The following is a 141,512-nucleotide window of genomic DNA, read 5'->3' as shown; positions in this document are numbered from 1 at the left end:
ATGTACCACCAATGACAACATCAGCGAAGATGCCCCAGCACTACCACAATTTTGCTGCACCAACAGATAGTTCACAATGCATAAAAGTGATATATAGTCCAGGCAAGTTCTGCAAGCAGTTCAAAGCAGAGGAATCCATCAATATGTCCATTTCCTCACAAAGTAAATAGACTCCTTGATTGAGCATCACATGTTGAGTTATTATTCATTGATGCATCAGTTTATACCGTATACTGTGATAGCTATTGACGAAGCTGTAGTTTGGTTTTATCATTGTCTGCACTGGCACTGGGATGAAGATAGGAATTCTGGCAATGATGGCTAAAAGGAAATTATGTAACATTCCAGCAGGCACCAAGAAAATGATTTTCTGAACAATTTACATTATCCTGAACAGAATTATTAAATATAATGAAAAGGAAAGGAGAAAGTAAACAAACAGATCTGTTAACCACCTTTAAAAACAATTCTCAACTGTTGTTTACCTAATATAAATTAAACCATATAAATCACATGAAAAAAAAAAACCTATTTGGATCCATTTTTTCATGAGTGCTCCTCATATATGATATATGGACATACGCACATACAGATATACAACATAAAACACAAGTGTGCACACATGATACAATACATACTACACATAACATAATAAAGGCCTTGTAGTTTTAACAGGTGAAATCTCCATTGCAATGTTTAAAACTCCACAGTCAAATAATAGAACTGCTCAGAAAAACATTAACCTAGGTCTGTATGAGCTCAAAAAATAAAATAGAACTTTATGATCTGGGAAAGGGCAATAATAAAATAGATATTGAAAAAAAGCATCTTGGTTACCACCTAGGTTTGACTCTTCTTTTGATATCCCATCCTTCTTCCTGTAATTTGCATATGGGTCTGAAGGTATTCCCACAAGCAAGCCTCAAGGTTTTTTACATTTGAAATAGGCCTTAATGGTGTTAATTATTCATTAGCCTCCAGGTGTGGGAGAATCTCTGTTGAAGATATAAGAATAGCCAAGCTGGAGCTCTGGATATCAGCTGTTATGAATTTGATTCAAATCATCTTCTTTTTGGTCTGTAGAAATCGCTTTGATTAGTCTCTCTGGAATCCAAATTGGCTGCTGTTCTCTCTGTGGAAACACACAAAGAGAACCCCGAATCCAGATAATCACTGGGTCAGGACCTTTCCATTGTCCTTTTAGAATATCCTTCCAAAGTACCTTGGGCTTATGTACATTTTTTGGATACATATGCCTTTCCACAGCACTAAGCCCTGATGAATCCAAATTTAAAATTTTAGAGTAAAAAGGGTTATTTTAGGTTTATCTTTGGGGGATATATACCCCTACCCAACTCCGTCTTTTTGTTTTAATAAGTACATTTTAATAGTGGATGAGCTCTTTCAACTATGCCTTGTTCCTGTGGATGTATGGGATTCCTGTTATATGATGAATTTCAAATGATGAGCAAAATTGTTTAAAAGAGGTAGAAGTATAGCCAAGGGCATTGTCTGTTTTTAACTGTTTTGGAATGCCCACAGTTGCAAAATTTTGTAAGCAATGAGCTATAATATCTTTATTTTTTTTTCTCTGGCATGAAGGGAACCCATTAAAAATCCAGAGGAAGTATCAACTGTAAGATGTAAATATTTTAATTTTCCAAATTCTGGCAAGTGTGTGACGTCCATCTGCAAAATATCGTTGGGTATCAGTCCTCCAGGATTGACTCCAAGATTAACTTGTGGAAAAAGTTTACACAATTTTGACACTGTTTTATTATTTGTCTAGCTTGTTCCTTAGTTATTTTAAAACACTTTTGTAAAGTATTAGCTTTGACATGGAACTTTTTATGAAATTTTGTAGCTTCTTCTGGTGTAGAGAAAATATGTATGTCATGTGTAGTATTATCTGCTAAATCATTGCCCAAACTAAGGGCTCCAGGCAATCCTTTATGTGCTCTGATATATCCTATAAAGAATGGATCTTTTCTGTCCCATATTAGACTTTGTATAGTGGAAAACAAAGAGAAAACAGTAGAGGAAGAGGAAATACTACCAGCATCTTCAAGGGATACTATAGCATTAATTATATACTGACAATCAGAAAATAAATTAAATACAGAATCTTTAAACATCACAAAAGCTTGTAATACTGCACTAAGCTCTACCTTTTGAGTTGATTGTTTGGGTACTAAAAATGTAAAAGTTTGATCATGGGTAACTACTGCTGCTGTACCATTGTTTGACCCATCAGTGAATATATTTGGAGCATTCATGATAGGTGTTTTTCTTGTCATTTTTGGAAAAACTACAGGATGTGAAGACCAAAAAGACAATAAAGGATTAGATGGTAAGTGATTATCAAATGAAACATTAGATTTACACATGATTATTGCCCAAGTATTTAACTCATTATCTAACTCATCAATTTGATCCATAGTATATGGAGTAATAATTCTATTGGGAGAAATTCAAAACACTCACTGCTGCTTTTATTCCTTTGAATATTAATTGTCCTACAGCCTCAGGATACCTAGTAAGAATAGTGTTAGGAGGATAAGATAAATGTATCCACAATAATGGACCTTCTTGCCAATATACTCTTGTAGGAATATTTTTGTTGGTAGTACAATAAATAATAAAGGCAAACTTATATCAATTCTATCCAAATGCATATTTTCCATATGTGTTTCAATGATTTTTAATGCCTTTTTTGCTTCAGGCATTAACATGCGGGGTGAATTTGGATCTGATGGAAATTTTAGGATATCAAATAGAGGTCCTAACTCTCCTGTTGGTATGCCTAGATAAGGCCTTATCCAATTTATGTCTCCTAATAACTTTTGAAAGTCGTTAAGTGATTTGAGTTGATCTACTCGTATTTGAATTTTTGGTGGGTGGACCATGGTTGAGGATAATAGAACTCCTAAACAATTAATTGGAAAATTTATTGTACTTTATCTATTGCTATCTCTAGATTATAATTTTTTAATAAGTTTGTAAGTGTGGTATAACATTCTAGCAATGTGTTTTTATCTTTGTGTGCTAATAATACATCTTCCATATAGTGAAATATTTGTAGTTCAGGATTTTGATTTCTAAGTGGCTGCATTGCTTTGTTAACATAATTTTGACACATACTTGGGCTGTTAGCCATCCCTTGAGGGAGTACTTTCCATTCATATTTCTGATCAGGACCTTCATGATTCAGTGCAGGGATAGTAAATGCAAAACGTGGACTATCCTCAGGATGAATTGGGATTGAAAAAAAAAAATCTTTAATTTCTACAGCTAAACATGCCATGTTTTGACAAAGCAGACAATTGAGGAATCCCTGATTGAGCAGGTCTCATAATCACCATCTCATTATTAATTGCTCTTAAATCTTGCAATTATCTCCATTTACCAGATTTCTTTTCAATGACAAAAATGGAAGTATTATGGGGAGATACAGAGGGTTGTATATGTCCCTCTGCTAATTGTTGTTTTTCCAGGTCATGGGCTGCTTGTATCTTTTCTTTAGTCAGGGGCCACTGAGGAACACATACTGGTCTTTCTGATTCCCAAGTAATTTTTATTGTCTCAGTGACCCTTTCTGAAAACCCAATCCATGTCTATCTATTCCTTGATCTATTTGAATTGGTGCCACTATAACTTTTTCTTGTTCTCTTAATCATTTTTCTTTCCTAAAACCTTGTCTAGCCCTAATAGTGGGCACATTTGAATTGATGTTATTTGTTAATGTCAAATCTAATTGATCTAGGACATCTCATCCCCATAAATTTATAGGAAGATGATCCAATACATATGGCTGTATAGTTCCTTCACATCCTTCAGGATCCTTCCAATCTAATACCATTGCACTTCTATGGGGAATAGTTGCCACTCCTAGGCCTCAAAGCATTTGAGTGGCCTGTTGTAATGGCCAATGTTTTGGCCATTCTTGAGGAGAGATGATGCTAAGGTCTGCACCTGTGTCCAGTAGCCCATTAAATTCATATCCTTGAATATTTAGTTTTAGCATTGGGTGAGAATCTAAATTTAAAGACAACATAGCCCAATCTACACCTGTGGAGCCTAATCCCCTGGAACCTCTTTGTATAGTAGTACTGGAAAATTTATCATGCAGGCTGGGTATTATTAATAACTGTGCTATTGTATCTCCTGATGAAATTACTGATATAGCTCTTGGAGAACTAGCTATATTTTATTTCACCTTCATAATCGGGAACAATTACCCCAGGAATTATCATAAGTCCTTTTAGAGTAGAAGAACTGTGTCCCAATAATAAGCCTATTGTTCCTTGGGGAAGAGGTCCTTTTACTCCTGTGGGAATGACTTGAACTCCCATCTCTGGAGTTAGTACTGCTCTGGTGGAGGTGCAGATGTTCAACCCTGCACTCCCTTTGGTTTGTCTGATGAGGGATCTAATGGATAATGTGTCCTGGGCACTACCCTGATGGTGTTGCTGGGTTCCTTCATTGCCCTGTATGTTTGTGGTTGTGGGCCCTGGAGCATTGGGTCGCCCAGTCCATTTTTGGCAATGGAGTCCAATGTTTTTCTCCATGATATCATGGGTAAACACCTGGTCCTTGTCAGTTTTTTGATAATGGAGTACCCTCTATGGTGCTTTGAGAATGGCATTCATTGGCCCAATGTCTCCCTTTTTGGCATCATGGACAAATACCCGGTATTCTACTCCTTTGATACCTAGCTTTGTTAAACCCTCCTCCTATGGGGCAACTCCTTTTAAAATGTCCTGTTTGTTCACAATTGTAGCATGTTTTTGGCCTGGCATATAGGGCCTGTTTTACTGCAGCTTAAAAGACTTGCCCTTTTTCATTAATGTCTCTACATAATGTGATATATGTGTTTAAATCTTCATGTTTCCATGATCTAATGGCCTGCTTGCAAAAAAAAATTGATTGCTCATAAGCCAGTTGTTCTATTAATGGCATTGCTTATTCTGTATCCTCAAGAACTCTGGTAGCTGTTTGAATAAGCCTATCTACAAATTCAGCATAAGTTTCATTAGCTCCTTGTATTATCTTAGATAATTGATCTTGTAAATCTCCATGTCCTTGTAAAGTCTTCCATGCCCTAACTGCATCTGCAGTAATTTTGTGAGTATATAGCAGGATCATATGCAATTTGATGCAGCTGACCCTCATAAGGTCCTTTTCCTAATAACATATCTAGATTTTTCTGAGGATAACAAGCTGCTGAATTTCACCTAGCCATCTCCATGCAAAATTCCTCATTGGCAACTTTCCATAACAGGTATTGTCCTCCATTTAGCACAGCATTACACATGCTAGTCCAATTTGCTGGCGTCATGTTCAAGTTGGTAAAGAAACCATGCATAAACTTGATACAAAATATTTGATGTTAATCTGATGGAATATTTTTTATACAAGGCATATTGTGTTCAAAGTCAATTGTCTGAAATAGTAGGTATGTATTTTAAATTGTTTCCAACCATGTATTAAAAAATACCAGTCATCAGGGCTAAGATTGTGGCTCAGTGGTAGAGTACTTGCCAAGCACATGTGAGGAACTGTGTTCAATCCTCAACACCACATAAAAAATAAAATAACAAAATAAAGTATAAATAAGTTTTGAAAAAAAATACCATCACCAGAAAACCATGTAGATGAGGCTAACTCATTCCATGCCTCTTTGACCTTGTAGATTTAAAGATATGGCAGTAAAAGAAACCAAAATAGTGAAATATTCATGAACATAGGATGCCATTTAAAAATCTGAGGTGATATAGATATTTGGCTTAAACATCAAAGAGTTGATTTCTGTTTATTTTAATTTTTAACTGGAATCTAATATTTGTATTTGGATATGAGACCCATTATTTTAACTCAACATGTGTATATAGTATGTAATTAATTATAAGACCAGGGTAATTTTCTTTTTTTTTTTTCCTAAGATACAGTTTCTCTTGTTTTTTTTTTATTGGTCTTTCAAAATATTACATAGTTCTTAATACATCATATTAGACGGTTTGATTCAAGTGGGTTATGAACTCCCACTTTTACCCCGTATACAGATTGCTGAATCACATCAGTTACCCTTCCATTGATTGACATATTGCCTTTCTAGTGTCTGATGTATTCTGCTGTCTGTCCTATTCTCTACTATTCCCCCTCCCCTCCCCTCCCCTCCCCTTTTCTCTCTCTACCCCTTCTACTGTAAATCATTTCTTCCATTTGTATTATCTTGTCTTACCCCTCCTTGCCTCTTATATGTCATTTTGTATAACCCTGAGGATCGCCTTCCATTTCCATGCGATTCCCCTTCTCACTCCCTTTCCCTCCCACCTCTCATCCCTGTTTAATGTAAATCTTCTTCTCATGCTCTTCGTCCTTACCCTGTCCTTGTTTACACCCCTTATATCAAAGGAGTCATTTGGTATTTGTTTTTTAAAGATTGACTAGCTTCACTTAGCATAATCTGCTCTAATGCCATCCATTTCCCTCCAAATTCTATGATTTTGTCATTTTTTAATGCAGAATAATACTCCATAGTGTATAAATGCCACATTTTTTTTATCCATTCATCTATTGAAGGGCATCTAGGCTGATTCCACAGTCTTGCTATCGTGAATTGAGCTGCTATGAACATCGATGTAGCAGTGTCCCTGTAGCATGCTCTTATTAGGTCTTTAGGGAATAGACCGAGAAGGGGAATAGCTGGGTCAAATGGTGGTTCCATTCCCAGCTTTCCAAGAAATCTCCATACTGCTTTCCAAATTGGCTGTACCAGTTTGCAGTCCCACCAGCAATGAACAAGAGTGAGGACCAGGGTAATTTTCATATCATTAAAATTATCATATTTTTTTGAAACCTGCAAACTTTTGGCTATTTTGATTTCTTTAAGTAGTTATTATATAATTCAATCCCCTTATTTTGCTATAAATCCTATGAGTTAGTTTCTGGTCTTAATTGTTTTTGTCACTGCTTACACACAATTTCTTTCTCATTGTTATCATAAATCCGAAAAGCTTTTCTGTTCTCAGTTTCTGTGTGATCAACTTATAAGCTTCAACACATAAATGCCACATGCAGTATTTGTGGGAAATAAATGACATTACTAGGAAAATAAAATATTATCCTCAATTAATAACTAGGGAAATTGACACAATTCTCTGCATTCACTCATTCAGTATTTTGAACTTGTCTATAATAAGTCTAGAAAAAGAATAAAAAGATATAAATAAATGTCTACATGTGTTCAAGATTTTATGGGTCACATTTGATCACTAGGAGTAAGTTTTGTGACATCTATGTTTATATAAATGGCTTATTGTAATTCTTATAAATTTATTTATAAGTGAATATATTATATGTATGTTTTTGTATTATAAGTTTAAATATATCCGTATCTCCATGGAATATATAACTTTTAAAATTGTTTTAGATTTGGCACAGTGGTACAGGCCTGTCATCACAGTAGATGTGGAGGCTGAGACAGGAGTATTGAGAGTTCAAAGCCAGCCTCATTAAGTTGGTGAGGTCCTGAGAAACACTTTAACCCTGTAACAAAATAAGAAAGAAAGAAAGAAAGAAAGAAAGAAAGAAAGAAAGAAAGAAAGAAAGAAAGGAAGGAAGGAATGGGAAACCAAACACAGTGGCACACACCTGTAATCTCAGTGACTCAGGAGGCTGAGGCAGAAGGATCATGAGTTCATAGTCAGCCTCAACAATGGTGATGAACTAAGCAAATTAGTGAGACTCTGTCTCTAAATAAAATACAAAATGGGGCTTGTAATTTTGTTTAGAGGTGGAGTATCCAAGAGTTCAATTCCAGTAGGGCCAAATCAAATAAATCAATAAATAAAAGGTGACTGGATGAGGCTGGACCTGTGTTTCAGTGGTAGCACAATTACCTGTCATGTGTGAGGCACTGCGTTTGATTCTCAGAACCACATATAAATAAACAAAATAAAGATATATCAACAACGAAAAATATTTTTAAAAAGACTGGGGATATATCTCAGTGGGTAACCACCCAAATGCACTGACCCTGTACCCCTTCTCCACCTGGGGTGCCCAACCCAACACATATGAAAGAAAAATGTCTCAGCATGGCCACCTATCCAGCAGTTCTCCTTTAACACTTCATCAGGACCCATTCAGATCTGAGTCTATCCTCAATTGATGTTCAACTTTCTATGCAACCATGAGCCTGCACTGGCTCTGCACAGAGTCATCCCAGCACAACTGGTTGCTAAGGCCCAGGAGCAGGTATCCCTCATGCATTCCACTGGACCTTATATTTAAAAAAAAAAAAAATGGGTTGCTAACATTTCAAAATGACATGTTTAGAGCTGAAGGTGAAGTCAGATTTAAAATTAGGTAGTCAGTGTAGTTAGGTAAATCGGGTCTAATATCGAGTGAAATCTAAAATGGAGGCCATGCTGAGAATGACTCAGGAAAACACAGGACAACTCATGGAATGTTAATGAAGTCCCGAAAAGGCCCTAGGACAAAGTCCACCTCAAAGAAGTGTTAATGAACAGCCCCCAGAAAACTTGAAGGTGCTGACTCAGAAGTCCTTCCTGACCAGATTACTTCTTTGGCTCATCTGTGTCCCACCCCTTGGGCCTTCCAACCTACATTCCATCACCAAACCTATAAACAGGAAAACACATTTGCCCGCCAACTGGTTTCCACCTCTTGAGTCCCCTTCTTCCCCTGGGAGAAGTCTTTTCTGCTGTCTTTTAATAAACTTCTAATCTCTACTCTGACCTTGCCTCCGCATGTGCTTTTCTGGTGTTATTCTTCAACATTGGGGAAGCAAGGACTCGTCACCGGCCAACAGCGGTAACAAAGGCACAGCTCAGTAGTAAACAAGTGTTTCATATGTGCCTGACTCTTGGTTCTGACCCCAGCACCAAAACAAACAAACAAACAACAACAAAAAAAGCCAGGCATGCCTGGTGGCACATGCTATAATCCCCGTGGTTATGGAGGCTGAGACAGGAGGCTCACAATTCCAAGGACAGCTTTAGCAACATAATGAGGCCCTAAAAATCTTAGATAGACACTGTCTCTAAAGAATAAAAAGGTTTGGGAATGGTTGCTCAGTGCTTAAGCAACCCTAGATTTAGTCCCCACAACCAAAAACAAAACCAAGCCCAAACTAAAGTGAAAAACAAACTGCATTCCCCCTAATTTTTTGCAGGTAGAAGTCTCTATGATTCTGTGCTGGCCAATGAGATATCAGTGGAAGTCATTGGGCCTCTAGCTCTTTGATTTTTTTTCTTCTTCTCTTTCCTCTGATAGCTGTATCAAAAAGATGGCAGAATGAAAAATAGAAAGGGTCCTGGGGCATGATGGCATGGCTGGATAGCCATAAAAACTCAGACTACCAACCAGTGGACTTTTTGATTTTCAAGTAAAAGGAAATTTTTTTCAGTATTTGATGGGTATATTTTTCTAGTAGTGGAAAGACAGATGCATTGATTTTTCTCTTTGTTCTACTTTCTATTCATTGTCCTCAGGTTCAGGAACAATGTAGGTCAAGAGAACCAGCCATCTATCACTAATTCTACTTCAGGTCTCTGGGAATGGGATGGAAGTACAACCCAAAACCTCTACAGTATCTAATCGGAGCCCTTGGGGTAGAGTTAGGCCTGAGTCATCTACAGGATCCCTCACCTGCCCCAAATGTTCAGAGAGAGTATCTTTCCTCTTGATGCCAACAATCAAGTTCAAAATCTAAGGGCTCTCTTTGCTCTCCTGAGAACTCTCTCCACAAGAGACTAACACTGGTCCCAATCTCAATACCTGCACTGATGGGCCATTGGGAAAGTGACTTTTATCAAGCTTTATTGTTTCCATTTTTGAAGTGGATCTGCTCCAAAAAGACTTGAATCTAAATGAACACACAAGGAATAAGCCAGGGTACAAGGGCTGATGATGAACACTGCCTTCAGATAAATTTAAGATTTGACAAAATTTCTAATTAATGTGAGGTGGCAGGTAAAGTATAGACTTTGACATTAAACAATAGCCTGACAACAAAATTTCAGGTATGGACATGGACATATGTGTGAGAGACTGACTTTTCACAGGCTCCACAACAGGTAAAAGCAAATGCTAAAATTGTAATATTTAATATAAGAAACAAAACTCACAATTTTCTTTCTTTTCTTTCTTTCTTTTTTTGTACAATGGTTTGAATTTAGGGGCACATAACCACTAAGCCTCATTCTCAGTTTTTTTTTTTTAATTTTTATTTTTTTTAACTTTTGAGACACATTGTTAATCACAATATTGGGGTGTTCTTATATCAAACAATCACTTTTGTCACAAAATAAATATGTCAGATTAGCAACTATGTCTCTTTTTCAGATTTTGTTTTTTTCTTTTCTTAAATTCAAGTAAAAAAGCTTTATTTTCACATTTAATCACTTTTTAAAATAATTTTTTAATCATTGTTTTTTTTTTATGCTAAAAGTATAAAGATTTGTATTAAGCATTGGAAATTGCATTCAATAGCCTCTGGTATGCCACACCAAAATCCATAGACAGTCAATTAGACCCAACAGCAGTTCATTCTTCACAATCCATGAGTTAGGGCAGAACTCCTTTCAACTTACAGTAAGATCCTACTGAAGCCAGTTTTAAACATAGGTAGTTAGCATAGTTAGGTAAATTGGGTCTAATATTGAGTAAAATAAAAAATGAAGGCTGTGCTGAGAATGGAGCCTGGGAAGGCAGAGCAGCACTTGGGGATATTGTTATGTTAATGTTCAAAGGCCCAGAGCCCATTTTAAAGAAATGTTAATTAAGCAGCTCCCAGCAAACAGGGAGATGCTAATCAAAAGGGGCCCAAGGCCCTTCCTGTCCAGATTCCTCCTCCAGCCCATCTGCCCCTAACCTTTTGGGTCTCTCCACCTACATTCTATCATTTCAAGATAACAGAACAGAGGAAAGAAATATGGGAAAACTGAAAGAAGACCTTAGCTGTAAAAGAGGGAAGACTTCCCTATTTACATGGATTCCACCTCTTGGGTCCCCTTCTTCCTCTGGGAGAAGTCTCTTCTGCTGTCCTTAATAAAGCTTCTACTTTTAACTCTAAACTTGCCTTGGCGTGCTTCTCTGGTGTTATACTTCAGCATTGGGGAAGCAAGGACTCCTCACGGGTAAACAGTGGTAAAACTACTTAGCTCTTCCTGGCAGGGGTTGGGAATTACACGTCATTTGTGATCACTAATGTGATGAAGAGCATCAGAAGTATATGAAAATGATAAGAAGTGATTCTGATTTCAAAGTACATTGTTTGGAAACATTAACAAAAACAACAAAATGATAGAAGTATACCTGCTTCTACTAAATTCTTGATGGAAAAGTTTTCAAGAACAAGCAATTTGTTTCCTGCTATACAAAGGGGGGGGTTGTTGGGAAAAGTATAAACGGCAGCCATACCCCAGAAGAAAAAAAACCAACATGGCGCCTAATGACCTCTTCTTCCTACCTTCTTCTTTTCTGCAGTGGCACGAAAAGTTCCCGCAGACGCCAATTTCAAATCTCACTGGCGGGGAACCTTAGCCCCAATGAGAACTAATTCCTGGGCCCGGAACTGATATCTGGAAGAACTTGCCAATAAATGGGTGGCCCGCCACTTATCTAAGCCCCACCATCTCCCCCTTGGTTCTATATAAGCACACAGCTTTTTGCAATAAAATTGGAATTCTCCCGGTGAAGTGTCTTTGCGTGGGGAATTCTTTCATTCTGGTGCCCCGTGTGAGGATACGGGTGAGCTCTGTCCAACAAGAGCCCCATCCCCTACTCCGCCAAGACACTCCACCCTGGTCCGCTCTTTTCAGATGCCAGCTCCCTGCACTCACCACTGATCCTACCTAGGTAAGTCTCCCTTGACCCCGGCTCGCCAACTCCCTTCAGGCTAACGCTGGTACTGTGACCATGCACACAGTGTGTTCTCTGGCACACTCCAGACGCCCAGTAGGGGGGAGGGAATTCACCCCACTAAGACTTTTACCGGTCGCAGTGGACCCTCTGGCGATCCTTTTCCCTTTGGGGCGTGAGGCTTCAGAGTTTACACGAGAGGCTCTGTGGTTTTTTTCCTCCTCCGTTGCTGCTGCTGGCTAGAGTTGCTGTTTCCTGTGGGCTGCTGTGTCTGGCTGAAGCTGCCTTTCTGCTCGGGGAAAACTGAACTCCTGGCCTGGAACTTCGTTCTGCCGGAGCCGGAGTTCTGTTTTCATTACTGACTTTTTGGCTCCGACCCCATTGGGTCTCACAGATCGCACTTCACTGGTGACGACCGGGTAGTGCCCTCTGTATTTCCTCATGACGGCTGGTCATTTTGGGGATGCCCACCTGACCCCCCCACCCCATTCGCCCTGAGCTTCCTGGAAGCCGTTCCAGCCTGGGTTTTCTCTTTGTCTCTCTCGCTTTCTCTTATTCTCTCTCTCTCTCTCTCTCTCTCTCTCTCTCTCTCTCTCTCTCTTTCTCTCTCTTCCATCTCTCCCTGAGACTATGGGCACTCTTCGTCTGTACCTGAAGCCTCACTTCTCAAATGTTTAATAAAAAAACTGGCCACACTCTCCCTCACACCAGACATCAAGCCCAAACTTCTAGTCAAATTCTGTACCCAAGATTGGCCTACATATCCACTGGATAATGGCAATCATTGGCCTCCAGAAGGCTCCTTAGATCCAAACCTCCTCCGGGACCTTTGTAACTATGGCCGGCGTCTGAAAAAGTGGAGGGAAATTCCCTGCGTTGAAGGTTTTAGCCTTCTCGCACAGCACCCTGCTCTCTGCTCCTCCTGCTCCCCCTCTCAAGTCCTCCTTGCTTGCAAACCCCTCTCTTCCCCTACTTCTACTACTGACTTCACAGATTCTTCCTCATTCGACCCAGCAGATAAACCCCCACCTTATCCATAGCCCCATCTGCTCCTTCTCTCCCGCTATACCCTCCTCTTCCTCCGCCTGATTCCACGGATCCTCAGCCTTCCATTTCATCCCCCTCCCCTCCGCCCTCTTCTGCCTGCTCCACCTCCTCCTCTGCAGAGACACCCCCTTCCCCTCCCTCTCCTTACTGTCCGCCGCCTGCCTCTTTTAGTCCTACTGTTACCAGGTCTAAGGGACTCTTTCCCACCTCCAAGACAATCGTACCCCTTCATGAAGTAGCTGGTCCCGAGGGTGTCATCAGAGTCCATGTGCCCTTCTTCATGTCGAATATTGCTCAGCTAGAGAGGAAGTTAGGCTCATTCACCACTGACCCTACCACTTACATTCGGGAATTTCAATGGCTCCTGCAAGCATATAGCCTCACTCATCATGACATCTACATGCTCTTGGTCAATACACTTCTCCCTGAGGAAAGGTGATGGGCCGGGGAGCTAGCCCAAGTCCATGCTGATGAAAATCATAGGACCAATACCAACCACCCTACGGGCCCTCATGCTGTCCCAGAGCAGGATCCCCTATGGGATTACAACACCCCTGAAGTCTTACACTCTCATGACCTTTTTACATCCTGCCTCTTGGCGGGCCTGAAAAAGGCCACCTGCAAGGCTGTTAATTTTCAAAAGGTGCAGGAGGTCATTCAAAGGAAGGAGGAAAGACCTTCAGAATTCCTGGAGAGACTAACCAAGGCCCTTCAACAGTACACAAACCTCGACCCAGAAACCCCTGATGGCCATCATGTCTTAACGACATATTTCCTGGCCCAAAGTTACCCTGACATTAAAGCCAAGCTTAAAAAGCTTGAACAGGGCCCTGCTACTCCTCAGACTGAAATCCTCGCAGTCACTTTCAAGGTTTTCCATGGTAAAGAAGATGAAAGCAAACACCGTAGTCAGAGGGATGAAAATGCCAAATTCCAAATGTTGGTCCAGGTCATTCAGAGAAGGTCATCACCACGCCATCCTAATAAGACACCCCCTGGAGCTTGCTTCAAATGTGGTAAGGCGGGACATTGGGCCAGGGATTGTCCTTCACCGAGGACACCCTCCACCCCCTGCCCAAAATGCCATCAAAGGGGACACTGGGGGGCAGACTGCCCAACAACCCGGAAGGGAGGTTGGTCAGCCTCCCGGCAACCCCAGCCTCTCCTGGGCTTGGCAGAGGAGGATTCACGTAGCCCTGGGCCTTCCTTCCTGACTATTACCATCAAGAAGCAAGAGCCTGGGGTCACCTTCCTGGTGGATGGACACTTCATTACCTTCCTCTTAGATACTGGTGCCGCTTTTTCGGTCTTGAGGGAGTATTGGGGTCCTACCACACCCTCAAAAACTCCTATTGTTGGGGTAGAAGGTAAACAGATTTTCCCTCGAAATACCCACCCCCCATCATGTTATATGCAGGGATCCCTTTTGTCCTTCACACACTCCTTTCTCATTATGAGCCATTGCCCCATTCCCCTTCTGGGAAGGGACATACTCTCACTATTGAAAATCACCATTCACATATCCCCCACACCTCTCCTACCTCTCATTTCCTCATGATGTTCCTAGGGGCAGATACACCTCCTTCACACACTCTTCCACAACTATCTAAACCAGTTAACCCTGAGGTTTGGGACACAACTACACCCTCTATGGCTAAATGCAGTCCTATTCATATTGTCTTATGGGACCCTTAAAGATATATTAGTCAACCACAATATCCACTCACAACCACAGCCCTCCTCGGATTAGAACTCATCATGCAGGATTTATTATGAAAGGGATATCTTAGGCCTACACACTCTCCTTTCAACACCCCCATTCTGGCAGTTAAGAAACCTAATGGGTCCTACAGGCTGGTCCAAGACCTTCGCCTTGTCAACTCCTCTGTGGTCCCCATCTACCCGCTAGTGCCCAACCCTTACACCCTCCTCTCTCAGATCCCTGCCACTACTACCCACTTCTCAGTCCTAGATTTGAGAGATGCATTCTTTTCTATTCCCTTGTCCTCAGAATCTCAGGATATCTTTGCTTTTACGTGGACTGACCCTCACACCCGCCATTCTAGTCAGCTTACTTGGACTGTCCTCCCACAGGGATTCAGGGATAGCAGCCCCCATCTCTTTGGCCAAGTTTTTGCCCAGGACCTCACATCCTTTCACCCCACCTGTCCTGACTCTACTCTCCTTCAATATATCTATGACCTTCTTCTATGTAGTCCCTCTTGGGAACACTCTCAATCCCACACCACCCAGCTTCTTAATTTTCTAGCAGACAAGGGATATAGGGTGTCTCCCCACAAGGCCCAGGTTTCCCAGTCTTCTGTCACCTATCTTGGTTTTTGCCTTACACCTGGGAAAAAGGAAATAACACTGGATAGGAGGCAACTCCTCTCTAATCTTCCACTGCCCCATACAAAAGCCGAAATACTATCATTCCTAGGACTAGCAGGATATTTTAGGGCCTGGATCCCAAATTATTCTTTTCTAGCCAAACCCCTGTGTGACCTAGCAAAGGGACTTCCTAGTGAATCTCTTGCCTCCTCTCCCCCACCACTTCCACAGGCTTCAGCAACTCCTCTTAAAGGCACCCGCCCTTCACCTTCCTGATCTTTCAAGACCATTTCATCTATATGTCCATGAAAAAGGGGGGCAAGCACTTGGGGTCTTAGGTAAAATCTATGGGCCTACATTTGCACCTGTGGCATATTTGTCCAAGCAACTAGACCCTACCATTCATGGGTGGGCCCCTTGCTTAAGAGATCTGGCTGCTGGACAAATTTTACACAAAGAAGCCTCTAAGCTGACTTTTGGGGCCCCTTTAAGTATCCACTCCACACATCACTTGAAGGATCTTTTAGCTTATAAGGGCCTCCAAACCCTTCCTCCATCCAGAGTTCTATCACTCCTCACTTCCTTTCTGGAAAACCCTAATATTAGGTTCCTCCCCTGCTCTGTACTGAACCCTGCCTCACTGCTCCCAATGACTCCCATGTCTGACACACCAACTAATAATTGCTTGGAAACCTTAGATGATTTCCTCCCCTGTCATTCTTCCATTTTTGAGAGACCACTCACCAAGCCTGACCTTATCTGGTTCACTGATGGCAGTTCCTTTAGGCAGAACGGCACTCATTACTCTGAATATGCTGTAGTTTCAGCCACTGAGATTATAGAGGCCAAAGCTCTGCCTTCAGGAACTACCAACCAGCAGGCTGAACTCATAGCAGCCACTCGTGTCTGCCTCCTAGCACAAGGCAAATCCCTCACCCTTTATACTGACTCAAAATATGTCTTCCATATTCTATTATTCCATGCTGCAATATGGAAGGAGCGAGGCCTACTTACCACCAAAGGTAATGTGAACACTAATTCGGCTCTTATAACCAATCTGATAGAGGCCGCCCACTTACCCACACAGTTGGGAGTTGTCCATTGTAGGTTCCATCAGAAGGACGGCTCTCTTATCACTGAGGGTAACGCCAAAGCTGACCAGGCGGCACGAATGGCTGCTACCACTTCCAATTATGGCCCCCCTGGGGGACATATAATGACCACTTTAGACAGCTCATCTGAAGCTCCTACTTTTTCCAGTAAGAACAATGATCTTTTCGAGTTCCTTTGTACTCTACTCCATTCCAACTCTCAGTCTTTGACCCTCTTTTTACAGAGCTTCTTTTCCCTCACCCCTCTGACAAAGCCATGCTACAGAATATAGCCTCTAATTGTCAGATCTGTCAGCGGACCAACCCTCATACTCCTTTAAGGCCTAAACCTTTCCCCTCCCACCAAGCCCGGGGACACTCCTGCTGCTGACTGGCAGGTAGACTTCACCAACATGCCCACAGTATGGCGCACTAAATACCTCCTTGTCTTTGTGGACACTTTCTCTGGTTGGGTTGAGGCATTTCCCACTTCCAATAAAAAGGCTTCCACTGTAGCTTCAATCTTACTGACAGACATCATCCCCAGGTTTGGTATGCCCACTTTCTTACAATCTGACAATGGCCCTGAATTTATTTCTAGGATCACACAAAAGGTCTCTCAAGCCCTCTCCTTCAAGTGGCATTTCCACTGACCATATCACCCCCAGGCTTCAGGGAAAGTGGAAAGGTTAATTCAAACTCTGAAGGAAGTCCTTACCAAATTGACAATGGAATTAAACTTAGACTGGGTCAAACTCCTTCGCTTGGCTTTGCTTCAAATCAGACCTCTCCCTAAGAAACCATCTTTACTGTCTCCCTTTGAGATAATGTATGAAAGACCTCTTATACCCCCTGGGTTGGTCATTTCACAAGGACCTCTCACCCGAGATTTGTCTTTGCCTCTCTTGTTTCATCGCCGCTCGGAACTCTGGAAATACTGGGACTGGCTGGAAATACTGGGACTGGCTTCTTCCTGACCCAGTCTCCTCTCCAAACACTCCTCCCTTAACACCTGGGAGTCTAGTCTATTATAATACCCCAGAGGAGAAAAAGCCTCTTACCCCAAAATGGGAAGGCCCCTATCCTGTCATTCTCTATACCCCCACCGCCGCCAAACTCTCCTTACCAGACAACCATCTCACTCCCTGGATTCACATTTCTAGGTTGAAGCCATATCACCAGGAGGCCCCACCTGCTGACGACAGGACCACCCCAGATGAACTCCAAGAATCACCTCCTGAACCTCCCCTTTACTCCTGCTCTCCACACCCATCTCACCCCTTTAAGTTTCGGCTCACACGGTGTTCCCCGCAGCCCAATTCCTCTTAAAGAAGGCACAATGAGCTTTCCCAACACCCCAGTCTTCTCTCTCTGCTTGTTTTTTGTGCTCTGCTTATTTTCTGTGCTCTGTCAGGACTGGTCTTTACCCTCCTCTCCTACCATGTATCTATTCACTCTTCAGGAATGATACTCAGATCTTGGCATGCAGAAGGTCCGCAAAGTGGATGCAACTACTTGCTTCATCCACAACTGCACCTCTATTTCCCTAAAATTGTCACCTTCCAGGACCTTTGTCCCTGGTAGCTGGAACTGGCCTTTCATTTGCTTCCTTTTCCTTTAAACCAAAGGCTATTGCCATTGGTGGCCTGAGATATATAATGGGTGCCTCTATTGGTCATGCAGGTTCCATGATGAACGTGGTAGCTACTCTTACCACTCACTTGGTTACCCTGAAGGGTGGACTTCTAGTTACCTAAAATGGCATAAAGGCTCTTCATCTGATAACAATGGATAGTATACTTCAGATATACCTGACCCCAAGGCCAAACGTTGGGACTATGTTGAGTTTGCTGTCTATGCTTGGACAACCTCAGCCAGACCCACAGGGTGGATGACTGTTGGCCGCACCCTGATTATGCCACCTAAGGCAACCATCCAGGTAGTTGAACACATCAAGGAGTCAGAATAAAAACTTCGAGATCTTATCCATAGCCCATCCAAAGAGGATTCAGAGCCTTCAACCCCCTCAGGCCCCCCTCCCACATGGCTCAATTTGCTACACCAAACTCTTCGATTATTAAACTCCACCCCTCTTTCTGTGCCTACTTCTCAGTGCTTTCTCTGTGCTTCACTTAGTCGTCCACTTCTGGCAGCAGTCCCATTAGCAGCAGGAAATATTTCAGCAAAAACCAACAATTTCTCTAAGAAAGGACAACCCCTACACGAGACACGTATCCCACTATGGGAAAGTTATTCCACCAATACTTCATTCCTTTCATCTGTTTCCACCTGCCAACAATGAATCCTTTACCCATTTGTGCCTTGAGCTATAGCACCCCATAGAGCCCTGCGTTTATGCAACCTGGACATTTCCTCTGGTGTAACGGGTCTTTAAGTACTTCAATGATCAATGTCTCTGGCACCTGTTTCTTGGTTACTGTAGTTCCTCAGCTGTCTTTGTATACTCCCATCAAATTCCGACAGTTGGCCCTACCTTCCCGCACCTGTAGGGCAGTCTTTCTGCCGGTTCTAGTAGGCCTCACTTTAACAACCTCTGTGGTGAGTCTTGGACTCTCTGGTGGAGCTATAGGCCATGCTCTATGGGCATCCAATGACCTGCAACAAAAACTGCAGGAAGCACTCAATACCACTGCTGAGTCTCTGGGCTCCTTGCAGCAGCAGGTTACTTCATTGGCACAAGTGGCTTTACAGAACCGAAGGGCGATTGATCTTCTCACTGCAGAAAAGGGGGGTACATGCCTGTTACTCAGAGAGGAATGTTGCTACTATGTTAATGAGTCTGAGCTAATAGAAAAAAAAATGTTGTTAAATTGTAGGAATTATTGACCCAATTGCTCAAACCTACCTCCTCTAATCCCATAACAGGGTTCTTCCAATCCTCTCTTGCCACTTACTTACTACCTATCTTGGGGCCCCTTATTGGGATGCTCCTTTTTTGTGCTCTGTTGCCCTGCATAATGAAGTTCCTTCAAACCCAATTGCAGAAAATTTCTAATCAAACTTTCAACCAGCTTCTGCTTAGGCACTACCAACCTCTGATGACCGATGAACCCCCAACATCTCCAAGAGAACAGTTCACTCAGTGCTGAAGCTCACTACCAGGCACAATGGAATACAATGGACATCAGACAGTGGGAGACAATGATCTCGGAGAACCTCTTAATCTGCCATCCTGGATTCATGAATCTTTATGTCCTTTTAAGCCTCCTCATGGCCCTTGGCCTCTTCTCTGTCAGTCCCCCAACATGGAACTTCTGCCAAAAATTGACCTTTGCTTTAATTTTTATCTTCATTCTGTTTTTATTTGCTCTGATCTTCTTCAGGTGCTGGTGACACCATGTCCAGGCAATGCTTCCAATATTTCCTAGAGTCTCTGTTACAAGACCAGTTGTTGATACCAACAATCTCCTCCATCTAGGACTGGATCGATGCCATCGATGACTTGTGGCTTCAGGGAACCTTCACAGACTTCACCCCTATGGAAGTAGCTGTCTATAGCCACTAGGTTTTATTTCTGGCTGCCATGATATCCCCAGACCTGCCCCCCAAGCATTCCTCCACTTCCCTTTCTAGGCCCCACAGCGCCCCCACACAGCAGGAAGCAGCTGGATCTGACCAATGACTCCCCACTTCCTAAGAAAACAAAAAGGGAGGAATGTTGGAAAAAGTATAAATGGCAGCCATACCCCAGAGAAAAAAAACCCAACATGGCACCTAAGGACCTCTTCTTCCTATCTTCTTCTTTTCTGCAGTGGCACAAAAAGTTCCCGCCCATGTGAACTCTCCCGCAGATGCCAATTTCAAATCTCGCTGGTGGGGAACCTTAGCCCCAATGAGAACTAATTCCTGGGCTCTGGAGCTGCTATCTGGAAGAACTTGCCAATAAACGGGTTGCCTGCCATTTATCTAAGGCCCACCATCCCCCCCCCCATTGTTCTATATAGGCACACAGCTTTTTGCAATAAAATTTGAATTGTCCCGGCAAAGTGTCTTTGCATGGGGAATTCTTTGAGGGGGTGATTTGTTTCTTGAGATCAAAGCTTTTTTTTTTCTTCACAGAATTTCAAATTTTGCTAATATAATGGCATAAAACAGTAACAAAGAACAATAATGCATACAGCAGTGAATACACCATATTTGAATATGGCTAGATAAGTTTGGAGGGATTTTAGAATAAATGAAACAGATGTCAATAAGTACAAAGTTTTAATGTTAGAGCAAGATAAGTCAATGACTAAACAGAGTTAACATCTTTTATAGGTCCATTACTGATTATTAGCATTTTTGTTTTGCAAATTGGCACATACTGGTAAGAATGGAAGAAAGGGCAATAACATGCATAATATTAAATACACACTTTAAAAATTATGAACCATGCAGAAGTTTAGCTCAAGTAGTATACTCATGGTCTACATCTGATTCAAGACCACATAGTTCATTGATCACAGATGCAAGGTATTAGTCATGATGTTTCAGAATACATTGTGTTGATATTGAAAGGTCATTTGCATTTCAATGATTTAAAGTTTATCTCCATTTAACTTGCTTGTAAAGTATTATGATGTACTGTGTATTTAAAATCAGCAGAATGGCAATATTAATTTATACTTTTTTTTTAGTTTCCATAGTTGTCCTTTATTTAACACAAAAGAACCATATCAACAATGATAAAATTTAAGTAAGAAAGAAAAACTGTGGTTGTGTCTTATTTCTTTCATAATCATAAAAAGCAAAGCCTTAAACAAAGCTTCATTGTGAAACAATAATGCAAAATCAAATATAATGGCATACATGTGGTGCCAAATGCTAAAAATTATATTTTAAGCTATATATAAAGACTGCCAAAATTTGTTTTCTTTATAGTTCAAGAAATACAACTAAATAGAGTTTAAACTTTGTGTGTACTTCATTTTAAATATAGGGGTCAAATGCTCTTCATTTTCTTTCTCTCTTTTTTTGTTTTATTGTAGCATTTTGACTACAATGGGTTAAGACTAAAAATGTGTTGTTTAAATCTCTGATATCAAAGAGGGATCTGAATTTCCAAAGTCCTCATTTTTCTTTTACAGAAAAGACAAAATGTACATAACTGCAGGCTCTCTTTGTCTCTAGATATTCCTAAATCCTTACCCTTCAAGCACCCTTCACTCTCTATAAAAAATAATTTTCTCTTCTTTATTTAAGACATCTGCCTTCAGAGCAGCCTCGCTGCTGCAGGTCCTATCTGTACTGTAGTTAGTGCATTTCAATGAGGACTTGTAGTGCACATTTTAGAATCATTGTTCAAGGCACTTTCGGAGTGGCTGGGGGCCCTGGTGTCCCCTGCACTTTCATTCATCTGGGGCACTGGCTTCTCCTCGGCCATCATTCCATTTTCAGCCAGGAACCCGTGTGAAGACACATCAGAGAACTTTGATTTCCCAGATTTTGACTTCAGCTCTTTGGCCACTTCTTCCACTGAAGCAGCATAAAGAGGTCTGCCCTGAATTTGCTCCCTGGCTTTTATAATTTCGGCCATAGTGCCTTCCACCTCTACAAAAACCTCTGTATCCCTAAGATTGAAATGACTCCTCTTGGATGCCCTCTGGCTGGTCCTTCCACAGAGACCACTTGCAGTGGGAGGGGCCCTCGACCTCCATAGCCCCATCTATTTCCCACCCAGTGGCCAACCACAGTGCCAGCGATTTTTAGTTTCCCTCCCTGAGATTGTATATGCTGGATTCCGCCCTGGAACTTGCTAGTCCTACTGCTGTCACTGCCTGAGAAGTCTCATCAGTGTCTCCATGCTGCCGCCATCCAGAAGGCACAGTAAGGGCCTGTTATGACCCTTTCCCCATAGGGGCCAACAAAGCCACAGACTCCTGCCAAGCCTCTGCCCCTGCCCTGAGACTGGGTTGAAGGAGATTGCCCCTTGTAAGCTGCCCATTTCTTAATGATCACTAGTGAGAATTCTGTTGGAAGTCTGTTCTTTCTAAAAGCAAGCCTCTCAGTTTTCTTTCTGCTTTCTGCCAAACTAAACAGGACTCTGTAAACATACTGACAAACTGGCCTATTTATCAGGGCAGCCAGAAGCAGGTCTTTTTTGGCTTCATCTTCAATAGAAAAAGCAATTTTGATTTCACCCTTCATCAGGATGTGGAAGATGTAAGGGTACATCAGCCCCTTCTTGTGCCTGTGTGTGTCCACTTTTAGCACCTCAGGTGTGATGGGGGGAAGGGGAGGTTTGGTGATGTCCATGTGGTTTCTGGTGGGCATTGACAGGAGGCAGGGGATTAGCTGGACTGTGCCCATCTGGCTCCCTTTGCCTTCCACTAGTTGGCTTCCTGAAGAGGCAGTGGGGGAACCTTCTACCTTTGCACTACCCTTGTTGTTGTCTGATGATCATAATGTAGAAGAGCCAGGGAAGCAGGAGAATTCACGTGATTGGGGCTGCCACTCTGGGGTGGATTGATGTGCGAGGACTGCTCATACCACAGGGTGTGCTTCCCCTCGTGAGGAATGTTGTTGTAGTTGTTCTACTCTGTCAGGTTCTTCCCACTGGTATCCAGAGTGAGAACCAGCTAAGTGAGGCTGTATGGGTATAGACTCTGGCCTTGAGCCCACCCAGGGCTGGACTATTTCTTTATTTTTATTTTATTTTTTAAAGTTTTTCATGCCTCTTTTTTTTAAGAGAGAGGAGAGAGAGAAAGAGAGAGAGAGAGAGAGAGAGAGAGAGAGAGAGAGAGAGAGAGAGAGAGAGAGAAATTTGTAATACTTATTTTTCAGTGTTTGGTGGACACAACATCTTTGTTTATATGTGGTGCTGAGGATGGAACCCAGGCCACACACATGCCAGGCGAGCGTGCTACCACTTTAGCCACATCCCCAGCCCTATTTCTTTATTTTTATGTGGTATTGATGATATAACCCATCACCTCACATGTGCTAGGCAAGCATTTTCCCACTGAGCCACAAACCCAGCCCACATTTAATCTCATTTAAATAAAAGTTTTTTTTTCTTTCTTTCTACCAATCCTCCCTTTTTAATTCACCCTCCAATCTATGTAACTAGAAAGGTCTGGAAAATGATACTGCCTTATATTAATTCTGATGTTTGGGGCACTGGATTTTGGCAAGATTCCCACCCCTTGCCCAGTTTTGCAGTATTCTTCTGTATACTTTGATTTCTTTATAAGAGCCTGTAATGTTTTCATAAAACAATGCAATCAGTTTCCCAACATATAGCACTATTTTTGGAAGGTTTGGGGAATGACATGATGAGAAAAGCACCTGGCATATTGTGGTTGTGTGATTATGAGAGGACACAAATTTCTTTATAAGGTCACAAATGGTGTTCTTACCTAGAATGTCCTTTCCTTTGCTCTTTAGCAAATTTCTACTCATCTTTCAATACCTAGTTAAATGTTAAGAATTCATATTCCCAGCCAGTACCTATACCCAGCCAACCACACCCCTTCTCTTAAGACTTAGAATCTCTGAGCAGCGACAAAGACAGCAGAAAGACTTACAGTGTGCTCATATAGCAGCAGGCTCCAGGAAGGACTATAAAGGCTTTTGGGCACTGAGATCACCTGGCAAAACCCAGCTCCTGGTTTTACTGAACTTTGCCATCAGGTTCCCTTCACCTCCCGAGTGTAATCTAGTGCATTTTTTAAAGCACTCAGTTCAGTTTCTGCAGCTTGAAACCCAAGACCCCAACTGCTGCCCTGTCTCTACAGCATTGAGTCAGGCTTTCAGAATAAACCATAGTTATACATAAGTCATTATAAAGAGGCTTTTTCTTCTGAGACTGAACCATGAGAAAGATGGCCATGATCAGACACCTATGCTCTCTCATTCTAAGATGCCCCAGGCTGGCTGGAGAAGAGATCACAGATGACTCTTGTTTGCCAAATATCTGTGCCCATCCTGTGCTGAAAGGGTAAGAGAAGGTGCTGAAGGCCACAGAGCTAAAGAAAAGCAGAAGGCAATGTCCTTTGAAAACATGCTTTTTTAATCCTGTCTGGGCTCTTTCACATATAGGGCAGGGACCTTGCTAGTTGCTTTCCAGTGTCTCTTCTGTATCCATAATACACAGAAAGTTCTGAAAACATGCTCATATTGATGCAAATAAAGTATTATCATCAGCTAAATTTTGTAAATGGAGATACTCTGACTTGGGTTAGCAGAGTGGTTCAAGGTGAACCATTGGAGATGTGGGGTCTAAACATGACCAGAGCCCAAATGTAATTGTCTCTTTCATTAATTTCAGATGGAGTTTTCAAGGAGCAGTGGAGAGGCCAGATAACACAGGGTGGCTAGTGTAGCAGTGAACTTGATGGAAAATCATAGCTAACAAAGCTAACAAAGAAAAGCAGAATCATTTGGTATGCTAGTGCATGTTGGTGGAATTGGGCCAAGCAAGACTTCAAAAGGTTCCATAGCTAGAGGGAAAAACCTGCAATTCCAGATTGCTAAATAGGTAAGCAGAGGATGAGCCACATAGACAAAACACAGAGCATAAAGTGGGTGAAGAGGGCATGGCTCTGAAGTACATTACAGGTAAGAGGCCAGCTGTTGGGTGGAGCACATGAAAGAAAGTAGAGAGGACCTAGTGGGGCTTAAGTTTTTGGCAGAGCTAGTGAGGCAGAGTCAGGCTGAGTGAGGGGAGCCCAACCCATAAGAACAGTGGGTGGGAAGGAGACAAAAAAAAGCACATGGGATGCAGCACCCCACCCAGGACACCTTATGTGAGCACAGCCTAGGAACCAGGAGGCACAGTGGTACAGGAGCAGAGGGCATGGTGGGTGCATCCACAGGAGGCAAAGGAAGTCAGAAGAGGAATCTTGAAATTCTGTGCAGAGTCACTGTGGACCCAGTGGGGAAGCAATGTCTTTGGGCTCTGAGATAGAAATATGACCTGAGGGTTTGCTCCACTGGGTACCTCAGTTTCCCCACTTACACCCTGAAGCAATGGAGGGAGGCTGAAGATGCTGTGGCACAGCCTTTCTTCTTTTCTCCCTCTCATGGGATGCTGTGCACTTTTATATTTTCAGGTTGGTTGGGTCCTATGGGGTTTCTGGAAGGGGTCTTTGGGATATTGCCTGAGACACTTTGATTTGGGGGAACAACAATTCTTCCAGCATATTCACAGAAACTTCTCTTGGTAACTGCTGTGTACATACTGAGACCTGGGAGTCCAGAGATGGTAAGCTTGTAATGCAGCCATCACTTGCTGGAACCTTTTCTGGATCACACAGTTCATTTCACTCACTCATTCACAGGCAGGGGTTTTCTACCACCTGAGCAAAGAACAAAACATTGATGGGGGAGGAGGCCTTGACCCTTTCCAGGGGCAAGCTTGGGAAACTGTAAAGTCGGACTCAAATTGACACTTTCCTCTCAGGCTGGTGTAAGGCCAAGCACCAGCTTTGTGATTCTCTAAAAGGCAATTTGGCATGGATGGGGCAGGGGATCGTTTTTTGACAGTGTTATCATTTAGTTTTTGTTTTCTATTAAATATTTTTTTTAGTTGTAGGTGGACACAATACATTTATTTTATTTTTATGTGGTGGTGAGGCTCAAACCCAGTGCCTCATGCATAATAGATGAACACCCTACATATAGGCATAATCATAGCCCTCAATTAGTTTTATATATGGAAACATAACCTTTTGCATTTTAAAATAAAATTATTAATACCAGGCTCTGTTTTGGGCAAAATCAGGATATAGGCATAAACAAAACAGCAAGGAATCTCTACTCTCATTGTGGGGGCTACAATTTCCCTGCACTGACCCAAGAATTCAGGCACTAAAGAGACATGGAGTACTGACCCTTTTTAGGCATCTGATCTAAGGTTACCATCCATGAATGTTTTACCTTCTCAATCATTCTAAAACACACCCATAACTATGTCATTTACCTGCCCCAATCCTTTTCTACTTGTAAGATCAATGCTTCATTAAGAAGCTCTCAGTTTCTTGCTTCTCCAGTTGCATCTCCCCACCCCTTATTGAAGTTTCAAGAATTTCAGTCTCATTCCAACTTTTACTTAGGTCTCTGCTTAATGTGGCTACTTTCCCATTAGAAGTGCCCAGGTGCTAGAAAACCCCTGCCTGTGAATGTGTGAGTGAAGTGAACTGTGCGGTCCAGAACAGGCTCCAGCAAGTGATGGCTGCATTGCAAGCTTACCCTCTTTGGACTTCCAGGTCTCATTATGTAAACAGCAGGCACCAAGAGAAGTCTCTGTGAACATGCTGGAAGAATTGTTGTTCCTCCAAAACAAAGTGTCTAGGCAATATCCCCATGACCCCTTCCAGAGACCCCATAGAACCCAATCAACCTGAAAATACAGAAAGTGCTAAATATAGAAAGTGTTAGAAGTGCTAACTCCTGATTGGACACTAGATGGTGCCAGTACTGTACTTTTGAGTTTTTCTAGTGTCCACCAGAGTATCTGCCTACTTATTGGCTGGCTTGGATAGAAAACATTTTAGAAAGCCTTTCAGTACTTGTTTTACTAGCAGCTTTTAATTTATTTTCATACAAATCTTCATTAATTGTATTATGAAATTAATCATCCAGCTAAGGAAGGGAGTATTACACTCATTATCCAATGTGTGTATGGAGACAGAGAGTGAGGGCATCCAGTTAAGGAGATAGAAAACCAGGGAAACGTAAAGACATGGATTTCTGGAAGAGATGATTTTAAAAAGAAAGACAGAACCTCTTGATCTGAAAACCACTAAAAAGTGAACTACAAGGTGGCAAAGGAGAGACCTTGAGTGTCATAATGGTTTCCAATGATCTCAGTGAAACCCCTGTCCTTAGGTGGTAGGAACTGAAGCCAATTGAATGATTTATGGAAAAATTAAGGTCAGTATGTGAAGGCAATAGCTGGAGATAGTTATTCTAATTGTGTACAATGAGATAAAGGGAGAATTAGCCAGGTGTTAACATTTATGGTCTCTGAGATGTTGGGAGAGTTCATTCCTGCAAATGCTTTTTTGTGACTGCAGAAATCTTTTTTTTCTATTACAATGTTTCCCACCTACACCCTAGAGTTGATTTTTTAGAAGTAATATAAAAGTTCAATAGTAATTTCTGAAGAGTAGGAAGGGTGCTGGGACAGGGCAAGGGATGAAAGTAGAAGATAGATAATTAGATATGATCACTGTGTGCCATACATTTGGAAATATTATGATTGATTCCATTAGTTTATGAAAAAAATATTTGTTAATGAAAAACAAATTAAAACTAATGATTCTATTTGATCACTGAAAGGTAGGCACTCAACACTGAGGGAGAGAGTATCCTTATGGTTTGTTTTCTGCTTGTGAAAATGGTCATTGTCAGTCACCTGTAAAGAGAACTAATTAAAAATTTTTGGAAGGAATAGTATGGATTTGAAATGCCTTGTTATCCCAGTATGATGAAGTTACCTGATGGTCATTGAAATATTTGAAGTGCTACAGTCCATCCATTGTCTAGGTAGTTTATTCAAGGTTCATCTTTGGGAATAAAATACTTTTTCCTTATTCCTTCACTATCTGTTGCAATCAAGTCATTCAATCTGCCCACACATAAAATGACAAGGATACTAAGCTCCACATGCAGGAGGGGATACTATTCTTCTGCATGGTTCTGAACTCTTCTGTATGAAAGATTTCTCTGTTTCCATCACTTATTATCAATGAATTTATTTTTTATTAGTTAATATATATTTATTTGTTGCTTTCACTTATATATTTTACTTTTAAAGGTTTTTAACTTTTTGCTCATATTTTTCAAGCTTTCACTCTTTCAGGATATTTTACCTTAGTTCTTATGTCATTTGTCAGAAATCCACATGTGGGACACCTTGAGAGACTCTCCTATTACTCTTCCTTCTCTTTCTCCTACTATGTTCAGGCTCTTTTTAAAAATTTATTTATCTTACTAGATCCTAAAATCAGCACTTTCTTCTGGAAAATATACACCTTTTTAACTCATAATTTTGGGGCAACTAGTGAAATTTGTCAGGCCCAATGCAAAATAAAAATGTAGAACCCCTGTCTAAAAGCAAGTGATCTGTGCCATTGACATCATGCCACAGAAATCTATTTTTTTCTTCTGTGATCTCTTCACATATAATGGTATATTTTGTCTGTCTTTTAATTGTCCTTCTTATTACAGCATTTTAAATTATTAGGAAGACTTCTAACATTTATCTTTAAGTATGCTATATAAATATTAAATTCAAACTTACAAGCAAGTAATATTGTAGAGCTTGAATGGATGTTGTGTTCATTAATGCCAAAGTAGTGAATATGTTACACAGAACAAGTGCAATTGTTTTTAATACACCTTGATTACTGTGAAAGTTTGTCCACCTGATTTGTTACTCGAATAAAAGTGACTGTGGATCACCCTGCTTTCCCTGTCCCATCACATCCTCAGCTAAAGAGGTGGGCTAACATAGTGAAGTACCTTGTTTGACAAAGCTGTCTTCTTTCTGTATTTGAATCTAGTTGGATATTAATGTGTGGCCTCCCTGGGTTTCATCACCCTCCCATTTTTTTTTTCTTTAACTTATTTGTGGAGAGGACATGGTCACATTGTACCCAACTCTCTCTTAAATCCCATATTTCCTTGGCCTTCTAGACTTCTGTGATTATGGGAATGAAAATTCAGTGTGCATGAGGTGGCCAAATGCAGTATATGTGCAGGTTACATTTATGTGCTGTGTTCATGCCTGTGGTCCATTGCCTTCTTGAAATTTACTAGTAGGATATATGTACTCTGAAAACATACATAAGTGAACATTTTACTATGGTAAAGTGTAAGTACAGAAGTATTCTGCAAATATCTAGAAGTTGTTTATCTTATAAAATTAAATTTTTATATCCATTGAAGATCAGCACCCCATTTTACCCTAACCACATTTCCTTGCAGAAGACATGCTACTCTCAGCTTCTTCTTCTTCTTTCTTTTTTTGCCACTAAGGATTGAAGCCACAGCACTTGACGACTGAGCCACATTCCCCAGAGTTTTATTTATTTATTTATTTATTTATTTATTTATCTGTTTGTTTATTTTTATTTAGAGACACAGTCTAACTCAGTTCCTGAGGGCTTGGCTAACTTGATGAGGCTGGTTTTAAACTTGTGATCCTCCCACCTCAACTTCTCAATTCACTGGTATTCAAGGTATGTCCCACTGTGCCCAACTTCTTTACTGGTTTTTCATAGGGATTTTTTTTGTGTGTGTGTTTTAGACTTTATACTCTTTTCAGGTGATGTGTAAGTAATTTCTCTCATTCCAACTGTTGAATCTTTTCCCTGTTCACTCTTTATTGTGCTGTGCAGAAGCTTTTGGTTTATGAAATTATACTTGTCTGCTTATGGTTCTTTCCCCTATCTTTTTACTGTCATAGCCAAAGAACCATTTCCTAAAGCAATGTTGTAAAGTGTTTCTTCTGTGTTTTCTTTTTATGTTTTGCTCACAAATTTATGGTCTTCTTTCTTTTTTTCTATTTTAGATTGAAAAATAGCAACGGCATCCACTTGGGTGGTATGGCATGATATTTTAATACATGTAACACTGTGTAGTAATCAAATCAGAGTAAAGATCATATTTTTTCAGGCTGACAATCAAGTCTTTAATATGTGGGTATTTGAGAGATACTTGCCCAAATTATAGCAGGCTTAGATTCACAGGCAGAATAGCACAGTAATTAAGCATGTGAGCTTCTGAGTTAGTCCATATGAAAATTAGGCTCCCATGTCACCTTAGTAGGATGGGAAGAGATTGGTAAATGGGACCCCAGTATTTTCTTTCAGGAATTTTATAGACTCACTGGTCACTGTTACATTTTTTTCCTCATTGAGTTAATTTTTTGATATAGTGTAAGATAAGTTTTGGTTTTCTTTCTTCCCCATAAAGATATTGAGTGTCCTCAGTACCATTTGTTAAAGAGGCTATCCTTTATCCACTCTATATTATTGGCCCCCTTCTCAAAGTTGAGTGTTCAGTGAATGCCTGGGCTTATCCTTCTTCTCTTTTCTGTGCATTAGTCTGTATATTGCCTTCTATTTCAGTAAAACAGTGTTTTAATTCTTATAGTTTTTAATTTGTCTTATTCTATCTTGTTTTGCATTTGTTACAATTAGCTATACATAACCCTATAATATATTGACACAGCATACATAAATGGAATATAACTTCACATTTTTCTTGTTGTACATAATGTAGAATTACACCAGTCATGTAATTGTATAAGCGTGCAGAGTAATAATAGCTCATTCATTTTATTATATTTAAAAATTTCATACCTCTTTTTCTCTATTTATTCCTTCTCTCTAATCCAAAGTGCATTATTCTTCCCTAGTGCCTTCCATTGTAAAATATTATCTGGACATCAGATAAAATATTTAGCCTCTGAAACTTTGCTCTTGGTTTATTTAGCTTAGCATGGTATTCTCAAGTTTCATCCATTTGCCAGCAAATGGCATAATTTTATTCTTTTTAGTGTTGAGTAATATTACACACACGCACACATACACACACACGGATAAAGTTGCTATTTTTCAATCTTAAATAGAAAAAAGAAAGAAGAGCATTAATTTGTGAGCAAAACATAAAAAAGAAAACACAAAAGAAACACTTTACAACATTGCTTTAGGAAATGGTTATTTGGCTATGACAGTAAAAAGACAGGGGAAAGAACCATAAACAGACAAGTGTATATATATATATATATATATATATATATCACATTGTATTTATCCATTCATCTGTTGAAGGGTACCTAGGTTTGTTCCATAGTTTAGTTATTGTTAGTTGACCTAATCTATATTGATGTGGCCATGTATGAGTGTACCTTTTCTCCCACATCTGCATGAACAATATTATTGCTTGTATTCTTGATAATTACCATTATAACTGCAGTGAATTGAAATAGCTAAATATGATGGTCTTTTTAATATGTTTGTTGATCAATTGTATTTTTTCTTCTGTGAAGTGTCTTGTTAAGTTCCCTAGTCTATTTGTTGATGGGTTATGTCTTTTTTGGCATTAAAGTTTGCTTTGTTCTTTATATATCTTGGAGATTACTCCCCTATTTGATGTGTGTGTGTGGTAAAGATTTATTTTCCCATTCTGTAGTTTCTTTCTTCATGTTATAGATTGTTACCTTTGTGGTGAATAAGCTTTTTAGTTTTAATCCATCCCATTTATTGATTTCTAATTATATTGTTTGTGCTTTAGGAGTATTGTTCAAGAAATCAAGTCCTAAGCTAACATGATGAGGATGTGGACTTCTTTTTTTTTTTTCTCTTAGCACAGGGTTTCTGTTCTCATGTCTAAGTCTTTAATATACCTTGAGTTTATTTTAGAGCAAAGTGAGAGACAGAGGTTTAATTTCATCTTTTTACATATGGACTTCCAGTTTTTCCAGCACCAATTGTAAAAGAGGTTATCTTTTCTCCAATTTATATTGTTGGCATTTTTGAATAATATGGATTGGTCAACATGTCTTTTGGTACTTTTTTAAACTAATTATCTGTAGTATAGTTTAAAATCTAGTATTGTGATGCCTATTGATTCACTCATTTTGTTGAGAATTGCTTTGACTATTGTGACTCTTCTATTTTTCAAATGAATTTCCTGGTTGCTTTTTCTAGTTTTATGATGGATATCATTGGGAGTTTAAAAGAAATTGCATTGAATCTGTAAAACTATTTTGTTAATATGGCCATTTTGACTATGATTATTCTGCCTATCCCAGAGCATGGAACATTTTTACATCTTCTAAGATCTTCAATTTCTACATTTAGTGTCCTGTAGTTTTCATTGTAGAGGTATTTTACCTCTTTTTAGATTGATTCCCAAGTATTTTTATTTTATTCTTTCTTTCTCTTTCTTGAGGCCATTGTAAATGAGGTGGTTTTTTAATTTTTTTACAGTGGATTAATTGATTAAGTATAGAAATACATTTGGTTTATGGGTGTTTATTTTATATTGTGCTATTTTGCTGAGTTTATTTATTAGTTAAGAAAGTTTTCAGGTGAATTTTTTTGGATATTCTAAAAACAGAAGTATGTCATTAGCAAATAGTGATAGTTTGAGTTCCTCTTTTTCTATTCATTTATCTTTAATTCTTTCTTCTAATTGTTTTGGATAGAGTTTCAAGGAGGATGTTGAATAGAAGTAGTAAAAATGGCATCCTTTTACTTTTTTTTAAATTTTAGAAGGAATTCTTTAGATTTTTCTCCCTTAAGAATTTTTTTTTTTTTTTTTTTTTTTTTTGCGGCTGGAGTAGTGGCTCAGCTGTAGAATGCTTGCCTGGCTTGTGTGAGGCCCTATCCTCAGCACCACATACAAATAAATAGATAAGTAAATAAAATAAAAACTCCATTAACAACTAAAATATATTTAAAATAATAATAATAATGATAATAATAATAATAATAATAATAATAATATTTTCATAAAGCCGCCACCATGAGAGGGCCAGCTTCTTGGACAGTACAAGGCAGAAGAGCAAGGTCAGCAGTCCACTACACACTGAGGGAATTATAGGAGTTTTTCCTGTCACTCTGCAGGGATACAACATCATGGTGACAGACCCAAAAAAACTGGGGTGGCAGGATCCTATACTATCAGTGTGGGGCTTGGTCTAATTTGAGGCACTGACGGCAGTCACAGGAGTCCAACAAGGTGTTACATTGAGTTTCCTGCAAGATGAGGACTGCAGCCAGGCCAGGGATTTCTTGTTTAGTATCTCAAGCCCAGAAAGGTAAATTGATTCTTGAAGGACAGAAATTGTACTGGTTTCAAATTCATTTGCTCTGATCATACAAGTAACAACAGCAATAAGCAGGATGTCAGAAAAGTATGTTTTTTTAGGAGGGGCAGTTGAGCAGCTGAAGGATAAGGTTCAAGATCTTTCCAGCTACAGAGACAATTTCTCAGATTATAAGGCCAATTTGTTCTATTTTTAATGAAGCAACTTAGGACTTCTAATTAAAAAAGAAATGGAAAGAAAAGTAAGGAGGGGCCAGGGAGTCTCTCAATACTCACTGTGTGTGCTTGTATTTTCTGGGAAGAGCTGTGAAGTTTGAACTCAATGTGTCACCTTCACCACTGATGATCAAGTCTGGAGCTGACCAACTTAAAACAGTAGCATTAGCATTAATGGAGTAAAATAGGTTAGAATTAGGTGTATTTTCTCCAAAGAAAACCAGATGTGTTTTCCAATTTTTCTAAAAACTTAATATAAATGAAATGTTCATAAATTGATGTTTGTTATAATTTTTAAAGATAAGTAGATAATATTTTGAAACTTCAAAATATTGCTCCACCCTCCACACACAGTGATGAGCTTTTTCAGGTGAGCATATTTGATGGGCATAGTCTGCACACTGAGCTGCAAGCTTTGGGGAGACTTAGACACATAGTTTGCAATGGAACATTTGGTGACTGATATGCTATAGTAAAAAGTTTCAGAAAACTGTGTAGCTGTTTGCTTCTGCTCTTGTTTAAAACATGGTAAGATGGGTGTCTACTGGTCAGTATTTTTATGTTTTACCTGGGCCTCACCATGTAATTGAAGCATAGCAGTGCAGGCTCTGTGCCTGTTATCAGGCAACTTCAATCAGTCCTGCACTTCTCCTCTTCACTCCACTCAGAAAAACTACCTTCCTTGTGCCACACTAAGTTGCTGAGGCTGGCTTTGATCTTGTGACCCTCCTGATTTATTCTCTCATTACTTGGATTTCAGGCCTATACCATTATACCCAGTCACTATTTTTTTTTTACATTACATACATGTGGCACAGAAATCACATTAGATCAAGGTAGTTAATAATAAATTCATAAAGATATAAATTAACTAAATGACTCCTTGATTATTTCTTAGCAATAGTTTTATAAGCTGATTTTAAAATTTTATTCACATTGCACAAAAAAGCCCCAGGAAGAATAAATATTTCAAAGACAATTTTTTGGTAGACACAAATTAGCTTATTCTAGATATTTTGTACTGTCCAAATATACAAATTTATCATATGGAGTAACTGAATTCAAAAACAGAAATAAAAGAGAAGAAATTTTTTAAGTAATGTCATTTAGAAATCTAAATTTTTGAAAATTTTACATAGAGTCACTTGAAAAATGTTATGTGACACAAGTTGAGATATACTTACAAAGGAGCAAGAGAGGTATGTAAAGTACCTTTAAAGTGATTTGCTACATCAGCAGAAAAATGGATATAGCATAAAGATCAGCAAATTAATTCCTATAGACCAATCAACAGCATGGTTATATTTGTAAATAAAGGCACTTTTTTAAACTTTTTTTTGTTTTAATTTATAGCTGCTAGGCATCAACTTCAGGGACTTCCATGCACACTCATTGTAGCCAATGACCCTACCACTATTCTAATAATAACAAGATTTGGAATGGGTGCACTCCTATTCATGTATTGTCTATTAGAGATTTCAGACACTGGTTACAGAAATTCATTGATTTCCAATTCCTAACAAATAAAATAAATATGAGATTTCTTAGTGTTTAAATAAAGTTATATTTTCCAAAATCATCTCTTATTCATCTCACTGCAATTTTAAGATATTGGAGATTATTTTAATAATATGTCAGATTTTCTAGGTGAGCAATTACAAGACTAATAATAAAGAACTTTTAATCTTTCATATATATATATATATATATATATATATAATTTATCTCCATTCTATATATATATAATTTATCTCCTTTATTTTCTTAAATATTTCTATTTTCTATTTAAGTATATAAACATCAATAGCTGGCATGCCTTAGGTACAAAATTTTAATTGAAAAATTAACTACTGTGCCATTTAAAAATGGTTCTCCTCCTGATTTGCAGGAGTGTTGCTCATTTCTTTTCCAATTTCAGTTCTGTTTTAATTAGAAGTACTCACCAAGGTGCTCCTTCACCAGTGCTCCTCATTAAACTGTTGATTAGACATGAATTCTCTGAGAGGGATCTCTTAACCTTCTGGATTGATATCTCTAGAATGTATTTGTCTTGTTTTATACATTCTCTTTACAGATGTTCTAATTATATTTTTCCCACTTCCATCCATTTGTACCACTTTTATGCCATTGAGTTTTTGACATTCATGTTTTTCCAAATTATTAAAACACCAAGACTTCCATGTTAAGATCCTGTAGTCCAGAGCATATTCAAACACCTTAGAATCTAATGATCTGGTCCTTAAATTTTTCTAGAACTCAGCAATCAACCTATACTGTCTGTTTGCACACCTAATGGTAGCTTATAGCTCCCTTTCTGATACAATTCATCCATTCATATTTGTTACTTACTGAGTTATTTTTATTTGTATGAAATTTATTTTAAAAATAGTCCTTTTTGTTTCTCAAGTAAATTGTTATTAATTACCTGTCATATGCTCTTGTGATTTTGATTAATTTATTCACTGGTATTGGAGATTGAATTCTGTGGCACTCTTACACCAAGCTCCATCCCCATCTTTTTCATATTCTAATCTGACACAGAGTCTCATTGTTTCTTAGGGCCTTGATAAATTGCTGATACTGGCCCTGAATTTGTGATCTTTCTGATGAAGCCTTCCAAGTAAAATTGCTTGGAAAAATGTATATGTCACTTCTCCTGATCTTTTTGTTGTTAAATTATCTTTCCTGGACTGTGGTTATTATTTTTCTCAATACTACTATTAAAGTTTTGCTTACATTCTTTTTTCCCTTTATTTAAGTTCAAGAAGCAGGGCACAGTGCCTCATGCCTTAATCACAGAATGGTAGAGGTGGAAGGAAGCAGAGCATCCTAAGTTGGAAGTCAGTCTGGGAACTCAGTGTCTCAAAATTAAAAGTAGTCATTTAAAAAGGATGGTGTACACAGCTCAGTGGTGGAGTACCCCTGGGTTCTATCTCCAGTCCTGGGGGTCAGGGAGATTGTGAGCCACAAATTTAATGATTATTTGTATTTCCAATTATATATTTGATAGATTTTCCCTGAATATTGAATATATTTTATATTTTTCATTGTTATTGGTATTTCTTAATACTATAGAAACTGTAGTGTTTTTTTCATTCTTTATTTCTTAAAAGAAACACTAAGAAATCTCATTTTCCAGGCCCCTCAATTTTTACAGGATAGCATGGCTCTGTCTTCTGCCTTCTCTTGGTGTGCTCCTTGAACTAGTTTGCCTTTGGTTGAAAATTTTAGTTTGAATCTTCTCTCTGCTGGTGGCTTCACAGAGGGGAAGAACTTGACCAGCAAGCTCAGTTAAATATTTAAGGGTTAATTACACTTTCTGTGGACACACTCTCTCCAGACACTTATCTTTCCAGGCAGAGAGCTGTGGGCTTGTGTAAGAAGTACATAACCTTTTTTAAAAAAACATGGTTTCTTCACTGTAGATTCTTTGTGTTCAATGTTTTTTCCTCTATTTCAGTGTGACTAATTATCAAAACATGCCACCAGTTCTGTGTCACAGGAGACAGAAAACAGTTTCCTAAAATTCCAGAAAGTTGGTGTTACATTCTCCTCTTTTCTCTGACACCAAAAGGGGAAAACTGATAATTGGGCAGTTTCTTCTGATCATACCAGTGTGTCAACCTGGAGGAAAAGCTTATCTATGTGAAAGGTAAAAGCTTTTCTTCCCCATTCAGTGAGGCTGTTCATGGTTTTGCGCTCTGTCTCCAGTTCTTATTACTACAATATTTGGCTGGGTATTGGGCCTGTATACAAACATTTATGTGTGGTTGTTGGAAAGAGAAATCATTTGTGTAGCTTATTGTGTGGAGTCTAAATTCTCTTCAGCCACTTGGGAATTCTTGTTATTAGAAGTGTAAATGTTTCATTGATACCTGAGTAATTGTAAAATTAAATGCATGAAGTTATTTGTAGATATGTTAAAAGTGAAATTCAATTGTAACTTTGGGAAAAGTAATTCTTGGAGTTATGCAGGAAGAGAAAACCACAAGAGTGAGCTTCACAAATAAATGAAAGACTTGGGATATGGCATAGGGTAGAGCATGTCCTGGATTAGATCCTGAATATCACATACACAAAATAAATAAACAAATAAACAAATAAAAACAAATAAACAATAATTAAAAAAAGAAAATTGGTTTTAATTCAGTGTTACATATCCTCCTTTTGAAACAAATTGTATTTAAGTGAGATAATGGAAAATAATAAACTTCTTTAACTATATTTTTCAATCTTTACATAATGATCCTAAGTAGCATTTTGAAAAATTTAAAAATTGCATATTAACATAAAAATGCTAATGAAATGTATTAATAAATTTATAAAAATTTAATCTACAGTCACCCTGAAAATTTATTCCTGATTTATTAGATAAGCCTAGTATTAGTTTTCTTATAACATAGGGGGCTGGGGTGGTGGCTCAGTGGGAGAGCACTTGCCTAGTATGTGTGAGGCACTGAATACTTGATTCAGTTCTCAGAACCACATGTAAATAAATAAAAAAAAAGGTCCATTGAAAACTTAAAAAAAAAGATAACAGAGGTCTAGGGTTCTTGCTCAGTGGTAGAGAACTTGTCTAGTATGTGTGAAGAACTGATTTTGATCCTCAGGACCACATGTAAATAAATAAATTAAATGTCCATCAACAATTAATAATAATATATATTTTTAAAAATAACAGAATAAGTTTCAAGGGCAGATATGCAGTGTTCTTATTCATATTGAAACGGTGAATTCAATAACAATATATGAGGGCAAATTCAGAAAATATTCTTATTTCATAAACTGAATTGTACAGAAAGTCTTTGTAGAAGAATGATGTGCTGCATATTAAATGTGTTGTGCATAGAAATGAAAATGACATGCATGCAGGTCAACACTGAAATTTCAGTTCAGTAGCAGCACATTGAACCAACAAATCAAGACTAAATCCAGCACGTATCCTGTTTAGGCAAATAAAGTGTTTCTGTTGTTGTTTCTTTTGCCATGCTGATATTTGTCCTCAGGTTTCATATATGCTATGCAAATACTCTACAACTGAGCCTCACCCCCCTTACCCTGAAAATATAGTTTTATTGGAATGCCATCAGTTATTATATATTGCAGATTTTAGGCTATGACCACAGAACTTCTGGTTCACAAAGCTGAAAGTCTTCATTATGTGGTCCTCTGAAGAAATATTTTGCAAATTCCATTGATATAATTTTAATATCACCAAATGTATTGACAGGTTGGTGGAACAGGAATTCCTATGTGCAATCCACCAGTAGGATTCAGGTTAATTTGAGAGTCAAGTATGTGAGCATTTATTTGCTGGTAATGAAAATTAAAATCTAATTATGAAAATAATTTCCGTAACCAGATACAGTGCCAGTGTGGCAGACAGTTTCTTTCTATAACTTGGCAAGTTGTTAGAAGTATTAGAACAAAATTAACTTAAGATGTTTTTACAAACTAAGTGCTTTAAATATGCTTTATATTTTAAATAATACATACTATATAAATTTCACCTCATTTTCAAAAATTATTTCATACTAAATTATTTTAGAGATATAAAAATAAAATTCTTGAAGAGTATCTAGACTATATATAATCATAAGAAAATTGTATAATAAATATTCTTTACATGTATATATGTAATTTATCAGTATAAATATTTTTATATATGAATATATACATACAAAATCAGAATATATGCAAAAGACCCTTCATCATGTTTTTTATATGAAATATACACCTTTTGGACTTGGGTTGTGGGTCAGTGGCAGAGTGCTTGCCTAGCATGTGTGAGGCACTGGGTCTGATTCTCAGCACTGTGAATCACTGAAGAAAATAAAGGGCCATTGACACCTATAAAAGTATGAAAAATTTTAAAAATACACATTTTTATATTATAGATATGATAAATGTCCTTAACATGAAAACCTCAAAGGTAATAATGACAACCACCACAAATACTGGTCAGATATTTCTTCTCTAACAGAAAACAGAGCTTTCAGAGAATGCCAGCTCTGGAACAAAAAATAAATAAATAAATAAATGATGTGCTTGAAACATCTTGTTTTGCAAGAAAGTCAGAAATACTCCAGGATGAATGGGAACACATCAGAAAGATGTTATCATCTTGAAATTGCAGTTGCTGTCCATATATGAAGTGTCTGAATACCAAAATGATAAGCTTTTTTTCTTGACCACTTTGGTTGGTTTTACTATATTTGTTCATGTAGAATCAATGAAAACAATCATCATTTGGTTAGAATCAATGAAAAAATCATCATTATAGTAATAATTTGACACAAGGAGAAATAATCAATGAAATATTAATTCCAGTGGGTGAAATTTTAAGGACCAAGCAGATATTTCCAAACTCCCAAAGTATCTCCACACAAAATATTTATGAAATATAAAGGGTAAATAAATACTATGTTTATCATGGACCAACCTGGCAGATACTACTTAACAAAATAATTAGTCAACAATAACCAGTGATTGAACCAAGTGACACTGTATACCTCCATAGTTTCTTTTGCCTGTGTGATTGAGGCCCTAGATATTTGCTTACTCTTAAGTAGAGGTTAACTCTAGATCCTAGAGGATATGTCCACCATTACTAGAGGCTGATCATAATTTGTGACCATATCTGTCAGTGCTTCCAAAATATTCTCTAGTGTAAGAACTAGGCATTTTATGAATGATACTCTTTCTCTAATGGCATCACCTGAATCCATTCATGAGAAAACATCATATAATCCTAAACTGAAGTAAAATCTACAGAACTACTACTGACATATACCATTCAAAAATCAATAGATGTCATGAATAGCACAGAAATACTTAGGAACCATCCCAGATTAAAAAATAAAAATAAAACAAACATAGAAGAAACAAGATCAGTGGACACAGTGAATAATTGATATTAAAAATTTCCACAATTGGATTTATTTTGGTTCAAATACCATTGTTAAAATAACTGGCACATTTTGAATAAGATTTGTAGAGTAGACATTCATAATATAGTTTCCTTATTTTGATCATTACACTATAGTTATAGAAGATAATTTCTTATTTTTAGAAAATGTGAGTTTTTTGGAATAAAAAGACATTATGTGCATCTTGCAAATGGTTCAGAGATAAAAAATTGTTATGAACCTATACTTATCTAAAAATGGAGAAAAGGAGAAAAAATAGTTAACAAATAGTAACATTTGGGGAACTTTCCTTAGGAATTCTTTTCACTACTGTTTCAAATCTTTTATAAACCTAATATTGTCAAAATAGAACATTCCTGAAAGAAAAATAAATTTTTAAAATATGAACAAGTGACAGCCTACTCAATAAAATAAACCATGAATCTGTATAGGTATAATAAATGAATAAATTTTGTGGTGAATAATTAACAAAGATATTTATAGTCTCAAACTATCTGCCCACAAAAAAATAATTACAAAGTAAAATCCTACAAATGCCACATTAATGACCAATATTAACATAAGCAGTAATGAGGATATTGTAGGTCACATGATATGATTCAAAGAGAAAAATCACAGAATTGATTCTGTGATACTCTTGCCAAAAAAACACATAATAAAGTCCCAATCATAAAGAAACCAGAGAATTCATCTTAAGCACATTCTATTAGATTTCTCCCTGAAAAGGTTCAAGGTTAAGAAGGTTAAAAAAAGACTAAGGAATATTTAAGTGTGAAGGCATCTATAAAATACAATTAAGTTCATTTCATGGCTTGAATGAAATATTGCTTTTGTTGCCTTTTTTCTCTTTATACAATCTTGTAAAAAATAGTGAATTTTCAGGTTCTACTATAAAGTACTTTTGTCCACTGAGGCATTTTAAAGTGAATTGCTAACATATGCCATCTTTCATGATACGTTTAGTATTACCTACAAGTCAGAACATGCTAGATAACAAAATAACCTTTATAATGATACTGATATGATTAATAAGTGTGCTGTTACTTGTTAATATTTGAAAAATTCATTCATAATGAATGAAGGTTGTATTGCAGTTATCTAGCATCTTCTGATTTGTAGAAAATACTAAAAATATCATGAATGATAGCATATGTCAGAAATGCAATTTAAAATGCTTCAGTGAACAAAAGTACTTTATATTAGAAACTGTGAATTTACTATTATTTCCCAAGATTGTATAAACAAAGAGAAATGGGAAAAAACAACATTAAGCAATGTTTATTATTAGAAAAATTCATAAGTCAGTGCCTCAAATTAAAATTAGACAATTTTAAATATTGTATATTTGATGGCCATATAATAATTCTAATACATTTATCCACTAGTGAATATAATAATAACCAGCATACCAAAATAGTGTTGCCTAATTTTCTGGATCCATATTCAGTGTTACATTTTTTATAATACAAATAGTCCATCATTAATGTGATATTTAGATCTACCAAATTAGTGTTGACTATTTGGTTATTTAATTGAGCTTAAATGCTAGTATTTAGATAGTTTGAAAACACATCTCAATAAAAACTGGTTTTGCACTTGCACTTCAAATTTTCTTATACATGTAAATAATTTTCATACTTTGAGAATTTCATCATACATATAGTACACACATCCCTTTCAATAAAGTTTTTACATCATACATTTTATAAACAATTTAAATATTATATTAATAGTCTGAAAAAATATTAGTATATATATATATATATATATATATATATATATAATCTTTCTAAATCCTTATGATATTTACAAATGTAGATCTTCCCTTGACTAATTAATAATTCTTAAAGCAGAAGCTCCCATGATCAGGATTCAAATTATGAAGCAAGTGAGGAGAAAAAGAATTATATTTTTGTCTCAAAGATTTTATAAGTATGAATCAGTGAAGAAGTTAAGAACTTTTCATTGTTAATAAGAATAAAAAATAGATATGTATGTCCACAATACAAAATTACTATGAAATGCAATATGCCCACATTTTCATACACAGTTATCATTATGACCAAGTATCAGAGCTTTGTGTTTCCCACCCTTTATGAATAAAATTGACAACTATGTTCTAGGGTATTCTGACAAGCACTGGGATTACAATATGGAGATGATAATGGACACCCCTAAACAGTCATATACCAAAGCTTGAAAAGCAGACAAGCAGGGAATTTCCATAAGGAGTCATTGGCATTATGACAGGGATAAAACAGGATACTACTGGAACACTTAGAAGGGACTTCTGTCCCAAATTTTTGTCAGTGTTTTAGGTCCTTCATTGGAAGTTATATGTAAATTAACATCTGAAGGAAAAGGAGAAATTGTGACAGAGAGCATAGAGGTGCATGCAGACATTGAGGTGAGGAAAAACACTTATGGTTTCATAGTGGTCCAGTGTCACTAGAATCTAGAGTAAAGTGACAGAAAAGCAAGGGAGAGAAGAAAGGATGAATAACCTGAAAAAAATCCAGTTGATTTGGATATTTTAATTTTTGGCTGAGAAATTTTATATTTTTCTTGAGGGCAAAATGTAAACTAATGACAGAGTCAGGACAGGGTATTTTAAATGCATGCCTGTTACAAGGTAAGTCTGAGCTTTTGGCAATAAACAACAGAAAGTGGGTGATGTCATTTTTTTCCCACAGAAAAATTTCAGCCTATAGGCTGACAGTTGCATAGTGGGGAAGGAGAAGAAAAGAAATAGGCAGTTTCAAACTTAAAGTCTTTGATTTGTTGATTTTCAGACTTGGGAAAAATACATAGCTCTTTAATAGTAATTGATTTATTCTCAGAAGTTATGACCAGCATTTTTTTAAATTTGGCTCATTCTAGATGTGCACTTTATGAGAAACGTGTGAAAATATTTCCAACTCTTAATATAAATATCACCATGTAGAGTGTTCTTTGTATAAAAGCTGTTGTCTTACTAATTCCCCCAAAGAACCTAAAGTAGATTACTATACATAGTAGGTATGTTGTAGTGATAACAATAAGGTGATATCCAATGCCTTTACACTTTTGATGTGAAAAAAAAGTGATTTTTACTGAGAAATTCCCATTTCTGTTTTTCTCTTTTTCTGTTCTATTTTTAAAGAAAATTATTTTAAACAAAAATTTTACTGGTGCGTTTAATTATACATAATAGTGAAATTGATTATGAAATATTCACAGATGCACATAAAATAATTTATCACTCTTTCTCTGTAGTATTTTCTCCTCTTCTCCCTTCACCTTTGAAGGCATTCTGCAATGATTAAGGAAACATATCTTTGTATCTTGATAGAAGAGAGAGTTTTCTAAACTGTCTCATTAAGGCTAGCACGCTATGGCAAATTAATGTTACACAAGGAAATGTAGAACTATTAGATTAAGTTTTAAATAAACTAGCTTATGAATAAGTAAAAAAGAAACATCACTATCTCCCAGAAATACTATGAAAAAAGAGTTGCCCCCCAAAATCTCCCTTTGCATTGTGTCTACATTTACACAATTTATCAATCTTTTGTTAGTGGTAAATTATCTCATTTTTCTGGTAAGAACTAATAGAACAACTTATATTTGCATAATGCATAACAACTAACTTTCATGCTCTTTTTGTACATGGTCATCAAATTTCATGACTCTGAAGCACTTCAAACCTGATTCCCTCATTTTTTCAGAAAGATATTCATGTAAGCTAAGATACTAAATTATATATATATAGACCCACACATATATACACACATGTATATTATATATATATATCAGCTATTAAATTACATTGTAATTTATGTATTAAATATATTCCTTTCTGCCACACTACTATTTAACCTTTCATAAAGGTTAGATTTGTTCTCCTGTTAATTTTTTAGGTCAAATGCCAAATAAAAGAATAAGAATGAGGCCACATTTAACACAGGTATGTATGACCTTAATTTGTGTTAAGAAGATCACTAAAACCCCATGGAAGCAGGGCGTGATGGCACATGCCTGTAGTCACAGTGGCTTAAGAGACTGAGACAGGAGGATCTCAAGTTGAATATCAACCTCAGCCGTGGTGTGGCTCTAAGCAACTCAGTGAAACTCTGTATATAAATAAATACAAAATGACGTAGGGATGTGGCTCAGTGGTCATGTGCCCCTGAGTTCAAACCCTGGTACGAAAAAAGCAACAACAACAACAACAACAACAAAAACATGGAAGCTCTAAACCAAGGTGAAATAAAATGGGTATTCTAACAACAATGACAAACAATGAAAGCAAGATGCTATCTTTTATTTGTTCATTTTCAAGCAGATATTTCATTGTTGCAATATTACCCCTGAATAAAAAAATTCTCAAATATTACAGAAATATCTTTAAATGGGTTCAAAATAGTTGAACATTGTTTTTCTTGTCAGCTCTTAAAGAAATATAACTCATCATTTTGGGGATAATATTTGACTCACTCAAATAAAGCCTTAGTATGAAGGAAATCACCTGACTGTACTCAAGGACTCCTGTTATACAATGCAACCCTAACCCTAACCCTAACCCTAACCCAACGCACCCCAGAGAGTTTGGGACAGCACTCAGTGTGGAACAGTGGAATGAATCTGATTAATTTTTTCTGTGTATGCATATGAACATATCACAGTAAATTACACCTTCATGTATATCCATAATGTATATTTTTTTAAATTTTTTTAAAAAACTACAAATAAATATAAGATCAGTAGAGCAGAAGAAAGAGAACACAGGGAGGAAGCAGGGAAGAAAAAGTGGAAGTGCTGGTCATGAAATAGAGCGCATTATATTTCATGCTTACATCAAAATTAACCTCAATTTTATTTATATCTAAATGTACTTTTTAAAAATTTTTATGGAATAAAAGAATAATTAAAAAGCTGCCATAAATGAAAGTGGAGGGATTGTGGCTCAGTAGTAGAATACTTGCCTACACGTGTGAGGCACTGGGTTCAATCCTCACCACCATATAAAATAAATAAACAAAATAAAAGTATTGTGTCCAGCTACAACTAAATAAAATATATTTTTTAAAAAAGAGTAGGTGAAAATTCCCAGTAAGTATGCATAACATTAAAAAGAATCAGAACAGAGATAATGCATGTGATTATGGTTTTGTAATTTTTCTAAAGAAGTGTATATATTTCTAAGGGACTTCAAACTTGCAATTAAAGAAATGTAACTGGAAGAGAGACAGAAATAAGACATGTATGACTTTGCAGGTAACAATGTTGCCTTCTTCAAAGACTCTCCTTGGAAGATTCCTGAGGAAGCCATTAGAAATATTGGTATCTTAAAGATAAATCTAGCAGATGTTGTATATATTAGTTTAGTTGACTACCAAAGCCATTTTACGATGTTGAAGTATACTAAATCATCATGGTTTCCTTAAACATATGCAACTAGAAAATTTTAATAAATCTAGAAAGATTCCTATTTAGCGAACCAGTTCAAGGACTTAAAGAATATCCCTTGAAGATGTTTTCATGTATTTACTACCATTATATGTATATTCTACTTATTACCTAGTTAAATTAAGCATTTGTCACTGAGACAATTCAGAGCAACAACTGCTGGTGCAGAACAAGATAGCTGGGTTGGTGATCAAGATATATTAAAGCTGCTGCCAAGAACATTGGCAAATGAATTTGTTACCAGGGCTTCAAGAGATTGTTGCCCATTTATTTTGTCATTTACAGGCCCCAACACTGAAAATGAGAATATTTTTAACCACTTTGCAGGTTATAATTCTCTTCAACCCTGTGATGATATTTTTCTTAATCACAAGTATGACAATGTAGAGAGGAAAAACTATATAGAACATTTTGCCTCTAGGTACATGTAAGGATAATATCAAAGATTAAAATAAAAAGAAATTAATCTATCAGGTATCATAATGTGCTCAGAGTATAGTTATAGCAAAACTGAACACTTAAGGTTTAAGTTATAATCTTTCTAAAACTGTGAAACTTCTTCATGTTTCCGTGTAGAAGTGGTTTTGTCACAATATAACTATCTTAATTACAAAACTTAAAAAATACTTAACTAAAAGTGTAATAGACCAGATTACATATAGGAGAACAGTAGGGGAAGAAAGCTTGATTGTTTGCTTCCAGATATAAAATGCAAAGATAGGTTAAAGATAAACTTCCTAGACTAATATTTCAAAAGTACATTCATTTCCTAACATTATTTCCACAAATTTTATGGTCTAGTTAGCTTTTCCAAGCTACTGATTTCATTAACCTGCCACAAAGTTATGCAGGAGACACAAATTAAGGAGACTAAGTTGCTCTCTTTAAGTCTAGGTTTTGACACACTTGTGAAATTTGGATTCTTCTATACAAAAATGCCTATAATCTTTCAGTTGTATTTTGTAGAAATTTCAGTACAGATTCCAGATTGGTAATTCTGATTTCTGTCTGACTTCTTATTGAAGAAAAATTAGTCTTTCTTAACTGCTCTGAAATTTCTGCAGCTATTTCTTGTACCTAAAGAAAATAAAAAGAATATATTTTAGAAACAATTAGAACCCAAATAATTATGATGTATTTATTTCATTTAGTTCTGAGTCAAAAATGCAGACAGCAATCCTATATGTGAAGAAAAAAGATGCCAGACTTTAAACTTCTGTCATCAGTATCAATTACATTAAATCTGAACTAATAATTATTGAGTTCTTCCTCTCCTCCTTTCCCTTCTCATTCCCTGCCCTCCTCCTCTTCCCTATCCCCTCCCTCCATCCTCCTCCTTTTTTCTATTGTAAATGGACCAGGCCTTTGCACATGCTAGACTAGCTATGTACCATTGAACTGTACCATTGAACAGTGCTCTCAGTCATGCATCATTCTCATGTTAGTACTCAGATCATCTGACAATTTAAACAATGATAGAATCAATTTAAAATATAAAAGTTAAAAATTTAACATAAGAATTCAAAAGTATGTTATATTTCTGTGTCACATATTTTTTTCTTTTCTCCTCATAGTTTTATTTATTCCCAATATTATCAAATATCCAACAGTTATCTGATGAAAATCATTACTCAGATCGAATTAGCTATAAAAATGTTGTAAACTGAGGTATTTTAATGGGATATCAAAAGTTTTCTTCCTTTTAGTAATCTACACAACTTTCATCAAGAGATATAGAATATACATATAATGTATATGTCCAAAATACAATTTACAATGAAATAAATTAAAACACACTGCAGATAAATAAGATAGTCTGTAAAACCAGAAGTACTTGTTTTTACTTTTCCTTTAAATTCCATCTTACTCTTTGTTCAATGTCACATTCCTACCATACTCCTTGGCCTTTTTCTACTCCAGTGCTCTGTGTGTGCCTTGAGAAGTTTACTACATTTTCTTCCAACTTCTTCTGATTGTTCTCTTTTTTTTTTCAAATATATCTTGTATACTTTTTAAAAAAAGTTCTGCATAAAACAGAGTTTGCTTTCAAACGTAAATGATACATTTTGCATCTTTGTAGTAAGATCATCCATCTGAATGAATAAAATAAGTAGAGAATAACACAATATGAAAATAAGATATTTAAAATATTTGACACAAACTCAAACAACAAATTTTACATAAATTCAATTGCAACAAAACATAATCTTTACTAGCATTATGATGAGTAGATTAAGTTTCTATAATATGATATATTAGCTTTTTAGTTGGTCAAGGATTATAGATGTATAAATCCCTATTCTGGCTACATAATAAATGTTGGGGATATCTATATAGAAGATTTTCCCCATACTGACAAAAGTATGAACATTCTAAAGATGAATTCACTATTGGATTAAGTTAATTTAATTTTACATTTTATCACTGAAATAGAATAATAGTCTTGACAGGTCATCTATTAACAAAAATTATTGGTTGATATGAAATAGTAATTTTGTTGAAAAAATTATTGGGCAGTAATATTTTCCATTCATTCTAGAATTGGTGTGAATCGTAGATATAACTCCTACCTTGAGTAAATTTATTGCTCAATAATATAGTCACCATAAAAACACTGTTGGTGACAGAAAAGTCAGAAAAAGTGCATGAAAAAGAAAAAAAAATATCTTTATTTGATCTCTGACTAAAAGAGATCAAGTGAATAAAAACAGACAAGACAGAAAGTACAGCATGAGTAAGACAGAGATATGGTAAACTCAGCACAATTCATTAAGACTACACAAAGAGGCATGATAATAAAAATATGTCCAAACATTAACCTGTAAATATATGTTCCAAGACATGTACACTGGTGTAGTCAAGAGGTGGAAGCATTTTAGAGTTCACCACCTGATGATTGGCTAAGTGACATAGTCATAAAACAGAATTCTACTAGATAACAGAAAGAAATAAAATAGTGATGTTTGCTACAACACAGAGGATCTCTGAAAACTATATTCTAAGCCAAAGAAACTGGTAAAAAAAGTACCTACTCTTATATAAAACTATTTGTATAAAATATCCATTACAGAGTAATTTTAGAGTTGGAACTATAAGCCAATTTTCTCAACACAATTCCCCCAAATCAAGAAGAAATATCAAGAATCAATAAATGGGGGCTGGTAGTTTAGTGGTAGAGTGCTTGCCTAGCATTGGTGAGTCTCTGGGTTTGATCTTCAGCACATATATGAATAAATAAAGATACTGTGTCAATCTACAACTAAAAATATTTTTTTTAAAAAATCAGTAAGGGGCTGAGACTGTAGCTCAGTGGTAGAGTGCTTGCCTTCCATGTGTGAGGCATTGGGTTTGATCCTCAGCATGGCATAAAAATAATGTCGTTGTGGTCTATATACAACTATTTTTTAAAGGTTCAATAAATGAGTTGGTATTCAACTAAAAAACTTTTTCACAGCAAAGGAAACCATCAAGTCTATGAACAGAGAGCCTCCAGAATGTGAGAAAATCTTTGCCATGTGCACCTCAGATAGAATATTAATCTCCAGAATATATAAATAATTCAAATTATTTAACACCAAAAGAACAACAGCAACAACAAAACCCAAATAATCCAATCAATTAATGGGGAAAGGAACTGAAATGGCACTTCAAAGAAGAATATATGCAAATGGTCAACAGATATATGAACAAAAAATTGAACATTTCTAGTAATTAGAGAAATGCAAATGCTACACTGAGATTCCATCTCAGTCATGTCAGAATTGCAATTGAGAAGAATACAAGTAATGATAAATGTTGGCAGCAGTATGGGGAAAATGTTCACTTACATTTTGCTAATGGGACTGCAAATTGGTGCAATCACTCTGGAAAGCAGTATGGAGAATCCTCATAAATCTTGGAATGTAACCACTATTTGACCCACTTATCTAACTCCTTAGGTTACACACAAAATCCTTAAAAATCACCATACTACAGTGACACAGCCACAACAATGTCTATAGCAGATCGAATCACAATAGTTTAGCTATAAAACCAAATGAGGTGCCCTTCAATAGAAGAATATATTTTTTAAAATGTGTCATATACACACAATGGAATATTACTCAGCTGTGAGAAAGAATGAAATTATGGCATTTTCCAGTTAATGGATGGAATTGGAGATTATCATGCTAAGTGAAATAAACCAATACCCCAAATCCAAAGGCTGAATGTTTTCTCTCATAAAATAATTGTAAACAACTTACAAACCCACTAGACACAATTCATAGACGATTTTTATGAATCACTTGTACACATAATGGAGATGAAGTACAGGGTACAGGAAATGCAAGGTTTCTCAGTGAATAAAATAAACTATTTCTTTTATCTTGTAAAAGTTATGGACATCCAGATATAAGATTTTAGAATACCAAATGGACATGGCCAAAAAAGAACTTCTCCAAATCATAGTCTATAAAATTACCAAAGGTAAACTGAAATCTATAATAAGTTTCAAATCAATATAAACACATCAGAAAAATATAAGATTTCTGAGTAGAAATATTAAGGCCCAGGATAGTAGGAAATGGTATACTTCAAACCTCAAATAAAAAGGTTAAAAAAAGAAACAAAGACAAAAACTATAAAATGGATAGAAAAGGTGGTCAGCATGTTAAGGTGAAAAAAATCAGAAACAAAAATTCAATTATCATATTATCTCCCTAGCATGTGGAATCTGGGGAGAAAATAAGAATGACTAGAGAATGGTGCAGGGAATATTAAGGAAGAGGAAAAGTAACTGGGGATGAAAAATAGAGGGTGGAGGAAATGGAAGTAAGCAGAGTGGTCGGGATTCAAGTATTGTATATGTGTGTATAGAAATATCACTGTGAATTTCACTAATTTAACTATTGATAGTTGACAAGAACATCTGATTTTATACCAAGTCCAATTTACTATCATGTGACCATATACAAAACACAATGTACTAATTTAAAAATATCATTCTTACTTCTGCGAAGACATAAAATTTCAGGTTCAAAATTAATGTACACTTTCTTCAGACAATATCATTTACATGATAAATTTCCTCTAATTAGTTACTATGTTATCCTGTGTTCTATATGAGCAAGAAAGATATTAAGAAAAATATGAATGGAATTTGACCATTTATTTTTTTTCACTGTTCTTTTGTGATCTAACTTTCTTACTCTTATTTACACAGGACATGAACACCAAGAGTAACTTACTTTTGTAAGTCTTACCTGGAATCAAATTTTCTGATGTTCTAGATTGTGCTTTCATATATAGAAGAATTAGATTCCTGTTTCTATGTTTGAAAAAAATAATAAAATTTGTATTTTAATACTCATATGGAAACATTGACCAAATATAATTCAATACTTAATAATGTTTTAGATCTAGTATCAGAACTTTTTTTATCTGCTCTCCAAATCTGTATGCCCTATAAAAAATTTTTAACTTGAAATTTATTTTTATGATGTTTGTTCTGTTTTTTTTTTTTTTTTTTGAGATGGCATTTCATGATGATAGGCAGGCTGATCTTAAATACCTGGGCTCAAGCAATTATCCTGCCTCAGGCTCTCAAGTAGCTTGGGTAAATGCATGTGCCACTGCACCCATAGCTTGTAATTAAAGAAGAAAAAAATAAGATGAAATGATCATGAATTGAGAGCAAGACAGGTAAATATATTAACTAATATAGCTTTAACTCAGAAAATGTCATCTCTGTTAAAAAAAAATAGTATGTTTGTGCTTACACAAGTCCTTTCTCTTAGGCTTAAGGCCTTCTAAAAAATAAGGGTTGTATCAATTTAGTTCACTAGGTTGTTATGGAGGTTTACTAAGAAAATATTGAAACATGTTAAGCAAAGTAGTAAAATAATTGCATACTTAATTACTTACAATCTCAATTAAAACTAATGTGTATTTTCCACATGTTCTAATACTCAAAAGTTAAAATTATTAAAAAAATGCTTGAGTCTTAATTTTTATTATCATTTGGGCTCTTCTTTGTGCTTTATAACTCAGAACAAATCTGCAATTAATTTATAATGATATTTATAAATATCTCCTTAAACTAGAAAATATAATCATCCCTTTTTGTGAGACTAATCATTAACAACAAAGGCAAGAAATTCACAAATAGCAAGAACTGGCTTGTACTACTACTATTTCTTCTCCACCTAGTTGAAAAGAATTGGCATATTCTTGTAAGTGTAGCTAAATTTCCACGTTGAATTGCACTGACTTGGAACACAAAATCCTCTTTTAACACAATGAACACTTAGGAGTCATGAGGGGCTTAGCTCTCTTAGATTCAATGAATCTATTTAATCTCTTTCTTTTGTGGGCAGAAGTTAATAAATGCTGAAAAAATTAGGTAGTGATTCCAACAGCTTGGAAATGTTTCATTACTAGGGAAAGCCACTAGAAGTACCAATCAAAAGTTGGCACCCACCCTGGAAAACAGTGATATGGGGCCCCTGCAGTCAAAGAAAATCTATTTCAAGTGATGGAAGAATTCGGGGCACAGATCTGTTAGCCAAGATGTCAGAAAACTCTGATCTCTTCCAGTGACATTACTTGAAGCTCTCTAATATCTTTGAATAATTTTAATTTTATGACAGAAAAGACAAAGTCCTAAAAAGATAATGCACCAGAAAGGGTGAGGCTAATATGGGGATTCCACATAAGGTTCCTAAAAGGGGAATAGGGTCAGAGTGCTTAATATTTGTTGGTCAAACAAAAGGTCAAGCTGTTAAAGCAGAGTTCTGCTGCTTTGGAACAATTTTGGAATAAAAATTCATGAGTGCATGAGAACTAAAAAGAGTGTTGTAACTATTGAGTCTAAGTGTGTGTTACAATGAAGACTCAGGGATTGGGATCAGTCAGGATATGTTGTAATAAAAGCTATTTACTCCCAGACTGCAGGGCTAGTTCTGGCAGAAACACCACAGCAACAGAACTGACAGAGAAAAATGAACAATTTAAAATCTATTTATCCCCCTCTATCTGACAATAGAATTATCTTCTTTAGACTTCAAGGATATCATTAGTTTCTTGATAAATTAAAGGAGGATGGTAGAATAGCTAACTTCTGCTAAACTGGTAATTTCAAGACCCAAATATCCAATTTAAAAAATCACAGGTGTGATACTATTTGTACCTGTGAGTAGAGTTATGCTTGAAATGAAATGGATAATGCTGGAAACCCTAAAGATAAAGGTTTACATAAGATATTGGGTAGTGGTACATCACAGTGGTAGGAAAATTTCATATCATGCATGAGAAGAAAAAAAATGATAGTGGAGGAGAGAGGAGAGAACAAACCTTGGAGGTGAGTCATGCACGCATCACTATTTCTTTTTTTTTTTTAATAAACTAATTCATTTTAATTATGTATATATGACAGCTGAATGCATTTTTATTCATTGGACACAATTTCAATGTAACTTTTAATTTTTTTATTTTACATGATGTAGCAATAAACCATATGTGCAGTCATAGATGTACTACGGTAATAATGTCTATCTCATTCCACCATCTTTCTTGCCCCCGTGACTCCTCCTCATCCTTCTCTTTGCCCAAAGTATCATCACTCCTTCTTGGCTAGATCTTTGAAGGGTTTCTGACTAATAAACTGCCTAATTCACTACTGTCCCATAAATAGTTACACTATGAAATCTCACCTCATATGTAAGATGCAACATGTGTAACTATTATGGATCTACATCTAATGTTAATTAGTATTGTAATGTAAATACTTACACAGTGTTACCACCAGCAATGGCATAAGACAAGGCAATCTCCACAATTATCTGAAGCGGACACATTAACACCACATTGAAAAAGCAGCTCAACTCTTTGTGTTAATTTATGCTCCACAGTAAATATTAGGGCTGTTCTAAAATAAGAGAGATAACTTCAAACTTAGGTATTTTAATAAATTTAGTTAAAAAGCCATTGTATTACATTTTACCAATTTGATATCTAGCTTTACATACACTACCTGACATATACATCTTGGAAGATCAAATCTTTATCTTTGTAAATCATTTGTAAGTCTAAAAAAAAAACACACATAAAAAAGAAATCACTTGTCCCAAAAGGGGAGAGTTACAAACTTAATATCCTTCAATGAACAATAACTATGATGAGGTCATTCCTCTGGAGTTGGAAAAGATTTCAATGAATAAAGCTCCACTTTTTTCCTACAGTGACATAATGTATTGTAACTCACAGTCAGCTAATGGTCAAGAAGTAAAAACGATATTTGCAGCTGTAACATAATAACAGTAGCACTGGTGATAATAATAATCATTGTTGCTTCAGTCATTCACTCTGAGAAGCATTTGCCATGCACTGAAATCAATGTTACATGTATAATCTTGCAACCAGCCTTCAAGCATATGTTATTCTGTTTTTCATTAGAAATGTACAATATTTGTCAAGAACAATTAACCCTCACATATGAAAAATCTGAAATTAATATTCTACAAATTAAGTAATTTAAAGCAAATAGTCATGCAAATGACAAAATTATTTTCAATGTCTATTTATGCTTAGCACAGCATTCCCAAAAGAAAACTATTTCAGGAGAAAATAAATTACTACAGAAAATTTAAAAAGTTCAATACTGAATTAAAAAAAAAATAAAAGTCCATATTTTACAAAACTAACATGAAAACTCTAGCTAAGAAAAGGTCATGTGATCAACAAAATCAAATAATAATCATCAGCCAATAATTATAAGGGCATGTGAATCATATCACATACTCTTATTTTTGTCACTCAGTTTGAATAACTGCTTTTCTCTCTAATTGTAGTTCATATGTTTCACTCTATTTCAATGATTATGTCATTCTCATTAATTTAATATTTTTAACTTGAGTGATTTTACTACAATATTAAACTTTTTAAAAAAAAAAATAAAGTACTATACCTTCCCTTATCATCAATTGCATGTATGTTTGCTTTATTCTTAATACAAAATTCTACCATCATATGTCTGTTTTTCTTTATGGTGAGTAAAAGTGGTGTTTTGCCACTCTGAAAAACAACAAAAATAGTTTATTCACAAAATTACTACTTCCCAACTGAACTTAACCTTACAAAATACTGTATGAACATAAGCATATAATAATAATAATAATAATAATAATGTACATTCAGAGTAGCCACTCTCTTCTCTTCCCATTGTGCTTCCATGCATGCTGCTCTTTCATTTTAAAATGCCTCTCCTCTGCCAAGAGTCGCCAAATGAACACCAATCATTTCCAAAACTTTTTTTATACATTTACTATTTCCATGGATCTTTGCTGCTATCAAGGATTCATCATGGTATCTTGGAGTCATGTAACATGCATTCACCTCAACCAAGAGCATCTTGAGGACATAAACTGTATCTTCTATCTCAGTAGCCCATTCCTTAATCTACATTAGTACAGGATGTAAGTAATATATTTAATTAACCAGCAAAATTCTCAACTTGCTAGTAGGGTGTATCAATTACATTCTGAAGAATGTCTTCTTTTCCAGAAATACCAAGCTGCAAAGAAAGGATTCCTTGTTTTACTGTTAGAGAAAGTTTACACAACTGTGCATTGTATGTCCAGTATTACAGAAATAGCTTTACTATTCCTCAACACCTATTTGACACTGATTTTTTTATAGCAGATATTCACATGTCAACAATTGAAGTTACCAGGATATATTTCTGAGAGCTTTCCAGTTACATGGAAATATAAGTTCCATGTTGTATAAGTCCACTTGATTCTTTTCTATTTATGAAATCAGAATCCCAGATACTGATGTCAGGCATTCCTACTTAAAATTGATAGACTCTGAATAAAACTATTGGTTTTATAATAGTTGGACCAATTTCATCATTGGTACCTGTGTCTTCTCTTGTTATAAGATGAAAGATATTTATCTTACACATCAGAAAGCTCAATACAAAAATATATTTTTCTTACATAATTGGAGAAAATTTTGCCAGCTAGTCCACTGATAGGAGATTAACAAACAGAAGTAACCAACTCCACCCAAAAATTAACACCAACCTGGGATTGTGGCTCAGTGGTAGGGCACTCACCCAGCACATATGAAGCCCTGGGTTTGATCCTCAGCACCACATAAAGTAAATAAAGTCAAGGTATTTTGTCCAATGACAATTAAAATATAAATATTTTAAAAAACCAACCAACCAACCAACAACAACAAAAATACCCATGCAGTAAATAACTGGGTAAAAGACTAAACAGAAATTTCTCAAAATAATCACATATGCCCAAAATATATATGAAAAGCTCTTCTACATCTCTAGCAATTAGGTTAATGAAAATCAAAACAATACTAAGACTTTATCTTACTCCAGATACAATGGTAATGATCAAGAACACAAACAGCAAAACATACTGGTAAGAATGTGGGGGGAAGGCACATTTGTACACTGCTGGTGGGACTACATACTAATAAAACAACTCTGAAAAACAGTGTGGGGATTCCCCAAAATCTAAGAAGGGAACCACAACATAAACCAGCTATCCCACACCTCAGTATTTTCCCAAAAGTAGTAAAATAAAATTTGCCTAGTATAGTAATACAGTCACATATGTGTTTACAGTAGCACAATTCAAAATAGGTAAATTATGAAATCAACCCGGGTGACTATGAATAGATGAAAAAAATAAGAAATTGTGGTGCACATACATAAAATGGAGTATTACTTAGACATAAATAATAAATTATGCCATTCACTGGTAAATGGGTGGAATCAAAGAATATCATGCTAAGTGAAATAAGTCAAACTAAAAAAATTCAAAGGTCAAATGGTTCATATGTGGAAGCTGGAGTAATGTAAAGAAAAAGAGATGCTAAGAACAGAATATGAAATGATGTAGGGAAGATTATTAGTGTAGAAAAAGGAGATTGAGAGGCAGAGTGGGAATAGGAATGTGCAGGAAATGAAGAACAAATTCTTTAAAATTCATGTTATAAGTATACCACAGGAAACTGCACCTTTATGAATAAGTAAAAAGAAACAATAAAATATAAATAAATAGACAAGTGAAGGAAGTCCAGGAGAATAGGAGAAGGAGAATGGGGAGGAGGAAGAGTAGGAAAAGAGGGAATCATGGACTCAACTGGAATTTCATGCATGTATTATTTTGTTGGGATGAACTCAATTACTATGTAAAACTATAAACTCTTATAAAAATAATATTGAAAATGTATTCTCAGTTGTAATGACAATCCTGGTAACGTAATGCTAAGCTACTTTCCAAAATTCTTTTTACTCTCATTCCACTTTATTTGCTACTTTTATAATTTTAGGGAAAATTTAGTTCAGAAATTTGGTATATCAACAAATTCATGCTGATCTACACAGATTATTTTTATCATCATGTAAGGCACTAAATAATTTTCATTTAAAAAAAAACAAAGCTGAAAAATAATACATAGTACAGCTTGCAAAATCTATGAGTTATCCATTTCTAGCAATAATTTATCCACTTCTAGCAATGAGTGATCTAATAAGACTTTCAAAAATTCCAATGGAAACATGATTTTTATAGTATATATAAAGAAAACTATTTAAAATCAAATTTCTAAATTTAAAAATGTAATCTCATTTGAAAGAGATTCATAATATATTTTGTAGGCCATATTTTTGTATAGAAACTATTATGAAATCTTTATCAAAATATATTATAAAAGAGGAGTTTTAACCTCATTTATAGAGGCAAAGTAGGTGATCTGACTGAATGCTGCAGTTCCCAGGAGCAAACTGAAGAATATGTGTGCCCAGCATATGGGAGGCAAACCCTGAACACCACACCACACATTACTATGGCTCAAGGGGGAACAAGTCAGGTTCCCTCACAGAAGCTTGAGGTTTAGATTTCTGCATGAGTCTCTTGAATTCTAGATGTGAACTCAATCCATGGATGCAAAGTAAATATATACAATGAGCTACAAAAGAAGGATGGGGAATAAGAGAAATTTCAATATTTGTGACTATTCTAATAAAAGAAAATCTGCCTATGATCAGTATTTGTTAACATACATCACTCTTAATTTTAAAGAAACATTTCAAATATTTTGGAAATAATGGTGATTGATTTATATACCATGTTTTTGGCTTAAATATCTGTGTTGAATGAAAGCAGTTTGTTGCTACTGATGTGTTCCTATAAAAGATAGCATAGTGGAGAAGAGTTTCACCCTTATTGTTGTGAAAATTTGGATTAGTACCATGTTCTAGAAGAATAATCGCACATTCCTCTTCCTTGTATTGTAGGGCCTGTTAGTTTTAACCAAGAAAAAGATTGCAAATTTGGGAAATCCAAGAAAAATATTTCACAAGTTTTATTCATTAGATATAACTAAATGGCATTAATCAATTTTTCTTCTAAGCATTTTATCAACTTCATTTCCTGAAAAACTGTTGGCTACATCTACCTTCATCAATAGTGTGTTGCCATCACTGTCACATGGGTCAACATTGTATTTTCTCTTTACTAGAAGAGCCACCACTGCTGGATTGCCATAGGCACAGGCATAATGTAGAGGGGTTCTATGCAAGTAAGAGGCTTTGTTTGGAATTCATAAGACACTTTTTCAAATATACAATTTTTATATAATTATTAACAAGAAATACCTAGTAATTTCTCTATTTTTTCTGAAGAATGTACAATGTTTACTAGCTGTCATTATGCATCAAATTAATAAATTATTGGCACATGCCATTGAAACTCTTTTTTCTTATTTATTGTTAGTGATACTGCTTGGGATTGCACCCTGAGGCATTCAACTACTGAGTCATATACTAAGCACATTTTATTATTATTATTTTTAAATTTGATGCATGGTCTCAATAAGTTGCCCACCCTGACCTTGAACTTCCATTGCTCTTGCCTCAGCATCCTAAGTCACTGAAATCATATATATGTGCCACTGTGCCTGGTTCCATTAATTTAACATATTTTTGTTTCTTTGTTTTTGTGGTGCTGGGGAATAGAACCCAGACCTGAAGCATTCTAGGAAAGGAATGGCTATACCATAGAACCAGATCCCCAGAGCAGAACAGTCCACTTGCCTAGAAAGATTATGGCCTTGACATTTAGCTCATCTTCATTGTGACTTCTACTTTAGGCTCTGTGATGTACTAGTTATCCCACAGTATTTCTCTTCTTCAGTTTCCTATAAAAATAAAGATTAAGATGAGTATCTCCTAGAGTCCTACTGTGATGTTTACTGGAGAATCTATGTAAAACATCTGAAGAGATTCTATCACAAGCAACAGCTCCATAATTGGTATCTATTGGAATCCATACTATTGCTTTTATCAACTAAGAGTATTTAAATTAATAAATTAGTAGCATTATAGTGATTTTTATAGATATCTCTTAAAAACTATATTTCAATGAATCTTATATTCTTTTTTCCTATAATTTTTAAAAACACCGACATTGAAATGCCACTAATAATTCAGGCTGCATTACAACTATAATTGGCAGTTTTAATTTTTTTCTTTTTACACAAAATAAAGAACCATTATATAATGTGTGGTGTCTTACCTTAAGTGAAATATGAGACATACAATAGATTTATGGCAGTTCTTGTCACATAAATGGCATTTTAATTAAGTTCAGTTCAAGCACTATAGGTATAATAATAGGCTTGATAATAACAGCAAAAGAACAAACTAAAAGCTAAATATTTCTTATTTATCTTATTTTTCCCAAGTAACTTAATATCAAAGAAAAAAGAAACCAAATGAGTTAGGATGGTTAAATTATTTCAGTGTTTAGATAAAAATATCAGTGTGACTCTGTTTCTAAATATAAAAAAAAATGGCTGGAGATGTGGCTCAGTGGTTTAGTTAAATCCCCAGTGCTCCACCCCCCAAAAAAAAGTTTTCAAATTTTACACAGAAAAGAAATTATGTAATATATACAATGATAAAACTTTAGCATAGAATATTAAGTGAAATAATTATTTCACAAAAATACAAATACCATGTGATTCTACTTATGATATATCTAATATACCAAAAAAAAAAAAAAAACAGGCCAAAAAAATGAAATCAGGAATGGAAAGATGAAAGCCAAATGAGCACTTTTTTTGTGGAGAAAAACAAATTTTCTTTTATGTAATACAAACTTTATAGAAATATGTTACAAAACAATGTGAATCAACACTCCTAAGCAGTATATTTAAAATATAAAGACAGTAAGTTTAAATAAATTAATAGTTTTGATGACAACTAAAATTTGAAAATATATAAAATAAACAAAACTGTGAAAATTATTATATTTAAATGCTAAAGTCTTACTCCTATATTAAAAGAACAGATTTATCTATATAAAGATGGTGAATTTGCTAGTAATTCTAGCTACATGGAAGTTTGAAGCAGGGAAATGCAAATTCAGCTTCAGCCACTTGGCAAAAATCTGTTTCAAAATAAAGTCAAAATGTGCTGGAGATGTAGTTCAGTATTATAGCACCCCTGAGTTCAATCCCCAATATAAATAAATTTGCCTGCATATATTTATATAAACAAATTTTGATAAATTAAATAAATAATTACATGAACAGCGTAAACAACCACGATACTCTATACAAATCATAAACAAAACAGGGATAATATTTCCACATGTAAATAAAAGCATATATGACTTTATTAAAAGTGAGCTCATCGTTTACATGTGTTTTAATTTCAACTTATATTATCCTCAAGTAAAAAGTCAGAAAACTTGTATTTAAGTTAAAACATATAGGTATAAAAATTTTTAAAAATATTCATTGATGTGAGAAAATCTACTGAACAACACTGAAACTTCACTGTTATATATTTGGGAACTATGATTTAAATGAAACTTAAAAAGAGATATGATTTAGAGAAAATGTAACCCACAAAATTCTGAATAACTCTATTACTTTAGAAATCCTTCTTTTTGAAGTTTTTGAAGTAATAGATGGACAGAATTCTGTTATTTACTTTGCTGTTTTATAAGTGGTACTAAAGACCAAACCCAGTGCCTAAACTGTGTGTGTTGTGGGAGAACCTCAGACTCTGAGCTACAGCCTCAGCCTTATAAATCCTTCTTCAAACCACATTTATCAGCTATACTTATATTGTCATGAGGAGCAGATGTTTTGAATCATTGCTATTCATTACAAGGCATAAAAAATTTTCATGGAGAATCCATAAGTATTCATAAAAAGCTGTGATAAAAAACCTTTGAGCAAATAAATATTTAAATTATATTAAAGTAGCAAAAATGGTGGAATGTGATGGACATCATTAACCAAAGTACATGTATGAAGACAAGAAATATGAAAAATTGTGGTATATATATGTAATAAGAATTATAATGTAAACAAAGAGAGTACATATATAAAGACATAAATTGGCATAAACATACTTTATACACAAAGATATGAAAAATTGTTCTTTATATGTGTAATAAAAATTATAATGTATTCTGCTGTCATGTATTTAAAAAAATAAAATAATAAAGTTTTATATATATATATATAATACATTATATATATTTATCTATTTATAATAAGGTAACTCTTCTATGATATTTATATATTACAAAGCTTTAACCTATAAATATTCAGAAATTTGTGTAGATTTTCTAGGGAGTTCCTCAAGATCAATAAAGATCTATCATTATGAAAATCCTCACAGGAATTAGGGAGTACTTTTTTAAACTTTAATGTAAGAAGATCACTGGAGAACAAGAAGAAGCTTCAAAAACGGGGTCGACATAGAGCTAGGTATGCTCTTTAATGAATACAAGAGAAAGAAACCTAGGTTTGGAAAAATAATTCTGCTGGATTTTAGCTTCTCAGTTAATATTTCAAAATGTGACTTCCTCTTTGACATTTGGACATCTTACCTTATTCTTTTCTTCATTGATTTCTACACACTTGAATATATAGCTATTATCACATTTCTCTTGAAATTACAAAGTTACTCCATTGGGGGCAGAAAAATGGCCAAGGATTACTTAGGAACAGCAAGACATGTTTGTTAAGAAATAAAATATAGATCATTTTGTTATTTTTGTGTAACTGTGACTTTTTCATAATACTATTCTCATTATAAAAAAAGAAAAAGAAGATATTATAAAAAATTCTATACAATTATTTTTCTATTTTTTTGACACAATGACAAAATAATTTGGAATGATTTTCAGTCTATAGATTGTAAGCACTACTTTGCAAAGATAGGTTAAACATAAAAAGAAAAATCTCTAACATTATCCTTTCTACAAAAGCAGATGCCCAATCTTCATCATAAAATCAAGAACCTAACACTTTTTCATGCAGAATAGAAGCTTCCAAAACATATTCTACAAGTTTAAAAAAAAATTAAATATTGTCAGTGAGTTAGAAATTCTGAAGGAAGTTTATGCTCACCCACAAAGACCAGGGTTCTATAGACCTCTAACATCACATCATCATATAAAGTCTGGTGAGCTGGGTCCAGGCAATTCCACTCTTCTTCAGAGAAACCAATGATCACATCTCTGAATGTCAATGGTTCCTGAAATAAAAATAAGAAAATATATTTCACATCAACCATGTGATTCTTAACACAGTTTTCAATGATACATGTTCTAATGAGATTTATAAGAGCTGGTTTTCACATAGGGGATTGATGTCAATCATTCAATATGAGACTTTTAATGTGGTTCTGGGAATTGAAGTCAAGGTCCTTTGCATGTAAGTAAAGCCCTCTAAAAACTGAGCTATATCCTCAGCCCCAATAATTAGTTATCAGCAGTGAAATTGGAGAATAAGTTTGCTATATTAAAACTGAGAGAGCTGCATACATGAAGCAAAATGTTGGAAAAAAAGTGGGTAAAGGAGAAAAACTCCATCATAATTCTAATGTGTAAATAACAGTTGCAATAAATTATTGAATATTCAAAGAAGCACTTATAAACAAAAAAATTACTTGAAATATGCATAGCAAAATTATAAGTAATAAGAAGACTCATAAGATAGTAGTCTCCTTTATGTGTAGAAGATACATGTGATCTATGAGACACATCAAAACTTCTAACAGCTGACATATTTATTTGAATAACAGTCTCTAGAACTTTCTGTATTCTTATTATTTAAACATACCTTAAAACAAGTACTTTATTTAATTTTTTTTCACTTCTTCAGACCACAATGTCACAAGTCATTTTGGAATAAATAAAATAAAATTTTAAATATCTAACTTTTAAAAAAAGACTTAGATATTTGTGTACACTTAAATTACATGGCACAGAGTTATAACAAAAGAAACAATAGAAAAGCAAATTAAGTGAATAGACTATTAATTCCACAGTTCATAAGAAAATTGGCATATCAGGTTAAGCTGTGCTATTGTATCCCCAGTGGCTTATTTCAAAGTAATGAATAAAAAAATACTAATAAGAGGAGGAAAATACTCTGAAAGATTCTTGCACTTTATATGCCTTTCTAAGGGTTTAAAAATAGTCCCTCTTCCAGGGTCTCAATTTTCACCAGTGAACAATCACATGCCTAGAGTCAGTTTGGGGTTCTGATCTCTGATATCTGTTTTCCTCAACAGACTTTTTTTTAATTAGTGATTTAACCCAGAGGCACAATACCACTGAGTTGCATTTCCAGAACTTCTGATTTTTTTAAAACTTTTTTTTTAGACAGGGACACACCAATTTGCTTAGTTCATATGGAAATTATTGAGACTGTACTCAAATTGGCCACCCTTCTTTCTCATTCTTTCACATTACTGGAATTAATTACAGCTGTGTGCCACCACATTGACACTGCAACCACTTTTCATACCAAATGTGCAAATTTTCAAAACAACCAATGTTTTAACAACTAGTTGTCCAGTAATTCAATTCAGATGACCCTTAATACATATGCCTAAATTTTAGGGTTCAGTGATATATAATTTCACTAACTTGAGGAGCAAGGTGCAAGCCTCAGAATAATGTCTGTTTGTGATCCATTTCCTATAAATTGGGGATATCTACAATTACATACTGAAGTTACACAATCTGATAGAACAATTCATGGAACAAAAGAGCACAATTATGTTTACCATATTCTTATAAAATATATAAACCAGGAAAATGACAATAAAAAGCATGCATAGAGCATGAAAAATGTCAGAGGAAGATGGGGGCACTATATAGGCCATTTTAGAAAACAGCTGGTTGAAGATGTTAAATCCAAATTTGGTGTTCTACTACAACAGTGAAGAGTCCTCTTTCCATTATGATTTAGAACATCCTTCCTATTTTAAATTTGGTGATTCAGATACTCATTCTGCTTATTTTCATTTTTCATAAAAAATTAGTTAAACACTTTTACATTCAGTAGTCAGAACAAAATATTGTGACAAAATGTAATTTAAGGCTCTCCCTTATGTTCAACCTATAGAACATTGAGCCATCCCACGTCAGCCCAAACAAACATACACAATATTGAAAAAAAAAAAAAACTCCTAAGTATTGGCTGGATTAAGGGTAATTGATTTTCTATTTGAAATTTCTTATTTATTTTTTGATACCTGGTCATTATACAAGTGAGGTACATTCATAGCCCTTTTAATTTATTTTCTTATTGAGACAGGGTCTCACTAAGTTGCTCCACTAACCTTGAATTTGCTATCTTTCTGCATTAACCTCCAAGTAGTTATAATTACTGGCATGTTCTAATATGTTCAGCATGGTATGAATTGTCTACCCTTCTAATACTTTTTTTTATTTGCTCTTCCCTTTAAATCCAAGCCATTGTCAGCCTAATATTTGAGATGTATCCATATCTTATATTTGATGATTTCCCAGTATTGCAATGTACATTTAGGAAAAAAACCCACTTTTTACACATATCTGAATTTGTCTAATCTGACAGTCTATAAGTAGCTCCACAAAAATAAAAATTATAACCATGGATAAAATTAAGATCTAACTAAAACATCAATGATGTTCCTTTGCAGGCTTAAAAATTGGCCATAGTGTGAATATAATCTTATTCTGAAATTTGCTTGTATCTTTCCTCTTTGGAAACATTTTTTATCTTTCAAAAATTAGTGATAAATTACATTGCATAGATAATGAAAATGTTAGACTAAAATGAGAAAGTCTCCATCTACCATCTTATTGGCTTAAATATTTACTGTAAGCCCCAACCTTGAGGCACTGCACTATGTCTTATAACCTGCATCTTGTGAGTTTTCCCTTCGAGACTTCTGCACAAACACAATAAGATGCCATTTTTTCTAATTCTTTGGTATTATTTATTTTCATTTTAAATTCTGACAAATGATCATCTATTTTCCTAGATGAATAAGAGGAAAGATGATTCAGATCATCTTTACCTTTCTATTTAGTTCCAGAATTAACATGGCAGACAAGCTATGTGTTTCTGGAATCTGAATCTAACATTTAGGGACAATAATATTAATGTTCCAATAAATGATCTATTTAGATGAAACCTATAGAGAAAATTCCTGTAATGTCTGCAGTATCTAATCAGTCCAACAAGGTGAGTCATTCCTTAACCTCAAATGGCTCTATAGGAAGGGATGATTATACACAGGTTGGTATTCTCTAGGTAAATCAAAAAGCATGGCAGCTATGAGCACCTTGGGTCACGTTCATGCAATTCTCACACCCAATACCAGTCAAAGACATAGGAGAAACTGAAAAGAAATCACACTCTAAAGTTTCTTAAGGGAGCCCTTAACCTACTGTTTATGCTTATGAAAGACAAAGAGATGAGAGGGTCAAAGATTATTTATTTTAGTACCAAGTTTTAATCTCAAGAGTGCTTAATTATGAGTAACATTCTCCTTCCTCTTTTATTTTTCTACCCTCAAACTATGATCCTCCTGCATCAGCCTACTAAAATGCTAGGATTATTGAAATACATCTTCACATGTGGCATTAGGTACAAACACTTTTTAAAGAGTTTCATGTTATAATCTTCTTTTCTTCTCATGTTAAAGTACACAGTCACACACATACACACACATTTTTTAAAATATCATTCATAACTCAGAGAAAAAGATTAATTAAAATGCTGTGTTATTCTAAATGTATTAGAGGGAACCATGTTTTATGACATAGTAAATTAACTGAGAAAAGATCACATTTAGGAACATCATGTTTACCGTACATTCAGAAAATGCACTAACAAAATAAGAAATACCTAGGAAGGAAAGAGAAACTGTAAACCCCGTGGGCCACATCTGTTCCCAAATATGAATTATTTACATCAGTCAGAATTCTCATGCATGGCCCTTTCTTTAACATCCACTCAAGGGGTTTGGGAAAGAAAGTACAGAGTTAGTTTTAGGCCAGGCTAAGGTCACCAATCTGACACAGTACAAAATATAGTATCATGACTGTAAACCCCTTCATGTGGACCAGAGGTGGTATAATATTGAATTCTATTAAATTTTTACTAGCATTAACTATTTAAAAGCTGACCTCAGGAAAGCCCATATTCCCACAATTAGTTCTGACTACTATCACCAACCCCCTGTCATTTATGTTGTAATGCCCAGCCCTGCAAACTTATCATTTCTACAACTACTTTAACCTCTGAGTGTCAGAGTGGAAAAGCATATGACAGAGAGCCCAAGGCAACACAAAACCTGAACATAGATTCAGAGATTTGCCTGAGACAGAGATAAATGTCTCCTAGATTTTGAAGCATACCCTCTATTCTTTGGTTGTTACTCTGATTAATAAATCACCACTACAATCACTCCAGAATAAATAATTGGTACCTGAATAGAAAAAAAAATACCAAGTTCACTCCCTTCAGTCTGAGCTTGTCTTTGATTGTCTGATGAGACAATTTAACTCAGGCTGCAGGATCCAAGATGGTCATAATCTTGGTTTTATTTATTTTCAGAGAGAGCTTTCTCTGTGCAAAAAGATCTGGCTATAATGTTGAATATAATGTTATATCAATTATCAATGACAATATATCAATGACATATTCACAATTACAAATAATACAATGAGAACTCCTTTACATTTTTAGGTTTCATAATCTTCATACCCTTATTTCATTCCTTTTTTTAACTGAGCTATATCTCCAATTGTTTTAAAATTTTAATTTTTTTCCATGGTCTCATTAAGTCACTGAGGCTGGTCCTAAGCTGGTGATCTACCTTCTTTAGTCTTGTGTCCCATTAGAATTTCAGGTATGAACCAACACACCCAGTTCATATTTAGGAATTTTGAAGATGCAGGTACATTTTGAAAAAATCTGTGGTATTTTTATGCTTATGAACATGACCTCTTCTTCAAAAGCCTAATATGAGCTTCTTGGATTTACAAAGACAAAAACAGAAAAAAAATGACATTTTAGAGAAAAGCATAATACCAGTACATTTTCATACTCACTATATTCTACAGGCTATAATATATGAGCTATTTTAGATTCATATTTTGGCAAAAAGATTCTGCCCATCAATAAGAACATATACAGATATATCAAGAACTATGTAATGTTTTGAATAACCAATAATAAAAAAAATAAGAACATATACAAATGAACATTATCAATGACCTAGATACAGAGAAGTATATAAAGAAATGGAGATATTCTGGTGATCCATACTTTTTTTTCTTTCAAATGAGATTTATAGGACTATTCTAAGTTAATTAAATGTTACAAAACCACAGGTACTAAGAGGCTAGTCAGGTTTTCAATTGAGGATCAATACTGCTTTCTTAAAACACTCAAATTTTTGCTAGGCCAAAATAATTATGCACCTTTTCTACTTATTCAAGGAATTGAATAATGACAACTCTGCAATAGAAGGACATTTTTTTCTAGCTATATATCCCTTCACTATTTTTACTATTAAAATATTTTCAAGAAAACATTCAAGTGTTTATTAAACAAAGGAATAATTGGGGTAAATAGACACAGGCTATGTTTATGAAATAAAGGCTAAATGATTAATTTTTATTTGACATCATACGATAATAGTAAAAATGTGAATAACAAACAGCATATCTGTAAATTGGTAAAAGACAGTAAAAAACAGACAGTTGTCCTCTCTTCTGGCAAAATTCTGAGGATGATGATGATTCATTCAAAGCCAGTGTGGACAAGCGGTAGCTACTACAATATGCATGAATCCAGGGAATAAGGAAAAATAGTGAACTGAGAGCTCCAAAAGGTAATGAGGAATTCAAATCAGTTATAGTAGAAAGAGGAATAAATTCAGCCAGGACAGATTTCAGTGTATATTCCCATGCTAATATCTGTCACATGTGTGAAGGCTAGCCTTGAAATCGGTGTATTATTTGCCCCTTTGAAAACATATTTGGCTTGACTACTGAACTGAACAAAAATCAGTATATATATAAAGGAATAGTGGGGAATTGGGGAGAATGGGCAGTCTGGAAACAGAAACAAGTTGTACCTCACACTTCAACATGCTAAGTTAAGAGGACTTAATTAATCACTGCAAGGTGAGATGAACAGAGTTCATCCCAGGTTTCCAGGTTTCCAGGAAGTCTCATGAATCCAGATACAACCTATAGAATTTATGTCCCATAACTAAATTTACTCAATATTAGTAAAATAATTTTGTTTTAGAGGTACTGGGAGTCAAATCCAGAGGGACTCTACCACTGAGAATGTCTCCAGCCCTTTATATTTTTTAATTTGGAGACAGGGTCTTGCTAAGTTTCTCAGGTTGGACTTGAATTTGTGCTTGTCCTGCCTAAACATCCCAAAAAGCTGAGATTATAGGTGTGGCACCATCATGCCTAGCAATAGAATATTTTAAAATAACTCTGGATGCTATGTGCATATATGAATATATCACAATTCATTTTAATTTTATATATAAGTGTAATGTATCAATTAAAAAACAAATAATTGTAAGATCAATAGGATAGAGGCATGGGATCAGGGGAAGAAGAGGGAGAGGAAAACACTGGGAAAAATGAACAAAACTATGTTATATATATTTATGAATATGTCAAAATGAACCCCACTATTATCCATAACTATAATGCACTGATTAAAAAATAAAAAGTAATTATTGATCATACATGATCAAAGTATGCCTAATGTTTCATATATATTCCAAAGAATACCAATAGACTATGAGGTTCCAGAAATAAACCACAAAAAAAAGCTACCTGCGCAAAAATCTATATCCACATACCATTGAGACAATAGCCTCTGATAACAACAGAATAGATAAATTTAAACTGATCTTCTCAGTGGAATGGTAGGAAAAAATTAGACATCAAAGACCTACCAACAAACATGTTGAAGGACAGTCGGGATGTGATACAGGAGAGTACAGACACATGAAAGTGTGCCAGCTTTTCAAGACCCTTTCCTTTGGCAGCTTTTGTCAATTTCACAGAGGGTGACTAAGTAAGTGAGAAGTGCTTGAGGTCATTCTCTGGGACTATTACACTAGAGGTGGGCAGTTGCAGCCTACTAACAGAGGCCTGGGTGACCACCCACTTCCCTTGTGATGAGAACAAAATGTATGGTGCTAGGAATAAGAGGGAACACGAAGGAAGACATAGGTAGGACTTCATAGGGACCAAAGTTGAATCTCAAATCATATTTATCTTTAAAGCTGGATGAAAGTGTTCCTAACTTGCCAGGTTCCTGGCAGAACAAACAATAAATCCTTTTTTTAAAGAACATTGTTGCTGGGTGCAGTGGCATGTACTGTAATCCTAGAGTCTCAGGAAGCTAAGGCGGGGGGATCACAAGTTCAAAGTCAGCCACAGCAACTTAGTGAGGCCCTAGCAACTTAGTGAGACCCTGTCTCGAAATTAAATGTAAAAAGGGCTGGGGATGTGCCTGAGTGGTTAAGCACCACTGGGTTCAATCCCCAGCATGAAAGAGAGAGAGAGAGAGAGAGAGAGAGAGAGAGAGAGAGAGAGAGAGAGAGAAGAACATTATCTAGTCTATACATTACTTGTATTAAAAAATGTGAATATAATTTTTGGCATACAATTATAAATAACAAAATAAATAAGGATGAGGAAACCAAACAACATAAGACAGAAAGAGACCCATGGGAGCTCAATATATTTGGATTGTCTTATAAACTCTTAAACAACTAAACTGGCTGCATCTGAGCAGTGCATGGCTAATTAAATATCTTAGTATACAATTAAAATGTATTAAAAAAACAATGAATGCAAATTCTAGAACTGATATGAAATAACTAAAACTAAGAAATCAATAAATAGATTTAAAAGTAGATTAGATATAGCTGAAGAGATAATGGGTGAGTAGAAAACAGATCCAAAAATATTGAATACTTTGAAGGAAACAGAGAGCAAAGACCTACAGGGAAAAGGGAACATAAAGAAATGAAATAAGCAAATATTTATAAAGTTTAATTTATACAGATTTGAAAATGCAGAGAAGAGAGGGTGAGGCAGAATGACTTGTAGAGAAAAAAATAGCTGAATTTTTTTTTTGGAACTAATGAAAAATATCAAACCACACATTCAAGAAACCCTGAGAACTTCAAGCAAGACTATAATAAAATAAATAGAACTATATATCAGCACATCACATTAAAACTACAAAATATTTCTCCCTTCCCCCATTATATTTTGGATATGAAGTGTCTCCCAAAAGCTCCTATGTTAATGCAAGAATATTGAGATGTGAAATTATTAGATTATGAAAGCTGTAATGGAAACAGTTCATCCTAGTTTTAATGAACTGACTGGGTGAACTGTTGGCAGGCGAGGTGTGGGTAAAGGATTTGGGTCATTAGGGATGTGCCCCCAAAAGGTCCATCTTTCCTTTCCTCTCTCTGCTTTCTGGCCATCAATAATAGAATGATGTAAACAGATAGGAAATCAAATAATCAGGAATGTATATGATTATAAATTTAAAATAAAACATATCAGTAGTTACATGAAAGTAAATGAAACAAATATTCCAATTCAGAGGTATATACTGTCAGATTGTATTTTAAAATGACATTACATTTTGTTTGTAAGTCTATATGAATAAAATGAATTTAAAATGAAAGAAAGGAAAAAAATCATGCAAAAACCAACTCAAAGAAAGCTGGTGTCACTACATTAATATCAAAGACAAGTTTAAGGAAAAAAAAAACTGTGCTAGAAAGAAGGAAATAACACACCATAAAAATTAAGTTTGAGGACTGGGGTAGTGGCTCAGTGGTATATCACTCACCTAGCATGTGCAGGGCCCTGGGTTTAATCCTCAGCACCACATAAAAATAAATAAATAAATAAAGGTATTGTGTTCAACTACAACTAGAATATAAATATTTTTAAAAATTAAGTTTGATTCACCAGGAAAATACAAAAATCCTAAATTTTGACACTTCATAAAATATGTTCAACCCTCCAATGCAAAATCTTCACAGAAATAAAATAAGAAATAAAGAATTCCACAAGCATATTGAGGGAATTTTAATACATTTATCTTAATAATTGACTTTCTTTTTTGAACCAGGAATTGAACTCAGGGGCACTATAACACTGACCCTAACCCTAACCCTAACCCTAACCCTAACCCTAACCCTAACCCTAACCCTAACCCTAACCCTAACCTCAAAATCCTAGAAAAAGAAGAGCAAAACAACAGCAAAAGAAGTAGAAGGCAAGAAATAATTAAAATCAGAGCTGAAATTAATGAAATTGAAACAAAAGAAACAATTGAAAAAATTGACAAAACTAAAAGCTGGTTCTTTGAAAAAATAAATAAAATTGACAGACCCTTAGCCATGCTAACGAAGAGAAGAAGAGAGAGAACCCAAATTACTAGCATACGGGATGAAAAAGGCAATATCACAACAGACACTTCAGAAATACAGAAGATAATCAGAAATTACTTTGAATCCTTATACTCCAATAAAATAGAAGATACTGAAGGCATAGATAAATTCCTTGAGTCCTATGATCTGCCCAGATTGAGCCAGGAGGATATAGACAACCTAAACAGACCAATAACAATAGAGGAAATAGAAGAAACCATCAAAAGACTACCAACTAAGAAAAGCCCAGGACCGGATGGGTATACAGCAGAGTTTTACAAAACCTTTAAAGAGGAACTAACACCAATACTTTTCAAGCTATTTCAGGAAATAGAAAAAGAGGGAGAACTTCCAAATTCATTCTACGAGGCCAACATCACCCTGATTCCGAAACCAGACAAAGACACGTCAAAGAAGGAAAACTACAGACCAATATCTCTAATGAACCTTGACGCAAAAATCCTCAATAAAATTCTGGCGAATCGGATTCAAATACATATCAAAAAAATTATACATCATGATCAAGTAGGATTCATCCCTGGGATGCAAGGCTGGTTTAATATACGGAAATCAATAAATGTTATTCACCACATCAACAGACTTAAAAATAAGAACCATATGATCATCTCAATAGATGCAGAAAAAGCATTCGACAAAGTACAGCATCCCTTTATGTTCAAAACGCTAGAAAAATTAGGGATAACAGGATCATACCTCAACATTGTAAAAGCAATCTATGATAAGCCACAGGCCAGCATCATTCTGAATGGAGAAAAATTGAAGGCATTCCCTCTAAGATCTGGTACAAGACAGGGATGCCCTCTCTCACCACTTCTGTTCAACATAGTCCTCGAAACACTGGCTAGAGCAATTAGACAGACAAAAGAAATTAAAGGCATAAAAATAGGAAAAGAAGAACTTAAATTATCACTATTTGCAGATGATATGATTCTATACCTAGCAGACCCAAAAGGGTCTACAAAGAAGCTATTAGAGCTAATAAATGAATTCAGCAAAGTGGCAGGATATAAGATCAACACGCATAAATCAAAGGCATTCCTGTATATCAGCGACAAATCCTCTGAAACGGAAATGAGGACAACTACTCCATTCACAATATCCCCCCAAAAAATAAAATACTTGGGAATCAACCTAACAAAAGAGGTGAAAGATTTATACAATGAAAATTACAGAACCCTAAAGAAAGACATAGAAGAAGACCTTAGAAGATGGAAAAATATACCCTGCTCATGGATAGGCAGAACTAACATCATCAAAATGGCGATATTACCAAAAGTTCTCTATAAGTTCAATGCAATGCCAATCAAAATCCCAACAGCATATCTTGTAGAAATAGATAAAAGAATCATGAAATTCATATGGAATAATAAAAGACCCAGAATAGCAAAAACAATACTAAGCAGGAAGTGTGAATCAGGCGGTATAGCGATACCAGACTTCAAACTATACTACAGAGCAATAGTAACAAAAACAGCATGGTACTGGTACCAAAACAGGCGGGTGGACCAATGGTACAGAATAGAGGACACAGTAACCAATCCACAAAACTACAACTATCTTATATTTGATAAAGGGGCTAAAAGCATGCAATGGAGGAAGGATAGCATCTTCAACAAATGGTGCTGGGAAAACTGGAAATCCATTTGCACCAAAATGAATCTGAATCCCTATCTCTCGCCGTGCACAAAAGTTAACTCAAAATGGATCAAGGAGCTTGATATTAAATCAGAGACACGGCATCTGATAGAAGAAAAAGTTGGTTATGATCTACACGCTGTGGGATCGGGCTCCAAATTCCTCAATAGGACACCCATAGCGCTAGAGTTAACAAATAGAATCAACAAATGGGACTTACTCAAACTAAAAAGTTTTTTCTCAGCAAAAGAAACAATAAGAGAGATAAACAGGGAGCCTACATCCTGGGAACAAATCTTTACTCCACACACTTCAGATAGAGCCCTAATAACCAGAATATACAAAGAACTCAAAAAATTAGACAATAAGATAACAAATAACCCAATCAATAAATGGGCCAAGGACCTGAACAGACACTTCTCAGAGGAGGACATACAATCAATCAACAAGTACATGAAAAAATGCTCACCATCGCTAGCAGTCAGAGAAATGCAAATCAAAACTACCCTAAGATACCATCTCACTCCAGTAAGTCTGGCAGCCATTAGGAAGTCAAACAACAATAAGTGCTGGAGAGGATGCGGGGAAAAGGGCACTCTTGTTCATTGCTGGTGGGACTGCAAATTGGTGCAGCCAATTTGGAAAGCAGTATGGAGATTTCTCGGAAAGCTGGGAATGGAACCACCATTTGACCCAGCTATTCCCCTTCTCGGTCTATTCCCTAAAGCCCTAACAAGAGCATGCTACAGGGACACTGCTACATCGATGTTCATAGCAGCTCAATTCACGATAGCAAGACTGTGGAACCAGCCTAGATGCCCTTCAATAGATGAATGGATAAGAAAAATGTGGCATTTATATACAATGGAGTATTATTCTGCATTAAAAAATGACAAAATCATAGAATTTGGAGGGAAATGGATGGCATTAGAGCAGATTATGCTAAGTGAAGCTAGTCAATCTTTAAAAAACAAATACCAAATGACTCCTTTGATATAAGGGGAGTTAACAAGGACAGGGTAGGGACGAAGAGCTTGAGAAGAATATTTACATTAAACAGGGATGAGAGGTGGGAGGGAAAGGGAGTGAGAAGGGAAAGTGCATGGAAATGGAAGGCGATCCTCAGGGTTATACAAAATGTCATATAAGAGGAATGGAGGGGTAAGACAAGATAATACAAATGGAAGAAATGATTTACAGTAAAAGGGGTAGAGAGAGAAAAGGGGAGGGGGGGAGGGGAGGGAAGGGGAGAGGAGGGGGGATAGTAGAGAATAGGACAGACAGCAGAATACATCAGACACTAGAAAGGCAATATGTCAATCAATGGAAGGGTAACTGATGTGATACAGCAATTTGTATACGGGGTAAAAGGGGGAGTTCATAATCCACTTGAATCAAACCGTGTAATATGATGTATTAAGAACTATGTAATGTTATGAACGACCAATAAAAAAAAAAAAAGAAGAAGAAAAAAAAAAAAAGAAAAAGAAAAAGAAAGAGAAAGTACAAGTCACCCCAATTAAAAATGAAAAAGAGAACATCATTATCAATCTGACAGGCATTTAAACAGAGGATACTGTAATTTTCACACTTTTAATTTTTATTGCAATTCCCAGATTCAACAAAGACATTACAAGAAGTAAAAATGGTGAATAAATCTCACTTAACAATGGATGAAAAAATTCCAAATGAGATATATGCAAACCAAAACTCCATATTATTTTTAAAAGGAAAGTAACTATAACAAGCTGCTTTAAGAATTCAGCAAACTTTTGCATTTAAAACATTAATTAACATAATTCAAACAATCAAGGAGAGAATTCACATGATGATCTCAATAGATGTAGAAAGGTGATTCAATAAAATTCACCATCCATTCATGATAAAATGTACATAGCAAATTAGGAAGAGAAGGAAACATCTTAATCTGATAAATTTTATCAATTTTTTTAAAAAAATCTCAGTAAGTATCATACTTTAATCATGAAATGCTAAGGTGCTTCCTAGTGATACTGTTAATACCACTTTTATGAAACTTTATAAAGGGGTTTCGTGTCATTCAGATGAATGGCAGGAAACAAACAGAACACACAAGCACTTTAGTTGAAAAAAAAGTTGAATGAACTACAGTTGGCAGTGTTAGGGGGACCATTACGAAATGAGGAAGCATCTAGATATGAAAAAAGTGGCATGCCATTCCTGTCCCCGGGCAAGAAGAACAAAAGGGGACAATGATATGAACTCCAGATGGAGGAGGAAGTTATGTTTACAAGTTTCCTTTCTAGAATTCTCACCATGTCCTATTTCTTAGCCTGTGTGGTAGTTACATGGACATTTGCTTTGTTATAAAATCATTGACCAGTTTTTTTTTATTATTCTATGTATAATTAAGAGATTTAAAAAGTAAAAGTAAGAAAATTGCTGCACAGATACTGCATATATGAAAGTGAGTGACTGAGCCATTCCATCCACCTCCTCTTTCTGACAGATCTGTAAACAGGCATACATCATTTACCTTTCAAGATTGATTGATGGGATTGTTAGGAAGATGGCAATTGGTGCTAACTTCTAATGAGTAAAAAACAACAACAAACAAATCCCTTAAAAAGTATTTTTCAAGAAATAAATATTTTTCAAGAACACCATACTTGAACACAGGGCCTCATATATGCCAGCAATCACTCTACTGCCGAGCCATACCCCCAGACCCCTACAAATGTCATTGTTAACATAATAGCACACCTATACCATCTTCTTTTTATTTTAATTTGTGTTACTAGGGATTGAACACAGGGTGCTCTACTGTGGAACTATATCACTTTTCCTTTTTACTTTCTATTTTGAGACTTGTCTTGCTAAATTTCCCAGGCTGTCCTCAGACTTGCTATTCTCCTTCTGAATTGCTGGGAGATAGGTATGCAACATGACACCTGTCAGGTACCCAAATTCAATACAGTTTTGCTCACATTGGAACTCTCGTAGACACAAATAGCTCATAAACTACTATCTCCTTCATTCTTCTTACTTACTTAAGACCCAGACTTGGTTTAAGGCTGGAGTGTCAGGGAAGTTCCATGTGAGATTTGGGCTTATCCAGCCTTCTTAGGAGACAAGGTTGGTTCATTATTATGAAGGGGGACACAAACAAAGATTTTGTTCTCTGGGAAGGCATGGGCACCTCTTCCTAAATGGGACAAATAAAATTAGAAAAGCTTTATTCCTTTCTTAGTACATTAAAAGGCATGCAGTTGATAAAACTGGAGTAGATATTTTACTACCATAAGACAGTAAGTCCAAGAAGACAAGGAGAGGAATTCCATACCACCTCCCTCCACAATACTTGTTATATGAGGAAAATAAATTTATAAATGTAAGGCTCTGTAGTATGAATATGCCATTACTTACAGCTGAAAGTATTTCTAACTAAAGGTTAGAAATATAACCTTTAAAATTTTATTCCCATGTGATAGAAATCTTTCTAAAATACATCTTTCCTTCCTTATTAGAAATAACACATTGAATTTTTTAAGTATTTCCCATAATATTTCTGAATACATCAAGATGAGAAATTAACTTTTTTCCTAAATTATAGTAGCCAGATAAAAGTATTTATACTCTCACATCTGGACCAGGACAAGGGTAAAATTTAGTGAGACACTCACCCTGGGTAAAAATAATTAAGTAATCCAGATAAATAAAAATATATTTTTATGACTTTTTAAAAATTAAAGCAGACAAAATTCATGATGAGTAAAATACCAAAATTTCAACAAAACTTGGGGTCAGTCTTACTGATTTTTATTTTCCTTCAGGCTCCAAGATAGCTCAACACACCTCTGCATTATTACTGCTGTTATCTATTTCATAATAGAACAAATCTCTTCTCTTGACTTTTAATAAACTAATTAAAAAAAAAAAACAAGCTCTTTAATTCAGTGGCTTCAGCACCTTGGACCTACTTTGTAATGTTCATAGGCTTTGTATCAGCTTTACTGTGTTTTTTTTTTCTGTGTTTTCCAAGTCTTTGTTCAATTATATGTGAATTACTGGAAGATAGTTATAATTACCAGAATCCTCCATTCTATATCAGCAGAGTATTAATTCATCAGCATCCTAATCATACCACCTAAATCCATAGAGCAACCGAAGTGTAAATGTTTCTTCAAAGTTCATATATGTATATAAACACCTCTGGAATGCAAATAACTGAAGATTTTTTTTAGCTTGGTAAACTATTGGGCACTTTATAGTCATCAAGCACTAGAGATTTAGAGGTATAAAAATGGAAGAAAATGATCCCTGTGTTGTTTAAAATATTTTAAGGTACCCATTTCTTAATTACCTGTGAGACTGAATTGTAAACTAAGTTTTATGATTAAATATCAGGTGAATTGATGATGGAATAGCTATTATTTCAAGAACAAAGAGGCCTTTGCAATAAATATGGGATCAGACCTTATTTATCTTTGTCTTCTTACTGTCCCACTGGAATAGCAACAGAGAGCAGGTGTGAATGTGGGACAAATATCTGGGAGGATAATGATGAAGTATGGTATCTGGGTATTCTCCAATCCATCAGGAATAAAATTGATTGGAATAGAGCTCCTGTAGGGAGGAGAGGTCAGGAAACAAAGCCCTTTTCCTTTGTGTCTCTAAGCAAGGCCAGTTCAGATAGAGCAGAATCAAGCACTAGGTGTCAGGTGTGGGCCTTGTGCTCCCTGTAGGATATCAATGAAATTAGTGATAAGAGGCAACAGGCACCAGTGAAAACTCATTATGGCTTGCCCCTTTTCAATTATCTAAAAGGCCCCTCTGTGATAAAGGGATCATCAAATAACTGGTACTTAACTGATTTTAATTTTTTTTTTTTGAGTCGTAAAAAACTCAAGATTTCATAAAGTTAGATCACAACAAAGGTGAGTCACTCGTCTATGTCACTGGCAAGCTCCTTTTCCTATTGATTCAGAGAACCATATTTATTTGGCTCTAAAATGGTAAATTTAACTACTATTTTCCTAAGCACGTGCAGATCATCACTAATCCCTATGTGAACATGGAGTTTAGATTTCTCTTTGACATACCAGTTTGATATCTATTTTTAATCTTTCCTTAATCTTCCAGTTATCTATAAATCCCTAATTTTCATAATTAATCAAGGTTCTAAAAGAACCTATTTTGTACACTACAGTGATGAGAACCCAGAGGGAAATTCCTGCCCATGGCTGTAAATCCTCTCACAGACTTATATCTATTTGGTTCACACTCTAATTCCCAAAAATTAAAATAAGCTCTTTAAATTTTTTAAAGTTAGGAGATTAAATAAAAATGTAAATTTCTACCTTCTTGAGAAGGTGTCAATAATAAGTCTATATTTCTAGGTTGGCAACATTGCTGAGACCTAGAAGCTCTGGTTTTTAGAGATGTGAGCTATTTTATTTACCACCATCACCACTAACGTGTTTTATTCATTTATATTATTGCTGAATACCTTCAGATGGTGAGTTTATAACACTTTTGGTTGAAGAATTCTTGGGACTTCTTCAAAAGTGCCTAGGACCTAATGTACATTTGTATAATCTCAAAACCATGGATAAGAAATAATACTAACTGTAATCATAATAAACATTTATTGGGTGTTTTCTGTATGCCAGGAACTTTCTTAAATGTTTTACATAGAGTAACATTAATAATCACATTATCCTTTCAGAAAAAGTACTGTTATGATCCCTTCTGTACAAGAGAACCACAGCACAGAGAGATTAAGTGACTTGTCTGGTCATGACTTTCCCCTTTTCAATTATCTAAGGGTCCACCTGTGTGATAAAGTGATGGTCAAAGAACTGGTACTTAACTGATTTTAATTGTTTTTTGTTTTTTTGTTTTTTGTTTTGGCTAATAAGTGTCATTGTTAGAACAGAGTGAGAAAATTTTGAAGCTTCTCTGAAAAAGTTAAAAACCATGAAATTCTAAAACATGTTGTTATTGTTAGTATTTGTGCTAAGAATATTCATTCTAATAATTTATCAGAAATGTATAATTTTTATTACAAAAAATGCAGAATAGCAGATATATTCTTATTGTTAAAGTTTCTTTCTACACACAAATAGAAAATGTATCTTAATAAGAATATGTGAGAAATACAACAGAATAACTTTGATAGAATGTACAAATAAATCATAATAGACTAGAATTATGAATGATTATTAGTTTAACATTATAACTTAAAAATAATCACATTAATTAAGATTTTCAAATTACTTAGGTTTTGTTTTATTTTTCAAACAGTGAAACCTGACAGTATTTCTTTCTATGATATTCTTATGAAGACCTACTGTGTGAGGCTAAATTAACACCCAGCCCTTACACTTCTCTCAAAGCCCTTGCCTGGGTCTTTGTTTCTGTAGTTATCTTAAGGCCATTTTTCAACAGCAACAAAAAAGTTTAAAAGGCTTCCTTCAAAATAAAACCTCCTCCTTCCCTTTTGCATTCCTTGTAAATTGACTTTATTTGATATCCCAAAGCCAAATAGTAAAAGAAGGGTCTAGATGATAGCAATAGATGTCATATTTCAGAGCCTATGTGTTATTAATGACTGACAGATTTCACTTTACACTTTGTGAATTTCTTTCACATTTCTCTTTTAATCTCCACAATAACCCTGTAAAACATTACAAAAAAAAAAATGAGCTTTCTTCTGCTCTTTTTCTAAATTAGGAGATATTTTTAACTCTTTAATTTCAATATTGCTGTATGCTAAACAGCATCTTGATTTTCTCAAAGAAAACATAATGGAAGAAAAACATAAGCAATATCTCCAATTAAAAATCAAAATTGCAATATGATCTAAATAACCCTCCTTGCCTTTTAAGAAGTCATAAAACAGTGTGTTTACATGAAGGAAAGAGAATATTTTATGTGTGTCACTATCATGGGAAGTATAATTTGTAATTTATCAATCTGAACATGTAAAAAGAGATAAACAATCCGATACTAATGCAAAATGATTATGCAAATAGAAAGCTTTTAAAACAATTGTGTGTAATCTTTCAACATAGGATAATTGGCTTTTCCCCTTTGCCTAAGTCATCTACACACAAGCAATTGTGTTTCAATTTTTTCCTTCTTAGTCACAAGCAATTTATTTTTTCATTTTCCTTCTTAAGAATCATCATAATCTGGGCTGGGGATGTGGCTCAAGCGGTAGCGCGCTCGCCTGGCATGCGTGCGGCCCAGGTTCGATCCTCAGCACCACATACCAACAAAGATGTTGTGTCCGCCAAGAACTAAAAAATAAATATTAAAAATTCTCTCTCTCTCTCTCTCTCTCTCTCTCTCTCTCTCTCTCTCTCTCCTTAAAAAAAAATTAAAAAAAAAAGAATCATCATAATCTTTCTACTCACTTAACCCCAGGGAAATGGTAGAATGATTACCAGAGCGAATCAGTTCTGAATCAAAGAAATTATTTAACATTTTCTAAAGAAAAAGGAACAAGATTTTAGAGGATTGGAGTGAGAAAGTTCACAGAATACTGGAACAAGGGATAGAAGTATTAGGGGTTTCTCATACACATAATTGGAAGTACATAAAACCTATATTCTGATGGAACAAAATGGTAAATTCTTAGTGTGGCTAGACAGCATTTTAATCCATTTACCCAAGTTTCATTGGATGGAGGAAGTTGTCAGTTTTATAGGGGTGGAACACTACTGAATGGAAATCATAATATAAGAAAATAAATGTTTGTGTGCCTTAACTCCAAAAATATAATTTATTCCAAACTTCAGTACATAAAGTAAGTGCTACTTTATAGTATCACAGCAAGTGTATGGATGCTTATTTTTCACCAAAACCAAGAGCAGGAAAACATAACTAACCTAGCACTGGCCTATAGAGAGTGAGTTGTGTTTTGTTTTGCTCAACAAGCTTATCATGGACAACTACTATAGAATATACCCCAAATCCTCTAATTCTTTTTGCCTGATTCCAATTCATGGTCCCCAGAGGAGCTGCTATATTTTCATATTGCCTTATCCATTGGGCCACTATTAAGTAGCCCAAGAGAGAAGCAAGGCAGTATCTCTTCTAGAGATAGAAACTGTATTTTTAGAGTTATTGTTCAGAAGACTCTGAAAAGTCTAAATGAATTTCCTTTTATAGTTCTTTTTTTAGATTACATAATTTCTACCTATCTTTATGCTAATTCTTTCCTTTTAGTTCAACTCTTCTTCGAGCACTTCTCATGAATTATCCATTTCAGCTATTATACTTTTCAACTCCAGAATTTCTATCTCCTCTTCCTCTTGCTTCTTAAATTTTCTGCCTCTTTATTGATATTTTTTATTTGATGTGATCTTGTCATTTGATTTCTTTACTTACCTAGTTATACTTTCCTTTAGTTCTTTGAAGCTATTCATAATGACTTCTTTTAAGACTTTGTCTATTTGATTCAAAATCTGATCACTCTCACAGACAATTTCTATTGCCTGAGAGCAGACAGTAAAAATATGTCTCCTAAACTCTCCTCAAAGAAATAGCCTTCAACAGATAGCTTTTAACCTCTTCTCAAAGAAACAGACTTCATTTGCAGCAGAGTGTGGAAAAATTCAAGCCTCCTGTGGGCACCCTCAGACGTTATGGTAAAAACCAATTAGGAGAAGATTGGCAGATTCATTGTATGTAAAAGATATACTGTTAGCCAGCTAGTTTGTCTAAAAGAACCAAAGAAAGAGACAGCTGAGAGGAGCCCTCCCGAGGTTAAAAATAATAAAAATTAAATTAAAATTTAAAGCCAAACATTCTAACCCTGAACTCAGAAACTATTTCTTCAATAGTGACCACATTTGTTTAGCAAAATCTAAAGAACAATCTATGCCCCAGGGCAATTTTAAAATAATAGAACCAACAAAACTCTATAATCCCAGAGTGATTGTGGACATACCTAAGCCTGTGCCATTGAAGAACAACATGAGAAACTTTGCACTGTGTTCAAGGAATAGATTTTAATATTATTATAGTCACTTATTAAAAGAATAAATTAGAGAAAAACAATAGTAGGCCCTATAACAGGGTGGTCAGAGCCACATTTCTATAGCACATTATATAAAATACCCAGGTTCCAACAAAAAGTATGAGACATGCAGAAAAACACAAAAGGATAATATATATATTGGTGAGAAAATCAGGCAATAGAAATTATCTGTGAGAGTGACGAGATGTTGAATCAAATAGATAATTACTTCTTAAAGGGAGTCATTATGAATATCTTCAAAGAACTGAAGGAAAGTATGATTAAATAAGTAAAGGAATCAATATGAAGATCACATCAAATGAAGATGACATCATATGAAGAATATCAATAAAGAGGCAAAAAATTTAAGAAACAAGAGGAATAGGAGATAGAGATACTGGAGTTGAAAAGTATAATTGCTGAAATGGACAATTCATGAGAAATGCTTAAAGTAGAGTTAAACTAAAAGGAGAAGAATTAGCATGCAGATAGATAGGTAGAAATTATGCAATCTAAATAAAAAAGAATGAAAAAAGTAAACACATTTAGAGAAATATGAAAACTTAAGGACACCAATACATATATAATGTAAGCTCTAAAAAGAGGAGAAAAAATACTCAAAGGAAAATTACCTAAAACTTTTATCTAAAAACATTAATCTACTCATACCAAAACTCAATGGACCTCAAAAAGGACAAATGATGAGAGCCAAAGACAAAGAGAAAAATCTTGAAATAAGCAAAAGAAAAACAAATCATCACATACAAGAGAAACTTAATAAGATAAGCAGCTGACTTCTCTTTAGAAACAATGCAGGCTAGATGGCTAATAGCCAAGAGATACAAGAAAAAAATTGTCAACCAAGAATCATATATCCAACAAATCTATATTTCAAAAATAAAGGCAAAGTATAGAGCTTTTGGGGTAAACAAAAACAGATAATTTGATGCTAGCATACTCTACTGACAGGAAGTACTAAAGGGGTTCATTAATGTTAAAAGCAAATACCACTGAGAACAATTGAAATCAACAACAAAAAAGAGCACAAGTAAAGATAATTATGAAATTATAAAAAATAGTAAAAATGCATATTTATTCTCATATCTCTATTAACTGTTTTAAAAATCAATTGAGTAAACCCAAGTTAATTCATATCTTGAACATTTGCAATTGGATACAAAAGAATGTAAAGAAGTTTTTCTTGAAAATTCTCAATCAGAGTTATTTATGTAGTCATTGTGCAGATTCCCAGCCTAAATCCTTTCTTCCAGCTGATATAGAAATTTTCAAGTCAAGAGTTTAAATCCAAGTGATCTTAGACTTGAGGACTTTTGTGAACATAGAATATAAAATGATTGTGTTTAAATATCTAAGTTGAGTTTTGTTTTGAAAATATAACAAAAAGCAAATAACAAAAGAAATAAATTTTAAAATAAAGTTTCCTAATTCAAAATTCAATAATTGAAGTCTAAAATAGACAATGAGTTTAACAACACATTTAACGAAGCTGGAGAAACAATTAGTGAATTGGAAGGTGGATTATAACATAAAAATTGACAATGTTTAAGTATTTGCTTACTACTTCAAGCACTTTAAAAATATAAACTAAATTCTCAGAACAATCCATGAAGGAACCTAAGTTAGAGTATAAGATCAGGCCTCATGGAAGAATTGAAACCTCTAGGCTTTTTGGAGGGGTTTACCTGGAGCATAGCTATGAAGGATACATGGACAGTCAGCAGTCACACAATATGATTTTTCATCTTAATTAAGTATGCCAGAGTGATTTCAGGGTTTGCTTTTAGGAGCTTTATTAGGAGACTTTTTCCAAATGTTTTGATGCAAGTTTTTAGTTGTTTCTCATTGACCACTGATAGCTGGTTATGCTGTTTTAAGCCTCAGAGTAGTTGTATCAAGTTTATTTTTCCAAGAATGTTTTTATGGAATCTATTATGATTCTGTCATTTCTCTGACTTAATATGCTTCTCTGAATATATTTTTTTCTATATTTTAGTACATTTTTACACTGTTTATTATTCATTGTCTGTGCTGGTCATTTTCCTTTCCTCAAAAATAAACTTATATTGATTCATGATGTACCCACACTCCTTTTCCATTACTCCAGCTACACATATTTTCAGATTCTTTTTCCAAAGTTTACTCTTTACAAAAGCATTAAATATAGCATAAGATAGATTTTTGTGACTTCATCAAGAAAGCAATAATTTTCAGCAAAGGATGTAGTTTCAGTTTTTATTATAGTACACATTCTGAATATTATATTTGAAGAGTTGCATCAACTTTCCCTACATATGTTTTTGTTTGTTTGTTTTAGAGAGAGAGAGAGAGAGAGAGAGAATTTTTTAATATTTATTTTTTAGTTTTCAGCAGACACAACATCTTTATTTTTATGTGGTGCTGAGGATCAAACCCAGCGCCACGCATATGCCAGGTAAGTGCGCTACCACTTGAGCCACATCCCCAGCCCCCAACATATGTTTTTAAGAAATGTATTTTGGTGATGTTGGAAACTTACAATTCTAACATTATAACATGCAAAGACGTATTTTGAAGGAAAAAAATACTTAAGTGGGGACATGATGAAATTATACAAAATATTAGTGAATTAAAACTTAAGCCTGAAGCCTGAGAACCAGGTGACAAAAATAAGAAAGAAACTATATTTCCCAGGAAACTGAATAACTTGACTTTAGGTCGGGCGTTTTGAATATAGTCAGGAAAACCAAAATAAGAAATGAGATGCAACTGTCAGGAAAACAGGAAGAACAGTGGGGGGAAAAAGTAGCTCAGTGACTACAGAATTAGAAGATGATATAGGAACATGTTTCCCCTTTATTGCATGAGGAAAAAAAAAGCAATAATAGTAGATACCCAAAAAGCCATAGGTTTAAAATTGTTTTGTTGAGGATATTATTTTTTTTTCAAACCAAGTCAAAACCTCACAGCTAAGATGAAAGAGTCTAAAAAACTGCAATACATTGAACAAACTGCTAAAAATGCTATCAATATTGTCACTTCCCATTATACTTTGTGTCTAAATACCCGATTTTGACACACACAAATTTTATCTAATTGTTCCACATGCACACACATGCATACTAACGAGAATACGCTCATGTATGAATGTGAATAACCTCATGTATGAATGTGAATATGCTCATGTATACTTATACATGAGCATATTCTCATTGGATTGTGAATTCTTTCAATGGAGAAATAATTTTATATGTATTTTACATATGCTGCTTTCCAGCTCAGGACAAAGCAGATAGCAGGCAGTCTTTAAAAAAATTGTTAAATTAAATTATAATTAGTAAATTGGAATATACGGACAAAATGTGTCAAAAATGCATTTTTGGAGATCTGTCAAAAAGCAAAGTATAATTCACTGTATTGGTTTGAATTTAATCTTGATTTTTCAGATGACGTCTAAATGTTTATTTTCATAATAAGCTTCAGTTTCTCTTTTTTTGTTGTCTATGTGAGGGGAAATGTGGAAATGTTTAGTTAAGAAAAACACTTTCAATGAAAAACTTTTAGACAACCAGTTTGGATGGCATTCATATTTTAAAACCAACATTGACATGATTCTTGGACATAAAATGATTCAAGCATAGAAACCAGAACTGATATTACCCAGACAAGGGATTTAAGTACATACTTCCCGTGATACTTCCTAAGAAGTATGACAACTATTTGTTTTCAGCTCTGACCCAGTGTTCAGGAGTGCCTGCTTCTTCAAAAAATCTCCCCAGCCCCTCAAGCAAGAGAATGTTGACCATGAAGACAGCAAGCAAAGAGCTCAGATACAGAAATTAAGGACCTGAAAGCCCTCAGTGACATTACTCCCAGAGTGCTAAATACCTGGAGGCCTTCAGGTTACAGGAAGAAAGTTCAGGAGGGCTGCATCCTTTCAACAAGACAGTAAGCAGCATATTTATAACCTGGATTTCAAGTTACTGTAGACTAATAAATAGACTGATGATTTTTTGCAATTAATTATAAAGACCCTGATATAGAGAACAGAGCAGACCCATAAAAGACAGCACCAGACAAGAATGGTTTAAGACACACTGAACATAACCCTAGATCAGAGTCAGTTAAACAAAGACACAAATCCAAGCCCAAACAGAAAAGATACAAAAATATTAGTACAAAGATGTGATTGTACATTATACAGACGTCTCCTGAAGTGGAGGTATTGTAATGCACTAGTCTGAGCAGAGTTGGCTCAGATCCCAGCTTTGGCATTTTCTAACTATTGATTCTGAGAACAGGAAACTAGCTATTGTGTGTGTCTCAGTGGGACTTGCTTTACTTTATTTGAAAGCCTCTACTCTGGTACCCACCAGGTTGCAAATGGACAGCAAGTAAGACCTATTTTTCTTATGCTCCTCATTCTCGTTTCCCTAGTTACTCCTTTGAGATGAACGAGTGAGATACTGTTTATGGTTCTCATTCTGCTGTGTCATGTTCAAATAGCCATTATGTTTTCTTCCTAACAGCAGAGTTTTAAAAACTCCTCTGGTCAAAGTCAAGAAGCAAAAGTAAGTAAGCAATACCTACTCCAGAGATGTGGCCTAACAAACCAAGGTCTTTTGGGGGGTGCTAAGAATATAATGTTTAGTACTTAAAAGAGTTAAGGAAACAGGAGATAATTGTTTGAAGGGGGTCACAAAAGTATTACTTTTATTATAATTTCTAGATCAAAGAATACTAGACAACAGGATCTTTAAAACATCCCTTAGAAAGTGTTTAATATAAAGTACATAGTGGGACTCTAGATTTATTATATCGAGTATATGTGGAATTGAAAAACAAATAAAATAGTAAATGAAAAAGAAAGTACAAAGTAAGTACATCCTGTTTTATCATTCACAATGAAAGAAATAAAAATGATGTCTGCCAGTTACAAAATAATGATTTTACTTATTAAATGAAACCATGTACTGGTCTCCTAGTGACACTAAATATGGCTAAATTCCAGACATTTTAACTAACAGGAAAATAGAAATTATAGCAAAATATTTAAGATTAGGATTACTTTTTAGCTTCTAGGGATCAAACCTGGGTCTCAGGCATGCTAGACTAACATTTTTCCACTGAGCTACATCCCAGTCCCAAGATTGGGACTTGACACTTTGAACACTTTAATGAACATATGCCATTTAATAAGTGAAGCAGTAGAATTACTTTAACTTCACTTGATCTGGTGCTACTTTAATAATACATAATTAGCAGAAATGTTTGATTTTCACTGTCACTAAGTATATACTAAGGATGTTATTCACTTCTGAGAAGAAGGGGAATGAGAGGGTCTGAAGCAGAGATGACAAACAGCATCGTGAACTGTTGTTGCATCCACATCTGCATCCCCTGCTTCCACCTCACTATTACTGTCCAGAAAGGAGAAATGTCACTGCAGTGGATCATTTAGGCCCCTGAAGCACAATGCTGAATCCAGGAAGAGGCTTTTTCCTCCTTGATTTTTTTGGTCTGATAAGCTCTTCAAAAATGAAGTATAAAAAGACAAAAAAAAATATAAAATACTACAACAATTGCTAGATCATAGCCACCATAAAGAACAGTTCTGTGTTCCTGTGTGTGTGTGTGTGTGTGTGTGTGTGTGTGTGTATCTTATTAACTGCTCTTATGTTCCCATAGGTAGTCTGGGTTCAGATTTCTTTACATATGAAAACCTACAAGCTCAGAGATGGAGATGTGGCTCAGAGGCAAAGCACATGTTTAGCATGTGCAAGGACCTAGGTTTGATTCACAGCCTCTCAAAAAAACTAAACCATATATAAATACACACACACACACACACACACACACACACACCACACATTCTATATATGTGTGCATATAATTTTAGTTAGCCTTTCTGTACTTATGACCAAAGATCTGGCAAGAACAATGAGAAGATGAAAAGTGTATTTTGGCTTATAGTTTCAGAGGTCTCAGTCCATAGACAGCTGGGCCCAAGGTGAGGCAGAACACCAAGGTGGAAGGGCATGGAGGAGAAAAGCAATCAGAAAAAAGAGGGTGCATTCTAAAAGAAGAGGGTGCTTACTGTTACCATGAATCAATCCATATCAGTGGATTAATCCACTGATTAGGTTATAGTTCTCATGATCTAATCATTTCACCTCTGAACATCCTTGCATTGTAACACACATAAACTTTTAGAGAACACTTGATATCAAACCACTATACACCGCACATTTGTAACATATTTTAATAAGCATTTCTCAAAATGGTCACCAGGTTTAACATCAGTGAAGTGATTGTTTTCTGCCCAGTTACTCATACTTTTAGATATCCAATGCAGGGCCACCCTTCATGTTTCTAAAAATAGAGTTGGGGATATTATTATTTAAAAAAAAATACACCTACAAAAGCAACATATGTTTTTACTATGTTGACTGTGATTTGTTACAGAAAATCATACATGTTTTCCAAATTTCTTAAATCTATCAAAGAATCTATAAACACTCCTAACAAATGGAAAAAGATGACTTACTCTCACACTCTCCACAAGCTTCTCACAGAAGTTAGAACTAAGAGACTTTTTCCCTGAAATTCTTTAAAGAAAGTTCGAAAAATTTGGTGAAAATAATTGACAGACTGTTTCCTTTCAAATAAGTGACCTCCACATATAACTCAGTGCCACTCACATGGAAAGACCTTAACAAATGCCTATAATGGACGTGTATGTTTTAAGTACATACTCCATTATGATCATCGATCAACATTCTTAGCACCATAATGCTTCAATTAAACAGAAGTGCCAGTGTTTTACAATTCTGGTTTAAGGTTCAGTTAGTCAGTCATCCAGTCACCCGCTATTCATTTATTTATTCATTCAGTGCCTACAATATGCCTTTGGGAGAATCAGCAGTGAATCCAATTGACAGTTTCCATTCCCCTACTGTCCTTTGCAGACAAATGAGGACAGGGGGCAGGGAGAAGAAAATAAATGCACCCATAAGACCATTTGAGTAGTGTTAAGTGCATAAAACAGGAAAATAGGATAGAGTTGGACTTGAAGAAGAGGGAAGAATTATTTTAGACACAAAAGTGCTAACTATATAAGACAGTGAATGGGATAGAGTTTGACTTGAAGGAGAGGAAAGAACCTATTTTAAACTTTCCTCAGAGGAAAAGATTCTGAAAGATTGACTTCTGAACTAAATGTAGTCAGCCATTCAAATACCTAGAGAAAGAAGTTTTCAGGCACACCAAAGAGTTACGGAAAATAGAAGAAAAAGCATTTTGAATCTATCTAATTGAAATGAGAAGACATCTGAGAAAGGATTTTTTTAAAATTATATATATTTAAAAAATTATTAAAAATATACAATTTTAAAAAATTATGTGTAATATATATTATACACACACACACACACACACACACACAGTGGATTGAACCCAGTGCTTCACACATGCTAGGCAAGCATTCTACCACTGAGCCACAATCCCAGCCCCTGAGGAGGATTTTAATTCAGGTTTATTGAAGAATAATTTGAACACATGCAAAAAACATCACACACTGTATGGATGTGATGTGATGAATTTTTTCAAATGTATATAATCTTGTAAACACCACCCCACTGCACAATTAAGATATAAAATATTTCCATCACTCCAAAAAGTTGCCTCATGCCATTTTTGCAGTCAGTGTCTTCCCCTGCACAAGCCACTAGAAATCACTACAGTTTGCCATATAAATGGAATCAAAAAGGCTACCAAATAAATTGCCTCATGAAAGTATACAATGTGTCATCTTCTGGCCTCTTTAACATAATACTTTCATTCATCTTATTGCATAAGATAATAAGCATTGGAATGATATGGAAGAGAGAAAGCCTTTTTTGTGGGGATGTAAATTGGTGTGGCTATTGGGAAATTGTATGGAAGCTCCTCAAAAAGTTAAAAATTGAACCATCGCATGATCCAGAAATCCTACTTCTGGGTATATCCAAAGGAAATGAAGTCAGTGTGTTGAGGAGACAGATGTGCTTTCCTGCTCACTGCAGTATCATTCAGAATAGCCAAAAAATGGAATAAAACTAAGTAAACATCAGTGGATCAATAAATAAAGAAATGGTGAAGTGTTTTAGTCAGCTTTTTCACTACTGTGACTAAAACACCTGATAAGAGCAATTTTAGAGGAGAAAAAGTTTATTTGGGGGCTTATTCAGAGGTCTCAGTCCACAGAGAGCCAGCTCCATTCCTCCAGGCTTTAGGTGAGGCAGAACATCATGGCAGAAGAGTCTGGTGAAGGCAATCATCTCACATGATGATCAGGAAGCACTGATAGACTAAAATCAGCTCACCAAGTGTAGACCCCAAAGTCATGAAACCCAGGAACCCATGTCTTCCAGCTACACCTTACCAGCCTACAGTTAGCACTCCATTAATCCCTGTTAAAGAGTTAATTCACTGATTGGGTTAAGGCTCTCATAACCCAATCAATTCACCTGTGAATGTTCTTGCATTGTCTCACACCTATGCTTTTGGGGACACGTACTATCTAAACCATACCGTGATGTAGATATAAAAGTAAATATTATTCAGCCTTCAAAGAGAAGGATATCCTGCCATTGATGACAATATAGATGAACCTGAAGAAGTTTATCCTAAGTGAAATAAGCTATGTACAGAAACACAAATACTGTGTGCCCTCACTACAATATGCCATCTGGAGAAAATATTTTACAAAAGGGGAACAGAATGGTGGTAACAGGGGTTTGTACTGGGGGAAATGGGAGATGCTCAAATACATACAATTTTCATTTGTCCATCATACTTGAGTAAAGCTGGAAAAGAATATGTGCAAGTCTGGGCCTCAGGATAAAGTTAAGATCTAGAGAAAAAAAAATCTGGAGTCTCAACATCTGGATAGTATTTAAAACAATGGGATTAGTCATTATCTGAGGGGAAAATGGAGGACCAAGGATGGAGGCCTTCAGAGTGTTACAATGAGGTCAAGAATCCAGAACATTGGAAAGAAATACCCAGTAAACAAGAAAGAAAATAATGTTAAACCAAAAAGGAAGCATTTCAAAAAGGAAAAAGATTCGTCAACTGTGCCAGTTATGGTGTAAAATGGGTTCTTATCATTTATTATCAAACTGGAAACTGTCATTTACCTTGATAAGTACTTTTTTAATATCCCTGAGACAGAAATTATAAAAAAAAAACATTTAGGAAAACTATGGAGACAGTAAAAAAAAATAGTCACTGGTTGTTGGGGATTAGAGAGAGGGAAGATCAACAGGTGAAGCCCAGGATTTAGGGCCCATCACCACTCTATGATAATACAACATTATTTTAAATTTGTCCAAACCCATAAAATATACAGCACCAAGAGTTATCCCTCATATAAACGGTAGACTTCAGGTGATAATGATGTAGCAATGTAGCTTCATCAGTTTTTATAAGTGAACCATTTTGTGGGGGATATTGTTTAACAAGGAAGACAGAGAATGGCAAAGGATGTTATGAGAAATCTCCATATCTTCCTCTTAGGTTTGTTATGAATCTAAATCTTCTCTAAAAATATTATGCCTTTATTTAAAAAAAATAAAGTATTTGAAATGCCACAGTGAATAAAGCAGAAGTGATAATATGTTGGAGTTTACGGTCTAATATGAACACCATCAACTTGGTTCTTTAACTGCATACAGAGATTGGGAATTGAACATGTAGTTCACGGTTCAAAAAAAGAGTTTAGAAGTTCAGAAAAAAAATGAATTCTTTGGCTTTTCTTCTATTTCCCCCTCAACAAACTTTTAATACAACTACACTAAAGAAAAATTAAACATTATAATTTTTATGCTAACCATAGTAACATATTTAAAGAGAAATATTTAGTCTTTAGTAAAATAATAATTTAGAATGTATTTGAAGACACAACCAATTAGCTGCAAGTAATTTGCATTTTTATGTTTTTTTTTATTAGTTTTCTAGATTCTTTTTCAATGTTTCTATAATGTAAATATTATCTTTCAAAGGGAAATTGCTTTTTTTTGTATTTGCCTGGTAATGAGCTTTCTTTAATTATCAATTGGCAAATTTCATACATTTCAAAGAAAATGTAGCCATTAGTGTTGAAAGACAAGTGAAAAAACCCATGTGTATTCACCAGGGTTCTCTAGAGAAACAGAACCAACCGGATATATATACAGAGGAATTGATTATACGGAAAAGTCCATGAGATTAAGCAGACTGGAAAGTTCAAGAGCTGCAGGGTGAGTCAGCAAGCTGTAGACCCAGAAGAGCTGATAGTGGGGTTATAGCCTGAACCTGAAAGCCTAGGACCAGGAAAGCAAATGATAGTACAGTTCCCAAAAACAGCAGACTCAAGATCCAAGAAGAATCCATATTTCAGTTTGAGTCTGAAAGTAGAAAAAAAAATTAACATCCCAGTTTGAAGTAGTCAGACAGAAAAAAGTGTTTTCCACTAGTTGAAGACTGAGCCTTTTTGTTCTAATCCGGCCTTCAATTGATTAGATGAAGCCCATCCAGATTAGGGAGGGCAATAACCTTTACACATTTGATAAATTTAAATGCTAATCTTAACCAAAAATACTTTCACAGAAACCCAAAAAATAATGTTTGAACAAATCTGGCAATCTCATAACCTAACAAATTAATGCATTGAATTAACCATAACTCTGTGCACAGCAGTTTCATTTTTTAGCTTAGTATCAAATTATTTTTCCATTAAAAATGTGTTGTCAATTTTTTCTCGTTTCTGTGTTTTATTATTGTGATTATTTTTTATTCTATTGCCTTTTTTCTTTTCTTTTTTTTTGAGCATCTACATGTATTGCACACAAACCAAGAGTCATCAAGCATCAACCATGAACTCCACAAAGCATTGTAGATGTGATTTATTTCATCCACACCGTAGGGGGAAAAAATCTCCTCAGAACATAAGACATCACACAAGTGAAAACATGCATCATCAAATTATTCCTTCCACCAAATGGACACAAATTTTTATTCTCAGGCTTAGTCTACCAGGGGAAAAAAAGAAAACTGAGACAGAGATGTGTAGCATGTATTATAAATTTAACAGAAAAGCTTTAAAAATATAAATGCATCATTATCATTAATAAATGTTTGGCACATTGGAAACTACATTAACCATCTGTGGTTTAATTTTTAATTGTTCAGTAAGCAAACTTTCACTCTAAGTGGTATCTTTAAGCAACTTAGGGTGCTCCTCTAATTACCTGGTTGATTAAAACTGGCAGGCAAAGTCTAGTTGCAAATATGTATAGATTTATGTCAACAAAATAAATCTCATAGTTCTTTACAGCAGCATAAAAGAGAAGAGAAATAAAGCATAAGCCAAAATAAAAATTGAAAAGGATAGGCTCTTTACAAAACAGTAACTCAACATGGATCATATAGACCTAGGTACCAAACACAAAACTCCTAGAAGATGACATAGAAAAAAGCCTAGACAAATTTGGGTGCAGTGATGACTACTTAGATACAAAGAAATCATCAACAAGCTTAGTTAAAATTTTAAATTTTAAAAAGTTAAAAGTTGCTCTACAAAACACACTGTCAAGAGGAAAAGGCAAGCCACAGGCTGGGAAAACACATTTACAAAATACGTATCTGGCAAAGGACTGTATCCAACATATATGTGAAACCCACCCTCTAACCTATTCAAGACTAATAGCAGATGCACTACTTCCATTCACATGGATTACTGAGGGGCCCAATTTGGTGATTCTGATAGCACTTACCTTATAATAGCCAGTTCTGACCTATCGTTTAATGTCCTCTGCTAGAAGGTTAGCAAAACAGTATCAGTTTTTTCCAAGTGATACATATTTATCTGCTGCAGAAGGAACGTTCTTGTTCAAAGACCCTAGGGATCTATTCTAAACTCTCCTATCTGGGCTTGGCCCAGGCTTCAGTGCAGCCTCCTTTATCCCCACTCACAGACATCTCTAATACTGTGAAGTCTGCCTGATCATTTGGTCAAACAACAGGTTCACCTGTGCTACAGCCTCAATGTGCAATGGAATGCTTTCTCACATTTAGCCTCACACAAATCTTGCTATCGTTCACATCACCTGCAATATGGTTGCAGCAGTATCTAAAGTGCAGAATATGATAACTCCAAAACCTGAAGAGGCTTACTAAGTATATGCTATTTTCTTAGTCATATAGTGGGCCCTGAATGTATTGTGTTTGCCTTCCACTCTCTGCAACACAAGTATCTTACTAAAATTTCCAGAGTACTTGCTATCTATAGCTCTTTGATGGTTAATGTTAATGTGTCAACTTGATCAGGCCACAGGGTGCACAGATATTTGATTTAAAATTATCCTGGGTGTGCCTGTGAGGGTGCTTCCTGATGAGATCAACTTTTAAATCAGTAAACTGAAAGTCCTCCCCAAAGTGAGTGGTCCTCATTCATTTCACTGAAAAAGTGAATGCAATAGAAAGACTGAGTAATGGAGCCTTCGCTCTCTGTGTCTGGTTGTCTTTTAGCTAAAAGAAAAGTCATCTCCTGCATTTGAACATGGACTCAGACTGGAACTACACAACAGGCCTCCTGAATCTCCAGCTTGGTGCAAACTGTGAGACTTAGCCCCCAAAATCACCTGAGCCAATTCCAATCAATCAATCAATCAATCAATCAATATTATTGATTCTGTTTGTCTTGAGAAGTCTTCCTAATTCAAGTCTTCCTAGTCTTCCAATTCAAAATGTTTTTTCCTGTTTTTTTTTAAACAAGGATCCCAAATGTTTTGTTTACCAATCCTGCTAGGTATTTCAGTTCTGTAGCAACAACTCCTGCTGTTAGCTCAGCCTGCAGAAAGAATGGCTACTAAGCTTCTTAATAATGCCAAGGTCCTCCTCACAGTGCATCTCTTATCAGCTTGACAGAATATCCCCTGGGCCTCCCAAAGAATACAGTCATCCTGTGAGTCCACTCTTCTTACATTTTAAAGAGACCTTAGCATGACCACTTCTCTGTGTCTGCTTGAACCCTTCTTCTACATTCTGCCCTGTTTTGACATTTCTACTTCATTTCATTAGGACCATCACTTCTTCCAAGCTTCTAGATATCTATCCCCAGCAACATAAAATAAATCATATCCTGGGGCTGGTTATAGTGTCACATACCAATGATCCCAGTTACTCAGGATGCTAAGGCAAGAGAATCTCAAGTTTGAGGCCAGCCTCCTCAACTAACTGAGACACTGTCTCAATATTTTTTTAAAAAAAGATAAAAATAAAAATAAAAAGGCATGTAGCTCAGTAGTAAAGTGTCCCTGAACATAGAAGAAAGAGATGGAGAAAGAGAGAGAGCACCCTTTCCAGGGATTAAATGCTGTATTATGAGAGAATGCCCCCATATTGACAGTTTTTTATCATCCAGCTTTATATTCTGACCCATCAACCCAGCACTCTCAGGAGCCACTCTTGAGCATACCCTCCACTGATACAGATGACATAGGTCCTTTGACAGTCCCAATAATTTCCCAGCTGGGTCTTGCTGAGATAGATCCCTGGTAATTGCTCCAGCAACCAGGAGAAAAGTTGGGAAAAGTCCTGAGAAAAACAGCATAGTTTTATAAAACATTTATTTTATTTGAGGCTTCTCCATATCTTTGAGTAAAGGGGATGAGGGATCCTATCTTCCAATAAAGGAGAAGACCCAGAAGTTTCAAGAAAATCTGTCAGTTCAAGGTTCTCATCATAAACCCTGGGGTATACTCTTCCTCTCAGGCCCTGACTTTGATTCAGTTTTTAAAAAGCTATACCCTATAGAATGCATTCAAACACTATCAAAACTAATTATCATACTTACTTTCAGAAGATCAGCCAGCTGGAAGCTCAGTCTACATGGATCTATGTGCAAAATTAACTTCTTCATTTGTTACACAGCCCTCAAGGTCTCCTGTTTCAGAGCTGGGTGGCTAACACCCCTACCCTTACAATTACCCAAGCTCAAGACTCACATTTTTCTTCTGACTCCTCTTTATCAATCACTAAACTCTCAGTGTTGCACTTCCATTTGTAATTCCTCACAGCCTCTTTGGCAATTTCTCATTGTCATTGTCACTTCTGTCACTCTAAGGCATGTTCTCTTTTATTGATTATAATCTCCTTAACTGGTCTTGCTGCCCTCTATGCAAGTGTCATATCCACCTTGCGTGTGACTGTCAGATTAGTCTTTCTACAAACCACCTATGTCATAAGATGAGGCCTTTCAAAACCCGCCAAGTATAAAAAGTCAAGACTCACCCTTTAGAAAGTGACTTGATTTCCTTTATGACCCAACTCTAGCCTAGTTTTATGTTAAAATTTTTCTTATTTACAATGACTTCTCTTTGTACATCTCTATTTCTAAATTGTGTGATCTGACACCCCATATTCCCTTCATCCTTTCCTGCTACTATTTCTCTACTTGCTCTGTTCGTTCTCATGTGTAAAATCCACTCCCCTCATCCTCCAGGACACAGCCACTGAGCAATACCACTGTGTGGTTAAATGGCCAGACTCTAGAGCTGAACTGCAAACTATTTACCAGCAAGTTATTTAACTTCTCTATGCAGTGTTTTTTCTTAATGGAGGAGGGAAGGGGGGAGAGAATGATAGTAGCTATCTCACAGAATTTTGCAAGAGTCAATTTAGACTTACGACAACACAAGCTTGGAATATGGTTAGCAATTAATGGAGATTGGCTATTCCTACCAACTATCCATTTCTTCTTATAGTTTTCCCTGATGCTTCTAGGAGGAAATAGCATCTTCCTTTTCTTATATTGTATAATAAAATCCTTTCTATCCCTTTCTATCACTTCCTGCCATAGAATATTTATGTTGACAGACAGCCTATTTCTCCATAGTATATATATATATATATATATATATTTCAGTTCATCATTGTATATCCCAACTTTATAATTTAATGTATTCACCATTACATTGAATGAATGAATTTTGGGTTGTCAGATTACATTTAACCAGGGTAAGATCTCTCTCTCTCTCTCTCTCTCTCTCTCCACTATCACTACAAAGGAGAAAATATCAACAAAATAAAATAATTATCTGCATGCCCCCTCCCTGCCCAGATCCTTTTTTGCATTCTTGTTTCTCACCAAAACTAAGGCTAATTATAAAAAATAGCAGTGACAGTGAACCAATAAAATGTGGTCATCACCTTTCCTCTGCTCCCCATCCCTGTAAACACTATGGAAAACAGAAGAGAGGTTTCTGGGGTTGCTCTCTCCTTCTTGTAAATTTCTATTATGGGCTCAATAATGATACTTTTATTCTGTCTCCTACTGTAGATAACTGTATGCAGGTTTTTCCGGCTCATGTTGTAGCAATTAAAATAGAAGTTCCCAAGGTTATCCACAGACTCATTTATTTTTTTATCCCATACAGTGCCTTGCACAGTGCTAAAAATAGTTTGACTCAATATTATATATTTGAAATACAGAAAAAGGGATCTTGATTTTTGTAGAGGCTGAACAATGTTAGAATTGAAAGGGAGAATAGAAAGTAGAACAAATAGTCAAATAGCATGAAAGCAGTGTTGTGATCCAGCCCTCCAAAGGCAAAGTTCTCAGTTACCAAAACCTAGAGAAGGAATGTAGACTTTGAAGTTGACCTGAAGGGGTTTTGAATATGCATCTACCATTCACTAGATATTTAAATTTAAACATATTAGGTCCAAACACTGAGCTTCAGAACCTCTTATGGTGAGTAAAAGGAAAATCTATCTTGAAGCCTTGAGAGAAGACTCACATGAGGAAACAAAGATGATAGACCTCAGTATATACAGCATATATAGTGTGATAATGGTAGGTCTGTCTAAAGTGACTTCATAAAGACTAGTATATAATAAAGTTAGCGAAGCAACTCAGACACCCTTTTGAAAATAGCTAAGAGATGACATCAGCAATTAATTGAGGTAAAGGAGACAAGATGCAGCAACACAGGACACAGTAGAAATAGGCCTTTCAGAATTGGGGAAAGACCAGATCTATGTGCTGGATATGCAAAACACTTAAGATAAAAAATAGGAGTCAATTTTATCAAAACAATTCACAGAATAATTGAGCTAGAAAATGTTTATTTCACTTTTGCAGAGGTGATCTGTAAGAACATTCATAGCTTATGTAGAATTCTTCATGGAAGCAAAAAACACAGAAGTGAGGTCTTGATAACTGACCACAGAGATGGAGACTTGCCTCACCACACTAGTAACCAATAGCAGGCATCTGCAAAGGGGACAGCCAATTAATAATTGCAATTGTACATTGAAATTAAAAATATCAAAGCAGTTTTAAAAGTATACTCCCACAGGTATTCTCAAGTTCATCAAGCCAAGTAGAAGAGCAAATTGGACACAGAAAGGCTTGCTGATCTGCAATGTTCCCTTCACTCAACATTTTTTTTTCCTTTACTCATGCCTGTTGATTCTTGGGCCTCTATGGTCATGGCAACTGGAAGACACAAACAAAGAATATCATTCAACCAGGAAGTCACCAATACTAAATTTTCACAATTGGAGGGTCTCACCACCATATTACCACTGACACCACCTTATCTCCCTTGCCAAATTCTCTTGCATCCCAACCCTCCCTCCCCACAAAACCAGAACTGCTACAGCAGAGAGAGTTCCCTGGCTATAATTAATAGATAATATACTCAATAGAGTAATGGGCATAGTAGTTGGACTTACAGGAGCTTTTATTAGAGGAAAGGTTTCCTGGAAGATTTCAGCAAAGAAGTTTAGGAGAAACACTAGGCAAAACAATCATATGAAGAAATGAATAAAGCAAATAACTTAAAAACAATGATAACCAGCCTCTGTAATTAGGAGTGACTACATAGGCCATGACTTTTGGAAGAGAAAATCATGATAAGTTTATAAAAGTGTAACTTTGAAGCCTACTCAGTTGGTCATCTTTCTCTGTGCAAACATTAACCATTCCCACTTCACAGTCATAAGATACATCTCAAGAACCTAGTGTCCCTCCATTTCAAACTTTCTTGTCTAAGACCTTCCTGAAGCACAGCTTTCATCCTCATTTTAGCAATGACTCAAGCAGGAAAATGTTAGAGTCTACCAAAATCAAGCCAGTCACTTTAGTTTGGCACAGCCAACATTTTATTTGCTAAGTACCCATCCATTCTTGGCACCAAAAATACATTCATTTTCCCACCCCATTCCTTCTAATGGAGAATGCACAAAACTATAATACATGTGCACTAAAGTTCCAAGGTCAAACAACCATAATAAAGGCAATTTGATCAATCAAAATAAATTATAAATATTGTATTGTATTCTCTCATGTAATTTGTTATATGCCACTATCATTGCATTATTGTGTTTTAATAACTTTAATACTTATTTTTCATTCATGAAGGAAAATATTTTCTTCTTAAGAGCATACTATATTAAAAAAAACTCCATTTAATAGAAATAGAAAATCAGAGTTGAAATGTTTAGTCTAAATTCATAAAATCAATATTGTAGTTTACCAGGTTAGGTAGGTTGACATACTGGTTGATTATCACAGGAAGAAATGATGAAGATAATTTTTAGTTACTAAAGTCTGTTAATAAATATAAAAATAATAAGAGTAGAAATGAGTACAATGAAACTGTACAGTATTTAGTACTGTCTCTACATGAATTTAGACAAAAGTTTATTCTAGAGTAATGATTTCATATATAAAGGTCTTTGGTTTTATTAAATGTATCTGTAATGTATTTAGTACTGGTAACCACTGAATCCCTAATCAAAGCATAAATGTATTTATTGCAAAATTCATATATTCGTTGGTTAAATTTCATTAGTTATCCAACATAGTCTCTATTTCATGCAATAATTACAAAATGTAACAAGAGATGCATCAAGATATAGCCAAGGATAGAGTTTAAATTGTGTTTCAGTTTATTCTCTTATTAGTTAATACATATTTGAGATCTCACTCTTTGCTAATCACAGAGTACATTATCTCACATAATGCTGGAAAGTTCTCTTTGTGGTTGGTAATATGATTGCCTCTATTTTACAAACAATAGATTGCTGAGGCACAGAGGACTGAGCTTGTCCAAGGTCACACTCTAGTAAAAGCAGAGCCATTAGCTGAATGAAGGGAGTCTGTCTGTAGAGCCCCACCATCCGTCCACCTCATGCTCCACTGAAGTATCAGAAAGGCTGGGCTGTCCACAGGTAATAGGATCTCAATCGAGTTCTGAATTTCACCTAAAATAAATGTTCTTTCATTATACAAAGTATCAAATGAGTTGTCTGAAATTCAAAAATATTTGTGACACCCAACTTCATTTATTAATAACAGCTAATGGATTTTAAATAAAGCACAATCTGTTGAGCCAAACAAACAAAAAAAAACTTGGCTTATTGGTTTGGAACAAAGAACTCATTAATTAGCTACTGGTTTTTCCTGCTGCCACATTTGGTCTTTAGATAGCACTTGAAGTATAGTGCAGGAATAAACAGGGTTTCTGGTAGGAAAACTTACAGACCCTTCAACTTTGACACTTATTAAGCCTCCAAATCTCCTCCTTCACTATCTGTGTCACAGCACGTGCTGTGTGATGCAGAAGCACAATGCTGGTTGGGAAAATAGGCTCACTCCTCCTTAGGAGTAGAAATTTGGCCCTTTTCTTTCACCATAGAAAACGTCAGAAAATCTTGGCCATCTCCTTTGCAGATGCCTGCTGCTGATTACCAGTATGGTCAGGAAAGAGCCTGTGATCACCACTGCCCAAATGAATCAGCGCTAATTGAAAAACACTCAAAAAGCATGCCACTTATAATAGTGGGTTAGCAATAACATTCTTGCACACAAAACAAGAGATACATTTATTATTTGACTTTTGTATGCAGATATCCTTCTGGTATACACCCAGGAGTAGTACAGTTAGATCATATGATATTTCTATTTTTAGGTTTTGAGGAAACTCCCCACTGATTACCACAGTGGCTGTACTCATTTACACTCCCATCAACAGTGTATAAGGATTCCTCTTCTCACAGGTCCATACCAGGGTTTATTTTTTCTTTGTTTTTGTGTTTGTACTGGGCATTGAACACAGGGGCACTTTATCATTGAGCTACATCCCCTAACCTTTTTATTTGAGACAGGGACTCAGTAAGTTGCTGAGGCTGGCCTCAAATTTGTGATCCTTCTGCCTCAGCCTCTCAAGTCACTGAGATTACAGGCATATGCTACAGTGTCCAGCTATTTATTATATTCTTGATGCTAGCCATTCTGACTGGGGTAAGATGGAATCTTTTTTTTTTTTTTTTTTTTTTTTTTAGTTGTAGATAGACACAATATCTTTATTTATTTATTTTTGTGTGGTGCTGAACATTGAAGTGCCTCATATATGCTAGGCAAGTGATCTACCACTGGACCACAACCCCAGTCTGGAAATGGAATCTTCTTATTGTTGTTGTTTATATGTTTTAGTTGTAGGTGAACACAATACCTTTATTTTATTCTTATGTGATGCTGAGAATCAATCCCAATGCCTAATGCATGCTAGGTGAGTGCTCTACCACTCACTGAGCCACAACCCCAACTCCTGCAAGATGAAACCTTAATGTAGTTTTGATTTGCATTTCCCTGACAGATATAGATGCACATTTTCCATATAATTATTGGACATTTGTACCTCTTTTGAGAAGTGTCCGTTCATTTGCCCATCCATTGATTGGGCTATGTGTTTTTTAGATGCTAAGTTTTTTGAGTTCTTTATATATTTTGAGTTTTTTATATGGATATTAATCCTCTGTTGAAGGAGCTGGCAAAGATTTTCTTCCATTTTATAGGCTCTCTCTTCACTCTAATATCATTTTGTTTGATTAATTTGACTTCCCAGGTTCTCTACAGTAGTACTTAGATATAGGTTATAAATATTCTAGTCACTAAAAGGGCAAAAACCCCATAAATATTAAAACTAGCATTTAATCTCTTATAAGCTTAGTTAATAAGACTCAATTCCCTCAGAATCTGAAATGCTTAAGAAAAAATAATAAAATAAAAGCTTTCAACCCCACAAAGCAAAAGATCAAACTGGAGGCAATGACAACTCTTCATTGCACATGTGGCCTGTCCACATTTCTCTACAATATACTTTTCATATAATGCCATTTATTATCATTAGACACTTAAGATACTTTATATTAGTGATGAATAACAAATGAATACACTGATATTAATTTCATCAAGGACAAAAGATATATTTAAAGAAAATATTAAAATTCTAGAATAGTACTGCCAATTCAACTTTCTATAATAATGGGAATGTGCTCTATTTATGTGGTACAATATGACAGCCACTAGCCACAGATGGCTACTGAGTATTTAAATTATGACTAGTGAGACTCAGAAACTTAAGTATTATTTTTATTATTATTATTACTTTTGATGGCATCGGGACTGAACCCAAGGACTCACACATGATAGGCACGTAAGTGCTCTACCATTGAGCTATATCTCCAGCCTAGGAACTAAAATTTTTTATTTTATATACTTTTGCTTAATTTAAACTTAAATAGCTTCAGAGAAATAAAGGAAGGGATAACAAATGCTTTTGATTGGTAGAATTTAACAAAGAGAGCACCATTGAAGTTAATATGTAGATTCTGCCACAGCCTCTCAAGTCACTGAGATTACAGGCATATGCTACAGTGTCCAGCTATTTTTTATATTCTTGATTCTAGCCATTCTGACTGGGGTAAGATGGAATCTTTTTTTTTTTTTTTTTTTTTTTAGTTGTAGATAGACACAATATTTTTATTTATTTATTTTTATGTATTTTTAAAAAATCCTTTGGGATAACTCACAGAACTTGATAGATTTATGACAAAACTGTTACAAAAATAGGAAATCCAAAGAACTCTAGGAAGTAAAAAATAAAAGGAAAATTAACAGTGATGAAAGCAAATACATAATAGATTTTAAAACATGCTATAAGAGCCCCTTCTCAAAAACTTACCAAAAACAAACATTATTTTTTTAAAAAACAAACCCACAACATCAAAATAGAATATTCAAAAAGATAAATGTCAAGTGATAACTACCTATTTTTGGAAGGTAGAAAACAGATTCAGAAAAAGTCTTTAAACTGGGCTTGGAGGCTCAGAAAGGCTAAAATAGAGTTGCAAGTTCAAGCATTATGAGACATGTCTCAAAATAAAATGTAAAATGGTTGGGTATGTAGCTCAGTGGGAGAACTCTCCTGTGTTTCAATTCCCAGAAATACAAAAGAAAAAAAATTCTAAATATTTATTTCTTTAGTTTTTAGGTGGACACAGTATCTTTATTTCACATTTATCTGGTGCTGAGAACCGAACCCAGTGCCTCACACACTCTAGACGAGTGCACTACCAATTAAGCCACATCCCCAGCCCCAGAAAAATTTTTAAAAAGGTCACTAACTCAGCAGCTGAGAAATCCAAGGGAGTTCCTAAAAGAAGCTAGTATATTTTCTCCCAAGTGCCTTAAAAGCTTAGAAGTTAGAAATATGAAATGCATAGATGAATCATGCATTTACAAGACTTAAAACTTTTATATGAAAGTACATAAAGCAGTCTAATCTCCAAGGAACCTACCTCTCTACTCCTTGCCATTAAAGGACTATTCATTCTCCCTCTATGAGACATCAGACTTTGGTCTCAAAGAAACGGAAAGGAACAAGCTCCGACTTAACAGAGTCAGGTATGGTATAGGACCAAAATGAGGCATCTCACCAAGAAATAAATAAATAAAAGGGTTTTGAGGGTGAAACCTAGAACCTACTGTCCACACAGGATCCAATAATACCTATTATCTGAACTCCTTCTCCCAAGGAAAGGAATTAGAAAATATTTTTTCTGGAAAAGTGAATAAATCCAAAGAGTGGGCACTTAAACATGACTGACATCGAGGGCTCTCCCCGCAGAAAAGGCAGTTAACCTGAATCACACTGTCCAAGAGTGAAGGCTTGAACATCCTTTAGGGAAGACTCCATGGCAATCCACCAAAACTACAACTAGAGAACTTGTGTAACATTCTTAGTGTCATGCTTTTAAAATACTGTTCACTTACTGAACCCCTTAGACACTTGAGAAAAGGTTCCATCCAATAAGAGAGACAAAAACAAAGATGACAAAACACCCACAACAGAAAATGCAGACACAGAAGAAAACTTCAAAAGAGCTCTGATACCCTTAAAGAAACAATAACTAACATGAATGAGTGCTTTCTGTGTACCAGGGACTTTTCTAAGTGACATACTGGTATTATTGCTCTTAATTTTCATACAGCTCTTAAAAAAGTCTATTGTTATCTTCATTGCTGAAATTAGAGATAATATCACATACCCAAAGCAAAAGGATGTTAAGAAATGCTTAAAGATCAAAACACGAAAATTGAAATGATGACAATCAAAACAGGAGAAAAAAAGAAATCAAGATAAAATGAAGGATTCTCCTGAAAAATAGAATAAAAGGCAAATAAAATGGAAAACAGATGGAAAATATTACAATAAATAAATAAGCCTAATATCCAATTATAATCATTCCAGAAGGGGAGACCAGGGAAAATCAAAGAGGGGAATATCAAAGAAATAATGTTTAAAAGAATTCGTAGAACTAAAGGACAGCCAGGATGGCAATTATCAAGAATACAAGTAATAACAAATATCGGCAGGGACGTGGGGAGAAAGGTATACTAATATATTGCTGGTGGCACTGCAAATTGGTGCATGGAGATTTCTCAGAAAACTTGGAATAGAACCACCATTTGACCCAGTAATCCCACTCCTCGGCATCTACCCAAAGAACTTAAAATCATCATGCTATAGTGATGTGGACACAACAATGGTTACAGCAGCTCAATTCACAATAGCTATTCTCTGGAACTGACCTACGTGCCTTTAACAGATGAATGGATAAAGAAATTGTGGTATAAATAGACAATTATTCAAACCATAAAGAAGTATAAAATTATGGCATTTGTTGGTATGGGATGGAACTGAAGACTATCATGCTAAGTGCAATGAGCCAATCCCTAAAAACCAAAGGCTCTATGGGTGCTAACACACAATAGGTGGTGGGGGAAACAGCAGAAGTTCATTGGATTAGGCAAAGGGGAATGAAAGGAAGAGAGGGGAAGAGAATAAAATGAATTGGACATACTCTATACAACCATAAGAATGGAAAGTTATATTTCATATATGTATAATAAGTCAAAATACATTTTACTGTCCTATATAGCTAAAAAGAAAATAAATTTTAAAAAACAACTGAAAGAAAAAAAAATATACCACTATATAACACAATAAGTGAAAATTTTTAAATATATATTATCATGAAACGTTAGATCACAGATAAAAAGCTTCTAAAAGAGGAAATATAAGACAAATATAAAGTCAAGAATCAAAATAATATTGAAACTGCCAAAAAAATCAAGCAATGTATTCAGATTATATTCAACCTGAAATTCCATCAACTAATCATTTTCATATAGATTTCCAAATCTTATGTCCCAAATATCTTTTCTTAAGAGACTAACAATATTACTAAAATAAAGGAATGGGGCTGGTTCAGGGGCAGAGCACTTGCCTTGCACACGGGAGTCTGTGGCTTCTATCCTCAGCATCACAGAAAACATAAATAAACAAAATAAAGATATTGTGTCCATGTATAACTAAAAAAAATTTTTTTTAAATTAAGAGATAATGCAAAACAGAAAACATGGGATGCAGGAAATAGGAATTCTAAGAACAGAGAATTGCCAGTGGAAGTTCTAAGACAATGGCTGGGCAGATATATATATATATATATATATATATATATATATATATATATATATATATATATATATATATATGAGTTTATCTATATAAAGTCATATATCTATGAGTTTATGTATATGAGGTTTCTATATATGAGATCCCAGGAGGAGATTAGCCCAGAGCCCAGAGCTTGGGAGGCGCTGATCCAGGACTGGCATCTGAGTGTGCTGGGCCCTGAGTGCCACAGCCCTGGGCACCAGAAGACAGACTCAGGCTTCTGGGCTAAATTGGATGGTGCCAGGCTGCTGCAGGGCAGGGCCAAGTGGGGAAGCGGGGTGCAGCCTGCCAGGAGGGAGAGCAGTGTGTGTGCCTGTGTCTTCCTCTCTCTCTCTCTCTCTCTCTCTCTCTCTCTCTCTCTCTCTCTCTCTCTCTCTCGGCTGCTCTGCTTCCTCAGCAAGCCTCCCCCTCCCCCTTCACTGGGTTTTCTTTCTTCTTCTCCTTATTCCTCATTGTCATCTTCTTTTTTAAATGAGACTTGATTAGCATCCAGTTCCTCCTCCTGCTCCCTCCCTGCCCCTGCCCTCCCTCTTCCCCCTACCTTTCCCCCTCCCTTCCCTGCCTCCCAGCCCTATGCCTCCCTATCCCTCCCCCCTCCTCTCCCTCCCCCCTCCCCCCTCCTCTCCCTCCTCCCCGAGGTACAGGCCAAGTGATCTGACCAATGCACTTGAGAACAAAGCACCAGGCTAATTGGGGGCTTGCTCAGGAAGCCAGAGCTGGGCTGAGATACTGGGTCTGCAATAGCCCAGGAGGAGGATGCTTCCTCAGCCTGGGGCCGGGCGGGTGCAGTCTCAGGCCATTGCTTGTCCAGGGTGGTGAGGGCCAGGCTCTGGTGAGGGCCAGGCTTCGACACCCAAGTCAGTCCTCTTCTGGCCTTCGCTGGAGCCTCTCACCTTCGGGGAGGCTTTGAATCCCCAGGGAGGACAATCTGAGGGTCAGCCCGGATCACACACTCCACTCCAGGAACCCCACAGGTTAAGGGCAAGACTGAGGCCAGAATCCCAGAAGTCAGGCTCCCTGGCTTTCCTTCTCCCAGCTTGGCCATGCTGGGTCCAGTCGGAGTGGGTGGGAGGAATGGATGGTGGAGATACAGAACAGGGCCTGGGATCCCTAGAGGGTCAGGCAGAGCCCTCCAGGGTGACCAGAGAAGGGGCAGCTGGGACTGTTCTGGCATGTGGAGCAACACAGAACATGGGCACAATGCCCATCAGAGGAATGGGTCAGGTGTCACTTGGATATCCTCTGCCTTGGCTTCCAGGAGCTTATCCAGAGCTCAACTCCAGACTTAGGGGCAAGGGGAACAGGCAGGAGGAGGGCCTAGGATGGGCAGAAATCCCCCTCCACAGGCCAGTCCTCCCAGCCTGCCTCCCCGCCCCCGCTGAGAAGCCCTCGCCCTGATGCCAATCATGGCCTGGGGCCTGGCTGTGAGGATATCCGTGAACCTTTACTCCTTGACCCAGTTGTCAAGTTGACTGTCCTTTCGAGACCCAGGTGTGAGCATGTGTCCACTTGGCTTCTCTTGTCCACCCAATCTGTTGCCTGCTTCTCTAGAGCCAGGCTCAGAAGCTCTTAGTTTGATAAGGGTGTCCAAGAAACTGAGAGAAACCATGTCTGTGTGGTGACATTGGAGTCCAAGAAGTCATGGGAGCTGATAAGATGTCAGGGCTTGGCATCAGGGAAGGCCTTGCAGAGGAGGTGATACTTGAACTAGGCTTGAACGATCAGTAGGGTGTAGGTGACAGAGGATAGAAACGTGTTCCCTTCAAGCCTTTGGAAAGCTGGAATGTGTTTTGATGTTCTAGTGATTCTTTACAACTTTGGGATCCTGGGGCCAGAAGGAGGCACTTGAACACAGACCCCGATTCTCTACCACATCGGGCAGTGACAGGACCTAAGACAGGACCATCAGCCGTTTCGCACCTCACTTTCCTATCCCTTTATCAATCCTGGGCCCTGACCACCTGATGTGACCTCAAGTTCCACACTGCACAGACTCCCAGGTCTTTCTTCCTTGATTTTCTTTTTTGTTTTTGTTTGTACTAGAGATTAAACCCAGGCGCACTTAAACCTTGAGCCACACCCCGGGGCCCTTTTCATATTTTATTGAGAGACAGAGTTTCACTGAGTTGCTTAGGGCCTTGCTAAATGCTGAGGTTGGATTTGAACTCACAATCCTCCTGCCTCAGCCTCCGGAGCTGCTAGTACCATAGGCGTGCATCACCGTGCCTGGCCCCAGGTCTTCCTTTGGTCTTCATTGTGAACCTTATCTCTGCCCATTGCTCCAATCTGTTCCCAACCCTGGACCGCACTCTCTAAGTACAGGAATTCCAGAGATGGAAGGCCCTTCTCATCTTCATATTTGCTTCAAATTCAGCTTGAAGATCACCTTCCTTTGGTGACTTTTCACCTCCTGAGCTGTTCCTGGACTTACTATAACCTTCTTGGATTTTTTTTTTGTTGTTGTTGTTGTTGTTGTAGTGACTCCAAGTGGAATCCAGTTTCGGTTTTCTGAGGATGCCTCCCTAGGCTCAGCCAGAGCCGCTGTGGAGAGCGGTACAGGTTGCAAACTGCACAAGGTTCCTGGCCAAGGGCGAGTGGGGGCCAGAATCCCACCTGCCTTCTGCTTACCAACCCTGGACATGCTGGTCCAGATGGCCTCTGCCTACAGAGGGTGCCCTTTTCTAATGAGCACAAAGGTGCTGAATGGGTGGGTGGGGTCCTGGATCCTCTTCCCACTCCCATCCCAACCACGAGGCCCCAGAGGAGGAAGGGGACTGGAGATGATGAGCTCTGCAAGCCTGTCCCAGCTGAGAGCCTGGGTTTGGGAGCTGCAACACACATCTGGTGAGCGCAGCCAGCTCGCGAAAGAGGCTATTCTGGGTGTGTAGAGGGACTGTGTGTGAGGATCAGTGAGAGGAAATGAAAATTGGGGATGGCCCTCAGGGGATTTGACTACAGATGATGTCAGAGAGGAGGTGGCCTCCTGGAGAGCAAGGGATTCGGAGGGCTGCAGAATGGCATCGTTGGAGGGGGGCAGGAGGTGTGGGAAGGAGGGCCTCTGTCCACTGTCCCTCACAGACCACATTTAGGCCCCACTCAGACGACCTGGCTCTTTGCCACTAGCCGCCTCCTAGCTCTCCTGGCACCTGGGGAACTGGGGAGGTGCATTCTGTGGAGGGTCTCAGGCTGGGAAGGCTGGGAGGAGGGGGACCTCAGGATGGCTCTCACCTCCTGGCAGCACACTTCACAGCTTGCACAGGGCTGGCTTCTCCCCGCAGGGTCTCTGAGTTGCTTTGTACAATGGGTCCTATCATTCCTGATTTTCGGATGAGGAAACTGAGGCTCAGGGAGCTAGTAAGTCACCTCTTTCAGATTGCTCAGCTACAGAACCCCTATTTGAACTCCAAACCCCTAGTTTTTTTTTTCTGTTCCACCTCTCTTTGGCCATGAACATTAGCTGAGGGCCAAGGGTTACCTATGAATGATTTCAAAAACTCCAAACAGTGGCCAGCTGGTGTTGCATGCCAGTAGTTTGGAAGGCTGAGGCAGAAGGATCATGAGTTCAAAGCCAGCCTCAGCAACTTAGCAGGATACTAAGCCACTCAGAGAGACCCTGTCTCTAAATGAAATACAAAATATGGCTGGGGATGTGGCTCAGGGGTCAAGTGCCCCTGAGTTCAATCCCTATGACTGCTCCCCCCCAAAAAAAACAAACTCCAAACATTCTTGTTTGGAATGGTTGGATCCATCTTCCAGATGAGGAAAAGAGAGGCTCCACACAATAAGTAAGTGGCAGAGCTCCAAGAATTGCCAGGGATAGCCTTGGAGGTGTGTAGTGGAGGGGAGATATTAAGAAAAAGAAAATGTGTGTGTGTGTTCATGTGTGTGCATGTGTGTGTGTATGTGTGTGTTTATGCACATGCGCATGCAAGTGCTCATGGACAAGGACCTGGGCTGCATCATGGAGTGCCCCTGCCAGCTGGGGAGAGGGATAGAGAAATGAAGGCCCAGTTGGAGGTGGCTTCTGGATGGCTGGGAGGGGGTGGCTAGTGTGTGGCTCTGTGGTGTGGCTAGAAGGGGGTGCTGTGGAGAAGGGCAGGCTCCATTGAACGAGATTGTTTTGCCCTGAGTTAGAAAATAGCTCCTTCTTTTTTTTCAGGGAGGCCGGGCTTTCTCTCCCAGGCACTGCCACAGCCTGCCCCCACTTTGGGGGCTCTGCCTGTCCCCAGGTCCCCAGCTGGAGTCCCCAGCCCTGCTCCCTAATTCCAGTGGGGCAGGCAGCATGCCCACATGCCCAGTTGCCTCTCTGGCACACAAAGGTGATGCATCTCAGCCACCCTCCCCGGCCCTGCCCCCAGATGTGCGGCCTTCCCAGCAGCCAGAGGCCAGCTCCCCCCACCCGTATTGGTGGGCAGCTGCAGCCCCTCATTTCCTGTGGAAGAGAGAACTAATGAAGGACAGTCTCTGAGCTGCAGTGTCCCCCCAATTCTTTCTTGCCACAGCCCCCCATCAAACTGAGCAGAGAGATATAAAGGGAACAAGAGGGAGTGGAGAGAGTTTCCTTCTGAGGATGAGTGGGCTGAGGCTGGGGCCCAGGCAGAGGTGGCAGGCCCCTGGGCACAGCTGCTTGGGCCTGTGCTTCCTCTTCAGGAAGGGACAGCAGTGATATGGGGGAGAAAAGGATGATAAGGCCAGGGTTAAAGAACGCCAGGTGTGCCAAGGTGGTGGGCTTGATGTGGGCACCAGAGGTTGGGGGGTCCTGAAGGTATCCTTTGTGGCTTCCCTTCCCTGATTCCCAGCTTGAGCCCAGCCGGAGAGCAGGAGCCCTGGCCTCCAAACTGAGCTTCCCCACTGACCTGCTGGGTGACCTTGCTCTTTTATTCTTCTCTCTGGGCCTCATTCTCCTCAGCTGTGAAATGGGCTCCAAGCTCTCTGCCTTCCAAATCATCTTCACATGGATGACTTAGGGCCAGGATGTGCTGTTGGCTGTGCTCCGTGGAGTACATGGGAGGCCCCCATGTTCCTCACCCGTTGGGCCTGGCAGAGTCTTGGGGAGAAGTCAGGGCTTTCCGGGCTGTGACAGGTGCTCTGCATTGGGCAGCAAGTGGGAATTCTCTCTTTCTGCTGAGGAAAAGCAGGTGGGGAAATCTGAGGCTATAAAGCTGTCTTCTAACTCCTTATGGGGCTTCTCATATAATGTTGTCATTTATTGAACACAATAATTATTTATCGAGTATCTTCTATGTGTCAGGCATTTTTGAAGATACTAAAAACCAAGCAGTGAGGAAAATGCAAGAATTCTTGCTTTCACAGGACTGAGATAATAGGGGACAGAGAAATAGGAAGCAGGTGATGTTCCTTAATAAGCCAGTTCATCTGGGTGTGGGGTGCATACTTGTAACCCCAATGACTCAGGAGGCTGAAGCAAAAGGATCACAAAGTGGAGGCTAACTTGCCTCAGCAAGTTAGTAAGGTCCTAAGTAATTTAGTGAGACCTTGTCTCAATAAATAAATAAATAAATAAATAAATAAATAAATAAATAAATGGGCTGGTGATGTGGCTCAGTGGTGAAGGATCCCTGGGTTCAGAGAAGGGTTGATGGCAGGAAGCAAGGCCAGGCATCTCTGGGTCATGCCAGGTTCTCTCCTCCTGGGCATTGCTCTCAGAGGGGAGCCCCTCTGCCCTTCCAACACAAAAGCTCCTGTTCCCACACTAGGCCAGCCAATCCCTGCATCTGGGTCCTGGAAGGAAAGATGGCCACTTTCAGAACTGGGAACACGTTCCTCCCCTGCCCACGGTGCTCTACCTGTTTGGAAGAGAGGTGCTGCCCTGGGAGGTGACTCTGAGCGGGCCCTCATGTCAGTCCCATGCTCTTTACCCACTTTCCTGGTCACAGAGGGACTGAGCTGCTAGGGGCCCTGATGCCTGGGAGACATGGTGGGAAGACTGTGAATGAGAGGCTCAGATGAGCCAACTCTAACTCCTCCTGCCATTCACTCCCAAGCACACAGGGGGTAGGAGATGGATCACTGTTCACATTGGTTGTCAGGAAAATGGGAATGCCATGATGTAGGAGAGACGACTTTGCAAATGGCAACTCTTCCAGACATTAGTGTCTATTAGAGTCTGTCCTTGCATTTTCCCAGGTTCTTCCTTGAAGTGGGACTGGAGTAATTCTCTGGAGACTGAGTCCTTACTTTATGCAGCACCCCCCGGGCTCCTTGGCCCAGAGCACCTGGGTTCCCAATGCAGATGGAGTTCAGACAGTCCAAAGCAGTGGGGGTTTGCTCTGCAGATTTGACCCCTTCTTTGGATCTGCCATTTGCCTGGTTGTATGTCCTGGGCCACAAGTCCTTTGGCTTCCTGAAGCTCAGGGAATATAGAGCCATTATTTGTCCTCCCTCAAGGTTTAATTGGGACAATTATTCCCAGGGCCATATTCAGGAAGTATCTGGCATAGCAGGAAGGGGACTTCCCAAGAAGAGTCAGGCCTGGTGCTACCAGCCAACCATCCGTTCTGTCGTGGCTCAGCATGGCCCCCCAGACCTGGGTCAAAATCCCTGAAAGTGTCACTGGAGCATGTCCCAGATATGCCTGCTCACTCCAGGGAGAGGCGAGGTGAGGGTCATTCTCAGCTCTCACAGGGAGCACGAAGATCAAGCGAGGGCAACTTGGAGAGGAGGCCAGATCCAGAGCTCAAGAGAGAAGAAGCCCCAGCCACTGAGAGACAGAAAAAGGTCAAGAAATGGGGGGTGGATGTGGGGAGAAAAAAATGGCATGAGGTGTACAGACAAGCAGAGACTGGGGGAGTTGGCAGACTGAGCGAGGGATCAAGGCAAGAGAAGGATCTGGAAGAATGTCATATACTGATGTATGCGGGACAGAGTGATGGAGTGATGGGAACTCCTTCGAGTCATTTGTACCATGGGGATTGAGCATGAGTGTGAATGTTCCCATAAACCAAAGGCTGAGCTCGGCACAGCTGTGCTCACCTGTAACCCCAGTGACTTGGGCAGTTGAGGCAGGAGGATCAAGAGTTCGAGTCCAGCTTCCACCTGGTGAAAAATAAGAAAATAAAAGGGCAGGGGATGTAGCTTACTGGCAAAGTGTCCCTGGGTTCCATTTCTTAGAAAAGACAAAACAAAACAAAAAGACAACAGAGTTAGAAAGCCATGATGATTATTCCTTTGGCCTGCCCTTTGGTGCAGGCCAGGAGCATGGGTTCTGGGAAGCAGGCTGGGCTGCGCAGGGCGGGGCCAGGTGGTGTGAGGAGTTAGATGTGGCATGTTGAACACTCCAAAATGTCTGACTCTCTGGTCAAGAGAAGCCCATGGTACATGGGGTTGCATCCCACCACTGCAGTGAAAGACGGAGAGGGTGCTGGAAGGGAAACTGAGTGGAATGTGGAGGAGGGTGGAGCTTGGCACAGGTGGGTGACTCTGCAGGTTCAATTGCAGAGGTCCTTACCCCTCTGCATGCAGGCTTTTTTGCAGGGAATGGGGCAATGGAGATTGAACCCATGGGTGCTTTACCACCAGACTGCATCCTTAATTCTTTTTTTTTTTTTTTTTGAGACAGTAAGTTGGTAAGGGTTGCACTAAAATGCTGAGGCTGGCCTCAAACTTTTGATCCTCCTGCCTCAGCCTCCCGAGTGCCTGATTACAAGCTTGAGTAAGAGTGCCTGGTTCTTCTTGCAAGCTTTTTCAAGGTTGTTGGAAAGGGATTGGGATCTGCTGCCAGTTAAACTGCTGCACCTCTGTAAAAGCTGAGGCTTCTTCTAGGCTTAGGGCTTAGCTTCTGTGGGGCACAGTTACACCCCCTGATTGACCACTTGTCCTAGCCATACTGACGTCAGTCACCAGGATCAGGGATGATGGTTAGAGTTGGTGGTGATTGGCCAGAGTGGGCCAGGGGGGAGAAGCCGACAGCTAAACCCCAGCCCTGTTGTCCTGCTGCCAAGGAGGCCTGGAGGATACCCCAGCAGCTGTCCCTGAGTGCTCCTGACCCAAGACAGAGGATCCAACACTCCTACTTTCCAGGTTCATGAACGGAGGCCACGGAGAGATCCCAGCCCCACTCTCATCCTTGTCTTCATTTGGCAGGAGAAGGTCGTCTGGTTGTCTCGCCAGCAAGGGAAACACGACACAGGATTCTTCTTTCAGCAGTTTATTCAGGACCCTTGAAGCATGATAAGAAAACAGAACAAGAGAGCGAGTGGTCGGTCTGCCCTAGCTTAAGTACCCAGCCCCGCCAATGAACTAGCACCACGTGGAAAAGTCTAATAGGTACAGCGCAGCGGAAGCAGGCCAGAGCCCAGCCCCACAGCCTTACAAGGAGTTGTTTACTTCTAACAACTCTAACCACTAATGAAGCGGAAGCAGAGACCAGCGCCATATTCAGGGTGCGGTCGCTGGCTCCCAACATGGTTGGCCTGGGGACCCACTAAGAGCATGCCTGTCCCCCAGAGGCTTTGTTTCTAGAAGGGTGCCAGCTCCTTCCCCCTGGGTTCTCCATCTCCCTTGAGGATCCAAAAGAAAAGTTGGTTCTGCAGCCAAGACGAAGACATGTGATAGTGCAGTGCCCAGCACAGAGGTGTGAACACTGCGTCTCAGGGCCCGGGGTGACATGTGCACAGTCACACAGCCAGTAAGAGCTACAGCTGGGACAGAACCTCTGCTTGTGTCTCTCCAAATCTACCAAGTTTCTTGGTTGGTTGCTTTCTTTGGTTTCTTCATTTTTTTTTTTGAGGGACAGAGGAAATGATAAAAGTAATGCACACTTTCTATAGAGATTAGAAAACCACACACAAGAAAATAGAACCTAGAGTCCTACTAACCAGGAAAAGCCATTTGTTTCTTTTTATTAGTCTGGGTACTCAAGAGTGCACTACCATTGAGCCACATCCCCAGACCTTTTCATGTGGAGACAGGTCTGTGCCAAGTTGCCCATATTGGCCTTGGATTTGTGCTCCTCCTGCCTCTGGAGTTGTGGTAATAACAGGCATGTGGCAATGCCCCCAGCTTACTTTTTTTTTTTTTTTTTTGGTACTGGGAATGGAACCCAGGGGCACTTGACCACTGAGCCCCATCCCCAGCCCTATTTTGTATTTTATTTAGAGACAGGGTCTCACTTAATTGCTTAGGGCCTGGCTGTTGCTGAGGCTGGCTTTGAACTTGTGATCCTCCTGCCTCAGCCTCTAGAGCGGCTGGGACAACAGGCATGTGTCACTGCTCCTGGCTAAAATCTTCCATCTTGGAGGACTGAAACTCTCTACCTATTGCACAGCAGCTCTGCATTATCCCTCTCTGCCAGTCCCTGCAGCCATCCTGTTCTCTGATTCTATGAATTTGACTATTTCACGTTCCTCATGTGAGTGGGATCCTCCAGGTTTTGTACTGAGTGTGGCTTGTGACACTATGGCCTCAAGGTTCACCTATTTTGGAGCATGTGACAGGATTTCCATCTATTTTAAAGTTGAATAATATAGTGTTGCATTGGGAATGTGTGTATTTGAGAGAGAGAGAGAGAGAGAGAGAGAGAGAGAGAGAGAGAGAGAGAGAGAGAGAGAGAGAGAGAGTCTGTTTCCACATCTAGGGTGTCAATATGTTTGGAGAAATCTCCAGAAGAAGGCTTGCTGGATCACCTGGTCATTGTATTTTTGTTTATGGCACCTCCATGCTGTTTCTAGGTGACTGCATCCTTGGATGTTCCCAGCCACAGCTCACCAGCCCTCCCTTTTCTCCCTGCCCTCCCCAGCGCTGGCCATCTTTTGCTCATTTTGAAGGTGGCCCTCGGAACAGAGGCAGGGAATTATCTGATGGTGGTTTTCAATTATATTTCCCTTCCCACAGTCCTGCAGGCCATTCGTTTCTCTTCTTTTGGACACCCCCTTTTATACCCTGGTGTTCCCATATGCCATCCACCACAAACATTTCTCCACATATTTTTTGCTCTGTGGCTGGGCGCAGTGGTGCATGCTGGTAATCCCTACAGCAGCTCGGGAGGCTGAGGCAGGAGGACTGCAAGTTTGAGACCAGCCTCAGCACCTTAGAGAGACTCTTTGTCTAAACAAAATATTTTGAAAACGTGGAGCTGTGTATGGCTTAGTGCTTAAGCACCCCTGGGTATCAAAAAACAAAACAAAACAAACAACAATACTGGTTCTATAGAACCCTTTCCAGGAAATAGAAGAGGAAAGAATATTTCCCGATTAATTTTTTGAAACTAAAATCCTGATTCTAAGATCAGACATACACAGAACAAAAAATTGAAAACTAAAGAGCAAAAATGCTGCCGGACACAGTGGTGCACACTTGTAATCCCAGCGGCTCAGGAGGCTGAGGCAGGAGGATTGCAGGTTTGAAGCCAGCCTCAGCAACATAGTGAGGCTATAAGCAACCTAGTGAGACCCTGTCTCTAAATAAGATTTTAAAAGGACTGGGGATGTGGCTCAGTGGCTGAGTGCTCCTGGGTTTGATTCCCAGTACAAAAAAAAACAAAACAAAACAAAACAAAAAACACATTTTTTTTCTCTTTGCCCCTTCCTTCACCCTGAACTTGGAGAGCCTAGAAGCCCTGTGATGTCTCTTGTCAGTTCTGGCACAGGGGCAGTGGTGTCAGGCTGCCAGGGTAGAGGTGGGAATCAATCCAAGGCCGTCTCTGGAGCACTCAAGCTGGGAGGATCAACTTTGGTGGCAGACAATCTTAGGTTCAAGTCCAGATTTTGCCACTTGCAGGCTGCCTGGCTTTGGGCCAGTCCGTTTGCCTGCAACCCCTGGTTTCCCCATCTATAAGATAGAGACAATGGTGCCCTCCAGTTTCTGATCCTTGTGTGTGGCCTTGCTTTAGCTAGTGCATGCCACAGCCTAACCCACAGGGAGGCCCCGTGGAAGTCAGCTATTCTCACTGTGGGAATGGCTCGGCCTGGCCAGGACCACCTGTCTCTCACCTCCTTTTCTTCACTCTTGCTGTTGTGATGGATGCGGTCTTTGGGGCCTGGTGTTCTCGAGATCTCCATGAACAGAGGCAGGAGGGGGACAGGTGCTGTGGACCCGGTGTTTCTGCCTGTCTCCCCAATCCATATGTTGAAACCTTCACCTCCAATATCATGAGGACATTGTCACCCTCCCAAGAAGAGACCCCACACTAAGGAGCTTGCTTCCTCTCTAACATCGGCCATGTGAGGATACGATAAGAAGGCCATCTCCAGACCAGGAGGCAGGTGCTCAGCACACTGGGGCTGTCAGCACCATGGTCCTGGAGTCCCCAGCTTCCAGAACTGAAAGGTATCAGTCCATTGATGGGAGAGAGCCATGGGCAAAGATGGAGGTGTGAGGCATGCAGGACACGCCAGTCCTCCTTCTCCTTGTGGGTCAGCCTTGCTCCAGCAGCCCATGTCCCTGGGGTAGAGGCTCATCTAGGCTGTCATCCAGCTGGGATGTGGTGGGGCCTCTGGCCAGAGAAGGGCTAGGCTGAGCTCCACTGCTCTAGAGAGCCATGCTGTGGGTCTGTGTTCCATCCGTCAACACCCCGGGGAATGCAAGCATTGGATTTTAGCACCTGTTGGGAGAGTTACAGGAAAGGAGGAGGCAAGGACCCCTGATGCTGGGATCCAGCAGAACTGAGTTGGCCTCACCTCATTTTAGAACCAGTTGCTAAATTTAGCTTTATAATGATAGAGGCAACATCTCGTAAGGGATTACTGCCAGCTCTGCTCCCATGTTATAGATGACAAAACTGAGCTCAGAGATGGCAAAACACTTCCTTAAGGTCACACAGCTAGTCAGTGACCACAAAGCTGCAGACAACCGTCACAGTACTTCCAGGCAACAGGGTTATCATCTTTGAGCTCACCTCTCTGAAGATCTTTCTGTTGTAACTGTGCCAAGGTCAGTCTTTGAAACTGGCCCTCCTCTGGCTTGTAAGAAGAACTTAACATGGGAGAGTGCTTGGAATATGTTGAATCTAATTCTTCCCATTGTACAGTTAGAGACACTGAGGCCAGAAGAGGAGAAAGGATCAGTGTATATTGACCATAACTTCCATACCACCAGGGAGGATGCAAAGCTGAGAACTGGTCTAGCTTCTCTGGAGATTACAGGTAGAACTAAAAAGTACATGGGATATAGGTCAGAAAAGAGGATGAACTTCCCTGAAAGGCTCTATGATCATACAACCTTAGCATTTCCATGCAGAAAGGAACCAGAGGAAGATTCAAAGCCATAGGTTTGAAAACAAGTTGCAGTCACTGCATAACTTGAACCCTATGCAGGGATCCCCACTGCAGCATCATTATCAAATAGCCTGTCCTGCACAGACACTTAGAGCTATGGCTCTGAGTCCATGTCCCACAAGGAAGCATTGATTAGCCTCCTTGGGTATCCTTTCTAAGCACACTATGTCCTTTAGTTGATCCCCTTTGGTCTCCCTTCTGCTGACCTGCCAGCTCTCTGAGAAAAACTCTTCCACTTTCTTTAGTGTCTCCCTTTAGTCCCTGCATCTCCGCATCCATTGCAAGAGTCTGCATGGACCACGGGTGGCTGGCCAGCAGGCAGGGGAAGGGAGGGTGCAGGCAGAGCCATGCAAGGGCTTTGACAGCTGTGGCCATCTGGAGATGCTGGCCTGGCTCCCCCTGCAGTCTGGTACTGTGCCTGGGGAACTGCTCTTTGGGGAAACTGCTCTTTGTCTTTAGGCCATAAGGTACACTAAGGCGGGACATGTCAGTCCACACAGCCACCACCTCTGGGGCCAGTGGACTCCTGTAGTCCCCACAGGTGGTTCTGGGAATTGTGACATGAACAGTGCAAGCAGGAAGCTTTTCATTTTTCATCAAGTTCCTTCCATGGCTTTCCCTCCCTGCCCCCTCTGGGCATTGAACCTAGGACCTCTGAGCACGTGGGGCAAGTGTTCTACCGCTGAGCCACATCTCTCGTCCTAGGTGACCATTTTACATCACTCCTTCTTGAGGGCCCCTTTCTCTGGGTAATATTCCAGGCAGAGAAGGAGACTAAATTGGACAAACTGAGCACCTAGTATGTGCCAGGTGTTAGGTCAGGTGCTTCTCTTTTATGTTTCTCTTTCATCCTCAAACACATGAGGCAGGTGTGATGGTCCCCTTTTACAGATGAATGATCCAAAGCCTACAGGGGTTGGAGACTCTTGTCTATGGGCACCTGGAGCACACAGCTGTCCCCAAGCCTTCCCCCCTCCACCGCCCCCACTAAGCGTGGAGACCCAGCAAGCTGCACGGGGGAAAGGGGAGTAGGAGGAACAGGCTGGGAAGATGCAGACAGCTGCCCCCAGCCCCGAAACTGCCAGCTCGGCCTCCTGCCCAGAGGGGGTGGCTCGGGAAGGACCTTCAGGGAATAGAGAGAAATTTATTAGCAGATGTTCGAGTCCTCAAGTGATTAAAGATTGACACTCTGGGCTCCATCAGCAGGTGGTTCATGTTTATTATCCGACTTGGCCCAAAGGCCCCCCAGCCTCACCTCTCTATACTTCTTTCCCCTCCTCCTGAGGTGCTCGGGTCCAAACTGCATCTGCCTCCTCCCAGGCCTCTCTTTAATCCACACAGCCTAGGCCCGTTCCCAGGACAGGCACACTGGGGATGGAAGGGGTGGGGAAGGACGGGTGGCAGGGTGCCGGGATTACCTCCTCAACAGCAGGCTCATTCGCTAACCTGAGATTTGTTCATATCAGGGACCAAAGAGGACTGCATTTTCATTCTGGGATAGGCCAGAAGAAAAGAGAGTGGGGTACTACAGCAGGAAAGATAAAGGATGGATAATAAGAGGAACTTCCAGTTGTCATTGAGCTTTGATTCCTGGACTGGGGTACACGTCCTGCTTGGATGTGGGAAAAGGGCTGGAATGGAAATCACACAGGCTATGCCTGTAGCCAATGGGAACTTCCCCATAGAAGATGCCACTTAAAAGTGTCATTAAGCTGTCAGGACTCTTAACTTGGAGAACAAGGTACCTAGCCGTGTCTTCCTCGCTTCCCCCTGCCTTGGGATGGAGACATGTGGCTCATGCGACTTCCCCCTCCCATCAGTTTCTTCTCTGTCTACCAGCCCAGCCCCCTACCCACCATGGGGCCTTGAGCCAACAAGTCCGCATTGATTCAGGGGCTTCTCTGGAGCTGAGCCTGGCTCCATCTGCCTTGGTTGAATTCTACCCATTGAGTGGTTTTGGGGGAAGAAAAAAAAAAGAAGTGACCATGGGCTTGCACGTCAAATCAGCAACTTCGACCTTGGGCTGGGAACATTCCTGTGTTCCATTCTCTCCAGACTAGCAGATTGGAAATTAGGTAGATTGCTACTCCCATCATCTTGGGAGCAAACAGAGAAATGTCACCCCAGGCACTCCTCGCCTAGCTCTTATGTTACTTCCCCATCCATGGGGCTTCCAGCTCTTCTGTCCAGGAGACTGCAGAGTGTACTTGGCTGGCTGCCTCGGTGGGGAGTCCCACATTCTGGAAGTCCTTCTTGATGTCTGACATGAAGCCTTCTTGCTGCAACTAGCTCATTTTTTTCTCCTCATTCTGTCCACAGAACTGTCAGAGGGAGTCTTCTTGTTTAAGATCACACTATGAATGGAACTGAAAAGACTGGGAAGCATAGGGTGGACTAGGAAGCCTAAAAAAACTCAAGAGTCAGAATGAGGCTGTTGATCAATGGTAAAGCACTTGCCTAGCATGGGTGATGCAGTGAGTTTTATCTTCAGGACCACATAACAATAAATAAAATAAAAGGATCATGTCCATCTACAACTAAAAATAAAAGTTTAAAAAAATGAAGAGCAGAGTCTGCTACAGTGGTAGCCTCTTCTTAGCTTAGTGACTTTGAACAATGCTACGCCTACAATCCTGTCATTGGCTCCCGGTTCAGCATGCTGTCACTCAACAGTCTCTCCTGCTACAATTTGTCCTGCCTATTAGTCAATTATTCAGCCAAGGGCTGTGTGCTCCTCCCAACGCTTGGCACTACTGGGGGTAGGGTCAACACTGTCTAGGAGGGGACCCACGCAGCCAGGCTGTACCCTTCAGGGGCTCCCAGCCTCGCGGTCCTTGCTGGCCTCACCTCTTCCTCCAGCCAGGCTGGGGGTGGGGGCGAGAGGTGCTTCCAGTGCAGCTGAATTGGGTCATTAAAATCACTCCTCTACCCTGGAGAGATGACCTCCCAGGTCAGTTCCAGTCCTATGATTCCGTGATTCCAGCTGGGGGGATCCAATTAACCCTTGTTGTTCTCAGCTGGGCGGCGTGGGCTGTAGAGTGGGAAGGGGTGGGGTGGACGAGGCCTGAGGAAGGCCCCTCTCAGCACACACCAGCACACACTGGCCCCTTTCTCCCATCCCTCCACTTCTGCAACAGGCCCTGCCAGGGTGCTGGCCTGGGAATTCAAGTGCCAGAGGAAGGAAGGACAGGACAATCAGTGGTTGTGGGTCCAGGCTAGCTTTGGCCATGTGTGGGCTGGACCAGGCCTTTGGATCAGGCCCAGGCAGAGGGTGTCCCCAAAGCTTTGAAGAACAGAGACAGGAGGAGGTGGGGGCTTTGGAAGTAAAAGAGAGAGCAAGACCCCTGGCCAGTAAAAGGGCCATCCAAGGGCCTGGCATCTTGGACCATGTGTCACCACCCATGGATTCCACCTGGTGGAACATTCGGCCAGATCTCCAAGGGCATGACATTGGACAAGGTTTAGATTCTGCTCAGGATGGTGGTGGAGCTATCCATGTGCCAATGGTCAGAGCTGAGGTGTGCCCCAGAGACGACCATAAACAGGCACCTTACGGGCCACACTCAGAACCTTCTGAGTGTCTCCTTTGGCTCCCATCATGCCTACAGCAAGAACAAATGATTGGCCATCGTTGAAAATTCAGGAGTTTTCTACATAAAAATCCAAATTTATGACTTCGGGAAAAAAAAAAAAAAAAAAAAAAAAAAAAACTCTTGACAATCTAGTAATCCTGGGCTCACACTCACAAGGCCATAGACAGCTGGAGCTGAGTGGCAGCTGTCCCCTGAGCCAGGGCACATACTCTCGGCTTCTCCATGGCCTTCACCTGCCTGAGTTTGCTCTTCCTGGGAAGAATGGGGACAACAAGGCCCACAGAGAAAGGAGGGCCCTCACTGGAGATTCCCCCAGGGTGAGGCCCATCATTCCCCCTTCACCTTCCTCCCCAGAGCTTGGCCAGAGGCTACAAGGCCCCTCTGCCACCACCATCCCCCTCTGCTCTGGAGGACCGGCAGCTTCCATGGCCAGGCTTGGTCTGGCTGCCTTCCTGCATGGCCCCCTCAGCCGTCCGGGCCCCAGTCCAGGCCTGGGACCCCTTGGGGTGGGAGCAGAGACGCTTCGGGGCCTGCACAACCCTGCCTCATCTCCCACAGCTCGGAACAAGAATATCATCAAGTTCAGGGAGTGCCACCACCAGGCCTGGGGCACCCTGACCACAGAGATGGGGCTTCCTTCTGCAAACAGCCCTGAATGGCCCAGCTGGGCTGGCCCTGTGTCTGTGAGCCCAAGGGGCACTGCTGCCACCCATCCTGGCCACCCAGGCCTCTCTTGCTGCCTCTGACTTCCTTGGCCCCTTCTTTCCTGTGGCCACCCCAGTTATGTTTCTCTCTCTCTCTCTCTTCCCTCTGCTGCTCCTCCTTCTCTCTCTCAGTCAGGATTGCTTTCTGCCTTTTTCTGTCTTGATTTGGTCGTCCTCTCTGGCATGGGTCCTAGCTCTTCTTCAGGGTCCTGCCTGCTGGCTGGGTCTGTCCACTGCAGTGCCATCTTGCTGACCCACAGGGGGGCCTGCCTGGCAGCGTCGGTCTCTTACTCTCCATCGCTGAGCTGCACTGTGTCTCTCCAGCTCTGCTGTCCCTTGGTCTCCTGCACTGTGGGCCTCTGAGTCACCCATCTCTCCCTCACTCCAGCTCTCTGGCCCTCTCTCAGTCTGTGTCCCTGAGGCCCCCACAAGGAGGGCTTCTGGGAGGTTGCTGCACTGGATCAACCTGGCCCCAGCAGCAGGAGCTTTCCTCTAGGGCTGAGGAGGGGCACTGTGAACCAGCAGCCAGGGGCCCCAAGGAGAGGGCAGTGTCCTTTCCATGCCTGTGTCCCTTGCCCCAGCCAGCTCAGGGTATGTCCCCAGCTGAAGAAAAGGAACAGCCTCCAAGGGGCTGCTCTCTACCATTGCCTCCTCACCACTGATGCCCCCCAGAACAGACACAGTGTACACACTCCGCCAGCACCTCCATCCAGCACCAACGGGATGGAATTCAGGGGTGTGCTGCTCCTGGCCTGGCCTGCCTAGGCCTCGATGGCAGGGGCTCTGGGGACAGGAAACCACCCAGGTGCCCCTGAAGCAGACCATGGGCTACAAAGAACTCATGGCAGCTGACCCTCCTCTCCCAGATGACACCTGCTCTTCACCACTCTTCTAGATTGAAAGGCTCTGCTCCTGAGGAGGAAAAGTGTGTGGACTTCCCTCTCACCTATCTCTGAGGCCTGATCCTACTGTGGGTCAGCAGGTGCCTGAGCCACACTGAAATCCTTCCTGCTGAGGTTCAGGTAAACAGTGTGTGTGTGTGTGTGTGTGTGTGTGTGTGTGTGTGTGTGTGTGTGTGTGTGAGATGGGGGTGAGTCCATGTGCCTAGACAGAGTGGAAAAGCTGTGGACAGTGTGTGGCTGTGCGGCAGGGACGCAGGGAACTCCGAGGAGAGATGATGGGTCCTGTGCACAGGTACTGAAGGGACAAGGCCTAGAATGGCAGGAACACCTGTGGACACAGATGCAGAGAGGGGAAGAGGATGGAGAAGAAGATGCCCAGTGACATAAGGCCAGGAAGTTTCGTGAAGATGAATCAGGTAGATTTGTGGGGGGAGTCTTCTACACACCAAAACACTGTAGAAGTCATGTGGGGTGGGAGAGAGTCTTGAGAGACACATAGAGGAGCCTACTGTTTGCATGACCAGTGTGTCCCAATTTACCTGAGACTGTCCAGATTGGAGAACTGAAGCTCTCATTTCCCAAGAAACCCCTCAGGCCCCAGTGACCTAGGATGAGTGAGTCGCCCAACTACCTGCCCACCCTGCCCACCAGGCAGTGCACCCTAAGGACAGCTCATTTCCACCTCCACACAGCCCTGGGCCACGGCTCACAGTAGGCAGGCTCCGTTTGACAGAAGAGACCATGTGAAGAACTGGCTTTGACGTCATGTGGAGAGTGGCCGGTGTGAAGTCAAGGTCTGTTGTCTGTCTGCCTTGGACTTTTTATCCCAGTCTCCTAGACCTTCAGGGACAAATTTAGGAACCTCCCTCCTCCCCACACATCCCAACCTCAGCAGTTTCCCAGTCCTGACATGAGGCCCTGTCATCTGGACCCACTGCCCACATTCCCCTGGGCTGCGGCTGGGAATGGGGGTGGACTAGGAGAAGGGGGACCTGGGTCCCCTTCAGCCCAAGGCCCACCAGGGCTTCACTAGGGACTGCCACCTGTTGAATTTTTGGGCTTCTCTCCCAGCTGGGGCCAGGACCAGCTGCTGGGGAGGGGGTGAGGGTGGGAGGCGGAAACTGAGGGGGGTGTCTCCAGGGTCTGGCTGGTCCCTGGGCTCCAGGTGGTGGGTCTGGGCAGGGCTGGCCCAACCTCTGAGAGCAGGCTGGGGGCTGGCCCCTGGAGTCCCACGCTGTTGGTCAGTGCCTCTTGTGTGCTGGAATGTGAGGAAGTGGCCACAGAGCAGACAAACAGAGCCTGGGAGGACAGGAAGCCATCACAGAGCACCTGGCTTAGGCTGCTGAGGAGCCTGGAGGGGCAGGATGTGGCCAGGGCAAGGCCAGCTGAGCACGGGGAGTAGGCTCTAAACTGTGGAGATTCTGGGGAGGCCATAGCAGGTGTCCCCTGTCTGGGGATGAATCCTTTCCTCTTAGAAGCAACTCCAAGTAAGGGACGACCTTGGTGAACTTGGGATACTGGTTTCCTGTCAGGCGGCCGTGGTCCTAGGTCTAGCCATTGGCTTCATGAGCTTTGGGGATCATCTATTCTGCCCTCTGAGTCTTAGTATGGCCAACTATACAATGAGGTGATTGGAATAAACAATCCTGAACAGTTCTTCCAGAGTTCATAGTCCATAATACCATAACGTTGCTGAGAGCTAAGGATTTTTTTTGGCTAGGGAAGACTTCTTGAGTGTTACTTGAATGTATTCTCTGGCTTGATTACCAGAATCAAGAGAAGGAATTATTTATCTATTTATTTACTTATTTATTTATTGGCAGTGGGGGCTTAATACAGGGATGCTCCACCACTGAGCTAAATCCCATCCCTTTATTTATTTATTTATTTATTTATTTATTTTATTTTATTTTTTTTTTGAGATAGAGTCTCACTGTATACGGCCTTGATAAATGGATGAGACTGGCCTCAAACTTGTGATCCTCCTGTCTCAGCCTGCTGAGATGCTGGGATTATAGGCATGTGACTCTACCTGCCTATAGGTTTAGGACACAGGCTCTCTCCTTAGAGAATAATGTTATCTTAAAAAATACTATATATTAGGCCATGCCCAGTGGTGCATACCTGTAATCCCAGCTACTCAGAAGACTGAGGCAGAAGGATCCCAAGTTCAAGACTGGCCTGGGCAAGGCAGTGAGACTGTGGTGGTGCAGTGCTTGTCTAGCAAGGCCCTTTGTTCCATCCACAGAATGGGAAAAAAAAAAAAACAAAAAAAACAATAGCTACACAGTCATTATTTACATGGGCTAGAAGTTTCACTGAAGTGGTCTCATTGGGGAATTTTCTCCCAAATCCTGTAAAATGGGTATAATTATTATTTCTATTCTAGAGACAGAGAAACTGTCACTAATGGGTGTTGAATGATTTGCCTAGGTCTGTGGTTGAGGAAGCGGAAACCACAATTGTACCTACCTCAACCAGACTCCAAAGGCAGCACTGTGAATCATGACTCTAAATGGCTTCTCTGGCTGATGAGGAACCAGTAAGCATCCACATTCACTCTGGTGGACTTTCCCACTCAATAGCTTTGTTCAGCTTTACAATAGGCCTATGCAGCTGCCAAGATGATCCCCACTTTCCAGATATGGACACTGAGGAGCAGCAAGTGAAAAGCCCAGCTGCTCTCTCCCTGTGTCTCCTGTGCATCGGGGTACTGCTATATTCCCTCCACCCCACCGTGCCCGCATGGCTCAAACAGAAAGCCAGCAGCACTCCTAAAGTACCTAGGAAGTGTTTTGTCTTGTCATTGATGTCATTTCCAAAATTATGAGACAAAAACATCTGTAACTATGAACCCCATAATTATTAGCAACCCTAGATGTATTAGGGCCAAGATACCAATGGTAAAGTTCTTGGTCTAGATCTTGTGCTCGAAAAGGAATGTGAAGCTTCAGAAGAATATTATGGTTTTAGCTGAAATCTCAAAATAAACTTTAGAGCAAAATGTTTCTTTTACTAATAAAATCATATAGTTTGTTGATCTTTTTCATCTTTTTTCATATTCCATATTAATAGTATATATCTTAGGAGAAAATGAAGCAGAAGCCTTTGTTTCAAATAGTGTCATCTTCATCAATCTTAGCCTATCCTATTACCAGGGATATATGTGGATTCACCCAAAACACATTTTTCTCACTTCAGTTATGAAGTCCCTATAATATCCTCCAGGTGCCATTCCAATATTATTACCAAATTATGTCTGGATTATGTAATGGTAGTTGTGCTCCCACTGTACATAGGCTTTCTTATAGATTCAGAATTACCATATATTATCAAAATAGTTCTTGATATAATCTCATCTTGAGGTTTTCTGTGGTAGTGTGTTACTTTGATTTAATCTTTCTCTTCTTGATTAAGCAGTAGGAACATATTGAAAACTTTACAATTTTCAGTGAATTGAAATGGAAGGATTGCACAAAAGTAAAGAATTGCAACCTTCTCAAAAATGCATCTTAATGTAGTAGGTGTGCACATAGGTGTATTTTTTAGTGCTGTCTTTTGACATTTATTACCAGAACTAATGCCTTTAATATATTACCTAATATGACACTGAAAATTATGCCCTCTAATGATTTTTTAATTTGTATTTATAATCTTTTATTGAGTTAAAATGTTACCTTGATACTAAATCTGATCATCGTGTATGACATATAAGGAGTAACATTACATATATTCTAGATCTATTGGGTATAAAAGAATAAAAAGTATCAAATATGGATGGGTTTCTGAAATAAAAGTCCTCAGTAGAAATGCTGGCCATTATGTTTTAATTATGCAGTTCCTCATATATGTGATTTAATTGATTTAAATCTTTTCTTTTAATAATGGCTACATATGTTTTTGCTTCAAATTGTTTTCATAATGTTAAAATATTCTAGCAATATGTGTAGAAAGCTCTTTGGCAGTATTTTAGGCCTGTCTTTGAATCCCCAATGTAGCTATCCACCTTGCATATATGTTATTATTATGACCAGAAAAAATATCTTAAGTGACCAAAGTCCAGCTATTGAATATCAGTAGAAATATATTATTATTATTGTCTTCTCCTCAATCATCTGGAATAAAGGTGGTAATTAAAGTCACAGTTCAGATAGACTCAAAGTCATTTCATTGTAACGTTATTAATTAAAGAACAAGAATTTGGCCCAAGCCTAAAAGATGATCTTCCATAAAATCCCAATATTCATCTGCTTGAAGAAAGCAATGTATTTCTTCAGAAAAAAAACACATATAATTGATACAGAAAATTTGATGTTAATCTGATAGAATATTTTCTATACAAGGCATGTTGTGTTTTAAGTCAAGTGTCTGAAATAGTAGGTATGTACTTTAAATTGTTTCAAGCCACATATTAAAAAATACCAGGCATCTGGGCTAAGATTGTGGCTCAGTGGTTTAGTGTTTACCTAGCACATGTGAGAAACTGTGTTCAGTCCTCAACACCATATAAAAAATAAAATAATACAATAAAGTGTAAACAAGTTTTGAAAAAAAAATAGCAGTCATCATAAAACCATGTGGATGAGGCTAAATCTTTTCATGACTCTTTAGACCTTTTATGTATAAAAGACAGGACAGTAAGAAAAACCAAAATAGTAAAACATTTATAAACATAGGATACCATTTTAAAATGTGGGGTGATGTAGATATTTGGTTAAAACATCAAAGAGTTGATTTCTGTTTATTTTAATTTTTAACTGGAATCTACTATTTGTACTTGGATATGAGACCCATTATTGTAACTCAACATGTGTATATAGTGTGTAATTATCAGATCAGGGTAATTTTCATCTAATTAATATTATTATTCTTTGTTTGAAACCTGCAAATTTCTGGCTATTTTGATTTGTTTAAGAAGTTATTATAGAACGTAATCACCTTATTGTGCTATAAAACCTAAGAGTTACTTTATGGTCTTAACTGATTTTGGCACTCCTTACACACAATCAATCTCTTTCTCATTCTTATCATAAATTGGGAAGCATTTCTGTTTCAGTTTCTGTGTAATCAACTTTTTAGCTTCAACACATAAATGCCACATGCAGTATTTGTGGGAAAATAAATGTCATTACTAGGCAAAAAAATATTATCCTCAATAATTTGTGAAACTGGCATAATTCTTTGCATTCACTCATTCAGTGTTTTTAACTTGTCTATAATAAAAAATCTGGAAAAAGAATAAAAATATATTACTCAAATATCTATGTTTTCAAAATTTTATGGGTCACATTTGGTCAATGGGAGTAATTTTTGTGACATCTATTTTTATAAAAATGGCATATGCTAATTTAAAAAAAATATTTATAATAAGTGAATATATTATATTTATGGTTTTTTATTGTAAATTTAAATAGATCCATGTTACCATGGAATAAATAACTTTAAAATTTGTATTAGAGTTGGCTCAGTGGCACAGGCCTTTCATTCCAGGGGATGTGGAGCCTGAGGCAGGAGTATTGAGAGTTCAAAGCCAGTCTCATTAACTTAGTGAGTTCCTGAGAAACAATTTAACCCTTTATCAAAATAATAAAAAAAAAAAAAAACAAGGAAGAAAAGGGGACCCACAAACAGTGGCACACACCTGTATTCCCAGTAGCTCAAGAGGCTGAGGCAGAAGGATCAATAGTTCATAGTCAGTCTCAACAATGGTGATGAACTAAAAAAATTAGTGAGAATCTAAATAAAATACAAAATGAGGCTAGTGATATTGCTCAGTGTTGGAGTATCCAAGAGTTCAATCCCAGAAGGGCCAAATCAAATAAATAAATAAATAAAAGGTGCTAGGGATGAGGCTGGGCCTGTGGTTCACTGGTAGCACAATTGAATTGCAGGGCATGTGTGAGGCACATGTTTTGATTCTCAGAATCACACATAAATAAACAAAATAAAGATCTATCAACAAAGAAAAAATATTTAAAAAACTGGTGATGTATCTCAGTGGGTAACCACCCAAATGCACTCACCCTGTGCCCCCTCTCTATCTGGGATATCCACCCTAACACATATGAAAGAACAATATCTCAGCCTGGCCACCAATTCAGCATTTCTCCTTTAACAGCCCATGAGGACCCATTCCTCACTTGATGTCCATTCTTTCATGCCACCATGTGACTATGCACTGAGCCTGCACTAAGCCACTTGAGCAAAACTGGTTGTTAAGGTCCAGGTACAGGTATCACTAATTCATTTCACTGGGACCTTATATTTTATAAAATGGGTTTCTAATAATTCAAAAGGACAGGTTGAGGGCTGAAAGTACAGTTCAGTAGTAAAACGAGTGTTTCCCATGTGACTGGCTCTGGGTTCCTCTGCCACACGACTAGTGTGAGCTTCATGAAAGAAGATTCGGTGCATAAGAAATTGCTAGTGAGTTTTAAATTAAAGAGACTCTCATTACCTTTAGAACAGCTCCAAGACGGCTTCTCCTATTTCCCGCCTCCAGCCACCTAATGTGGTAGCGAGGTTTACAGAAGAGACTAGTGAGAGAGAGAGAGAGAGAGAGAGAGAGAGAGAGAGAGAGAGAGAGAAAGAGAGAGAGCATGCCAGGGAGTGAGCTTTTTATTGGGGAACAAAAAATTCAAGGAAAAAATCCCACCCAATGAAGGATAAGGGGGGAAGCATCTCAAGTTCAGGGCCAGCAATTGGGTCTTCAGGTCAGTGGCCAGGCAAGGATCAGCACGGACAAGCCCTTGGACCTGGGAAAGGGTGGGGAAGGCTTTTTAACACAGGCTGTGTTTAAGCACCTCTCACCCAGGCAGGGAGGTAACTCAAATCACATGTAAGGATGGCCTCCCCGGATCCAACTCCAGCATGTAAAAAAAAAAAAAAAGCCAGGCAGGCAGGCCTGGTGGCACATGCCTATAATCCCAGTGACTATAAAGGCTGAGGCAGGAGGCTCACAAGTCTAAGGACAGCTTCAGCAATGTAGTGAGGCCCTAAAAATCTTAGAGAGATGCTGTCTCTAAACTATAAAAAGGGTTGGGGATGGTTGTTCAGTACTTAAGCAATCCTAGGTTTAGTCCCCACAACCCAAAACTAAACCAAACCCAAACTAAAAGTAAAAAACAAACTGTATTCCCCAATATTCTTTGCAGGTAGGGATCTCTATGATTCTGTGCTGGTCAATGAGATATCAGTGGAAGCAACTGGGCCTCTAGATCTTTGTTTTTTCCTTTTTCCATTTCCCCTGATTGCTGTATTGAATAGATTGCAGAATGAAAAAAACAGAAAGGGTTCTGGGGCATGATAGCATAGCTGGATAGCCATAGCAGCCCAGAATACAAACCACTGGGCTTTTTTGATTTTCAAGTAAAAGGAAACCTTTTTCAGTATTTTATGGGTATATTTTTCTAGTAGTGGAAAGAGAGATGCATTGATTTTTTTTTTTTTTTTTTTTACTTTCTGTTTATTGTCCTCGGGTACAGGAATAATGTACGCCAAGAGAACCAGCCATCTTTTTCACCAATTATTATTCAGGTCTCTGGGGATGGAAAGAAATTACAACACAAAACCTCAACTTTACCTAATCTGAGCCCTTGGGGCAGAATTAGCCCTGAGTCATCTCCAGGATCTGTCACCTGCCCCAGAATGTTCTCAGAGAGTGAGTATGTTTTCTTTTGATGCCAACACTCAAGTCCAAAATCTCAGGGCTCCCATGGCTCTCCCGAGAACTGTTACACAACAGGCTAACACTGGTCCCAATATCAATTCCTGCACTGATGGGCCTCTGGGAAAGTGATTTTAAGCAAGCCTTACTGTTCCCATTTTTGAAGTGGGTCTTCTCCAAAAAAGACTTGAATCAAAATGAACATAGAAGGAAGAAGCCAGGGTCCAAGGACTGAAGATGAACACTGCCTCCAGAGAAACCTAGGATTTGAAAAAAAAATTCAATTAAAGTGAGGTGGCAGGTAAAGTATAGACCTTGACATAAAACAATAGCCTGACAGCAAACTATCAGGTGTGGGCATGGACATATGTGTGAGAGACTGAGTTTTCACAGCCTCCACTATAGGTGAAAATATGTGCTAAAATTGCAATATGTAACAAAAGAAAAAGAAAGCACAATTTTTTTTTCTTTTTCTTTCTTTCTTTCTTTTTTTTTTTTTTTTGTACAAGGGTTTGAACCTAGGGGCACATACCACTGAGCCTCATCCTCAGATTTTTTAATGTTATTTTTTAACTTTTGAGACACATTGTTAATCACAATATCAGTGTATTCTTATATCAAACAAGCACTTTGGTCACAAAATAAATATGTAATGTTAGCAACTACTTCTCTTTTACTGATTTTGTTTTTTTCTTAAATTCAAGTGAAAATGGTTTATTTTCATATTTAATAACTTTTTAAAATAATTTTCTCCATTATTTTTTTAAATTTTTATGTGGTGTTGATGATATAACCCAGCACCTCGTGTGCACTAGACAAGCACTCTCCCAGTAAGCCACAAACCCAGCCCACATTTAACCCCATTTTAATCAATTTTTTTTCATTCTTTCTACCTACCCTTGCTTTTATATTTACCCTCTAATCTATGTGACTAAAAAGGCCTGAAAAATGATACTACCTAATGTTAATTCTGGTGTTTGGGGCACTGGGTTTTGGCAAGATTCCCACTCTTTGGCCAGTTTTTCAATATTCTACTGTATATTTTGAATTCTTTATAGGAGCCTTTAACATTGTTGTAGAACAATGCAGTTTCCAAGAATATGGCACTATTTTTGAAAGGTTTGTGGACATTTAGTGACATGATGAGAAAAGCACCTGGCATGGTGTGGCTGTGTGATTCTGAGAAGACACAAATTTCATTGTGAGGTCACAAATGGTGTTCTTACCTATAAAGTCCTTCAATTTGCTCTTTAGCATACTTCAACTCATCCTTCAATACCTACTTTAATGTGAAGAATTCATACTCTCAGCCAATACCTATACCCAGCCAACCAGACAACTTCTTTGAAGACTAAGAATCTGAGCAGCACCAAAGCAACAGCAGAAAGGCTTCCAGTGTGCTCATATAGCAGTGGGGTCCAGGAAAGACTATAAAGGGGTTTTGGGCACTGAGATCACCTGGCAAAACCCAGCACCTGGTTTTATTGTATTTTGTCATCAGGTTCCCTTGACCTCCCCAGTGTCATCTAGAGCATTTTTTTAAAAGCACCCAGTTCAGTTTCTGCAGCTTGAAACCCAAGTCCCCAACTGCTGCCCTATCTCTACAGCATTGAGTCAGGCTGTCAGAATAAACAATAGTTACATATAAGTCATTATAAAGAGGCTTTTCTTCTGAGACTCAACCTTGAGAAAGATGGCCATGGTCAGACACTTATGCTCCCTCATTCTGAGATGCCCCAGCTGGCTGGAGAAGAGATCACAGATGTCTCTTGTTTGCCAAGTAGCTGTGCCCATCCTGTGCTGAAAGGGTAAGAGAAGGTGCTTAAGGCCACAGAGCTAATGAAAAGCAGAAGGCCATATCCTTTGCAAACATGCTGTTTAAATTCTGGCTGGGCTCTTTCACATATAGGGCATGTACCTTGCTTGCCAGTGCCTCTTCTGCATCCATAATACACAGATAGTGTTGAAAACGTGCTCACGTTTATCCAAATAAAGTATTATCATCAGCTGAATTTTGTAAATGGAGATACTCTGACTTAGGTTAGCAGAGTTGTTCAAGGTCAAACATTAAAGATGTGGGGTTCAAAGGTGACCAGAGCCCAAAGGTAATTGTCCCTTAGACTCAGTGATGTCACAACCATGGGCATTTCTGCAAGATCCTGTTTTTTCATTTCAGATAGAGTTTTCAAGGAGCAGTAAAGAGGCCAGGTGACACAGGGAGCCTGCCATAGGAGTGAACTTGATGGAAAAGCATGGCTAATGAAAAGAGCAGAGCCATTTTTTATGTTAGTGGATGTTGGTGGAATTGGGCAAAGCCAGACTGCAAATATTCCAGAGCTGGAGGGAAAAACCTGCAATCCAAGAGTGTTAAATATGTCAGTGGAGGCTGAGCCATGTGGACAGAATGCAGAGGATCAAGTGGATAGAGTGGGCATGGCTCTGCATAAGAGAGCAGGTAAGAGGCAAGATGTTGGGTTGAGCCCGTATAAATAAAGTGGAGAGGACCTAGTGGGGCTTGAATGTGGGGCAGACACGTGAGGCAGAGTCAGGCTGAGTGAGTGGAGCCCACCCAACAATGGGTGGGGGGGAGACAGGGGAAGCGCGTGTGGGAGGCAGCAACCCATCCAGCACTCCTTAAGTGAGCACAGCCTAGGAACCAGGAGGCACAGTGGTGCAGGAGCAGAGGGCATGGTGGGTGTGTCCACAGGAGGCAAATGGAGTCAGGCGAGGCATCTGGAAATTTTGTCAGGAGACACTGTAGACCCAGTGAAGAAGCAGGATCTTTGGACTCTGAGATAGAAATGTGACCTCAGGGTCTGCTCCATTGGGGGGTCTCAGTTTTCCCTCTTACACACTGAGGCAATGGTGGAAGGCTGAAGATGCCACAGCACAGCCTTTCTTGGTTCCCCCCACTCATGGGATGCTGTGCACTTTCCATATTTCAGATTGATTGGGTCCCATGGGGTTTCTGGAAGAGGTCCTGGGCATATCATCTGAGACACTTTGTTTTTGGGGGAACAAAAATTTTACTGGCATGTTCACAGAGACTTCTCTTAGTGCCTGCTGTGTACATACTTAGACCTGGAGGTCCAGAGAGGGTAAGACTGTGATGCAGCCATAACTTGCTGGAGCCTAGTTTTGATAGCACAGCCCACTTCACTCACTCACGCAGGCACAGGAAGTGTTTTCTAGCACCTAGGCAGTGAAAAAAACATAAATGGTTGAGGTGGCCTTAAACCTTTCCTGGGGCAACATTGGGGAACTCCCTAAATCTGTAAAGTAGAACACAATGTGATGCCTGCCTCTCAGGCTGGTCCAACTCCAGTTTGGCATGGATGGGGCAGGAGATCTATTTTGCCAGTATTATCATTTATGTTTTTTTTTCTTTTAAACATGAATTTCTTAGTTGTAGGTGGACACAATTCATTTATTTTATTTTTATGTGAAGGTGAGGCTTGAACCCAATGCCTATGTGTAATAGGGGAACACTCTACATCTATGAAAAACCACAACTTTCATTTAGTTTTATATATGGAAACATAACCCCTTGCATTTTAAAATAAAACTATAGTACCAGGCTCTGTTTTAGGCAAAGATGACACAGAAATGTACAAAACAGCAATGAATCTCTGCTCTCATTCTTGTGGGGGCTACTATTACCCTGGTCTGAAGCAAGAATTCAGGCACTAAAGGGACATGAAGTATGACACCCTTTAGGCTTCTGATCTAACATTACCATCCATGGCAATGCTTTACCTTCTAAATTATTCTAAAACACACCCCTCACCATGTCACTTAGCTGCCCCAATCCTTTTCTACCTGTGAGATAAAGGCCTCATTAATGATCCCTCCCTTGCTGGCTTCTCCAGTTGCATCTCTCCGACTCTCTCTGAGGTTTCAAGAATTCCTGTCTCATCCCTACTTGTACTTACTGTTCTGCTTAATGTGGGTACTTTCCCACTGTTAGAAGTGCTAACTCCTAATTAGACACTAGACAGCGCCAGAACTCTACTTTTGACTTTTTTTCTAGTGTCCACCAAAGTCTCTGCCTACTTATTGGCTGGCTTGGTTAAGAAACATTTTAGAAAACCCTTCAGTATTTGTTTTATGAGCAGCTTTTTAATTTTTTTCATATGAATATTCATTAATTGTATGTATGAAATTAATCATCCAGCTATGAAAGGGAGTAGTACACTATCTATCCAGTGTATGTATGTGTGTGTATGTGTGTGTTTATGAGTGTGTGTGTGTGTGTGTTTGTGTGTGTGTGTGTGTGTGTGTGTATATATATATATATATATATATATTTTTTTTTTTTTTTTTTTTTTTTTTTTTCAAAATTTATCCAGAAGTGGGATAAGGGTTTCAATTCAGTCATGGCCTCTTTCTACACCTGTTGTTTCTGGGATGTTTCAGGAGTCATTACTAATATTGCAGGTATTTTTTTCTCTTTTCTATGCTGTGGATATTATAAGCCATTAAATAGAATAAATATATCTCAGAGATGCCAAGTGTTTTCTCACTTGTAGTTGTCCATTGGGCATCTCTAGTCCTAAGTAAATATTCAGTGCTTTTTGGCAAAAGCAGCTTTTAAGTCTCTCAATATGAGGAGGATTTGTGGTTATTTACCAGAATGTGTCCCCATGGATATGATTATCAATAGAATATGTATTATATGACATGATGGCATGACTTGGTAACAGGAATAAAAGTGGCTTAACCTGATTTATTTATTTATAATTATATATTTTATAAACATTTAATGTACATATAATTATATACTTATAAAGCAATAATTTTGAATACATGTATCTCTCTTTCACACATATATGTTTATAATATTGTCTTTATTATAAGCAGGTTTGGGGATGGATTGGTGTGAGTGTAATGGTGAAAAGATAAAGGACAATTGCTGAATTTTTGACTTGAGCTCTCTAGGGTAGTTTCTGATAACCAGTCCTTTATGGACAGACAAACCACATGAGGCTAGTCTCAAAGAAGGCTTTTATGTTGGTGTTTGTGATTTCTCCTCGATTTCCACATGAACATGTCTGAATGTGAGAGGAGAGGACTGGGAAGAAAATGAATATTTGGAAGGCAGGGGAATGTGCAAAATACTGTAATGAGGCTGAGCATGACCCTGAATGTGGGTGAAGATATAGAGTACAGGGAGCATTTCTCTGAGCTGGGGACACTTTTATATTTAGCATTGGTGAAGAAAATTATATGAAGGAGACAGAGAGTGAGAGCATCCAGGTAAGGGTGTTTGTAAAGTAGGACAATATAAGATACTCTTACAGTGTTAAGAAATAGGGAAATAAAAGGAGCTCTATCATAAACATCATGCTGAATTTAGCTGGAAACCCAAATGTGAAGCCTAGAGATGTTTTGTAGAAAGAAACAAAGTTAAGCAAATAGATCATCAGTTCTCTTGCTGCTGAGGACAGAGTATAACATAATAGCTTACACACAAATTTTTAATAAATTCAATAAAATGCTCCATTTCAAGGGAAACTAATAAACCAGGATGTGGTAGAAAAAACTGGCAAGTTCAACTTGTTAAACTGTTTTTGACACATCTATGACCAAGAAGAAACATTTTTCCCATGAATAAACTCAGTAATAACAGAAAGTCTTTTCAGATAAATGGCTACAGTTTGAATAATGCTGCAATATTCATTAACTCTGCTGCATCTTCCAGAATAATCCCTCAGTGTCTGAAAGACACATGAATACAAAGAAATAGGCACCCAGGGCTTTGAGTCTTCTTCAAGAAAAAATTTATTTTTCCCCAGCTTTGGCAATCCTGACATCAATGTGTGGATTCAGATATTTGGAGCAAAGCTGTACTCTGATGATCCAATTACCTTTTTCTTTTGAAATTACAAAATTTTCTGTAGAAAATGCTTACTTTACCTGAACACCCAAAGTCTGTTATTATTCATTGGATGAATTTAAATTGTCTTTGAAAAGCATTTTTTTCTTTAAAGTTTTCAGTGAACAAAATCATCCTTTGATATTTGGGTGAAAATATCAGTGAAAACTCTTTGAAAGTTTGAGTACTTCTCAGGAAAAGATAAAATAACTTTCTATAAATTATTATAAACTGCTCTTATTACAGAAAAGTCAGTAATGTAATAGAAAATAATTTGGATTATATTACTGTTGTCATTTTTGTTTGTTTGTTTTTGGTTCTATTAATAGCAAAACAATGTAAGGCTTCTCAATAGACCCTGGACATGTATGACTTGTTGTATAAGAAAATGAATTAAACAAAAAAACACTAATGTTTTATGTGAGTGTGTATACTCTTAAAATACATTTTTCAAGTTTTTCAACTAAAAAACATTCAGAGTAACGATACCTAATGTAAATGTATATGGCTCCCATGGAGCTTTATTTTCCAAATGACTAGTTTGTGAGAAGTAAATATGAAGAGTAAATTGAGACACCTTCTCTTAGAAAAACATCAAAGAAGGGATGGACAGTGAGAGATAAGAAGGAAATAACCAATAAAATGAGAAAGGAAGAAAGTAGAGAAGAGAGAAAGGAAGGAACACATTTGACTAGTGGTTTTTCTCATTTGGGAATGAAGACAGGTTAAAGCACCTTCTTTCTGAGGGAGCCAGTTTTTCTTCCAATTACCCCTTCCCATTGTAGTCAATCTTCTGATTCTCTTGACCTCATCAAATTGAATATTTAGCAGATATACATTGCATTATGAACAAATCTGTGCTTGAAGATAATTTCTTCAGCTACTCTACAGTTCAGCTTAGCCATGAACAGGTAGTTTAAGAACTGTGAAAAAAAATGAACTGTAGATGTCAATCATGCAGGATTTTTTCTTTACGAGTCTAGGAACCAAAATGAGAACCTCTTTTCTGTTAACCTTGGCTGAGAAATGAAAAAAAAAAAAGTTCTGACTCGCCCTTGTCATGTCCAACTCTACTAAATATTGTTGTGAGCATATGGAACTTAATCTGGACAGAAATGACTCATGGACCCTGTTATCTGTTTCTGGTAGGATAGTGTTAGTAACTACCATAGCTCAGAAATGAAAGATATACATGGGAAGGATTAAGTTATAAAGAAAATATGGAGAAAGAATATGAAATTTTCAGCCTCATCAAATGCCTAGCACTTATCTGATCAATAGGACTGTGTTTCTAAGTAATATCACCCACAATTTATCTTCCCCTTAATGTGTATCAGCACACCTCTTTACTTGGACTATCTTCATTTATTTCAACCAGAAATTTGTTGGGTAAGAAAAAAAAGTAATCTCATTTTATAGGTAGCATATTGGAAGTGAGGTGGACTTAAAAAAAATTCTCAGATAATTTTCTCATGATTATTTGTAGTAAAATAAGTTTAGAATGTATTTTCCTTAGTATTCAAAGAATTACTACCTATAGAGCAAAGTGATAAATAATCATTTTTATTGATGTATATGCATCTTTTTAATAATGTACTAGTTTATTCACTAAGGGCTTATGTTCACTATCCTCTAAAAAGTTCTTGAAAATTATAGAAATAGATTTTCTTGACTTTTTTGTAGGAAAACTCCAGCAACACTTCACACAAAAATACATAAAAAAAAACAAACAAAGAAAGAAAGAAAGAAAGAAAGAAAGAAAGAAAGAAAGAAAATGAAAGAAAGAAAAAACAAAAACAAGGTTATTAATTCTCAGTGCAAATTTTATTGTTGAGGGTCAGTCCTGGGCCAGGCATGTTTGAGGCTAGGAAAACCATGAAGCCTTCTTTGATTGTTTTAATTATTTTAAGGAGACTTGTAGATTTACAGAAAAACAAAGCACATAGTACCATGTTCCCATATGCTTTCCCTTATTCAGAATTTCTACAATTTTTTTCTTTGTGTATTACTGAGAAATATTTTATGTAAGCAAAACATGAAAATGTTTTGCCAATAGTGATGTTGTTAAATAATTATTAATAGCAATAAATAGTTTAATTATTTATTAAAACGCTAATTTTACAGATTTTTAAGCATTGACAACGAATAATGTCAATTTTCTCCATGATGTCATCTTACAGAGTGGATTCACCATGCCAGAAATCCCTGTTCTTCACCTCTTTAAACATCTTTACTCCCCCTGATTTCTTGGCAATGTTTAATATTTTTAATGTTTTAACTTTTCCAGAATGTCCTACATTTGGAATTATACAAATATGATATTTCAGACAATATATTATTTCTGGCAGTATATATTTATGATGTCTCCATGTTTGATAGTAAATTTTATTTTTTGAAAAATTTTAAATAACCCTCCAGTGTATAGATTTTTCACAGTGTTTGCATTAATAACAGGTAAATAGCTACTGAAGTCTCTCTTAGCTGCTTCTTGTTCTTGGCAATCATGAATGAAGAAGCTGTGGATAATTGTATGTGAGTTTTGTGTGGACATAACTTTCAATTCCATTGAATTGACACTGAGAAATACAATTAGTTGATCATATTAAGTGTACACCGAACTGTCTTCCAGAGTGGCTGTCCATTTTTGTTTTTCCAACAGCAATGTATGAGAGTTCTTCTTATTTCCAATCTTTGCCAGCTCTTGATATTGTCAAGTTTGAAATTTTGTAAACTTTTATAGGTGTGTTTAATTTGTAATTACTTAATAACATATAATACTGAGCATCTTTTTCTATGCTTTCTTAATATATACTTGGTTTTTGGAGGAATAGATTTATTTTTTTCATTCAAATTTAAAACAAATTTATTAGGATAATACTAAAATACAATAAACTATACATACATAAGTCATAATTTTTCATGTTGGATATACCTTTTTACGATGTAACAATAACCACAATCAAGTTTTTAATATTGATAGTTTATGCAGATGGTTCTTGGTGCCCTGTTGTAATTTCTACCTCTTGCTTCCTCCTCCCACCAGGGGAAAAAAAACAAACAAAAACAATTATAATTATAGGTAGAAGTCACAGAAATGAACTATGGAATTGGACATAACTTCCTTATCTTTGTATTTGAACACATGACCAGAGTGACTACCTATAATTGCATAGACTTCAGTGTTTTCAAGTTATTTTTTTATTGGTTTTATTGAGGTTGAATTCTCATAAAAGTGCCTATCAAAAATAATTTAAGTAGTGACATTTACAATGTTGTGGTATAATTACCACAATTACCTTGTTTTAAGCATTTTAATCACTGAAAATAAACCATGTAATCTTTTAATCTACCACTCACTTACATATCTTCCAAGCCCTGGCAACCAACTCTCTCCTTTCTAACTCTATGATTTCCAAGGTTTGGATATTTAATATAAATGTAGTAATAGCACAGGTGAAATTTCATGTTTGATTTTGTTTACTTTTCTTAATATTTTTGAGATTTTTCTACATGGTCACCTGTATCAGTACTTCATTTTAATGGCAGAGTAATATTGAAATATATATATATATATATATATATATATATATATATATATATAGATAGATATATAGATATATAGATATATAGATATATAAATATAGATAGATATATAGATATAAATATATGTGTATATTTATATCAATATATCTATATGTATATGTGCTTACTCAGATATGGATACATATAAATACATAGACTCATTTGATGAAGGCATTTTCTTGTTCATAAAGTACTCTTTTATGTTATTTGTTGGATTTCTGTTGTTCAGGTTGTTGTTGAAGTAGTTTTGGTATAGGGAAGAGAACCTTCATGTGGTCCACCAATGAGATACATTTCCTGCCTCTTTTGTTCACAAAGTCTCACTAAGTTACCCAACGTTCCCACAGACTTGCAATACTCCTGCAGACTCCTGAGTAGTTTTGATATGAGCATGCACATATTAATAGACAAAAAAGGAAAAGCATCAATATTTTTCTAATAGAATTTCATTGAAAGAAATATCAGGAACTGTGATGCAGGAAGAGAAAAAAACATCCACATTTTATCAGAGGATGTACTTTTGTCCAACCATGAAAATCTGTAGCCTTAGTTTACTCCATGTTGTCTCCTTCTCAGAAATGTCATATTAATTGAAATAAAGAAATACCCTTTGCATCTTATTCTAATGAAATCCCCTTTTATACAGAAAATCTTAATTAAGTTTCTCTACAAATATCCATCATAATTGTTTTATGACTATGAGCAAAAGAAAATACAAAAGAGTTCAATGTAGTTAAGCTTCCTATTTCCTGTTGCTTTATCTTACTTTACCATGAGCCTGAAAGAGATCAATGTATCAGATGCTGAACACCTCTTTACTAGTTTTTCACAAGATTTTTGAGCAA

General features: G+C 37.7%; 1 pseudogene; it reads right to left on the bottom strand.

Annotated features, from left to right (window-relative positions):
• Positions 1 to 21,523: 21,523 nt before the first annotated feature.
• On the bottom strand, positions 21,524 to 120,612 carry LOC113177242 (constitutive coactivator of PPAR-gamma-like protein 1; annotated as a pseudogene).
• Positions 120,613 to 141,512: the final 20,900 nt, after the last annotated feature.

Source organism: Urocitellus parryii, chromosome 11, assembly GCF_045843805.1.
Source record: "Urocitellus parryii isolate mUroPar1 chromosome 11, mUroPar1.hap1, whole genome shotgun sequence".
Lineage (NCBI taxonomy): Eukaryota > Metazoa > Chordata > Mammalia > Rodentia > Sciuridae > Urocitellus > Urocitellus parryii.
Note: the sequence above shows the minus strand (reverse complement) of the source record. Positions and strands in the feature narration are given on the sequence as shown.